General features: G+C 42.7%; 2 protein-coding genes across 2 annotated transcripts; both read right to left on the bottom strand.

Annotated features, from left to right (window-relative positions):
* Window positions 1-34,512: 34,512 nt before the first annotated feature.
* On the bottom strand, window positions 34,513-108,144 carry LOC147609320 (putative MYST-like histone acetyltransferase 1). Its single transcript, XM_086787568.1, has 9 exons — window positions 107,742-108,144; window positions 84,488-84,576; window positions 84,286-84,348; window positions 36,813-37,022; window positions 36,664-36,732; window positions 35,862-36,023; window positions 35,449-35,542; window positions 35,223-35,365; window positions 34,513-35,117 (listed from the first exon to the last, which is right to left on the bottom strand). Exons 1-9 carry the CDS (start codon window positions 108,082-108,084, stop codon window positions 34,911-34,913), a joined length of 1,380 nt encoding a protein of 459 aa, XP_086643694.1. The 5' UTR covers window positions 108,085-108,144; the 3' UTR covers window positions 34,513-34,910.
* Window positions 108,145-123,002: 14,858 nt separating this feature from the next.
* On the bottom strand, window positions 123,003-125,800 carry LOC147609319 (jasmonate-induced oxygenase 4-like). Its single transcript, XM_086787616.1, has 3 exons — window positions 124,977-125,800; window positions 123,928-124,255; window positions 123,003-123,633 (listed from the first exon to the last, which is right to left on the bottom strand). The coding sequence occupies exons 1-3, from the start codon at window positions 125,513-125,515 to the stop codon at window positions 123,385-123,387; spliced, it is 1,116 nt and encodes a 371-aa protein (XP_086643742.1). The 5' UTR covers window positions 125,516-125,800; the 3' UTR covers window positions 123,003-123,384.
* Window positions 125,801-144,179: the final 18,379 nt, after the last annotated feature.

Here is a 144,179-nt window from a genome sequence, read left to right as displayed (position 1 = left end):
TCTTCTAAAAAATCATCATGGAGAGGAAAACAGTGTTGCACAAAATGTGCACCATGTGAACGATCATCTCACTGATATAGAAATGATACTCTCAAATAATGACACACGTCTCGGGGGTACTCGCTATCCCATCTACATGAGCCTCTGCATGTCGATAGCTAATGTGGACCATAATAGCAACCTGGTGAGGTAAGTAATACAGACGTTTAGGACACAAAAAATCAAATAAGTAATGTAGCTCAAACACGAAACAAATATTATGAAATATAACCATTACCTGCTCTGAGAAGTAATACTCAGATTGTATCTCCTGAAAAGGTGTGAAGGTGTAGTTCTCTGCAAAATCAATCACAGAGACGACCACACCAATAGGAAACTCTGCCAAGCATGCTCGGAACTGACGATCCTGCCACTTGGCACAATGACTGTGCCGTATATAGGGGTAGATCTGCTCTCTAAATGTGGCTGTGAAGTGACAACGTGGTGTATGTTTGTCCACGAGCTGCAACTTCCTGGACTGTCCACCACTCTGGAGCTGGTGTGTCACATACTCATAACGTTGCCATGTCACTATCTCTTGGTCACTTGCATCAAGATCTACCATCTGTGTGCAAGTGAACCACATGATGTGCAATTGCTCTCCACACAAGGCATCCTATGGAACTGGGCATCCTCTGTGCGTGCACACAAAAGAGAGTGGATGAAATCACGAGACAACTCTCTATGCCCACTAAGAGAACGGAACACATCATAAAAAAGTTTGAACTCAACATGGTAGCGACAACATGTGTCACGCTGGCGTGAGTACCTCACAAACCAAGGCTTACACCCCTCAAATGACCTTTGCCCAATTTTAAGCTCTAGATACAAAGCCACAAACTGAGAATACAACTCAGTTTGGGTCATTTCAAGAAAGCAAGCACCGTGCTCAATGAACACTCCTCTTGTCACTCTCTTACGCAAAGCTTTCTTGAAAATTGGCGAGGCACGACAATTCTCCTCCCAAAAACTTTTTATCAAGGTTCTAGTGGTTTCATCTACTAGTAGGCGATCATGCCTAGCTACACGACCACTACTCGCCCACAAAGCACCAACATCATTGGCATCTAAACTTTGTCGTCTAATAGACCCAACTCTAAGTGCGTGTGGTGCTATGGAAAGGATGCGAGATGTGGCACTAACCTTACACTTCATTTGGGAGCTACTTATGGCTACCACAATAGCCCGTCGAGCAGCCAAAGCGTCCGCAGAGTTCCTCTTCTTGTTAACTATATAGGAATGACGAACACTTTGTAGCACCACCATGCCAGCTCTCCTCTCTCTTCGACCTCCAATGTCGGTGTGAGATTCCTGTTCCCACCACGCAATGGATTCGGGGTGCTAGCAGTGGAAGTAGCACTTCTGCGCGGGCCAGGGGTCCCACACTCGGGGCCTCGCCCACGGATATCCGAACAAGAGACAAATCCGTTGGTTTTTCCAAAACCGAACCCGGAAAGACTTCCTTTACCCGGAAAGCACGGGTGATTCCACCAGGATAACTCTTTACTCTAACGTAGTCAAGACCATTACTGATCAAGCTAATCCGACTGCACCTATAAAGATACTCGGTCAGATCAAGGAAGAAACTTGCACTTGGATCATTGGGATCAACGCTTTTTTTTCCATCAAGAGGCACAGCCGTTGATTCCTATTCATAGAACAATTACTATCCGGGATTTACTTGATCTATCGTAATAACAAAATTTGAGTCTCGATTTACGGATCCATCAGTCCAGCCGAACCCCATCCAGTCCCATGGGTTAGCCAACCTCCCAACCAATGTAGTGATGGGATCCAATTAGGAATTTGGTTAGGTTTTGTCCCGGGTACCAGGGAAAAGAGTTCCGAGGCCCCCTAGCCAGAAGTTCATGCAAACTTAAAACTAGTCACACCACTTACGCACCCAATATGAAATTGCCTTTTTCTCAACATCAGCTAACTTTAAACAATCCTTTAATGAAACCATTATTTCATTGATCACTATCCTCAAAATCTCTGGTTGAATCCATATTTCTAATCATTCATTCATCAGTGTACTTATGGCATCATTGGCAACTAGAATGCTCACCACCTGTTCACTCAGGGGCCTTTTCAATAGTTCCTAGCTCATAGTACCCGACAATATTTTCACATATAAAAATCAAGATGGAATTCTCGTTGAAGATCAGCAAGATCAATCAACAGATCCATATAAGAGAGCCGTGGACTCATTCGTTGAGGACCAGCAAGGTCAATCAACCAGATCCATACCCAGTTTCAGAAAACAACTCTTACTCCTTGTTCCAATATCTTCCACGACGCACGTGTGGGTATCTTCGGCGACCCACAGCCCGAGCACCGTATGGTCAGCACCCTCTAGGATCCTTCGCAGGTGACCTAGCGCTTCACTCATAGCCTCACCATTTAAATCGAACCGAGGATGGTCAAGACCTCGGTCGACCTTGCTACACGAGACGTCTTCCATTGACTCTCCGTCACCAGACAGTTGCAACTTTATCAGTTAGGTCTCCATGACCTTAATCCACAAGACGGTCAAAATGCTTCCCCAGCATTCTTGACATAAAACAGTCATTTACAAACAGTCACAAAATACAGTTTCTATATCGAACTCTCGTCTTTCCACATTATCCCTCCTCAGTCCGCATTACTTATTCCACATTCCATTCAATGTGTACTCATTCTCATCCATTCACTCATATCGATGACATTATTTCACATACACATTCTCATTCATTATTCTACATACATATCCATGTTCGTACATCCACATCATACATCCAATTCCATATCCGCATTCATACATACACATCCATATCTACATCCATACACCCACATCTACATGCATACATCCATTTTCACATTCTCATTCATACATCCACATCCACATTCATATCCATACATCCACATCTACATGCATACATCTATACATACACATCTACATTCACATTCACATCCATATCTTCATCCATACATCCACATGACATCCATTCTCGCCCTATCACAACCCATATACATCTTATCCCATCAGATACACTTTTTACCTCATCCCATACACATCTTATCACATCCTAACTCATCTTAGCACATCCTATCACATCTCTTACACCTCTTATCATATCTTATCACTTCCCATACGCATCTTATCACATCTTATCACATCTCATACACCTCTTATCACATCCTATCACTTCCCATACACATCTTATCACATCTCAATATCTATTTATAAAATACAAGAGAATTCTTATATTTGATATAAGATTTTTTTACGCATCTATTTATGTATAAATTTCATTTAAGGAGACTAACACTTTAAAAATAAAAATCAATCTTTTATGCATCTTCCTATGCATAAATTCAATTAAGATGAGAATAACACTTTTGAATTAAAATCAATCTTTTATGCATACCTCTATGCATGAAATCCAAATATGATAAAAGTAACACTTTTATAAAAAAAAAAATCTTTTATGCATACCTCTATGCATGAAATCCAAATATGATAAAAGTAACACTTTTACAATAAAATAATCATCTTTTATGCATACCTCTACTTTTACAATAAAATAATTATCTTTTATGCATACCTCTATGCATGAAATTCAATATGATAAAAATAACACTTTTACAATAAAATAATCATCTTTTATGCATACCTCTATGCATGAATTTCAAATATGATAAAAATAACACTTTTATAATAAAATAATCATCTTTTATGCATACCTCTATGCATGAAATTCAATTATGATAAAAATAACACTTTTACAATAAAATAATCATCTTTTATGCATACCTCTATGCATGAAATTCAATTATGATAAAAATAACACTTTTACAATAAAATAATCATCTTTTATGCATACCTCTATGCATGAAATTCAATTATGATAAAAATAACATTTTTACAATAAAATAATCATCTTTTTTATGCATACCTCTATGCATGAATTTCAAATATGATAAAAATAACACTTTTACAACATAAAATAATCATCTTTTATGCATACCTCTATGCATGAATTTCAAATATGATAAAAATAACACTTTTACAATACAATAATCATCTTTTAGGCATACCTCTATGCATGAAATTCAATATAATAAAAATAACACTTTTACAATAAAATAATCATCTTTTATGCATACCTCTATGCATGAATTTCAAATATGATAAAAATAACACTTTTATAATAAAATAATCATCTTTTATGCATACCTCTATGCATGAAATTTAAATACGATAAAAGTAACACTTTTACAGTAAAGTAATCATCTTTTATGCATACCTCTATGCATGAAATTCAAATATGATAAAAATAACACTTTTACAATAAAATAATCATCTTTTATGCATACCTCTATGCATGAATTTCAAATATGATAAAAATAACACTTTTACAATAAAATAATCATCTTTTATGCATACCTCTGCATGAATTTCAAATATGAAAAAAATAACACTTTTACAAATAAAATAATCATCTTTTATGCATACCTCTATGCATTTAATTCAATATGATAAGAGTAACACTTTTATAATAAAATAATCATCTTTTATGCATATCTCTATGCATGAATTTTAAATATGATAAAAATAACACTTTTATATTCATCTTATGTGAGCATTGAAGGGACTCCCCTTCCTTACATATGTGTCAAAATGGAATCATTATACCCAAAATATCTCATATTTTTGATATTACTCATAGTTTCTTACTAATAAACCTTGTACATAGTCAACTCTTCATCTTATGTGAGCATTTACTCATTTTTTGGTATCTTCTTTTACAAAATTGAATTTATCTCCTCCCCACACATGGATTGATCTTATTGGCCCATAGGAACCTTAATTAGACCATAATCCAAAAATTTCTGAAAATCTAGACCCTTAGGCTAAGCCTTTCCTTTATACCCATTTCCAATTAATTCCAATTGCACATAAAGTTCTTTTTGAATTTCTGTTTCAGGGGAATTCATTTTAATAAGATGAGATATTTTTCTATCCAAAAATATTAAAAATCTGAATATTCTCTCTCTAGAATATTTTCTCTCTCTATGTTAAAACAGTTAGAAATAAGATCTTTTATATTTCTAAAGAGGGGATTGATTACAGGGGAAGATGCTGGATATCTTGAGAGGCTGGGGAGGAATCTTAAATTCTCTCCCACTTGAAAAACGCGAGATGCCCTCATCTTGCAATTTCTAGATAATTCCGCAAGATGCACGAATATAAGACTAAGAGAAAATTTAATTAAGAGTAACCACCAAGAAAAGTCTCAAAGAGAGCAAGACTCAAGACAAGAACAAAGATTTCAACTTTATTCACTCTTGGAACATATACAGCAAGATAGAAGAACTTTTTACAATTCTATAAGCCCATCCATCATATGGTCACAAAAGTAGCACTGACAAGCTGCACACGTATAAGGTAACTCATCTATGGGAATAATTCGGCTGGTTATTGCAGCACCTATCTCATTGGTATGAGGTGACCTAATAAAAGAATCTCTAAGAGGCAAGCCAAAAATGGGATAAAGGCATATCTTCTGGTGAGGAAGAAAACACGCAAGTAAGAAGACCCACTCAGAAAATCCACCATGCCTTGATCTCATCACGCAATAGTATCGGGGACCCAAACCCAAAGCTTCAATAACCATAGCCAAGCAGACATTGTTTACGAAAGTGATGTCGACCCCATGGTGTTACCCTAGTTATGTCTCGATAGGTCCGCCATTTGGGCTGAGCTACAGAAGTTTCCAAGTGAGGGAAAAGTGAGCGCTCATACAGTTCTATAAAATCCTTCTTCACAGAGTCGCTTGCATCTTGAAGGTGAGAAATCATCATGGATAAAACCAAGTCTTACTGGCAAGCCATAAAAGAGATTAAGAAAAAAAGGAGATCGATGGAAGTAAGATTACTGCGAGCGACAAGTAAGAGTTACGACTTATATAAAAGAAGGAACTAGCGTAACCTACTAGAAGCCAACGGGATATCTTGCCACTGAAGTTTTACCGTCTTTCCATGATTTGGATTTGGCACATATTTCTATAGAAGGCTTACATGAGATACATTATGAACTTTGAGATGAGGAGGTAAAAGAAGCTCGTAGGCTAAGTCACCTACTTTCTTTGAATTTAGATATGGCCCACAATATCTGGGGGATAACTACTTATACTCCCCAAGAGATAAAGAACTTCTTTTGGGCCGTACTCGAATGAAGACCATATCTGCTTCTTTGAATTCTCTGAATGTCCTCTTCTTATCTGCATACTGTTTCTCTCGATCCTGGGCAGTTTTTATATCTTTATGAATTGCCTGCATCTGTTGCTCCATGTCGTCAAGCATTTGATTGGACATCTCGACCCTAATCAATGGGTCGGACCTAGTTAATGGAGTTAAGCAATCTTGTCCGAGACGGACCCTGATTAGATTGGTATGAAGGAATTGGTCTCTGAATTTGGGTTCTTGACTTCCTTGTGCCCTTGTCATGGCAGGAGTTGGGCAGTCTTTTAACTAATGACCAAAACCTTGGCATCCAAAACACCGGTTCTCACTTTTGAACTCATCGTTCTGAATCCTTAAAACAGTTGGGGCTCCGGAGAAAGTATTCTGGAAAAAGGGTCTTCCTTTTTAAATAGAATCTTTCTTTTATTTTAGAGAGGGAATAATTATAAGATCAGAAAGGGAGGTTCTTACTCCTGTATACCTCGAAGGCTGGGGGAGGAATCTTATATTCTATCTCACTTAAAAAAAATGCGAGATGTCCTCATCTCGCAAAGTAGAGGACAACTCTTTTTCGTAAGATCCAATTTATTTCTGGGACTCCTTATATTCTGGTCAACCTGACAGAATACTGGGATGAATATCCCTTATATAGAACTCATCATTAAATAACAATTCATTCAGATCATATCATTCATATCTTTAACACGATAATGGTCCATTAGACCGAAAAAATTTCTTTCTGAACATTCCTCCATGGGAATTTCAGTCAAGCAAGTTCTCAATTTGACATCCATTAACTTGATCTACCGTGTCAAGTGTTAACAGTAGTAATTTGACATCACAATCCACTAATCTCATAGTGATTTGCTGAAATTATTATCATCATTCTAGTTATGAATATCATCACACAGGGACTCGTCCCATTCATCCTCATTGTGGTTTCGCTCAGCTTATTACATTTCAACCAATTTTCAGGGATCATCATTTTTCAATTCAGAATCCAAATCAACTCATCAGTTCTCAAACAGAATTAAAAATCATATCAACCACATTCGAAATCATCATCTGGATAGCATTAATGCTTATAATTTCAAGTCTTAGATTTACTCGTATGTACTGCCGGTAAAGAGCTGCAGTTATACCCTCGGTATATACGGGTAGTCATGATACTTGGAACTATAAGGTAAATACCATCATGTCTAGGCCTCAAGCAAGTCAAGGTTTCATACAATTGCGGTACTTCCATTTGAAGACCCAATTACTAATTTACGAATTTTCAGTTTGAATATCAAATTGTATGAATTATATCACACAATTAGAACCTTTTTGTGCTTCTTGATAAATTTTTGACACATTTGGCTTCTCAGTTGATCTTTATTAGCCAATTTGCTCTGATACCAACTGTGAGATCCATGTTCCCACCACACAATGGATTCGCAGTGGTAGCAGCGAAAGTAGCACTTCTGTGCGGGCCAGGGGTCCCACACTCGGGGCCTTGCCCACGGATATCCGGACAAGAGACTAATCCGTCAATTTTTCCAAAACCGAACTCAGAAAAACTTCCTTTACCCGGAAAGCACGGGCGATTCTACCAGGATAACTCTTTACTCTAACGTAGTCAAGACCATTACTGATCAAGCTGATCCGACTGCACCTATAAAGACACTCGGTCAGATCAAGGAAGAAACTTGCACTTGGATCATTGGGATCAACGCTTTTTTCCCCATCAAGAGGCACAGCCGTTGATTCCTATCCATAGAATAATTACTATCCGAGATTTACTTTATCTATCGTAATAACAGAATTTGAGTCTCGATTTACGGATCGATCAGTCCAGCCTAACCCCATCCAGTCCCATGGGTTAGCCAACCTCCCAACCACTGTAGTGATGGGATCCAATTAGGAATTTGGTTAGGTTTTGTCCCGGGTACCAGGGAAAAGAGTTCCGAGGCCCCCTAGCCGGAAGTTCATGCAAACTTAAAACTAGTCACACCACTTACGCACCCAATATGAAATTGCCTTTTTCTCAACATCAGCTAGCTTTAAATAATCCTTTAATGAAACCATTATTTCATTGATCACTATCCTCAAAATCTCTGGTTGAATCCATATTTCTAATCATTCATTCATCGGTGTACTTATGGCATCATTGGCAACCAGAATGCTCACCACCTGTTCACTCAGGGGCCTTTTCAATAGTTCCTAGCTCATAGTACCCAACAATATTTTTACATATAAAAATCAAGATGGAATTCTCGTTGAAGATCAGCAAGATCAATCAACAGATCCATATAAGAGAGCCATGGACTCATTCGTTGAGGACCAGCAAGGTCAATCAACTAGATCCATACCCAGTTTCAGAAAACAACTCTTACTCCTTGTTCCAATATCTTCCACGACGCACGTGTGGGTATCTTCGGTGACCCAGAGCCCAAGCACTGTATGGTCAGCACCCTCTAGGATCCTTCGCAGGTGACCTAGCGCTTCACTCATAGGCCGCTTTCTTGGTCCCTCATCCACCGTACTACCGGAAGCTCACCATTTAAATCAAACCGAGGCTGGTCAAGACCTCGGTCGACCTTGCTACGTGAGACGTCTTCCATTGACTCTCCGTCAGTTGCAACTTTATCCGTTAGGTCTCCATGACCTTAATCCACAAGACAGTCAAAATGATTTCCCAGCATTCTTGACATAAAACAGTCATTTACAAACAGTCACAAAATACAGTTTCTATATCGAACTCTCGTCTTTTCAGATTATCCCTCCTCAGTCCACATTACTTATTCCACATTCCATTCAATGTGTACTCATTCTCATCCATTCACTCATATCGACGACACATTATTTCACATACACATTCTCATTCATTATTCTACATACATATCCATGTTCATACATCCACATCATACATCCAATCCCATATCCGCATTCATACATACACATCCATACATCCACATCCACATCCACATCCACATTCATATCCATACATTCACATCTACATGCATACATCCATTTTCACATTCTCATTCATACATCCACATCCACATTCATATCCATACATCCACATCTACATGCATACATCCATACATACACATCTACATTCACATTCACATCCATATCTTCATTCATACATCCACATCACATCCATTCTCGCCCTATCACAACCCATATACATCTTATCCCATCAGATACACTTTTTACCTCATCCCATACATATCTTATCACATCCTAACTCATCTTAGCACATCCTATCACATCTCTTACACCTCTTATCACATCTTATCACTTCCCATACGCATCTTATCACTTCCCATACACAACTTATCACATCTCATACACCTCTTATCACATCCTATCACTTCCCATACACATCTTATCACATCTCAATATCTATTTATAGAATACAAGAGAATTCTTATATTTGATGTAAGATTTCTTTACGCATCTATTTATGCACAAATTCCATTTAAGGAGACTAACACTTTATAAATAAAAATCAATCTTTTATGCATCTTCCTATGCATAAATTCATTTTAAATGAGAATGACACTTTTGAATTAAAATTCAATCTTTTCTGCATCTTCCTATGCATAAATTCAATTAAGATGAGAATGACACTTTTGAATTAAAATCAATCTTTTATACATACCTCTATGCATGAAATCCAAATATGATAAAAGTAACACTTTTATAAAAAAAATAATCTTTTATGCATACCTCTATGCATGAAATCCAAATATGATAAAAGTAACACTATTACAATAAAATAATCATCTTTTATGCATACCTCTATGCATGATGATTCAATTATAATAAAAGAAACACTTTTACAATAAAATAATCATCTTTTATGCATACCTCTATGCATGAAATTCAATATGATAAAAATAACACTTTTATAATAAAATAATCATCTTTTATGCATACCTCTATGCATGAAATTTAAATACGATAAAAGTAACACTTTTACAGTAAAGTAATCATCTTTTATGCATACCTCTATGCATGAAATTCAAATATGATAAAAATAACACTTTTACAATAAAATAATCATCTTTTATGCATACCTCTATGCATGAAATTCAATTATGATAAAAATAACACTTTTATAATAAAATAATCATCTTTTATGCATACCTCTATGCATGAATTTCAAATATGATAAAAATAACACTTTTACAATAAAATAATCATCTTTTAGGCATACCTCTATGCATGAAATTCAATTATGATAAAAATAACACTTTTACAATAAAATAATCATCTTTTATGCATACCTCTATGCATGAAATTCAATTATGATAAAAATAACACTTTTACAATAAAATAATCATCTTTTATGCATACCTCTATGCATGAATTTCAAATATGATAAAAATAACACTTTTACAAATAAAATTATCATCTTTTATGCATACCTCTATGCATGAATTTCAAATATGATAAAAATAACACTTTTACAATAAAATAGTCATCTTTTATGCATACCTCTATGCATGAAATTCAATATGATAAAAATAACACTTTTACAATAAAATAATCATCTTTTATGCATACCTCTATGCATGAAATTCAAATATGATAAAAATAACACTTTTACAATAAAATAATCACCTTTAATGCATACCTCTATGCATGAATTTCAAATATGATAAAAATAACACTTTTACACTAAATTAATCATCTTTTATGCATACCTCTATGCATGAATTTCAAATATGATAAAAATAACACTTTTACAATAAAATAATCATCTTTTATGCATACCTCTATGCATGAAATTTAAATATGATAAAAATAATACTTTTATAATAAAAAATAATACTTTTACAATAAAATAATCATCTTTTATGCATACCTCTATGCATGAAGTTCAAATATGATAAAAATAATACTTTTATAATAAAAAATTATCTTTTATACACATAATCAAAATGCATCTTCTATGCATGAAAATGATACTTTAGAATATAGAAACCATACGGATTTCTCTTTTAGAATAATAAAAGATAAATTTTATTTCACTAATTTCTAAAAATCTTGCCATAACCTCCTTTGTATGGCTGACTATTTTTTAAATTTCTAAGTCTTTAAAACTAATTAAAAGTGCACCAAAAGTATTGAAATTATCCTAAAGTAAACATTTTTTCACTTAATTAAAACAAACATTATAAAAACTTGACATTAATCAATTAACCATTCACCTAGGATAGAGAATGGTTGGTTTTGTTAGAGAAGAGAGGGGAATGCCTTTTTGTATGAAGCATAACATTTTTAGAGAAGACATAAAGCATAAAAATCAGTTAAAGCCATAAAAAACATAAAATAAGTGCAAAAGAAGAATCACTAACTTACTAATGACTTTGAAAGCTTTCCTTTGGCTTGATGGTTTGAGGGTTCAACTCTTGTTTGAACAAGAGTGGCCAACCAATCTTTGGAAGAGGGAAATGTCAAAAACTAGTGAATTATTAATAAATTCACAGTTCTTGACTTGGATGGAGTAGAGTAACAGTGCATAAAACACTATTATTTTTCAACAAAGGGGGAGGCTTATATTTATAGGAAAAATTGATCTCCTAACCAAACAAACTGATTCTAGAATTTTCCAAATTAGTTTGGTCAATTTTTGACCATTTTTAGGTCAGTTAAGCTAACTTTTTGGAACTAGACTTGAATTAGGAGAGAGGAGAGATGAAATATCTCAATTTTTGAATATTTAAAACTCAATCAAGCATGTGAAGTAGGTGCCTCATTAAAGGGCCTCCCCTTCCTTACATATGTGTCAAAATGGAATCATTATACCCAAAATATCTCATATTTTTAATATTGCTCATAGTTTCTTACTAATAAACCTTGTACATATTCAACTCTTCATCTTATGTGAGTATTGAAGGGACTCCCCTTCCTTACATATGTGTCAAAATGGAATCATTATACCCAAAATATCTCATATTTTTGATATTACTCATAGTTTCTTACTAATAAACCTTGTACATAGTCAACTCTTCATCTTATGTGAGCATTTACTTATTTTTGGGTATCTTCTTTTACAAAACTGGATTTATCTCCTCCCCACACATGGATTGATCTTACTGGCCCATAGGAACCTTAATTGGACCATAATCCAAAAATTTCTGAAAATCTAGACTCTTAGGCTAAGGTCCTTTATACCCATTTCCAATTAATTCCAATTGCACATTGGAAAGTTCTTTTTGAATTTTTGTTTCAGGGGAATTCATTTTAATAAGATGAGATATTTTTCTATCCAAAAATATTAAAAATCTGAATATTCTCTCTCTAGAATATTTTCTCTCTCTAAGTTAAAACAGTTAGAAATAAGATCTTTTATATTTCTGAAGAGGGGATTGATTACAGGGGAAGATGCTGGATATCTTGAGAGGCTGGGGAGGAATCTTACATTTGTTGATTTGGATTCTGAATTGAAAAATGATGATCCCTGAAAATTGGTTGAAATGTAATAAGCTGAGCGAAACCACAATGAGGATGAATGGGACGAGTCCCTGTGATGATATTCGTAACTAGAATGATGATAATAATTTCAGCACATCACTATGAGATTAGTGGATTGTGCTGTCAAATTGCTACTGTTAACACTTGACACAGTAGATCAAGTTAATGGATGTCAAATTGAGAACTTGCTTGACTGAAATTCCCGTGGAGGAATGTTCAGAAAGAATTTTTTTGGGTCTAATGGACCATTATCGTGTTAAAGATATGAATGATATGATTTGAATGAATTGTTATTTAATGATGAATTCTATATAAGGGATATTTATCCCAGTATTCTGTCGGGTTAACCAGAATATAAGGAACCCCAGAAATAAACTGGATCTTAAGAAAAAGAGTTGTCCTCTACTTTGCGAGATGAGGACATCTCGCATTTTTTTTAAGTGGGGTAGAATATAAGATTCCTCCCCCAGCCTTCGAGGTATAAAATTCAGAGAATTCAAAGAAGCAGATATGGTCTTCATTCAAGTACGGCCCAAAAGAAGTTCTTTATCTCTTGGGGAGTATAAGTAGTTATCTCGCAAATATTGTGGGCCATATCTAAATTCAAAGAAAGTAGGTGACTTAGCCTACGAGCTTCTTTTACCTCCTCATCTCAAAGTTCATAATGTATCTCATGTAGGCCTTCTATAGAAATATGTACCAAACCCAAATCATGGAAAGACGGTAAAACTTCAGTGTGGCAAGATACCCTGTTGGCTTCTAGGTTACGCTAGTTCCTTCTTTTATATAAGTCGTAACTCTTACTTGTCGCTCGCAGTAATCTTACTTCCATCGATCTCCTTTCTTTCTTAATCTCTTTTATGGCTTGGCAGCAAGACTTGGTTTTATCCATGATGATTTCTCACCTTCAAGACGCAAGCGAGTCTGTGAAGAAGGATTTTATAGAACTGTATGAGCGCTCACTTTTCCCTCACTTGGGAACTTCTATAGCTCAGACCAAATAGCGGACCTATCGAGACATAACTAGGGTAACACTGTGGGGTCAGCATCACTTTCGTAATAATGTCCGCTTGGCTATGGTTACTGAAGCTTTGGGTTTGGGTCCCCAATACTATTGCGTGATGAGATCAAGGCATGGTGGATTTCTTAGCGGGTCTTCTTACTTGCGTGTTTTCTTCCTCAACAGAAGATATACCTTTATCCCATTTTTGGCTTGCCTCTTAGAGGTCCTTTTATTAGGTCACCTCATACCGATGAGATAGGTGCTGCAATAACCAGCCGAATTATTCCCATAGATGAGTTACCTTATACGTGTGCAGCTTGTGAGTGCTGCTTTTGTGACCATATGATGGACGGGCTTATGGAATTGTAAAAAGTTCTTCTATCTTGCTGTATATGTTCCAAGAGTGAATAAAGTTGAAATCTTTGTTCTTTTCTTGAGTCTTGCTCTCTTTGAGACTTTTCTTGGCGGTTACTCTTAATTAAATTTTCTCTTAGTCTCATATTTGTGCATCTTGCGGAATTACCCCCAAATTGCGAGATGAGGGCATCTCGCGTTTTTCAAGTGGGAGAGAATGTAAGATTCCTCCCCAGCCTCTCAAGATATCCAGCATCTTCCCCTGTAATCAATCCCCTCTTCAGAAATATAAAAGATCTTATTTCTAACTGTTTTAACTTAGAGAGAGAAAATATTCTAGAGAGAGAATATTAGATTTTTAATATTTTTGGATAGAAAAATATCTCATCTTATTAAAATGAATTCCCCTGAAACAGAAATTCAAAAAGAACTTTCCAATGTGCAATTGGAATTAATTGAAAATGGGTATAAAGGACCTTAGCTTAAGGGTCTAGATTTTCAGAAATTTTTGGATTATGGTCCAATTAAGGTTCCTATGGGCCAATAAGATCAATCCATGTGTGGAAAGGAGATAAATCTAATTTTGTAAAAGAAGATATCCAAAAATGAGTAAATGCTCACATAAGATGAAGACTTGACTATGTACAAGGTTTATTAGTAAGAAACTATAAGTAATATCAAAAATATGAGATATTTTGGGTATAATGATTCCATTTTGACACATATGTAAGGAAGAAAAGTATACCTAAAAGATGATTATTTTATTGTAAAAGTGTTATTTTTATCATATTTAAAATTCATGCATAGAGGTATGCATAAAAGATGATTATTTTATTGTAAAGTGTTATTTTTATCATATTTAAAATTCATGCATAGAGGTATACATAAAAGATGATTATTTTATTGTAAAAGTGTTATTTTTATCATAATTGAATTTCATGCATAGAGGTATGCATAAAAGATGATTATTTTATTGTAAAAGTGTTATTTTTATCATAATTGAATTTCATGCATAGAGGTATGCATAAAAGATGATTATTTTATTGTAAAAGTGTTATTTTTATCATATTTGAATTTCATGCATAGAGGTATGCATAAAAGATGATTATTTTATTGTAAAAGTGTTATTTTTATCATATTTGAATTTCATGCATAGAGGTATGCATAAAAGATTATTATTTTATTGTAAAAGTGTTATTTTTATCATATTTGAAATTCATGCAGAGGTATGCATAAGAGATGATTATTTTATTGTAAAAGTGTTAATTTTATTATATTGAATTTCATGCATAGCGGTATGCATAAAAGATGATTATTTTATTGTAAAAGCGTTTCTTTTATAATAATTGAATCATGATGCATAGAGGTATGCATAAAAGATGCTTATTGTGAGATCCCTGTTCCCACCGTGCAACAGATTCGGGGTACTAGCAGCGGAAGTAGCACTTCATGCACGGGGCAGGGACCCACACTCGGGGCCTCGTCCACGGATATCCGGACAAGAGACTAATCCGTCGGTTTTTCCAAAACCGAACCCGAAAAAACTTCCCTTACCCGGAAAGCATGGGCGATTCCACCAGGATAACTCTTTACTCTAACGCAGTCAAGATCATTACAGATCAACTGATCTGACTGCACCTTTAACGGTACTTGGTCAAATCAAGGAAGAAACTTGCACTTGGATCATTGGGATCAACGCTTTTTTCCCCATCAAGAGGCACAGCCGTTGATTCCTATCCATAGAACAATTTCTATCTGGGATTTACTTCATCTATCGTAATAATAGAAATTAAATCTCGATTTACGGATCCATCAGTCCAGCCTAACCCCATCCGATCCCATGGGTTAGCCAACCGCCCAACCACTGTAGTGATGGGATCCAATTTGGAATTTGGTTAGGTTTTGTCCCGGGTACCAAGGAAAAGAGTTCCAAGGCCCCCTAGCCGGAAGTTCATGCAAACATAAAATTAGCCACACCACTTACACACCCAATATGAAAATTGCCTTTTTCTTAGCATCAGCTAACTTTAAAACAATCCTTTAATGAAACCATAGTACCACTGATCACAATCTTCCAATTTATCCAGTTGATTCATAATTTTCCATCATTCCTTCATCAGAGTATCTATGGCATCATTGGCAACTAGAACGCTCACCACCTGTCCACACAGGGGCCTTTTCAATAGTTTCTAGCCCATAATACTCGGCAATATAATCACTTATAAAAATCAAGATGGACTCTCGTTGAAGATCAGCAAGATCAACCAACAGATCCATATAAAGAGCCATGGACTCATCCATTGAAGACCAGCAAGGTCAATCAACCAGATCCATGCCCGGTTTCACAAAACAACTCGTACTCCTTGTTCCAATATCTTCCTCGACGCACGCGTGGGTATCCTAGGCGACCCAGAGCCCGAGCACCGTATGGTCAGCACCCTCTAGGATCCTTCGCAGGTGACCTAGCGCTTCACTCATAGGCCGCTTCCTTGGTCCCTCATCCACCGTACCGGAAGCTCACCATTTTAATCGAACCGAGGCTGGTCAAGACCTCGGCCGACCTTGCTACGCGAGACGTCCTCCATTGACTCTCCGTCTCAGCAGTTGCAACTTTATCAGTTAGGTCTCCACGACCTTAATCACAAGACGGTCAAAATGCTTTCCCAGCATTCTTGACATAAAACAGCCATTTACAAACAGCATTTACAAACAGTTTACAAATACAATTTCTATATTAACTCTAATTTTTCCACATTATCCCTCATATAATCCACATTACTTATTCCTCATTCCATTTATATGTGTACTCATCCAATCACATCATTTTCCATCTCTTCACTTCATATTCCTTCACATCACATATCATATATTCACATCCATACATCCACATCTACATGCTTACCTCCATTTTCACATCCTCATTTATACATCCACATCCCATATCCACATTCATACATACACATCCATATCCACATCCATACATCCACATCCACATGCATACATCCACTATCACGTCCTCATTCATACATCCACATCCACATGCATACATCCACTATCACGTCCTCATTCATACATCCATATCCACATACATACATACATCCACATCCACATCCACATTCCCATTCACATCTATACATCCACATCTACATCCACATTCACATATATCCACATCCACATTCCCATTCACATCTATACATACACATCTATATCCACATACATACATACATCCACATCCACGTTCCACGTTCACATCTATACAACCACATCTACATCCACATTCACATTCACATACATCCACATCTACATTCACATTCACATCTATATCCACATCTATATTCCCATTCACATCTATACATCCACATCTACATCCACATACATACATACATCCATATCCACATTCCACATTCACTTCTATACAACCACGTCTACATCCACATTCACATCTATGCATATACATTTTCATGCATACATCCATTTTCACATGCATACATCCACACTCCCATCTCCACATCCACACATCCACATACATACATCCATTTTCACATTCCCATTCATATAACCCCATATGCCTTCATATCTAATCTTTTATATCACCTCCATTCTCACCCTATCACAACCCATATACATCTTATCTCATCTCATACACTTCTTATCTCATCCCATACACATCTTATCACATCTTAACTCATCTTATATGCATCTTATCATATCTTATCACTTTCCCTATATTTTATGCATACTTCTATGCATGAAATTCAATTATGCTAAAAGTAACACTTTTATAATAAAATAATCATCTCTTATGCATACCTCTATGCATGAAATTCAATTATGCTAAAAGTAACACTTTTGTAATAAAATATTCATCTCTTATGCATACCTCTATGCGTGAATTTTAATTATTGTAAAAGTAACACTTTTATAATAAAATATTCATCTCTTATGCATACCTCTATGCATGAAATTCAATTATGCTAAAAGTAACACTTTTGATATAAAAATTTATCCATTATGCATACTTCTATGCATGTAAATAAAAATGATAAAAGTAACACTTTTGATATAAAAATTTATCCATTATGCATACTTCTATGCATGTAAATAAAAATGATAAAAGTAACACTTTTGATATAAAAATTTATTCATTATGCATACTTCTATGCATGTAAATAAAAATGATAAAAGTAACACTTTTGATATAAAAATTTATCCATTATGCATACTTCTATGCATGTAAATAAAAATGATAAAAGTAACACTTTTGATATAAAAATTAATTCATTATGCATACTTCTATGCATGTAAATAAAAATGATAAAAGTAACACTTTTGATATAAAAATTTATCCATTATGCATACTTCTATGCAAGTAAATAAAAATGATAAAAGTAACACTTTTGATATAAAAATTTATCCATTATGCATACTTCTATGCAAGTAAATAAAAATGATAAAAGTAACACTTTTGATATAAAAACTTATTCTTTATGCATAATATAAAAATTCAATTTCTCTATGATTATAATGAAATTCTTTCAATTAGTCTAGGATGATAATTCCTAGAATATGGTAGGAAGTCCTCTTTTTATGCTTTGAATGAAATTATTTTATGCATAATTTTTATAAAAATTTTGCCTTAGCTCCGCTGCTATGACTGATAAATCTCAATTTTTCTAAGGGATAAAGCTTATCATTAAGGAAATAATTAAAATGATCTCTAATTGGATCATTAATCCATAATGGATTGAATCATCAATATGCATAAACTAAAAGCATAGAAAAAAAAAACCATTAATTTGGCCTCAAGCATAGCTTAATCTTGGATTAAGGAAAAGCTTTATGAAAAGCTTCTTTTGGATTGAGAATGGGTCATGAGTATGACCATTTCTTGAGTGAGAGAGAGAAATTACATAAAAACCATTAGAATTTAAACATAAATGAAAATTAACTTCAATAGCATTTATTAAATTATGTAACTCTTCACTACTATTCACCAATTAACTTCACTAGCATTTAAAAAACCATACCAATTAAGTTTCTCAAGCTTGAGAGGGGTTGAGAAGAGAGAAACATTGAGAAATTATAGAAAAGAGCAATATTCACTAATTACCTTACAAGTTGCTTGATTCTTTGTTCACGGTAGAGGCCCCCAACCAATCAATTGGTTAAGTATGTTGATGGAGCCACTAATGGGGATTGAAGAAAGAGGGAAGCTCCAAAAACTAGTGAATTATTAAATGAATTCACAGTTCTTGGCTTAGGTGGAGTAGAGTAACGATGCATAAACACTATATATTTTTCAACAAGGGGGAGGCTTCTATTTATAGGAAAAATTGAGCTCCTAACCAAACAAACTGATTCTAGAATTTTCCAAATCAGTTTGGTCAATTTTTGACCATTTTTAGGTCAGTTAAGCTAATTTTTTGGAACTAGACTTGAATGAGGAGAGAGGAGAGATGAAATATCTCAATTTTTATGAGTTTAAAACTCATTCAAGCATGTGAAATATGCACCTCCTTTAAAGAACTCCCCTTCCTTACATATGTCATACTTTTAATATTGCTCATAATTTTTTACTAATAAACCTTGTACATTTTCAACTCTTCATCTTATGTGAAATATGCACCTCCTTTAAAGAACTCCCCTTCCTTACATATGTCATACTTTTAATATTGCTCATAATTTTTTACTAATAAACCTTGTACATTTTCAACTCTTCATCTTATGTGAAATATGCACCTCCTTTAAAGAACTCCCCTTCCTTACATATGTCATACTTTTAATATTGCTCATAATTTTTTTACTAATAAACCTTGTACATTTTCAACTCTTCATCTTATGTGAGCATTTACTCATTTTTGGGTATCTTCTTTTACAAATTGGATTTATCTCCTCCCTACACATGGATTGATGCTATTGGCCCATAGGAACCTTAATTGGACCATAATCCAAAAATTTTTGAAAATCTAGACCCTTAGACTAAGGTCCCTTATACACATTTCCAATTAATTCCAATTGCACATTGGAAAGTTCTTTTTGAATTTCTGTTTCAGGGGAACTTATTTTAATAAGATGAGATAATTTTCTATCCAAAAATATTAAAAATCTGAATATTCTCTCTCTAGAATATTTTCTCTCTCTAGGTTAAAACAGTTAGAAACAAGTCTTTTATATTTCTGAAGAGGGATTGATTATAGAAGAAGATACTAGACATCAAAAGGGGGTTTGGGGGAGGAATCTTACATTCTACCCCACTTAAAAAAACGCGAGATGTCCTCATCTCGCAAACTGGGATAATTTTGCAAGATGCACGAATTATGAGACTTAGAGAAAAATTTAAATCAGGATTAACCACCAAGAAAAAGTCTCAAAGAGAGCAAGATTCAAGATAAGAACAAGATTTAAACTTTATTCATTCTCAGAACTTATACAGTAAAGATAGAAGAACTCTTTACACTTCCATAAGCCCGTCCATCATATGATCACAAAAGCAGCACTCACAAGCTGCGCATGTATAAGGTAACTCATCTATGGGAATAATTCTGTTGGTTATTGCTGCACCTATCTCAGTGGTATGAGGTGATCTAACAAAAGGGCCTCTGAGAGGCAAGCCAAAAACGGGGTAAAGGCATATCTTCTCATGAGGAAGAAAACACGCCAGTAAGAAGACTCGCTCAGAAAACCCAAGATGCCTTGATCTCATGACGCAGTAGTATCGGGGACCCAAACCCAAAGCTTCAATAACCATGGCCAAGCGGACATTATTACGAAAATGTTGCTGACCCCAGGGTGTTACCCTAGTTATGTCTTGATAGGTCTGCCATTTGGTCTGCGCTACAGAAGTTCCCAAGTGAGGGAAAAGTGAGCGCTCATACTGTTCTATAAAATCCTTCTTCACAGACTCACTTGCGTCTTGAAGGTGAGAAATCATCATGGATAAAACTAATTCTTGTTGCCAAGCCATGAAGGAGATTAAGAAAGAAAGAAGATCGATGGAAGTAAGATTACTGTGAACGACAAGTAAAAGTTACGACTTATATAAAGGAAGGAGCTAGCGTAACTTAGAAGCCAACGGTAACTTGCCACTGAAGTTTTACCGTCTTTCCATGATTTGGGTTTTGCACATTTTTCTATAGAAGGCATTCAGAACTTTGAGATGAGGAGATAAAAGAAGTTCGTAAGCTAAATCACCTACTTTCTTTGGTCCACAATATCTGGGAGATAACTTCTTATACTTCCCAAGAGATAAAGAACTTCTTTTGGGCCGTACTCGAGACCAAAACCTTGATATCCAAAACATCGATTCTCACTTCTGAACTCGTTGTTCTGAATCCTTAAAACAGCGTGACTCCTGAGAAGTATTCTAGGAAAAGGGTCTTCCTTTTTTTTTTAAACAGAATCTTTCTTTTATTTTAGAGAGGGACTAATTATAAGATCAAAAAGGGAGATTCTTACTCCTGTATACCTCGAAGGCTGGGGAGGAATCTTACATTCTACCCCACTTAAAAAAGTGTGAGATGTCCTCATCTCGCCAAGTAGAGGACAACTCTTTTTCTTAAGATCCAATTTATTCTAGGGTTCCTTATATTCTGGTCAACCCAATAGAATACGGGGATAAATATCCCTTATATAGAACTCATCATTAAATAAATTCATTTCAGATCATATCATTCATATCTTTAACACGATAATGGTCCATCAGATCGAAATTTTTTCTTTCTGAACATTCCTCCACGGGAATTTCAGTCAAGCAAGTTTTCAATTTGTCATCCCTTAACTTGATATACCGAGTCAAGTGTTAACAGTAGTACTTTGACAGCACAATCCACTAATCTCATAGTGATTTGTTGAAATCATTATCATCATTTATCATTACAGGGACTCGTCCCATTCATCCTCATTGCGGTTTTGCTCAAGTTATTATATTTCAACTAAATTTCAAAAATCATCATTTTTCAATCAGAATCCCAATCAATTCATCAGTTCCCAAACAGAATTAAAAATCATATCAACCACATTCAATTTCATCATCTGGATAGCATTAACGCTTATAATTTGAAGTCTTAGATTTACTCGTATATACTGTCAGTAAAGAGCTGCAGTTATACTCTCGGTATATACGGATAGTCACGGCCCTTGGAATTATAAGGTAAATACCATCATGTCTAGGCCTCAAGCAAGTCAAGGATTCTATATAATTGCGGTACTTCCATCTGAAGACCCAATTACCAAATTACGAATTTCAATTTGAATATCAAATTGTATGAATTATATCACACAATTACAACCTTTTTGTGTTTCTTGATAAATTTTTGACCTATTTGTCTTCTCAATTGATCTTTATTAACCAAATGCTCTGATACCAACTGTGAGATCCCTGTTCCCACCGTGCAACAGATTCGGGGTACTAGCAGCGGAAGTAGCACTTCATGCACGGGGCAGGGACCCACACTCGGGGCCTCGTCCACGGATATCCGGACAAGAGACTAATCCGTCGGTTTTTCCAAAACCGAACCCGAAAAAACTTCCCTTACCCGGAAAGCATGGGCGATTCCACCAGGATAACTCTTTACTCTAACGCAGTCAAGATCATTACAGATCAACTGATCTGACTGCACCTTTAACGGTACTTGGTCAAATCAAGGAAGAAACTTGCACTTGGATCATTGGGATCAACGCTTTTTTCCCCATCAAGAGGCACAGCCGTTGATTCCTATCCATAGAACAATTTCTATCTGGGATTTACTTCATCTATCGTAATAATAGAAATTAAATCTCGATTTACGGATCCATCAGTCCAGCCTAACCCCATCCGATCCCATGGGTTAGCCAACCGCCCAACCACTGTAGTGATGGGATCCAATTTGGAATTTGGTTAGGTTTTGTCCCGGGTACCAAGGAAAAGAGTTCCAAGGCCCCCTAGCCGGAAGTTCATGCAAACATAAAATTAGCCACACCACTTACACACCCAATATGAAAATTGCCTTTTTCTTAGCATCAGCTAACTTTAAAACAATCCTTTAATGAAACCATAGTACCACTGATCACAATCTTCCAATTTATCCAGTTGATTCATAATTTTCCATCATTCCTTCATCAGAGTATCTATGGCATCATTGGCAACTAGAACGCTCACCACCTGTCCACACAGGGGCCTTTTCAATAGTTTCTAGCCCATAATACTCGGCAATATAATCACTTATAAAAATCAAGATGGACTCTCGTTGAAGATCAGCAAGATCAACCAACAGATCCATATAAAGAGCCATGGACTCATCCATTGAAGACCAGCAAGGTCAATCAACCAGATCCATGCCCGGTTTCACAAAACAACTCGTACTCCTTGTTCCAATATCTTCCTCGACGCACGCGTGGGTATCCTAGGCGACCCAGAGCCCGAGCACCGTATGGTCAGCACCCTCTAGGATCCTTCGCAGGTGACCTAGCGCTTCACTCATAGGCCGCTTCCTTGGTCCCTCATCCACCGTACCGGAAGCTCACCATTTTAATCAAACCGAGGCTGGTCAAGACCTCGGCCGACCTTGCTACGCGAGACGTCCTCCATTGACTCTCCGTCTCAGCAGTTGCAACTTTATCAGTTAGGTCTCCACGACCTTAATCACAAGACGGTCAAAATGCTTTCCCAGCATTCTTGACATAAAACAGCCATCTACAAACAGCATTTACAAACAGTTTACAAATACAATTTCTATATTAACTCTAATTTTTCCACATTATCCCTCATATAATCCACATTACTTATTCCTCATTCCATTTATATGTGTACTCATCCAATCACATCATTTTCCATCTCTTCACTTCATATTCCTTCACATCGGGAAGCTCCAAAAACTAGTGAATTATTAAATGAATTCACAGTTCTTGGCTTAGGTGGAGTAGAGTAACGATGCATAAACACTATATATTTTTCAACAAGGGGGAGGCTTCTATTTATAGGAAAAATTGAGCTCCTAACCAAACAAACTGATTCTAGAATTTTCCAAATCAGTTTGGTCAATTTTTGACCATTTTTAGGTCAGTTAAGCTAATTTTTTGGAACTAGACTTGAATGAGGAGAGAGGAGAGATGAAATATCTCAATTTTTATGAGTTTAAAACTCATTCAAGCATGTGAAATATGCACCTCCTTTAAAGAACTCCCCTTCCTTACATATGTCATACTTTTAATATTGCTCATAATTTTTTACTAATAAACCTTGTACATTTTCAACTCTTCATCTTATGTGAAATATGCACCTCCTTTAAAGAACTCCCCTTCCTTACATATGTCATACTTTTAATATTGCTCATAATTTTTTACTAATAAACCTTGTACATTTTCAACTCTTCATCTTATGTGAAATATGCACCTCCTTTAAAGAACTCCCCTTCCTTACATATGTCATACTTTTAATATTGCTCATAATTTTTTTACTAATAAACCTTGTACATTTTCAACTCTTCATCTTATGTGAGCATTTACTCATTTTTGGGTATCTTCTTTTACAAATTGGATTTATCTCCTCCCTACACATGGATTGATGCTATTGGCCCATAGGAACCTTAATTGGACCATAATCCAAAAATTTTTGAAAATCTAGACCCTTAGACTAAGGTCCCCTATACACATTTCCAATTAATTCCAATTGCACATTGGAAAGTTCTTTTGAATTTCTGTTTCAGGGGAACTTATTTTAATAAGATGAGATAATTTTCTATCCAAAAATATTAAAAATCTGAATATTCTCTCTCTAGAATATTTTCTCTCTCTAGGTTAAAACAGTTAGAAACAAGTCTTTTATATTTCTGAAGAGGGATTGATTATAGAAGAAGATACTAGACATCAAAAGGGGGTTTGGGGGAGGAATCTTACACTTATTTTATTGTAAAAGTGTTACTTTTATCATATTTGGGTTTCATGCATAGAGGTATGCATAAAAGATTATTTTTTTTATAAAAGTGTTACTTTTATCATATTTGGATTTCATGCATAGAGGTATGCATAAAAGATTGATTTTAATTCAAAAGTGTCATTCTCATCTTAATTGAATTTATGCATAGGAAGATACATAAAAGATTGAATTTTAATTCAAAAGTGTCATTCTCATTTAAAATGATTTTATGCATAGGAAGATGCAAAAAAGATTGATTTTTATTTTGAAAGTGTTAGTCTCCTTAAATGGAATTTATGCATAAATAGATGCGTAAAAAAATCTTATATCAAATATAAGAATTCTCTTGTATTCTATAAATAGATATTGAGATGTGATAAGATGTGTATGGGAAGTGATAGGATGTGATAAGAGGTGTATGAGATGTGATAAGATGTGATAAGATGCGTAGGGGAAGTGATAAGATGTGATAAGAGGTGTAAGAGATGTGATAGGATGTGCTAAGATGAGTTAGGATGTGATAAGAGGTGTAAGAGATGTGATAGGATGTGCTAAGATGAGTTAGGATGTGATAAGATTTGTATGGGATGAGGTAAAAAGTGTATCTGATGGGATAAGATGTATATGGGTTGTGATAGGGCGAGAATGGATGTGATGTGGATGTATGAATGAAGATATGGATGTGAATGTGAATGTGGATGTGTATGTATGGATATATGCATAAAAGAATTTTGTTTATTATAAAAGTGTTACTTTCATCAATATTGATTTTATGCATAAATAGATGCATAAAAGATTAAGATATACTCATTGTATTCAAAAGAAAATCAAAACTGAAAACTTGCATAGAAACCCTGTTTTCTTAAAGGATTGTCTTACGCCAGAATGCTGGAGGGAGCATTTGGTATATGTGTTTTTCTAAGGAAAGTTCAGTTGCAACAGCTGGCGGGGAGTGTTCAAAGGACGGCTCACGCGGCAAAAACCTGCCCAGGTCTTGACCAACTTGGGTATGGTGTAAAATGGTGTGCTTTCGGTACGATGGGCGAGGGCCGACGAAGCGGTCCCTGAGTGAAGTGCCAGGACATATATATGTGGATGTGGATGTATGAATGAGAACGTGAAAATGGATGTATGCATGTAGATGTGGATGTATGGATATGAATGTGGATGTGGATGTGGATGTATGGATGTGGATATGGATGCGTATGTATGAATGCGGATATGGGATTGGATGTATGATGTGGATATACGAACATGGATATGTATGTAGAATAATGAATGAGAATGTGTATGTGAAATAATGTGTCGTCGATATGAGTGAATGGATGAGAATGAGTACACATTGAATGGAATGTGGAATAAGTAATGTGGACTGAGGAGGGATAATGTGGAAAGACGAGAGTTCGATATAGAAATTGTATTTTGTGACTGTTTGTAAATGATTGTTTTATGTCAAGAATGCTGGGGAAGCATTTTGACCGTCTTGTGGATTAAGGTCATGGAGACCTAACTGATAAAGTTGCAACTGCTGACGGAGAGTCAATGGAAGACGTCTCACGTAGCAAGGTCGACCGAGGTCTTGACCAGCCTCGGTTCGATTTAAATGGTGAGCTTCCGGCACGGTGGATGAGGGACCAAGGAAGCGACCTATGAGTAAAGCGCTAGGTCACCTGCGAAGGATCCTAGAGGGTATTGACCATACGATGCTCGGGCTCTGGGTCACCGAAGATACCCACACGTGCGTCGTGGAAGATATTGGAACAAGGAGTAAGAGTTGTTTTCTGAAACCGGGTATGGATCTGGTTGATTGACCTTGCTAGTCCTCAACGAATGAGTCCATGGCTCTCTTATATGGATCTGTTGATTGATCTTGCTGATCTTCAACGAGAATTCCATCTTGATTTTTATATGTGAAAATATTGTCGGGTACTATGAGCTAGGAACTATTGAAAAGGCCCCTGAGTGAACAGGTGGTGAGCATTCTGGTTGCCAATTCTGGTTGCCAATGACTTGGAGCAGCAAGAAGCAGCCTACATTTGCTTTATCCAGTACAGAGGTGCTGCTATGGTAGCATGTGAGGTAGCTTGGTTAAGAAAGCTACTTGCAGATTTGGGTCTATCTATGGATAGACAAGTTATCATTTTTTGTGATAACATTAGCAGTATACAGTTGGCCAGGAACCCAGTTTTTCATGCTCGCATGAAGCTAACATCTTCACCAAAGCATTGGGTACAGAGAAGCTACGCAGATTCAGGGCTTCGCTTGGTATACATGAGATGGAGTTGAGCTCGAGGGGGAGTGTTGAGATATCGAGCTCATCTAGTGAGGCGGTGGACACTAATGACCCGCCTGAGGGATGGGCTCCACACTTACACCACTGGCATGGTTGGTGAGATCATGGGTGATATGTGGCCAGTGGGATGACAGGCTGTGTGACAGCCATTCTAGAGACTGGCATAGTTATAGCGCCACCTCATTTAGTTGGGTTCACACGATAGAGAACTCTAGTATGTATTTGGTTGAGTACCTTTTCATATGTGTGTACTCTTATCTTTGTATATGGTGTATTGAGTGTTGTGTGAAGAAGAAGAAGATTTTCAGCCTCTCACCTTGTGTGTTCTCTTTTAGGGTTTTGTGAGTGTGTGTGTGCTTGCAAGAGCTCAAGCTCTCTTCTCCCGTGCATCCTTTCATTGGTTTCATCAATGGAGGACCATGTGTGACCAACTAATCATCACCCAAGATAACCTCTTCTAGTTCCTCAAGGGTAACCTAAAATTCACATTCAAATGTTATCATCCTTATTTAGAATTGCGTGTGAGAAATAACCCTAGACTTTGAAGTCTTGGCCTCTTCAGCATTCAATACATTTGTTTGTCTACTAAGAGTGAGCATGGGTTGGCTAAAGATGCCCAAATTCTTCCCAAAATAGTATTGTGATCCTTATTTTCATTGAATGTTTTTTCCCATTAGGAACTTTAGCCAAATGTTAATTGGATCCTCAAGAGGTAGCATAGATGTTTCAGTGGAATGATTCTCATTCACTTTTAGATTCATTCATTTGATCTTTAGTTCTCGGCTCATATTCTCCTAGAGAACTTTCATGTCTACATTTATGCATCAAGGGTTTAAGAGTCATTACCAAGGTCCACAACACTAAATGTATGTACAAAGACACAATCAATTGTTTACCCCTCCCCATTGATTATTGTTGTCGAGGACTGACCGTTGTCCCGAGCAACCTGCTGAGTGGATCTGGTTATGCGCACAGCATACACCAATCGCATACGGATCAGGCATAACATGAACAATCTCACAGCCTATCAGCTACATGCGATTGTGCAAATAGAAAAAACTACTAAAACTACTCGACTCGTGCGGATGATTCCGATCGTTGCGTAATAGAATAACGAGAGACTAAATAGATAGAATCACTGATAATGATAAAAGACAAGATGATATAATAGATAGATGGACTGACCCAAGAGATACATAGAGAATGATACAAAAGATAGTGATCTTCCTTTATTTGCAAAGAGACAAGAAATATACAGAGACAGTAATCTTACAAAGCCTTATCAACAATAACCTTTACAATGTTTGTCTTACATCCTTTTATGCTACTCATTCGCAATCATAGTGTAGTACAGAGATATCATCGTGTTCTGAACTCGACAGATTTACATAGTAATGACCTATTAACTAGTGATAATGGGTGCCGCTTTCTAGCATTCGGTGATGCTGTTTTGGCTCAACGGGTGTGGCGGCTAGGCGGCAGTTGAGCTGTGGTTATTCGACAGCTTGGCTAACGGCCACACTTGTTGGTACGCCTGGTGGGTTGGATTCCCAATCCAATGACTCGAACCCTGAATCTTCGAGGCTCCTGATGTTAGATGCTTCTTAGCATGTTGTTTGAAGTCCATTAACTAGACATGGGTACCATGTTAGATGATCCTTAGCATCTGCTCTCCGCCTGGGGGAGTTCTGATCATAGTGGATAGGATGATCTACCTCTGCAATTAGGTTATGTGGCATATGGTCTCTATCAGTCGGTTGGCCGAGCCTCTTGCAAACATCACACTGCCCCACTTGTAGGCATCGTCGATTCCTGGTGGGCACCAGAGCGTCTTGGAGGATCTTTCGTCCTGTGACTTCTCTTGCAAAGTGACCTCCACTAATTCCTTGATGGACCTCGCGGAGGATGGCTTCTTGTTCGTGAGATGGAATGCACCTCCGGAGGATCTTGCCACTACCTTTCTTGTATAGCTAGCCGGCTATGCCTTGAAAAGACCAGCTTCAAATAGCAATCTGTTTCTTTTGATCCCAAGAAAGGCAATTCTCCATTAAACTAGTGGTGACAAATGCCAGCATTTCATCATAGCATGTTTGTGGAATCAGGATGACGGGTTCAGCTGCTGTGAACAGCTGGGCATCAAGTAGGTCATCCGCTACGTCGATCGAGGCTTTGCTAGATTCCAGTCTGGACAAGTAATCTGCCATTGTATGATTCGCACCCAAGGTATGCACTATGCTGAACTCAAATTCTTACAAGATCAGCATCCACCACGCCATCTTCCTTGCCAGACTCTGCTTATTATGACAAGATAGAGCAGGGGGAAATGATCCACATGGAAGGTAAATTTGTTGCCCAGTAGTGGTAAAACTTTTCCACTAAATAAATCATGTCAAGGGCTTCCCTGTGAGTGGTGGAATAATTTCGCTCTCGGCATCCCGAGAGGCACCGCGACTGGCATAGTAAACAGGCTAGAACCATTTCTTCTTAGCCTCGTGCATTAGAACACTACCTATGGCCACATCTAAAGCATCCACAAAAACATGGAATGGTAACTCCCAATTCGGGGCTTGAACTATGGCTTCTTCAGATAGCATCAGCTTGAAATGTGATGTTGCATTCCTCGGACCAGTCAAAGTTGGCTTGTCTCAACTATTGGGTCAATGTCAACTCCCAATTTGGGGCTTGAACTATGGGTGCTGTAGATAGCATCAACTTGAGTCGTCAAAATTCGATGTCACATTCCTCTGACCAGTTGAAGTTGTCTTGTGGGCTCAACTCTTGGGTCAATGCCACTTCAATCTACACCATTTGTTAGTTTAGGGGAATTGCTGCTATGAGGGTAATGTATCGAAGCATTTGGTCGTGCCATCTCACTTGCCCCAAAAATCTTCGTAGCTCCTTCACACTTTTTGGAACTAGAGATGAGAAAAGGATATTGGGAGTTCATTACAAGTGATAAGAAGGACTCAAAACTCCCTGATGAGAATCCCACTCTACAACAGGTACATGCATTTAAAGCATGGATGCAAGGGCCAACAAGGTTGGCTCTCTATTAGTGTGTCGAATTCTATGATTCACCATATATAGGATGCAAGGACCTCTCCCCAATGTCACATGATATTTTGGTGTATTATTTCAACACCCTTCCTCAACAAAATATCCATGGTTATTATGGTGTCAATGCTAGCTGCCATTTATGATGACAATCCAAGTGCCTGTAGGTCTTACTCATGGTGGTTTACAATGCCAATCAATGATGACAAATGCTAGACATCTAGTTATGATTACAATTCACTTAGGATAGAGGGGTGACCACAGGTGGGCTTGCTCTAGCTGGTCTAGAAAGGCCACTCATCTTGAGCAAAGTTGACCTCTACTGAGGTCACCGCTTCTTTCTCCTCTTCTTCTTCGTCACTTGATTTATCATCACCTACTGCAAGAAGTGCCTTCTTTGCTTTGTTTCTGAAGAAACAATCTTTCTCTTCATGCCCTATTTTTCCACAGAAATTATAGGACTTCGTAGGATCCCTTTTTAGATGTGTGCCTTTGAAGGGAGCTTTTGAACCAAACTTCTTAAGTCCACCTTCGTTGAAAAATGCTCCATTTTGGAGATGTGTTTCATGTGGTTAACTTTGTTAAACTCTTCCAGTAAAGATGCTTCAACATCCACAATGTAGGCACAGGTAAGTTGGTAAGAGTAGTAACAATGTTACTATAGTCTTCCTAAGGGAGACTTTTTTAGAGAACTGCTATGATAACATCTTCCTCAATGTGTTCCTTGATACCTGCCCAGCAGCAGAGCAGCTGGGTTAAGATACTCTTCATGTAATTCAAAGGAGTTAAAAGGGATTCTTTGGGATTCATCTTCAACTCAAAGAATTTAATAAACAAATTGTTTGAGTTTTTAGATTGATCTCCAAACAAAGTGTCAACAGTATTCCAAGCCTCTTGAGAAGTTCCTTTTCCATCTATATGATGGATGCAAGTGTCACTTAAGCCAAGGCAATGATCGCCAGTGCCTTTTCATCCTTGCTATCCCAGATGCTCTCTCCTTATCTAGTGGCATGCATTCTCTTTTTTCCATTTGTAACACCCCACAATCCCTTCTTCATCAGCATAAACTTAATTTTGGTTTTCCATGTATGGAAACCATTACCCTCAAACTTTTTAGAATTGGACGAGTTTGACATGATGTGGGCAAGTCTTACTACTTGGAAATCGGTCCAAGGGCACTGTCTAAAACCCTTACAGAGAGATCAAAGATAATTAAAAGCCACCTTCTCCATATAAATGCATGTGTGTAGCAACAAATTTAAAAAAACACCATCTTCTTTGCATCAATGAGGCTTGGCTTTAGATTTCTTGACCATTTTTCTTCGCTTTGATATATCTTGCATTTGAGGATTCACAAGATGAAGGCATGATTGATACCTTACTGATTATGCACAAATTTTTAGTGGCTAATCAATCATTATTCACTGTGATTAGTGAAAGATAGACATTTTTGGGGCATAAAATAGCAGCACATTGGAGATTTCGATTGAATCCCTTTGTTATGCTTTCTTCAAGAGATCTTCAAGGGGGAGGAATAGCACCCTATGTACTTATGTTTTAATCCCATAACCTCTTGATTAACCAAATTAATCAGTAATAATCAAGATTTAATAAAGAGGCTTATTGTTGTGATGCACACAGAGTCGAGGCAGTTGTTGCTACAAGCGATGATTCGAAAAACAGACACCGCAGAGACGGATTCGTAGTAGTTGAAAAACATTGAGTGCAAGAGGAATCAAGTTGAAATGCCTAAGGTAGCTCGCCACATTGTGTTTTTCCCCCCCCCCCCCAAAAAAAAGCATATTTTTTTTAATTGACTGTTGTTGGGGATGGTGTGTGCGCTTCCTTCCAATTAATATGCAGGGCGGTTGTGCTTAGAAGCTGCGCAAAGGCCTTAAGTGATAGAATGGTCAATGATGAAGTGTGGGAGGAGAAATCATCCCTCCATTAAATAACTGGGGGGTGAAGAGGTAACACTGGATTCATTGGGCAAGGAAATCAAACTCCAAACCACTAAAAAAATCATAATGTTGGCTAGACTGACAAACACATGAAAGTGTAGGAAAGCATTTCATGGCATGAGATGTAATTGCATTTCATGGCATGAGATCCTATCCGCCTTAGCACCAAAAATCTTGGGATTGCCTTACTAAAGATAGGGCATCTTATCCTAACACCGCTGACACAAGGAAATTGGAAAATCTTATCTCACGAAAGTACCTGGATGGCTGTCAACGTGAGAGAATGTGACTTATATACAAGGCCACACACACACTTAAATTGTAGTCGATCGGATGCCTAAGGCTCATAAGTGGTCTATTTGGTCCACCAACTTGTTTTTGTCTGTTAAGCGTGTTTTTATGCCTTGATTTTTGGGTCAACTTTTGTGATAATTAGTCGGAGACCAAAATGATGAAAATCAGATTGGTCCACTCAAGGAAAGATTTAAAGAGCTAGGAAAGATCTTCAAGATGAGCACTAGAACACACTCCGACCTCACATTTTGGGAGATACGGACCTGCGAGCTGGGCTACTTTTATACTCTCTTTTTGTTTACCTCGTGGTTTCCCACAACCGTGAAAATTTAATTTTTTCAAGCTCGAATATCTCTGGTTTTTCATGCCAAATGTTTTTTTTTTTAGCTCACTTTCACTTCTAGTAGACTTAAATGACCAGTCTAGATCATGTAGACACCTCAGCAACCTCAAAAAATGAAATTTTTCGGACGTGAAAAACTCGAGTTAATCACGGCCATAAAAACTGTCCTTTTTCACACCAAAATTTTCCTAAATTTTGGGTTCAAAGTCATAAAAAATGGGGTCTAACAATATGTCCAAATCATGTGGTCACCTTACCAACCTAAAAAATGAAATTGTTTGGACGTGAAAAACTCGAGATAATCATGACTGTGAAAAACCCTAATTTTTCATGCCAAAAAATTTACTTTTTTTCAAAATCACTACTAATGGACTTTAACAGTTAGTCTCTATCGTTTCATCACCTTCCTAACCCCAAACTTTGAATTTTTTTGACGTGAATTTCTCAAAAATTGATAGTTGTGAAACAACAGACTGGTTTGGCAAGGATCTTTCACGGTGATAGGTAGACTCTAGACAGAGGATGTCATGCACATACAAGGGCACACAATGCAACGAAGAAAACTCCAAACTTAGTGATCTCAATATGACTGTGAAGACTACCAAATAGTCTATATATAGTATCCACGTATCATAGGTCGGCCACTCTACGGCTAGTCCATATTGTAGAAAACTAGGATGTAAAAAGAGGTTCAAAGTGCTATGTAATGAAACTCATGATTGGAATATTACGGTAATTAGTATTTGATTAAAGATAAGCTTAAGTAAGATAACAAGATCACAAATCACCTCATAATCACTATCCTGTACATTAATCCAAAAAAGCCCATAACAATCAATATATAGGCTTCAAGGAGCCTTTTAGATAACATGAAAGATCCTTGCCAAAGCTCACACAAACACCATCAACTAATAACTTTGGCTTACAAGAGTAATTTTGTATTATTCTCAATCTCCCTCGCATCAAGTTTCTTTATCTTGTGATCAAGTTCCACAGAGTGTATTTTCTCATACAACACACCCAAGTGATCACGTGTATAGGCTGCATGTAATTAACAGGTCATGTACAAGTGTAGGATAGACAAAAGTATACCCATTACTATACATGATTATACTAAGCATCTAGACTTTTTTCTTATAAATCTAAATAGAGTAAATCTAATATTAGGTGAAGAGTGGTTCAATGTAAAAACCAAGATTTTCATGTGGATTGGACAGGTCATGCCATCTCCTATACATGTTATGGTGTCCAATTTTGTCTCAAGGGCATGATTTTGTTGTTTAATCATATGGATTGGCAGGAGTGGGATTACACTCATGGCTCAGGTGCTGACCGTCTTAGTATAATACCACAAAAATCCACTCATCATAGAACTATCACTTACATGCTTCTGCCAATAAAAGCTATACTTATTATTACATATAAGCCTTGACTTTTACAATCCGTGAACTTTTTCTAATCCTTGGGTCCATAACCCTTAGACTAGGTCGCTTTACTCTATTGTTAGCGTCAGGTACATAACGTCCATTCTCCAAACAAGGCATTGTCCCTCAATGTTTCTCCTCGGCCTTAACTTTATGCTTATTCAAGAATCAACTTATTTTTAAGCTTTCTTTCCTTGAAATCAACTATGAACCTTGGCTCATGCAGAACAAAGGACATGTCCTCAGTGTGCTATAATAAGATTACAAGTACTAAGTCTCCCATTGCAAGTGACACACCAGTGAGTACAACAGAAACTTTTTCTAGGGATTGTATTATCCCGACAAGCATGTACAAATATTTACCATGAGAACCACCTTGGCATCAGGAGGGATAGGACACTACTCTAGGCATTTGCCGGAAGAGCCCGGATATATCTTCCCCCACAGGACGTGTCTATATCCAAGTCAAAATGCTAACTGTTATTTGTAATAGAGGTTTTTCTGTGTGTATACCCACTGTAGCTTTACACATCGGTACATAAGTTTTCTGTGACACTAAGCCCCTTGTTCTTTGTATGGTGTCCAAATCAGCTTTGTAGGATCTACCTCAAGGCCCCCCTTTCCAGCAGCCTTCAGATGACGTTCCAAGAGCTTGGGATCTGCACATATGACATGTTGCCCTTTCCGGTACTGAATCAACTCAAGTGACTGCAAAGTGCTGATGACATCCTCTGTCTTGATGGCAGTCATGTCACTAAGCTCCTGCAAAGAAATGGGAACCGTTAGTTCCCAGCTGCATGGACTACCAGTGTTAGGAACAACTTCAAGAGGGTTCAGGAATACCCTAGAGCTAGGTTTGGGGTTTACCTTAATGGAGAGATTCCCCCTGTGCTTTTTTATGATGTCCAAAAGGACCCGAGTCCAATAGCCTCTATAACTGAGTAACCCCAAGTCAGACAATGGCCGTTCTGGTGTTCCCACTTTCAGCTCCTTCTTGGACAACTCGTATGCTAGAAATCAGCCATAACATAAAATGAGTAATAGTGCCAGCATAAAACATCTTCCTAAATTATGGACTTATGTGCATACTTACAAAATGAGATTAAGAACTTCCCGTAGCCCTTCCTTTGATAGGGTGGCAACGTCAGGATGCAAGCCAGATTGTAGCCTTCCTCAGAGTGTTTTTCCTGCAGATCAAAACAATGTAAGTTACAGCTTTGCTTCCTTTTTAAATTTAGCCAAAGCACATATAAACATAATAAACTACTTAGTGCTAAAAAAGACACACTAGAGATTGTGTCAGCGGGCCCTTGCTTGAGTGGCTATACGCAAGGGGGCATTAAGTTACCCTAAAAAATAATATGTAACTCACTTTTTATAAAACTTGAAATTGTCAAAGTTTCCATCATTTACTAAAATAGCAGTAAACCATATAAGATTTCATTATATACTGTAGCTTGTTAGTTTACAAAAATTGTCTTCTGAGAGAGCAACAATCATCCCAACCTTAGAAAAGTAGCCGACCATATGGCAGCCACGATCATCACATTCGCAAAGTATGTAAAAGAGAAAGAAGTCAACATCATAATACAACGTTTTGTGATCCAAGAAAAGCTTGGCAAGGTAGCAAAGATTCTGCCCATATATCTTGTTCTTCTTCCCATCAACCTACAAAACACCAACAAAAGACTAAAGATTGAACAAGCAGTGAAAAAGATGCAGCAAGGAACCCACAAATGACTTGTTAGACTTAACATATAGTAGTAGCACAAGGCTGCAAGATCACAACTACGAGGAACAAATGCCAACAACTGAGCTCTCAATCCACATCATAATACACATGAAAATCATGTCAAGCATCAAATACTAATCAAAATGGCAAACAAGTCATTTGTAGTCATGAGGCAAAGTTTATTCTAAGGCAAGGCTTATATTAAGCAAAATGCAAGTGGAGGAATCAATGGCGAAGTCATGGGTTTCGTCTTTAGCTTTGGCCACATGCCACCTTCTATTCACACTAGTGAGAATATGTTAAGGATATACTACTGCTGCTTTCTTGCAATATATTTTACTCTACAAATATAGTTGTCACAGTAAAAATTTGAGCTCATACACTGAAATTCTCAGGGCTAATATGGTGTGTGGTCATGCACTGTGTGTGAACTTCTCACATCAAATAGTGTGTGCGCGCGTGCACACAATGTATGCATACATGCTTGAGTGATTACAGCTGTTGCTCCATCTTAAAATCACAAGAATGAAAACAATATAAAGGTTGCTGACAACAATATTGAGAGAGACAACTTACCTCAAACATGGATAAAGTTCCACTGCGGTATATTTCATCTCCAGGAGGATGCTTCAAGTCACACTTCCTCTACCATCAAAAACAAGTTCGTGCTATAAAAATCACCACATTGACACATTTTCTCTTATATAGAGACAAGCAAAACTCACCATATGCCTGGTGAGCTGCTCTTTGCGCTTCATGAAATTGAGGCAGAATTCACAAAAGAAGAGCTCGTCGCAGTCATTATACTCTGGTGGAAATGGTGAAAAGTACCAAGTGTCAATCTCATATTTCCCCAGCTCTATTTTACCTATGTTCTTAACCTTGGTAAATTCTTCATGCTCCCGTAAGCTTGCAGCATCAAAATCTTCATGCCCCTGACATACAAAAAAACAAAGTTGACTAAGAAAGTGCAAAGTTTCATTTCATGCATATGCATGTGTTAAGATTCGGAGCCTCATACGTGTGAACCCCTGTTTGTGTGTCTGTATGTGTGCGTGTGGATGTGTGTGAACAGCCCCTAAAAGTGTTATTATGCTATGTAGTGTGTGAACACACTCTTATGAGTGGATAAGATAAGTGTGCCACGTGGCATGCACTTATTAGTGTGTGTTGTTTGTATGGGTCAAAAGATAAGGCTGCAAGCCTACAATTAGTGAGTGAACATCACTTCTACCATATCAATCTAAATCATCCTTGAGTTGTGCAAAACTCTCTACGGTTCGGCATTCTCTCTCTCTCTCTCTCTCTCTCTCTCTCTCTCTCTCTCTCTCTATATATATATATATATATATATATATATATATATATACACACACACACACACCATGGATATCTTCCATCCACCTTAGCTTAGGTTCTCTTATGTGCAAACCCTAATGTTTACAAATGGTTTTAGAGCCAAGGTAGCCATTTTAGGGCTTCTGTTGTGTTAGGGTTTCTCTGATTTTAGGGTTTCACAGCTCATCATCAGCATCCAGGAGCCCATCACCAATGTCATCAACAATTGCGCCATCTCACTAGCCGTCCGCTCTGCTGGCTGCCACCTCTGATCTAAACAACAGCCGCCACCTATGCATCTCTGTTGAATGTCACCTCAACTGCCAGCCCTTCAAGTGCCCACTTACCATACTGTCCGTCCGCTGTGCAGCTCCTGTCCACCCAAATCTGCAGTGCCTGCCATCATTCACCGGCTCGTATGGCGTCCGCCTCCTCTGCAGATGCTACCTCTGTTGTGCCACCCCTGTACTGCCCTCCCTGTCCAACGCCTCCACCCAGCATATACAAAACCACCTTGCAGCGCTCAGCCCGTTGGAACCTTGTTGCCGATCAATAGGCACCTCCTGCCACGGACTTGTCACCGCTGGCCTTGAATTCCTTTTTGCTTTCTAGCATGATGCTCTTCCCCTTTCCAATGAAGCAGCCCTTACGACATTGGGCTCATCATCGGCATGATATGATGCATGTGCTCTCCGAGTAGGTGGCCTTGGCAGTGGTGGCCTTCCTGCACGCATGGGTACATCCCTTCTTGCATCTCCTTGCTCATGAGAATACTCTTAAGGCACCAATTTTATAGGCTACATGTTCATCATCTAGATCACTAGCATAACGAGAAAATTTCAGCCCATGTATGGTCTCTCCACGAGCGAAAAATTCAACAGGCAAAGTCCCATGTCTTGCACGACGGCCATGTTCAGCATGAAAGGCATAACTTGCATGTGCATTATCACCAAACTATCCACCCTCTTTAGCATATGCATATCTTTCATCCTTTGATCCATGAGGTGAAGAGGAATGGCAAGAGGTCACAGAACACTCCTATTAATTGACAAAATACTTTATCTTTAGCATATGCATATCTTTCATCCTTTGATCCATGAGGTGAAGAGGAATGGCAAGAGGTCACAGAACGCTCCTGTTAATTGACAAAATACTTTATCTTGCAAGAAATAGCACCACCTATAACTACACCACCTAGATGTGAACGTCCTTGGGCACTATCTCGTAAAGAATATACACGTCAACACTTGAAATGTAATACCCAAAATGCACAAAACAGCTGAAAGATACATCACTACATACAGTACACCACCACTGGGCAGACCCTCCCCCACCCCCCCCCCCCCCCGGCGCCCCCTCCATCTTCAATACTGAAGTATATTATTGGAGTATTTTAATTTGTACAAAGTTTCAAGGGCTTGCCAGCTAGATAATCCAATGCAATGCAAATACCAAAATGCACAAAACAGCTTAAAAGATACATCACTACATACAGTACACCGCCACTGGGGCAGACCCCCAACCCCCCCACCCCCCCGCCCCCTCCCTCTTCAATACTGAAGTATATTATTGGAGTATTTTAATTTGTACAAAGTTTCAAGGGCTTGCCAGCTAGATAATCCAATGCAATGCAAATATGAAGACAAGTTACCCAAACAAAAGTGTGTCACAATAGATTGTTGATGCCGGACTCGTCCAATGAGTCAAAGTAGCCTGGCCACCAATCTCATACACCTGGAGGGGAGTGAACGCGAAATTGTTGTTCCTAGACCACACACAAACAGGCGCTCTCGTACTAGAGCCTGGCTCACACCCAAAGACCATGGCTCAAGCCACCCTGGGGCAAGTACACAATTAGGCACATGCACACAAACAAGTACAAGTACAAGCACACAAATAGGGACTAGTACGCGGTTTCCAATAGTGGGTACTCAAACAGGTACACATGGACTCGATTCACAATCAGTACATCTGCTGCAGCAGGTACTACTGTAAGTACAGTGGGTACAATAGGGTTTCCAGAAAGTACTTCAGGTACAGGTAATAGTAGGGTTTCCAACAACAGGTGCTATGGGTACAGAGGAGTTTCCAGCCGGTACTGCAGGTACAGTAGGGTTTCCAGCAGGTGTACTTGCAGGTACAATAGGATTTCAACAGGTACTGCAGGTACAGTAGAGTTTCCAGCTGGTACTGCATGGACAGTAGGGTTTCCAGCAAGTGCACTTGCAGGTACAGTAGGGTTTCAGCAGGTACTGTAGGTACAGTAGGGTTTCCAGCTGGTAATGCAGGTACAGCAGCGTTTTCAACAGGTGTACTTGCAGGTACAGTAGGGTTTCCAGACAGTACTGCAAGTACAGTAGAGTTTCCAGCCGGTACTGAAGGCACAGTAGGGTTTCCAGCAGGTGTACTTGCAGGTACAGTATGGTTTCAGCAGGTACTGCAGGTACAGTAGGGTTTCCAGCCAGTACTTCAGGTACAGTAGGGTTTCAGCAGGTTCTGCAGGTACAGCAGAGTTCCAGCCGGTGCTGCAGGTACAGTAGGGTTTCCAGCCGGAGTACTTGCAGGTACAGTAGGCAGCCAGTACAGAGTTTCTTTGGAGTGTCGATTTGCAGAGATGATCCCAAGAATGATGCGATGCCCTTTCCAATGAGAGAGAGGGAGAGAAGCACTCGTGGGAGAGGTTGGTGGAAGGGGTCGAAGGGGTCCAACACCCCTTTGAAAAATTGGCAATGCCCACTTTAATAAAGGTGGGCACCCTTATAAAAATGCCCCCCCTATCAAGTTGGACGAGAGCATCTTCGTGAGCTGGAGCTCCCGCTCCCCCCTGCGCAACTGTCCTAGCCCCCCTGGCACCCTTCACCCTGCCCACCGCCTCCCCTCCTGTGGCCACCTGCATCGCATCTCCCTTCTGCTTCGCGCAGCCCCCCCTCCTCTTTCACCAGCGCCTGCCCCCCGTTCACCCCCCCCTTCCCTCTCTCCTTCACCTCCACCTCCACCTCCACCTCCCTCTCCCACTTAGCTTCAGCCCCCAGCCTCCTTATCCTCTCCATTCTTCCTGGGCAGGTGCTTATAGACCTTGGGGTTTTCCTCCCTCTGCAGCAAGTTTTGGCATCTTCAGGTTTTGAACCCTCGGCAGGACTCCATGGCAGCCACTCCGTCATCCCCAACTAAGGCCGCCATCCCTTGCCTATCCTTTTCTGAAGAAGATCTCCAGCTCCTCGCTATGACAACCGTCCTTAGGAGGCCTTCACCCTGGAATGTAAGATTGTGGGTAGCCGCCCGGCATGCGGATGGTTCAGGGATATGTTAGGCAAGCCTTCTCGGCATGCCTGAAAAAATCACAGACATTCATCCCTTATGGTGGCTCTACTATCAGGTCGAGTTTGATTCGCCTACAGCTTCGGACAAAGTCATGCAGCTGAGCCCCATCACACTGCGTACGGTGCAGGCCTTCTTTGCCAGGTGGCAGCACAGCTTCGACCTGGTGTCCGATCCCTTGGCTGGAGTGTCGGGCTTTCCCATGACAGTCTGATTTTCAGGTCTCAAGAAGGAATACCTTCCTCTCCTCCTGGTGATAGGTGGCGCTATCGGAACAGTGATGGAACCCCCCCCCCCCCACCAAAGCTTCGGGTCTTGCATGGATGGCAGGCATTCCATCCCTTCGTATCTGCATAGCCTCCCCAGAGTCAGTACCTCACTCCATTCTGCTCCCTGGTCTGTGGGGGGATCCGATTTTACGGAGATTTCAGTACTTTGGCTTCACAGGCCCATGCTTCATCTACAAGCAAATGGGACACCTCGCTAGAGCTTGTCCTCGTCGACAGTCCAGGTAGTCAACTCCAGTTGCCCCCCCCTTCCCCGCGGGTCCCAGCTCTAACCTTCCCCCAAGGGGGGGAGGGACACATGTCCCCAGGTACCACAATACCACGACGCGTTCTCGGTTGAGACCAATGCAAGAGAGTTGTAGACCGCCGACAGGAGGCAGAACTGCCGGTCAACTTCCGGAGCAGAGCAGTGCCAACACGCATGCCAAGCTGGCACGATCCAAGAGGATCCGGTTGTGTTAGAGAACCGTTTTGAGCATTTATCTCAGCTGCCACTTGACAATAATGGAACCCCCCCCCCCACACCGCGTACCATTGAGGAGCCCGCCCCCGCCCCCCCATCTAGAGACCGTTACCTCCTCGAGACCCCCCTCCAAGCTTTCACGCTCTCGAGGGGCTAGCTAACCCTCCAGAGCCCGCGGTGGGGCTCGAATTCCCGCCCCCGGGGCCCCCACGCGATGAACCCTTCTCCCCCTTTCCCCCCTTCGCAGCCCTTGCCCATCCCTCACCCTCCCCTCCCTCCCCCACCCTCTGCTCTGAACCCCCCCTCCCCTCCCCACCCCCCCCCTGGCGCCCTCTCTATAGCTCCCTTGGCTCCAGAAACTCCAGAGCACCCCCCCCACCCCCACCCCCCTACTGCACCAAACCCAGACTGGAGATAGCCAGCTAGCTCTGTCCGCCATTTGATCCATCATTTTTTGGAGCCGGTAGGTGCGGGCTCTCCCTCCCAAATCGCCAAGAGGCCCCCCCAAGGTGCTGGGGCAGCCAGTTGATTACAGTTTCTTCCGGTGTCTCCCATCGAAGGTATGGCATGTTCGAGGAGACGATATCTCCCATTCGTGCACGTGTGGTGCTATATTACTCCAGACCGTCCACCCAAGAGAGTGGCGCGATGATCTTTTCCTTCCCACTGAGTGCAGCACAGAGAACGGAATGGAGCATGGAGTCGGCGTCCATTGCTATTCAGGGGCAAGCCATAGAGCTCTCACATCACCTGCACAACCTGCATATCACTGACCTGTTGACCCATCTCTAGCCTTTGGCTTAAATAGAGTTGGGTGGATCGGGCCAGCCTTCGGAACCTGGCAGGGGAGAAGGTGTCCACCAGCCTAGAGGTGCTTCTTTTTGTATTTCTTCATGTTTCAGTCGCAATACCACTTCCCCCCCCTACAGATATACTTGCAATGTGACACGTGGAGTCCAGAGTATGCATACTCTAGGGCTCTCTAGGGCTCAAACAGAGTGGCTACACATGGAGGCCAAGGTTCGTGCCCATCTGGCACGGCTTCGCCCCAAGACCAATAGTAATTACTCTCCATCGAAACCCACGCCCAAGACTCTTCGAGTGGAGGGCAGATCACACAGTTCCACTTCCCACTGATCTTAGCTATGCAGGATTGTTTCATGGAGAGTACAGAGTACTCGGCATCTTCCACAGTTTGGATGCAATCCTGGAAGTCTGTTTTTCCAGATCCGACAAGAGGAGTACAGACCCCAACCTATCCAGATTAGATCGGTTTTATGTAGACGAGAGGGCTTGTGGTCATGGTGGCATGATTCGTATTCTAGCTGGAACTACTTTCTCTGATCATGAACCTGTTAATCTCTCCCTAGATGACCCTTGGAGACAGACATTCGAGCATCCGGATCCTAGATAGCCTCATCCAAGACCCTGAGATTTGCAACAGGATAGAGGGAATTTGGGAGAGGCTAGATTTTCAATCACGAGCAACTGCAGGCGCCTTGGATGCAAGCCTTGGAGAGATCAACAGTCTGTTAACAAGAGGCTGCGCAGAGCAGATTGGATGGCTTCCAAGAGCAGGAGAGGAGCATTTGCAAGGGTCTTGCCTCTCCGCAATGGCTTTAAGAGAGAGCACCAGATAGCCTATGAATTGAGAGCCAGCTGGTTGCCACCCGTGCAGAGCTCAGATCCATCAAGAAGAGGCGAGTGGAGTACAGATATCATGCCAAAGCCTCTTTTTGGACACAGGAAGAAGACAGGGTCACTAAAAAGTTCTTCGAGATTGCAGGCCCACATAGGCGGAGAGACGGTATCCACAGGTTATGAGACCAATGACGCGAACAAAATTTCCATCGAAGTCGGGCCAAAAATAGCAACTCTCCTAAATTTTAGAGTGTGATCCTTTGTATTCCAGTATAATCCCCCATTCCCAAAGCTTGTTCTTTCCGAATATTTGGACATCCTGGAGTCCACCAGACCCCTTTCATACTGGCAAATGTCTAGGCTGGTGACACATAACATTACCTATGTCCACATGCCGGGATTCTTTCACACGAAGTTCACCTGCATTGCCCTTCACCAAGTCTCCCATGTGCATAAGGTAGTTGAGGGCTAGCTCTCAGGGATTCATGCCCAATTCCTTCGCCATAGAATCCATAGTGTGTGCCACCATAGACTCGGCCGCCTTTCTGGCCTCCATAAGCTTGTGAACCTGTGGGTTATCATAGAGCATCTTGAGCTCTTCTTCCCTAGCATACAACTGCCTTTTGACACGCTCAATCTCTACTTTCAATACATTTGGTTCATCCTCTTGCATCCTCTCTTTACCTCAAGAAGGCTGTCCCACATGTATTTGCTCCTCTATATATCCTTCAAGGCTTCATGCATATGCTTATTGCCCAAAGATTCATGCCCAAAGCTTCAAAAGCATGAGTAGCACTTGCTTGGCCATGTGAACCAACCCCTTCACCACTTTGTGCATTGCTATCCGTAGTGTTTGATGGCTGTCCACATGGAGCCCAATGCCCTAGTGATCGTTTCCCCACTGAAAAGAGGGAAATAACCGTGCTTTGATACCACTATAACTACACCAGCTAGGTGTGTGAGTCCTTGGGCACCATCTCGTGAATAATACGTGCATCAACACTTAAAATGTAATAGTCACAATGCACAAAACAACTGAAATATATGGCCGAGGAGATTTACCAATTCAGTTACCTCTAGGACTCTCCTCCTCGGGCTACTTCTATGGCGATTATTTCAATGCCTTTCTGTCACAAAATTCCTTACAGCTTCTATTTTTCTACTGTTCATGTGTGACATGTGGAGCCTTACATGACATACATGTATGGTTGGTGTAGCCTGACATGGTGTGTCTGTGCGGCATATGGAGCCTGACATGACAGTACATGTATGGCTAGTGTAGCCTGACATGATAGTACATGTGTGGCTTGTGGGGCCTGACATGGTGTACATGTATGGCCATGGAGCTTGACATGATGAAAGTCTTTGGGACTAGCTATCGTGGAGATATTGTGTATTTATGTTCTGGGAAGGTTCCGGAAGGATCATGAGCCCTAGACATTTTATCAGATACAACTGAGCAGATGGGTGTTTCTTCCAATACAATTGCACTCGTGTGTGCATGACTTTGATTTTATCTTTGGATGACTTGTCTTGTTTGCCTGGACAATACCTGACATTTCTGCCTGTGTTGTCCATGGGGCCAGGGACGCCTGGGCACCCTATGGACGTGTACGTGCACACCTGTTTAGGACTGACAGGTGGTCTACATGTGTTTTGCAGGTGGTAAAAGTATTCCCAAAAACTCAATTTACAACTTTATGAGTTCACATGTTAATAATTATAAATGCAGGTTCACACTCACTTATAAGTGACCGGACAACTTATAAGTGAGTACACATTGAGCAGGACTTATTTAATACACGTGGCGGGCAAAGACCGGGCGCTGGACATTATTTGGACTCCCTTCATGTAGGCGCCCCTTTCTGGACCAAAAAAGCACACGTGTGGGCTATTTTCAGCAGGGAAGCCTCTATTATTGACAAAACTCCAGATTGGAGGAGGGCGCATGCTTTTCAGGAGTGCATGAGGGCTGGTCGGCTGGTTTTCAGCCTGTTGGCAAGTTTCTACAGCCATCCATCACGACTGAAGTTCACCGGATGCATGGGAGAAGCTGGCCGACTCCTTCTGCATGTTCTCCACTGATGGCCGGTGGATTTACAGCTTGAATAGAGGCTGGACAGAGGTTAAAAACAGGGAGGACAAGCTGGTCGTGGGCTTCTAGACAGTTTTCCTTCCGACCGGAGGTTTGCAGGCTTGTGCACAATGCTGGTCGCTTTCTTCTGTGGCTACCGAGGGCTGGTCGACTGCTGAAAACAGCCTTTGCGGGCTGGTCGACTTGCTTTATGAGGAGGAAGATGATGATGTTGAGTTGTCCCGGGCTGATGTGGGAGTGCTATGGGCTGTCCATAGTTGTCCTGCATGTGCTTGATGCCAAGAATGCTCACTTGTGCTGAAATTGTCAGCAAATTCAGACATTGTGATGTTTTCCTTGTTTTCATATTGTATTGGAAGAAATAGGTGCAGCCAGTGGTGAACCCTGGGCACCCGCAAAGTTGTATTGGAAGCAGACTTCTTTTTGGTAATCTAACCATAAAAGGGGGGGGGGGGGGGGGTGTCAGCCCATCTTCTGGCCCCTAGTGTGGTGTACTCTGCAGCTTTGTCATCTTGTTTTATCTGGTATGCATGTGTGTATTTTCAGATTTCAGGATTGATTAGATTTTCCGTGTTCAATTGCCCCTTCCGTTTTCACTTTCCCGTACCTGTGCCCACAGTGCACACCCCTAACCTTTCGAGTTCAAGTAGCCACACCGACCTCCCAGCTTCACCAATTCGACGTGTGGATATTCGCGGTGACTACTACCGAGGAGTACCTTCCTTTTGCAGCAATAGCCTTACGTGGGCTTCTCCATACCAGTGTGCCAAATCCTCTTCCACGAGATCGGTCTTTACCCAAAGGGGTCACCTAACCAGTTCTTTCCCAATGTTACCAGGAGATGCACACCCAAATGGCGGCATAGCAAACTAAATTCACTCTATACTTTGGACACCCTTACTTCTCAGATGTTGGAGCTGCAATCCCAACATTCTCAACCAGCAAGTTCTCTAGCTTCGATCGATGCACTAGTGCCACACACCGACATCATACCCCCAGAGGTAGAAGCCGATATCGTCTTTTACAAGCATCTAAAACTAAGAAACTGGACATTAACTCCCCTTATCCTTATTCTAGCCAACACAACAAGTGTGTTCTTGACCAATGGTTGTACAAGCTCCACTTGTACTTTGAATCCCTAGATCTCACCATTGCAAAACAAATTACCTTTGCAGCGGCTTTGTTGAAAGAGAATGCATTTTATCATGGCAAAAAAATTGCTGCCTGATGGGAAAACCGTCAGCACGTGGGAGAAATTTGAGCATGTTAACTGTAAGTAGTTTATACCTACCAATGCCGACTTTCAAGCACGATCTTGACTACGTCACTTGACCCAAATTGTATCATTGGCCTCTTTTCATCTTGCAATTTACCAGCTTGGTATTGGAGATTCCTACATTGTTCCTAGAAGACATGTTACATGCACTGAGCTTGATCGTGATGACGCACAACAGGGCCTTTGGTCCCAAATACCCACTGAAGGGGCCCCCCTCCAAGCAAGAGTATTTGCTTATATTATTCTTTGGAGAATGTTGTACAATGCTTGAGAAAAGTCCAACGCAAGAACAAGGAAGACCATACATCGGCTGAGTATCCACCTGATCCGAGGCTCTGATGAAGACTCTTCTGGCCACTGATACAAGTCCACATAGCTGTAGGACTGCAAATACGCTGGCTGAATGTGAAGAGGAGCTTCCTAAATAGCGTGGAGTTGAGTTGGAATACTAAACTGCTCTTGTATGCTGCTGAATACCTGAATGACTGAAGTGGGACTGAGGCACATGCATTTATATGGCCTCCCGGTGCTGGTCGGCTGCCTGAGAAGGCTGTCGGTCTGCTGTATTATTCCCACGACTGCATTAAATGCCAGTCGGCTACTACAAAGGTCCTGTCAGCTGCCAAGACTGCTGGTTGGGCTGTATGTAGGTTTGGTCGGCTGCTGGCCAACTAGTCACCTAAGCCACCAAAAGGGCTCGCCAACTGCATGGCAAGGGGTTGGGTACCCTTTGCAAGGCTAGCCCATGTTGAGCTCCCTTGGGGCTGGCCCCTTCTATGTGCAATGATCCTAAACATGCCTACACATGTAGTTATGGCTATGGCAGACAACTACATGCTCTTGTATGATGAATTCTCCAAGTGGGTTAAGAGGACTGACACTTGACTGACCTCTAACTACATGCTCCTATATGATGAATTCTCCAAGTGGCTCAGAGACTGACCTACGTAGCTCGTGCCTGACTATCCTTAGACTAAGGGCTCACAATGGGGTCACAGTGTATGACAAATATTCCTAAAAAAGGTGCTACTTTTGTACAAATGATGCACTGATGATCATGCCAATGTGTCATTGTGTACCCCAATGCAGGGTGCACGTGACATTCTCTCCTGCTTAACTTGGCGGCACGTTCAGGGCTTCCAAGTAGTCCGCCAACAATTGGGGGTACTCCTGAAAGAACTCTTCATCCAGCCAAACTGCTTCATGGGTTCCACGATCTTTAAACTTCATGTAGAACTATTGTATTCTTCAACCAGAACCATGCTTCCATCTGTGGAGGAGAATTTGCTCTGGCTCTATGACTTCAGCTTCGTCTATCATATTTGGTTGTTGCTCTTCTGATATATCATGCAATGCTTGACCCACATACGGCTTCAACCAAGAAACATGAAAGACGTTATGCATAGTCCAACTTTCCGGCAACTTAACTTTAAAGAGACATCACTCAACTTTTGAATGACTGGAAATGGGCCAAAACTTCGGAATGATAGTTTGGAACAACACTTACCCACTTGCTTTAGCCGTTGTTTCATGATGTGGAGATATACCCAATTCCCCCTCCTTAAAGTTGACATCTCGCCTGGATTTGTTGGCTTGCCGGGTATATGCTTCCTGAGCTTTGGCAAGGCGCTCCTTAACTGACTCCATGATTTCCGAGAATGTCTCGGTGGTTTTATTGGCCTCAAGAGATGGTGACACCTGTCTCGTCAAAAGAGATGAGAACCGACGACCAAATGGTGCCTCATATGGCGTCCGGCCAATACTCGATGAGTGAGTACGTTTAGGATTGCCTGAACCAAACGAAGATATTGTTCCCATTTCAACTGATGGTCATGGCAGTATGATTTGAGAACGTCAAAGGCCAATTAATTGTATATTTTTGTTTGGCCATCTGTTTGAGGATGGAATGCACTAGACAACTGCAACTTAGTCTCAAAATTGTCAAGCAATGCTCTCCAAAAATGGGACGTAAATTTTAGATCTCTATTAGATGTGATAGTCCCTAGCAAACCACCAATGGGGTGCCAAAACCAAACGAACAAGCAAGCTATGTCCTCGGCTGTGGCCGTCTGCTTGCATGGAATGAGCATGCAAAACTTACTGAATCTATCAACAATTGTCATACACTGTGTGTTTCTAGATCCAACTGAGGCAGGAAGAAAGAAAGAAAGAAAGAAAGAAGTGTAGGAAATAGTTGTTAGAGTTAGGGTTTTGGAAGGCACACCAACAGGAATCGTGAGTGAGAGAGAGAGAGAGAGAGAGAGAGAGAGAGAGAGAGAGAGAAAACACGTTTGCTCATATATTGATGATAATAAAAAGAAGTACAATAGCCACATATAAAAGATGTGACCTAAAGTGTGTTCACATGGTCCGGCCATAAACTGTGCCAGGTGGACCAAACCACTTATAAACCATTATAAGTGAAACTAAGCTAAACTGGGAAAAAAACCTCCACCAACTGAAGTAAAAAGTGCCCCAGTAACCTACTGATGATCACTAGCACTCCCCTGGGTGCATAGTTGTCACGGTACGAAAATACGATACCGTACGGGAATATTCGGTACGATATGAAATTTTGGGATACGGTACGATAAAATACGGTTTTTATTTTTTACACTTACAAGCTATGGAGCTTCAAGCTTGAATGTGAGGGAAGGTTGGGAGGGGAGAAGTCTACAGTGCTTGAGAAACCAGTACATGGATATGTGTCTCTCCCGGTTGGATCTTCTGATTGTCTCCAAAAAAGAACCTGGATGGGTAATGCAATACCAAAGGTCTCCCAGTGTAGCGTTTATGACTAAGGGACCGTCCTTGCACAAATATGAGGAGTGCATCTAGGGTGATAAGTTTAGGGACTCCTCTCTAGATCAAAATGGCCATGTCCAAATGTTCTCCCTTGTGCATAACTTGAGAATCTAATTGTCTAGCCTACCTATACCAGGGATCCCCAAGTGATGTAGCAAGATTCTCTCATCCTACCAATCAAGTGTACACTACCAGTCTACCTCGCCAAATTTTTTAGGTCTCTCCACAACCCCATATGGAATACTGAGTGGACACGAAAGTTACGAAGTATTGCGAGCATTTGGGATCTTCGTAAAGCAGGGTTTCTATTTTTTTTAGCATTTGGAATTTTTTTTTCAAGGAAAAAAAAATTGGAGGGAAAAAAAAAAAACCTAACTCGTACCGTACGATATCGTACGAATTCGTACGGTATCGTACCGTACGACTCGTACGTACGAATAGGTTCGTACGCGTACGAGAAACAACTATGCCTGGGTGCATACACAGCATAAAACCCAACAAACCCCCCTGGAGAGATATGTGATCACTGTATATCATCCACCAAAAGGAAACAAATTCAAAGCAGTGCGGAATGCTTCAAATTTCGGACGTGGTAGTGCCTTGGTGAAGATGTCTGCCACATTCTGATCTGTAGGGCAGTAAATCAGACTCATATCACCTGCCTGGAGTCTCTCCCGAACAAAGTGATAGTGAATCTCAATGTGTTTCGTGCGAGCATGAAACACAGGATTCCTGGCCACGGTAATGGCACTCTGACTATCAGTATAGATAGATGTAGGCTCCTCCACTAAAATATCCATATCAGTCATAAGACGACGCAACCATACACACTCAACGGTAGTAGTGTAGGCTGCTTTGTACTCTGCCTCACAAGACGAAGTGGCCACTGTGGTCTGTTTCTTGCTTAGCCAAGAAAAACAATTTCCACTAGTGGAATGTCTGGTATCAAAATCACCAGCCCAATCTGAATCGCTGTAAGCATATAGCTGCACCTCAGGATAAAGCAATCCAAGAGACAAGGTACCCAGCAAATACCGAAATACACGCTTCACAGCTTGCCAATGTGACAATCGTGGGCTGTGCATGAATCTGCTCAACTGAGATACGGCATACTGAATATCTGGCCGTGTAGTACACAAGTAAATAAGGCACCCAACAGCCTGAGCATATATAGTGGCATCAAATAAAATACTGTCATCTTGTAGTGACAGTTTCATCCCAGGCTCCATAGGAGTGCTGATAGGCTTGCAATCCTGAAATTTGAACTTCTCCAGAAGTTTAGCAACATACCGAGATTGCAACAACCCAATGCCTCTGTTATCCTACACAAATTGTATGCCCAAGTAGTAGTGTACGAGCCCCAAATCAGACATGGCAAATGTCTGTTGCAGTATCTCTTTAAAAGCTGTAATTTTGTCATCATTTGATCCCATGAGCAAAAGATCATCTACATAAAGACTGATGACCAGCAGATCTTTCTCTTCTTTCTTTACATACAAAGTGGCTTCTGATGGACTGTTCACAAAGCCTTGAGTGAGCAGGAAAGCATCTATCTTTGCATACCAAGCTCGTAGAGCTTGTTTCAAACCATACAAGGCCTTTTTCAGCCTGCATACTTTCCCTTCATGACCATGTTCTGCAAAACCTATGGGCTGATGTACATAAACTTCCTCCTCGAGGTCCCCATGTAGGAAAGCAGTCTTGATGTCCAACTGATGAACAACCCAACCACGATGTGCAGCCAATGCAATGACACTCCTAAGTGTTGACATGTCTCCTCATAATCAATGCCCTTCTTCTGTGCATAGCCCTTTGCAACTAGACGGGCTTTGTACCTGTCAATGGATCCATCTGCATGTCTTTTCAACTTATAGAGCCACTTAGTACCAATGGCTTTCTTGCCTTTGGGAAAATCAACCAAATCCCATGTTTGATTCTTTTTAATAGAATCAAGTTCATCCTGCATGGCTTTGTTCCAATGCACATTGTCTCGTGCATCCACAAATGAATCAAGCTCATCATCATCCTGTAAACTAGCTGCCATAACCATATTTAAATCCATGATGTGTGCATGCTCATTGGTCCGTGTCTCCCTACGAGTACGGCCAGCAAGAGGAGCATCTAGATGGCTGTCTTGTAATGTCCTCAAATACCATCTAGGTATATGTCTGACCTGTGGAGCCTGTTGCCCCATATTTGGCTCAACTTTTGGCTCAATCTCCTGCTGAATTTCTGCACCACCTTCATGATTAGCTGGCTGCCCTGCACCCTCATGGTGGGTTGGATCACCAACTGTGGAATGAAACGCCATAGGTAGTAGGCCTTCAAACACATCATTTTCAGCCTGATTCGCATCATAACTAGCCATGGATATTTCTGATTTTTCATCAAAAATCACATCCCGACTAGTGAATATCTTCTTGGACAGTGGGTCATATAACCGGTAGCCCTTGCTCCCACGGCTGTACCCAACAAAAATACATTTTGTGGCTTTATCATCCAACTTCCTCCTCAACTCTTTGGGTATGTGTGCATATGCAAGACACCCAAAAGTACGAAAGTGTGATACCGAAGGCTTGCGGCCATGCCAAGCCTCAAAAGGAGTAATGGAAACCAATGCCTTTGTGGGACATCGATTCAAAATATGACAAGCACACATAACAGCTTCCACCCAAAAGACATGTGGTAGCTTCTTTGTTTTTAACATACATCTAGCCATCTCCATGAGTGACCGATTCTTCCTTTCTGCAACCCCATTTTGCTGTGGAGTATAAGCAGTAGTATACTGATGCTTGATACCTCTACTCTCAAGAAAGGAATTCAACATGTGTGACACATATTCCCCCCCTCGGTCAGAATGGAGGGTCTTAACCTTGCATCCTGACTCTGTTTCAGCAAGTGCTGCAGAGGCCAAAAATGCATCATATACTTGTGATTTCCGTGTCAACGGATAGACCCAGCATATACGAGAGAAGTCATCAATAAATGTAGCAAAATAGAAGCAACCTCCTAATGACTTCGTCTGCATGGGACCACAAAGATCACTGTGTATAAGGTGCAACTTTGCAGTTGCTCGTAGAGCCTGATCACGTGGAAAGGAAAACCGATGCATTTTTCCCAAAATACATCCTTCACATATGTGATCTAAAGGCTTCTCCATAAGAGGTAGGTCTGTCAACATGTTATGTCGCTGCATAAGCATAAGACTACCAAAATTTACATGCCCCATGCGAGCATGCCATAACTGCATCAACCATAGCTGGAGTAAGAGTGAATGCATGATAAGCGGACTGATCCACTGGCTGAAATGCATCCAACTGATAGAGTCCATGACATAATGTACCAGTAAGCATCAAGGTCAAAGCCTTAGCTTTGTCTCTGACCATGCATTTGTCATCATCAAAGTTGACTTGCACACCACACTGTGCTAAAGAAGAAATGGACAACAGATTCTTCTTTATCCCTGGTACATATAAGGCATCTGTAAGGCGAAGAATAGAGCCATCAATGGCTGTGAGCTGAATCTCCCCAATGCCACGAACTGGATATGAAGCATTATTGGCACACTGAACGGACTTGCCAACGGGGGCAGGGCATACATTACAAAACAAATCCCTGCGAGATGTAATATGCTTTGAAGCACCACTATCAAAATACCAAGTACATGCATGCTCAGTCACACTGAGTGCCTGTGAAGACCAAGAGGCATCATAACTGCATGTGTAGAAACAGTAATCCCTATCTACAACAAAGGAAGCTAATCCCTATCTACAACAAAGGAAGCAGTCTCCGGAGGAGCTTTAGAGGCATCTTTTATAGACATCCCAGACTCCTCCTTCTCTTTGGCAATCCTCTTCCTACACTCTGTGATGTAGTGACCTGGCTTCTTACAGTAATGGCATTTACCCTTCTTCTTGGGCTGTCCATCACCTTTCTTGGTATCCTGAGATGAACCACCATCACCTGAATTCTGATTTGAACTCTTTGGCTGAAACTTACAGGGCAACGGCATATGTAATGCTCCTCCGTCTCAACCTCTGTGTGGCATAGTCGGCAGATCCTCTCCTCTCTGGGTCTCCGTATGAGCTTCCCGGCTTTGAAGATGCGCTCAGCTCTACCTGTCTCCACTCTGAGGCGGTGGGATGAAACCCGTATCTGGCAAACGCAATCTGCATGGCATGGGACATGTGAACACTCAAGTAGCCCGGCTGCTGGATGAATCCATCCTCAGTGAGTGTGAGAAAGTGATCTCTATAGAAGTGCATCTTCGTGGGGAGCTCCAGAGGTGTGATCCATGTGCAATGTGTGTAGAGGCTGAGAAGATCTAACCGGATAACCCGGTTGGTATCCTCGTGAGATAGCCGGAGAAAAGGGGAGTCCAAACTGTACTGAAGGGGGGATATGCGGTCCATGTAGAGCCCATATATTGAGAACCAAGTGGAAACTAGTGCATACCATACTCCAGAGTGGCCCTCAAGTGCTAGCTGTCTGGAGGACTCCAGGGCAAGCCTTGGGTACCTGTGGGGATCCATGTGACTGGTGCAATGGAGGTATGTGACTGTCTGGAAGAAAGCATCCGCTACCATCGAGGCTGCAGCAAACTCTGCCTGGATAATCTAGTGAGGGACTCATGGTTTGTTGTGGATCATACGTTAGAACATCATGACCTAGGGCCTCTCAACTTGCTGCCAATCCTCATCGGATAAATCTAGCCCCAGAAAGGGGGTCAAAAAGCCAGCCCTTCGTCCTAAGCTCCTGAAAATGTGCCTGGAAGCACTGCCGCTCAAGTAAGCTCAAGGCTGCATATCTCCGCGTCACTCTGGCATGTGCTGCGGGAACCATGGTAAAGTGTGAGTGCCACCAAGGTAGACATAGGATGAGACAATCTCCACAAGATCCCCTCTATATGTGAAGCTCAATCTGGATGTGAAGGGGCATAGTGCTGGAAATCTCCTGTGATGTACCTCACTTGTCCGGTGACGGACTCATAGAGGGCGATGATGCTCCAAACCATGTCAAATGGGACTCCGATCTCTTGTAGACGGTGTAGGAGGTGGGCTCAGGATACAGTATCAAAAGCTTTGCGGAAATCCACAAAGCAGTAGTAAATCCTCTGATGTATTGCTCTACCCTCCTTGATGATGGCACAGAGGGTGAAGATGTGGTCAAGGGTTGAGTAGCTCCTCCGAAAACCAGCTTGTCCTGAGGCTCTGCATCCCTAGCTCTCTGCAAATGAGCTGAGCTCCGCCTCTAGCACTGATCCATAGAGTTTGGCCAATGTGTGGCCAATCATGATCGTTATTAGGATCAAGTGGATCTCCGGCTTTGAGGATGGGGGTGATGGTGTTGGTGGACCAAGAGGGTGGAAATCCTTCACAAAGGGCTCTATTGAACATGTAGGCTAGTAGGGGCGCCAGGGTATCATCGGCATGCGAGATGTACTCGGCAGTGAGTCCCTCATGATCCTGGGCTCGCCCATTGCGTAGTCTACAAATAGCCTTGAGGACCATGCCCTTTGTGAAGAAGGTGGAGGTGGTGGGACGGGGATCTGGTGGTGGGGGTAGGGGTGGCTGATGGGGGATATGATAGAGGGAGCGTGCATAGGAGTGCCATGTGTCCGGATAGGTGATAGGTGTGGAAGGGCAATGTTCTCAGAGTTTCCTACAGGCCTCTTTGCAGTTCGGCCCTACGAAAAGTCGGTATAACTCATCCTCTTTCCAAGCATAGAACTCCTGTTTCTTGCATTGGGTGAGCCGTTGAGAAATCCGTTGCGCTTGGCGCTTCGTGATTTGCCCAATCCGTACCTCATGCTTAAGACGGGAGTGTGTGGCCCGGCATTCGTCATCATACCAACAGTTCTGGGACATGGAACCACACGGTGGCTTGGCGGTCGACCGCCGCGTGCAAATGAAAGAAGTGGTGGCGGATGTGTGGAGTATGGTGGTGGGCTGTGCTGTGAGGGTGGATAGGGGGACAGTAGGTTCCACATCCTAGAGTTGGCGGTAGATGTGGTTGGAGTAAACAAGGTCAAGCTTGTGATCAAAAAGAACCTGAGTGTAATGTGAGATGGGGAGGGGGGGTGGTGGAGGGACAGGTGGTGTGCAGGTAAGAGTGAAAGAGAGGTAGGCATGGTCAGCTTCAAAAGGGGGTGGCGGGATGGAGAAGTTGGGGAGAAGGTGTGCCAAAGCCGGAGAACCCGTAAGGTAGTCCACGGTGCTAGTACCTCCTGAGTGAGGGAAGGAGGTGAGGGTGCCGGAGGAGGGCCATCGGGACATCCCGTTATAGATAACGAGACCATGTGCAACTCCCAGCTGACCTAAACAAATTTGGGCATATACATGAGCTCTCCTAGATTTGGTCAAATGACCAAATGATTGAGAACACTTATAATAAGACCAAAATTTATGAGAGAACTTTCAAATGGCTGTAACCAAATTAGTAGATTATGCTATTATGTAGAACACATAGTTTTGGTCACATGATCATATCTATGTACTCTACAAGATTTGGTCATGTGACCTAAACATATATGGACATATACATAAGCTCTCCTATTGAAGTACACTGAGAAGAAGATTTGGTCATGTGACCTAAACAAATTTGTGCACGTTGTAGAGCCCACATGCGCTGTTGGAAATGTGTGTTGGGAGAAAGCTATGGATGAGGAGATGGATGCACTATATGGAAATGAGACGTGGGATTTAGTCCAATTTCTTGAAGGCAAGAAAGCCATTGGATGCAAGTGGGTGTACAAAGTAAAACATAACAGTGATGAAAGCATAAGCAGGTGAAGCAGATATCTGTGGCTTGCAGATAGCAAACCACACAGTGGAACCAATTTGTATTCAAGGTGAGACCCCCAATGTTCCAAAAGCTGAGTTAATGGAGATGCTTGCAGATGATCTGACCAATGAGGAAAAAGAGTAATATGAAGTGTTGTTTGACAAGTATCCCAAACGTTTTGCTAAGGACTATACTCGAATGAGGGGTGCATCCAGTGTGGTTCATGAGATCAAATTGAAGGAAGGAGCAAAGCTAATAGCCCAAAAATTAAGGAGATCAGGGACAATACAAAGTGATGTCGGCCTCCTCAACCAGTGCTCGCTGAAGCTTTCGCCCCCCCCCTGCTCGAGCTGCCGCCTGCTCGCACCCCCCCTCCCCGCCCTCGTGACTGCCTCTCCCCGCCAGCTCGCGCCCCCCCCTCTACGCCCCTGTGCTTCTCGCGCCTCCCGCCCTCCCTTTCTGCCCTGTCTCCTTCGCGCCCCCTCGCTCCCCCCCCCCCCCTCCTCCGCGTCCCGCCCCCCTGCCTGCCCCCGCCCTCCCTCCCCCCTTTTCGCGCTTTCCCCGTCCCCCCCTTTCGTTCCCCGCTGCCCCCCCCCCCCTTTTCTCTCCGCCTCTGCCTTCCGCCTCTCCCCCTCTGTTTTTTCTCTTTTTCTTTTTTTTCTTTTTTCTTTTTTTTCTTTTTTTTTCTTTTTTTTCATTTTTCTTTTTTTTTTTGCCCTCCTTTGTCTTCCGCTCCTTCCCCTCTATCTTCCACCCCTCCCCCTCTGTCTTCCGCCCTTCCCCCTCTTCCCCTCCCCACTCCGCCTTTTTTGTGCAGCTCATTTCTTGCAGAACCCTCTGTTTTTCGCTTCGCCCTCGACTCAGCTTCAGACTCTAATGGAAGTTCCTCCCGCCCCACCTCAAAGGGACTCTTCCGCAGCCCCCTCGCCCGCCACCATCTGCCGTATAGTTGGCACTCGCCCCAGCAGAGGGGAGATCCGGGATCTTCTCCAGGCCCGCCTTCTTGCAGATGTGGACAAGATCCTGGACGTTCAGTTAGACGTTCAGTTACTGGGCCACGGACACTACCAGATTGAGTTCGAGACAGCCCAGAGCGTGGCCCAAGTCCTAGCCATGAGTCCCCTTGACATCAGGGGCGCTCGGACCTTCTTCAGACCTTGGCAGCATGGTTTCGACCCAACAGCAGCCGAGCAGGGAGAGCGCCTATTCCATGTCACAGTTTGCTTTCCTGGACTACGCCGCGAGTACCTTCCGTTCCTTTCTAGGATAGGATTATTGGTGGGCTCGGTGCTTGAGACTGGCCCCACAGCAACTTCAGTGGTGGCTAGAGCAGCTGGCCTGCCTTCGGTCAGAGTTTTGGTTCCTGACATCTCCTCCCTTCCGAAGGTCATTCAGTTACCTAGGATAGGGGGGGGATGGATCAATCAGAGAGTGGAGTTTTCGGGGCTCCTGAACCAGTGTTTTATATGCAGGCAGGTCGGACACCTAGCCAAGGCCTGCCCTCGCAGGAGACCCCGACCTTCACCGCAGCAGTAGACCGCCGATGGCCCGCCCACAGATGCGGCTCGGCAGGCAGCCTCCGGGACACCTACTCCGCCCACAGAGACCTCGGATTGGCAGCCTGGACAGGGGCGCCGTAGAGGGAGACAGCCACAGCAGCATGCCCAGAGACCGACGTAGCAGCAGTCACAGCCTCAGCATCACTGGGTTCCAGTGAGGAACAGCTTTGCTCCCCTCCAGGAGGAGACCCCAGCGCAGACTGAGGATCAGGAGATGCCAGCACCCCCCCCCTTTGCCCCCACCCCCCCTCCCCTGTCCCCCCCTCCCACCTCGCTTCCACCTTCGCCTCCTCCCGTTCCCGCTCCCGCTTTTTCAGCGGCTCCTTCCCCACCCCCTTCTCCCCCCCCTCCTCCCCCTCCGCTCGCCTCAGCTCCCCGGGAGGCTCGAGCACCGCAGAGGAGACCTACCATGCCGATTCGTGCTTCACGGATATCCTCTATCCACAGTCGGCTGAGTAGTCTCGACACTAGACAACGCTCAGAGGCTTTCGACTACTCCTTCACACGCCTTTTTGGAGCGGAGGGCCCCCATGAGCCAGCACCCATCAGAGTTCATGTGGTGATACCTCCGGCCCGAGGGGAGGAGGCACTTGATTCAGCGGTGGCCTTCTCCTTCCCTCTCTACGGCACTAGCGACCGGGAGTGGACTCTGGATCTCGCTCTTAGTATTTTGAAGACTCAGGCAGTTGAGTTTTCTCACCATGTGAGCGATCTGGAGATGACAGACGTGATAGGCCGACTTTGGGAGTTGGCACATTTCTTTGATACCGGGAATGCGGATGCCTCCGGGATTCGACATTTGGTGGTTCGCATAGTAGCAGGCACGAGACCCTGGCTATGTATGCATACATGAGGTTTCTCTCTCTGAGCGGGAGGCAGTCGCCATGGGACACAGCCATTGGCGCCTGGTCCGAGACTCTTGCAACACACCGGGTGGGCAGGTTCGTAGCCGCTCGGATGGGGACTACTCTCCATCCAAGCCGCTTGCGAAGGCCCGCCGTATGGCTGAGACAGCCTCCACCTCAACAGGTCATCCATGAGGATCATCTCATGGAATGTACAGGGCCTGGGCGGCGCACACTATGTACGTTATCGTGGTGCTTGAGGCAGGAGCTTCAGAGATGCCTGGTTGGGGGCAGTATTGATATTCTGATGATGCAAGAGCACCATTTGAGTGAGAGCAGGATTCAGAGATATGGTTCGGTGATGCCTGGTAGATGGGACACATTTTGGTCTGCAGGTTTCGGCCCCTTGGGTGGGCAAGGAGGAGTATGTATGGTCATTGCGGATGTATGGCAGCAGGCCATTGTGGATCGCGGGGTCATTGTGCCTGGTAGAGCACAGTATGTTATTCTGAGGATGCACGATGAGCACTTTGGTGTGCTCAATGCCTATGCGCCCAACCATGCTAGTGCCAGAGCAGAGTTCTGGACCCTTGTTACAGATGCATTGCCCGAGGCCGCACATTGGTGTGTCGGGGGAGACTTCAACATGCTTGAGGACCCGGCCGATAGGGTGGGAGGCAGTCATGTTACAGTGCACGGCACGGAGCTTGCAGATTGGGAGCGATTTTGTATGACACTGCGGATCATTGATGCATGGCAGCATGAGGCTTTCTCCCGCTCTCAGGACAGTCTTAGTTTTTCTCGGTCGGATCGCCGACAGGGAGGGACTAATCTATCACGGATTGATCGCTTCTATGTGGGCGACACGTTCAGGGAGCGTGGTGGCTCCGTTGGCATTCTCGCTAGCACCTCTTTTCAGACCATGCGCCAGTTATTTTGACACTTGAGGAGAGGACACGGGAGACCAGGTTGCAGTTGAGGATCCCAGAAAGGATACTTACAGATCCCAGTCTTTCTGAGGACATCGAGAGGATATGGCATGATAGCCAGAGCTCTGACCCGGATGCAGCAGGCCAGTGTGCCCATGGACTCATCAAGCTCAGCTCTTTTTTGCACGCTACAGCCTTGACACGGCTGGGGAGACACGAGAGCGGGAGCGTCTATTGAGACGTAGCCTTGCTTCGCTCCAGCGTCTTCAAGAGCAGCTGCCTGAATGTGAGTGGGTGGCGTCCCAGCTGAGCCAGGCATGCCAGGAGGTTAGAGAGGCAGAGAAGCAGAGACATGAGTTCTACTATCATCGCCAGGCCTCTCAGTGGATGCAGCTTGGTGATAGAGTGACTCGGGAGTTTTTTGAGATCACCGGACCCCACCATGCTCGAGCAGGAGTACGCCAGCTCAGGAGGCAGAACGGATCGTTAGCCACAGAGCCCGACGAGATTAGAGCCATTGCCACTGAGTTCTATAGAGACCTGCTTTCAGCGGAGCCAGCCACGGAGGCACGTGATGCTTGCAGACAGACTGTGTGGGCCCATGTGCAGAGGAGGGTCCAGCCCCTTTCAGAGGATGAGCTTGTTGAGGCTTTGAGGAACCTTCTGCGTCATAGTTGCCCCGGGGAGGACGGATTGACGCCTGCCTTTTTTATGCGCTATTGGGACCTTTTGGGGCCAGGCCTCCGCAGGGGCTTTCAGTATGTTTTGGACACTGGGGTGATGCCACAGAGCTTTTCAGAGGGCTTGATCTTTCTTATTCCCAAGGGGGAGGGAGTGTCAGATGATATTCGGCATTGGAGGCCTATTACGATCCTCAATGCTCTCTACAAGGTCCTAGCAAAGGCCTTGAGTTTGAGGATCCAGCCCTTCCTTGGGGAGTTGATTCATGCTACCCAGACAGGATTCGTCAAGGAGCGCAATATCCTTGACAACATTTTCACCTTCTGGGAGGCGACGGCCCGAGCTAGATTTCTCGGTGAGGACTTGGTCGTGATGCTTCTCGATTTTGAGGCGGCATACGATAGAGTCGATTGGGGTTTCCTAGAGGGCACTATGCTTCGCTTGGGTTTTGAGCCAGACTGGATTCGAGGAGTGGCGGCTCTATATTCCACAGCTCGTAGCCAGGTGTTGATGGCAGGAGGACGGGGGCCGAGTTTTGAGTTGACCAGATCAGTCCGTCAGGGATGCCCCCTCGCCCCGTTCCTTTTTCTCTTCTTTGCAGAGGCTATGAGCATGTATCTGACAGCAGAGGAGGTTGGTTTGAGAGGACTCCAGCTCCCAGTCCGGGGTGAGGACCTGCTCGATTCTGAGTTTGCTGATGACACGGGATTGTTTCTGCATGGCCAGGAGGCCAATCTACAGAGGGAAGAGCAGTCGCTACAGGTTTTTGGTGTGGCTTCGGGAGCATTGATCAATTGGCGCAAGACAGTGGCTTTTTGGATCAGTAGCGCTCCCGCTCCGGCATGGAGCCTAGACCCGGGTTTTAGATGGATTCCTCCTGGCACAGCAGTGCGGTATCTCGGATGCCAGATTGGACTTGATTTGTCACCTGAGCAGCAGATCACCCCGCTTCTTCTGAGTATTCGGAAGAAGCTTTTATATTGGAGTACAGCTCGGCTATCCTGGGCTGGGAGGGTGGTGGTGACAAATCAGGTGCTTTTAGCGACTATGTGGTACATCACGTCTTGCTGGATCTTCTCGAGTTCTTGCATTAGCCAGGTACAAAGGCTGATCAGGAACTTACTTTGGTCTGGGCGGGATGGTCAGCCGGCCCGGGCTAAGGTTGCCTGGGCAGTTATTACTCTTCCGCTGGCCCAGGGGGGCTTGGGCATTATAGATCCAACTGATCAGAGTAGAGCCTTGTTGGGGAAGCTTATTGTTTGGAGGCTGCTTCCAGGCGCTGAGCCTTGGAAGGAGCTTCTATTTCAGCGGCTGCAGGCTAGAGATCCCCCAGCAGGGGGCACTTGGGCACCTGAGATACGGTGGATCTTCATAGAGATGAGGAGGACAGGCCTCAGTAGAGGATGGGAGGACAGATTTGCCTTGAGCATCCTGCGAGCTTCGGAGCTGCTGAGACCCGGGCTTTCTCAGAGACCTCCCACTTGTGATGAGGAGCGGGCCAGACAACCGCTCATCTGGAGCCCCGCGGTACGCACAGAGTAGGGTCATATGCTGGGTTCTCGGCCTCGTCTAGCTTGGGGACCATTGGCGGCAGGCCCACCACGCAGTTTTGGAGATTGGCATGTCTTTTGCAGTCTCCCGGAGGAGATCCAGGCGGAGAGGCTAAGTCATTTCAGAGGGGGGCTGATTATGAGGCATGACATCCAGGAGGCACTCACTGAGGAGTGGTCCACGCCTTTCGAGCCAGCGGCCCCACGGTGGATGGGAGCCTTTACACAGTTGGAGATCCTGATTGCTGTCAGAGCTTGCACCGAGGATGGTAGATGCCTCTACTATAAGATACAAGATGAGGGCAGACTTCAGAGAGTGGAGGCAGAGTCGCCTTTGGTTGCAGAGTGCATCTTTCAGAGGATATGGGCAGTGGCCGCCGCTTCTCGGAAGTGGCATATTGATCCAGACCCTGCAGATGTGGACTCTGATTGGCGCATATGGGCATATGCTGCGCGCCCCTTGGCCCGGCTCCAGTGGGACCCTGGCGAGTACGAGTGGCATGATCCTTATGCGTCCCCCGAGGCCATAGAGATCACCTTTTTCCAGTACACTGTTCGGTTGGGGAGGCATATTTTGACTACGAGGAGGATGGTCTCTCTAGCTCCATCGGAGCATTACCGGCTACAGGGACTCTCACAGGAGTTTCTGGAGGATTTCTCGACCAGGCTCTGGGCTAGCCGACAGGCACACAGGATCTCGATTTTCCAATGGCTGGTTGCCCACAGGGGCTCTACAGTTGGCACCTGGCTTGTCTACAGTGGCTTTCCGTCGGCCTGCGTCCGATGCGGCCACCCATTGGAGACACAAAGACATTGCCTATGGGACTGTCCACAGGCGCAGCAGATTTGGCTGAGGATGCTGCGTATTTTGGCCCCCTCTCTCCAGAGGGCATGTATACGTGGGGAGCCGCTGCTTGGTCGACTTCGTCAGGGCCTGCTCTGGGATACGAGACGGAGCAGGACAGCCAAGCCATCAGATTCATTAGGGGCCAGCCTCGCCTTGTTCCTTCACCGGATTTCTCGTCCGCCCGCTGGACACAGGAGAGGGATCTACGATGGGAGCTCCTCAGCAGCCTCACCATATGGTTCACCTGGAGAGCCCGTTGTTTCAGGGCCTTTGAGGGGAGACTGGAGCTACCAGCAAAGACTGTTCGGGGGATCTGGCAGCAGTTGATTCACACCTTGCGAGGACAGTATGACCGCATCCGGGGCAACTCGGATCGAGCGATCTTGCGGCGCCAGGCCTTCCACACCACTTGGCACAGCGGCCCCTTCTATACTCTACACGCGGGTACCCCCCGCTGGCACTACAGGCCACCTGTTTGGATTTTCCCCCCTCCTATTGTATGATATAGCCTCTCAATTATTTGTACTGTTATTTGTACTTTTTTGCACCTAGGGAGAGTCTCCCTAGCTGCCTTGATTGGCTCTCAGCCCTGCCTTCTTATGAGCAGGAGAGGGTTTTTGTAGCCCAGTGGGCGTTTTTTTATAACTAATGAAAGGATCTTTTCTCGGAAAAAAAAAACTCCTAGCTCTAAGAAATATCTCCCATACACTGTGACCTCCTCACGGTCCTGTGATGATGGCTGCAGCCCTGTGTCAGTGATGTCCAGCTCCTGTAGTCTGATAGGGTCATCTAGATCGAGTAGTGGGACCTGCTGACTTCCGTCCTGGCGTTGTGTAACTTGGTTGAACACAATGCTAATCAATACACTTAAATACACTAAGATTTGAAGGACACTTGCTCAAATACAAGAAGTAAAATTGCTGAATTTGACAAGAGACACACAATGAGCCGGAACGGCCGACCCCTCCCTTGAGTAAATTGTATTACTATTGGAGAAATTCAATACATAGCTTCACGGGCATCCATTGCCAAATCCTCCATGCCAATGCATATGAAATTCAGCATTTAGAAAACAATGGTATGTCGATGTAGATCACCAAGGAGCTGCCTTGATGCCCGGCCCGACTTCAATGCCCATATTCTCTACCATTGGCTCTATGTTCTACCAAGCAAGGTAGCAACATCTTCAAGAGCACATAGGACAAGAGAAATACTACACAGGGCGGCTAAACAAGGAGTCCTGCCCTTCTACTGAGTAAGTAATGACAACACATTGTCCAATTAGCTTACCAGTCTTCATAGAAGTTGTTGCAAGCGGAAGCCTTCGCGTTGGAAGCTTTAGAAGTGTTGATATCTTCGATTTGCCGCAATCCTTCGCGACAAAAGTCTTCAAGAGGATGAAGGGAACCTTGGAAAAGCTTCCCCTATGGTTCAACTTGAGAAAGGAAGGCTGAAATTAGGGTTTTCAGCAAAAAGACCAGAAATTACAGCAAAAATGAGAGCTGTTTTGCTGAATTTCAGTCATTGGGAGTGAGTAGGAGAGTGATTAGCACTTGGAAACACTCTTGGAGACTTGGAAAACACCCTAGCAAGTTGGGTATGGCTATGGAGAGCTTGGAAATGGAGAGAAATGGTGGAAAAACAGAGTTTTCAGCCTCCAAAAATCCTCATGAAGAGAAAACACGAATTTCTCTTAATAAGTAAGTGAATTGGGGTCCAATCAGGTGAAGGGACATGGGGAGATGCCCATTTATGAGTAAAAGGGGAGGATCAGGTCCTGGACATTGAGTCTTGTCCACCTCGGGACTTCAGTGAGTGTGAACTTGGAAGAGGTCATAATTTATAAGTGACTTTTGGGCGCCCAAACTTTAATGAAATGGGAACGCACTCACTTATAAATATTGGCTAAGTCCTAAGGGCTATTTGAGCCTAGATCGGAAAATACTTACCACCTGTTCACATGCCACACAACCATGTCAGCAGACAGTTTCACACGCACGGTTCACGGGCGGGCGTCCCCTTACCCGGAACTACACATAGGTCATGCAGGCATGAAAACAGCATGCAATTTCATTTGCAGGCAAGCACATAAAGATGCTATGCAATGCAGCATTGGCATGAGCAATTTCCGTTCATGAAACCATATAAGACCAGGCGTTTCCAGGCAAGTATATGCGATACCAGACCCAGTGGAAAGCCAATCCTCCAAGCGTTTCCGGGCATGTACACAAAGGCACAAGTCCCAACGGAAAGCCAAGTCCTCCAGGCGTTTCCGGGCATGTACACAAAGGCACAAGTCCCAGCGGAAAGCCAAGTCCTCCAGATATTCCGGGCATGATAACATCAAGTCCCAGCGGAATATCATATCCAACTATACAGCATGACACGTGTCAATCACCTGCATAGGCATATTCCATAAGCCATGGACACCAATCCAATATGTACATAGTGTGAAAGCAAGAGTGAACCATTTGGGTGGCCAAATGGTGACATACCCTCTTTGCCAGGCCTCTTTGCAAGTCTTGCTTTCTCAAATTTCAGCAATACCCAATCATTCTCTTTAACATCCAATTGCCTTCTATGCTTGTCGGCAGCCTTTTTATGCTTGTCTTGTGACCTTGTAATGGCTGTCCGCACCTGAGCAAAAGCAATATCCAAGTCTCTTACATACTCATCAGCTGCAAATATCTCATCCTTTGTGCGAAGGATGGGTGGCAAAACCACCTTACCATAAACAATCTCAAACGGGGCCTTTCCCGTAGATGCATGCACCGTGTTGTTGTATGCAAATTCCACAAGCGGTAAGTACTTCTCCCAAGAAGACTTCTGATCCGCCACATAACATTTCAAGAGATCCAACACGGCTGAATTTGCAGCCTCACTTTGTCCATCCGTTTGAGGGTGATAAGCTGATGAGAAGTCCAATTTGGTGCCCATATTATCAAATAAGGCCCGCCAAAAGAGACTTGTAGTCCTGGGATCTCTATCTCCCACAATGGACTTCGGCATTCCATGATGTTTGAACACTTGTGCAAGATATATTTTAACCATATGCTCAGCTTTGATGGTCTTTTTGACCGGCAAGAAATGAGCTTGCTTGCTAAACCTGTCCACAATTGTCCAAATTGCATCATTACCCTGTTGGGTACGTGGCAAGTCCATAATGAAATCCATTGTAATACTTTCCCATGGCTGCGTGGGAATAGGCAATGGCTGAAGCAAACCTGGTGCCTTTTGCCTATCAAATTTCACCTTTTGACAGGTGATACATGCACGTACATGTGCCTCTATGTCCTTCCGGATACCTGGCCAAAAGAAATACCGCTCAATCATGTGCGTAGTAGGCATTATGCCTCTATGACCAGCATATGGAGGAGCATGGCACTCATCCAAAACCTTTTGCCTCATGTCAGACACCACACATAGGCAATTATCTTTCATGAGATAACCCTCTTTGATCACATATGAGGCATGTGCATGACCAGCCATCAAATCAGCCCAAATAGTGGCAAAATCAGCATCCGTATGATACAAATCACGCATGGTAGACAAGTCCCCATGAGAGGCAACCGAGATAGCTGCTACATACGGCTTTCGTGACAATGCATCGGCCACTACATTCTTCTTTCCCGGGGTGTGCAAGATCTGAAAATGAAACATAGAGAGGAAATTGGCCATTCTCATATGCTTCTCTGACAATTTAGTTTGAGTAAGAAAATATCTCAAACTCTGGTGATCTGTCTTCACAGTGAAATCAGCCCCAAGAAGGTAATGTTTCCATATAGTAAGTGCATGAATTACAGCCAAGAGCTCTTTCTCATAAATGCCAAGAGATAGCTCTGCATCATGCAATCTACGACTCTCATAAGCCACGGCATGTCCCTCTTGATTAAGGACAGCCCCTATGCAATTTCCAAATGCATCACATTCCAGACAAAAAGGCTTTTGCAAATCTGGAACGATCAACACTGGACCATGAGTAGTTGCATCTTTCAATTTGAGGAATGCATCTCTCTCTACATTAGTCCATTTGAACACGGCCTTCTTCTTTGTCAAATCATGCAAAGGAGAAGCAATCCATGCAAAGTGCCGAATGAACCTGCGGTAGTAAGAGCATAATCCAAGAAAACTGCGGATCTCATGCACCGAACTCAATTCGGGCCAATTCCGAATTGCATCAATCTTTGCAGGATCCATCCGCACTCCATCTTTGGACACAATATGCCCAAGATAATGTATCTCTGACAAGAAGAACTCACTCTTCTTTGCATTTATGAAGAGTTTATGCTTATGGAGCTCTTCAAAAACAATAGCCAAATGAGCTTTATGCTCTTCTTCGGTCTTCGAGAAGACTAGGATGTCATCAAAGAAGACACCTGTAAATTTCCTGTACCCACGGAATATGCGATCCATCATTCTATTGAATGTAGCCGGGGCATTTGTAAGACCAAAAGGCATAACAAGATACTCATAAAGCCCAAATGCTGTCCTGAAAGCAGTTTTGTGTACATCCTGAGGGACTACACGCACTTGATGATATCCACTCTTGAGATGAATTCGGCTAAAGCATGCCGATCCATCCAACTTGTCAAGGATGTCGTCTATGCGTGGAATCGGAAACCGATTCTTGATGGTAAGCTTATTCAAAGCTCTATAATCCACACACATACGAAAGGATCCATCCTTCTTTTGAACCAAGAGGACGGGTGAACAATATGGGGAAGAGCTTGGCTGAACCAAACCCTTCTCAAGAAGCTCATTCACTTGCTTCATGATCTCCTCTTTTTGGGATGCACTTACACGATAGGCTGGCCTATTAGGTGGTGAGCTACCCGGCACAAGATCAATGCGATGATCTTCCGGTCGTACAGGTGGTAACTCATTTGGTAACTCATCAGCAAAACAATCATTGTGCTCTTGCAAAAATTTCAGCCTATCATTACAAAGAGTGTTTACATGTACATTAGTTTTCTCAATAGGATCTCGTACAAAAATCAAGTACGCAAAAATACTCTTTTTCATTACTTTCTTAATTTGTACATGAGATACAAGGGGAATGGTATCACCCTCTTCACCAGCATCAATTACATGTTCTCGGCCTTTATGTATGAAGGTGATCCTGTTAGTCTTGTAAGCCTTGCACGGATCAATACGTGTATGCCAAGGCTTTCCAAGCAATACATCACAGCCATTCAAAGGCGCCACAAGAAAATCCTCATGATCCACATAGCCTTGAATGTGTATGCGCAACTTGCCAAAAATAGGCATGACCTGCACTTCTCTACCAACAAAGGCAGCCCTTGCTTCAATTTGAGGACCCATGTCCTCCACTTCAATACCCAAAGCAGCTGCCATCTGAGTGGATATGAAATTCTCCGATGCACAATCATCAAACATGAACAAAGCGGGTTGCTCTTTGAGCTGTCCCCAAGCTTTACATACAACCCTATCTTTGCTATCATGTGAAGTGTTGCCTTGCACATCCGGAACCATATGCACATTAGGCTTCGGTACATTAGCATTTTCAGCTTTGTTCTTCTTATTTGGGCATGCTCTTGCCATGTGCTCAGTGCTGCCACAAGTAAAGCATTTGCCTTCACGCATATATTGCTCCTTCTTCTCAGCACTAAGACCAAAGTTTGCCGGCTTATAAGGGCGCTTGTTAGCAAACTTATTTTCAGCTTTTGGACCTAATTTGGCTTGGTTTTGGTCCCTTTTAGGTGGCTGTCCATCATTTTGCAGGTTTTGGACAGCCCTCTCTTTGCCTTGAAATGAGGGTTTAGCCTTATTGGATCGACTCAATTTGAGTTCCAATTGCTTGGTGGCGGTGGCGGCTGCGATTAATTGGTGTAAGGTATGACCAGGATACATTTGTAATCCCGCTTTGTACACGGGCTGCAATCCCGATTGAAACCTTCTCTTCCTTTCCGCCTCGGTGACATGCATAAATGGAGACACCTCCAAAAGCACTTTCCAAAACTTTTGTACATATGCATTTACCGATTCCCCCTCATTTTGCTTTACCCAATCCCACTTCATTGTTATCTCATTCAATGCATTGGGAGGCAAGAATTGAGCATAAAACCTCTCCTTGAACTCTTCCCATGATCTAACGGGATTCGGTGAGAGCTTCTCCGTGAGCCACCAATGGGCAGCAGTGCCTTTCATGAACATGCTTACATGCCGGATCATGGATTTCTGAGTGAAATCCTCATCACTGAAAGCAATATCAAACTGGGCAATAAAAGCAAGTGCCTTTGATGCATCGTATTCCCCATGATATGTGTCAAACTTCACAGATTTGTCTCCGGCTTTGAAGTCACGAGACTTTGATGCATGTGTGTGCATCTCAACATGTTTTCCCCCATGTTTGTCCATTGGGACAGCTCCTGTGACTGGCATCATTTTTGGACCAAAAGGTGAGGCATAAGGCATAGATACATGTGCCCTGTAAGCATGAGGCATGGCTGGCCCCTCAACATGCATTGATACATTTTCAGCCATAACTTCTCCCTCACGAGCACACTCGAAGGCATGAGTGGCATGAGAGATACGCGGAATACCTGCACCAACAGAAAATTGCAGCCCATGTTGCATGTGTTGTGCATGTACATTTTCAGCCGGCAATGGCATTTGACATACATTTTGACCACTGCCATAAACATTGTATCCTTCACGAGCTACATGAGGTATTCCTGCATGGCGTGAAGTCACTGATTGTTCCTCTCCCATCGCATGGAGGTTCATCCTCTTAGACATAAGTTCTTGTTCGGGCACCAGTGGGGATTCCAAGACATGTGGGATGGTTGCCTTTTCTGCACAGGCATCCTCGGTACGAGCCAAGTATGCACGTGCTGCATCCCTCGGTTGCATGTGCAACTCTTGAGCAATCATTGCCATTGCATGATCCATATAAGATTCAGCTTTCTTGGCCTTCAAACGATCATGTACCAATGGATCCTCGCGGCGATAGAGATTCAATTCTTCTTGTTGTGCATGGAGAAGAGCCTGCATACGAGTACGTTCAGCCCTCAAAACTATGGACTCTTCTTCTTGCATCTTCTCTTTGCCACGGGACGGCTGTCCCACATATTCATGTTCCCTATTGTGCACCACATGAGTTTGCTCATCCTGTAAAGCATTGGAGGCATGCATTTCATTGTCCCTGCCTCTTGTATTAGCATCTCCAACATTCATTGTATGGCTGTCCATAATGTTCTAAGTGTAGAGATAGCTAGTGTTCACGATGATCGTCTCTCACGATAGAAGTGAAAGAGAACCGTATGCTCTGATACCAATGTAACTTGGTTGAACACAATGCTAATCAATACACTTAAATACACTAAGATTTGAAGGACACTTGCTCAAATACAAGAAGTAAAATTGCTGAATTTGACAAGAGACACACAATGAGCTGGAACGGCCGACCCCTCCCTTGAGTAAATTGTATTACTATTGGAGAAATTCAATACATAGCTTCACGGGCATCCATTGCCAAATCCTCCATGCCAATGCATATGAAATTCAGCATTTAGAAAACAATGGTATGTCGATGTAGATCACCAAGGAGCTGCCTTGATGCCCGGCCCGACTTCAGTGCCCATATTCTCTACCATTGGCTCTATGTTCTACCAAGCAAGGTAGCAACATCTTCAAGAGCACATAGGACAAGAGAAATACTACACAGGGCGGCTAAACAAGGAGTCCTGCCCTTCTACTGAGTAAGTAATGACAACACATTGTCCAATTAGCTTACCAGTCTTCATAGAAGTTGTTGCAAGCGGAAGCCTTCGCGTTGGAAGCTTTAGAAGTGTTGATATCTTCGATTTGCCGCAATCCTTCACGACAAAAGTCTTCAAGAGGATGAAGGGAACCTTGGAAAAGCTTCCCCTATGGTTCAACTTGAGAAAGGAAGGCTGAAATTAGGGTTTTCAGCAAAAAGACCAGAAATTACAGCAAAAATGAGAGCTGTTTTGCTGAATTTCAGTCATTGGGAGTGAGTAGGAGAGTGATTAGCACTTGGAAACACTCTTGGAGACTTGGAAAACACCCTAGCAAGTTGGGTATGGCTATGGAGAGCTTGGAAATGGAGAGAAATGGTGGAAAAACAGAGTTTTCAGCCTCCAAAAATCCTCATGAAGAGAAAACACGAATTTCTCTTAATAAGTAAGTGAATTGGGGTCCAATCAGGTGAAGGGACATGGAGAGATGCCCATTTATGAGTAAAAGGGGAGGATCAGGTCCTGGACATTGAGTCTTGTCCACCTCGGGACTTCAGTGAGTGTGAACTTGGAAGAGGTCATAATTTATAAGTGACTTTTGGGCGCCCAAACTTTAATGAAATGGGAACGCACTCACTTATAAATATTGGCTAAGTCCTAAGGGCTATTTGAGCCTAGATCGGAAAATACTTACCACCTGTTCACATGCCACACAACCATGTCAGCAGACAGTTTCACACGCACGGTTCACGGGCGGGCGTCCCCTTACCCGGAACTACACATAGGTCATGCAGGCATGAAAACAGCATGCAATTTCATTTGCAGGCAAGCACATAAAGATGCTATGCAATGCAGCATTGGCATGAGCAATTTCCGTTCATGAAACCATATAAGACCAGGCGTTTCCAGGCAAGTATATGCGATACCAGACCCAGTGGAAAGCCAATCCTCCAAGCGTTTCCGGGCATGTACACAAAGGCACAAGTCCCAGCGGAAAGCCAAGTCCTCCAGGCGTTTCCGGGCATGTACACAAAGGCACAAGTCCCAGCGGAAAGCCAAGTCCTCCAAATATTCCGGGCATGATAACATCAAGTTCCAGCGGAATATCATATCCAACTATACAGCATGACACGTGTCAATCACCTGCATAGGCATATTCCATAAGCCATGGACACCAATCCAATATGTACATAGTGTGAAAGCAAGAGTGAACCATTTGGGTGGCCAAATGGTGACACGTTGAGATCCCCGAGCAAGAGGACTTCCCCAACTGTGAGAACTCCATGATATCCCCATATAATGGTAAGTATGGTGACTTGCCATGCTGGGCGGTGTAAGGGGAGTGGCATGGTGCAAAATAACACACAGCAATGTGGATGACTCTGTCACTGCTAAGCTCTAGCCGCACCCAAAGATACCGTGCATCCTCGTCCTTCCGGACGATGCTGAGAATCTGTCGGAGATGGGATCTAAAAAGGACAGCTGCCCCCCCCAGAGCCACGTACTCCTCCTGATGTGCACGTCTCACCTCGGAAAGCTGACTCCCACTCATACCCAACTATGTATGGTAAGTCCCTCTCAAGGCTCTAATGAGTCTCTGTACAAAAAATGACATCCCTGCCTGTGAGAAACTCGCTCAAGCCTCCTGGATTCAACCACAACATGCCATTGCAGTTCCATACTGCCAGCCTCAGGTGTTTGGTCTCACAGACCCCGCGTCCCTATTTGGGACGGCGCTCAGTGATAATGACCCTACCATCTCTGTAGATAGCCCACTTGCCTGCTTTGCAAGCCTCATGAACAATCACCACCGCCTCACGCAGGTGTGCCACCTGTGCTGGAGTGAGATCATCTCCCATGTACACCTATGTGCCCTTGAGGGCAGCCCACCTATCTAAGAAGGCCTGTCTACTGGTGGCATCAGGGAATCTAATGATGAGGGGCCACTCTCATGTCATATCCTTGCCTGCCCTCCATGTATCTGCAGAGGGGGGGGGCTCCCATCCACTCCTAACATCTGGCAAAGCGTCATGGCATCCTCCTTGGGGGAAGCCCCCACCTGTAGCCCCCGTACTCGCACATGGAGGGCCCTATCCTTCCTGCGTTTCTCCTCCTCGAGAGTCTCATGTATGATGCTCTGTGGGGGTTTGTGCTTCTTCACCACCTCCACCCAATCTTTTTTAGTGGTTTGCACTTCTTCCCGCCGCAGCTTATCACTCGCAGCTTTCAACTGCTCCAAGTCAATCCTTAGACCCTCCTGAATATTCAGTTCCCCTTCCTCCACTGTATGGTCCTTGACCGTAGCCTTTAGGGCTTCCATTTCAACCCAGAGTTCCCCTATCATTTAGGCGGCCTCTGGCATTCATGTTTGTTGCAGCTGGGTCTCTTTCAACATCTGAATCACCTCTTCTTGGTGGTTCACCTGGGTTGCCAGTTCTTCAATCTTGTTGTTCTTTCCCTATATCTCCTTGCGGAGGCCTTCCAACTGTTTTTCATGTTGGTTCAGAACCCTATCCAACACCTTCTTTTGTTCACCCAATAACTTCTTGGTGTTGTCCTCCACTGTCTTGATGTATGCCTCCAGCTCCTGTAGGTTCATTGGGGCTATTTTCCCCTAGTTGTTGCCTTGGGGGCCTAAGCAAGGGCGGGTGGGAAAAGGGAGGTGCACACAGTCGCAACGCGGCAGCACAGCGGGTGCCTACAGCAGCATCGAAGGGGCGCAGCACATCAAGGGCCACCAGCGCACAGTGCAAACAGATGAGGGCACGAGGGTGCTCACCCCATTGCAGAGAAAGAGGACCTATGAAGTCCATACTAATGTCGTGAAAGGGTCCCTCAAGAATAGACAAAGGCTAAAGTAACCCTGACTGTTTGGTATGAGGAAGTTTCACTTTTTGACATATTTGGCATGATTGGACATGTTGGTAGACATCCCGTCGCATCTTAGGCCAATAGAATGGCCTCTCTAACTTCTCCAAGGTACTGTTGATACCCCTATGACCCCCAACAAGAGAATCATGGTTCTAAATTGAGGACCAACTGATATTGAGTCCCGAACTCTTCCGAAACCGGATAGTGTGTCTTCATACTGTCCAAGTCTTTGCCTTGAATTTCTAGCACAGTGGACTCCTACAATGTCTAAATAGTACCCTTTCCACTAAGAGCATCGGCAACAAGGTTATTTTTGCCCAAGACGTATTCAATCATTCCCCCAAACTGTTGGAACAATTGACTCTACCTAGACTGCATGTCACTCCATCGGGCACTGGGCATGGTTTGCAACCATTTAAGTGCCTGGTAATCTGTCTTAGCTATAAGTCCCTCCCGTAAAGGAAGTGCTTCCAATGCTTAAGAGCGGTCATCACCCCCAAGAGCTCTTTGTCATACACTGAATAATTCTTTTTAGCGTTATTCAATTTGCGGGCTATAATAAGCCACTAGCCTACCATCTTGCTGTAAAACAACTCCAATGGCAAGGTTATTGGCATCGGTAATCACCTCGAAATGATCATCCCATGATACCAACTTCAAAATTAGTGACTCAGAGGCAACTTTCTTCATTGCTTGGAATGCCTCTAGAGATGCCCGTAATGGACACTTTTTGACGACACTTTTTGAGCAAGTCAATAAGAGGTGCTGCAAGGTCAGAAAACTTGTCCATGTGGGTGTTGTAGGCCTAACAAAGACCCACAAATGAGCGGATTTCCTAGGCTGTAGTAGCGGGAACACCACAACCAAGAACGGCATGTACCTTTTTACGGTCGAGGCTAATACCTGATGAACTGACGATGTATCCCATGTAATGGATTTCCTGTACTCCAAACTCACTCTTCTTGGCATTGATAAACAACTCATTGTCCTGCAAGAGTTGCAAAACATGTCACATCCCGCTCATGCTGCTCTGCAGCCCTGAGAAGATAAGAATGTCATCTAAGAAGATGAACACACATTTGCAATGAGATCTCGAAAAACTCGAGACATCATTTTGTTGAACATCGCTGGTGCATTGGTGAGGCCAAAGGACATCACCACAAATTCGTAGTGGCCACGCTCGGTCCTAAAGGTCGTTTTGGAATGTCGGCCTCAAAGATCCGAACCTGACACTCTTAAGATCAATCTTAGAGAAAATTTGCACCATTGAGTCTTTCGAGGATGTACTCTATTTTGGGCATTGGGAATCTATTCTTCACTGTTAGCTTATTAAGCACCCTGTAATCCACACATAGGCGTGCGGACTTATCCTGCTTTTGGACAAAAAGAATGGGAGATGCAAAAGGTGAGGAAGATGGTCAGATAAATCCGGACTGAACTAGCTCGGCTAACTGTTGCTCCAGCTCGCTCTCCAATGCCTTGGAAAGGTAGTAGGGGAACTTGCTTGGAGGTTATGAACCAAGAACCAACTCTATGCGATGATCCTCATGTCTACTGGGTGGGAAACTGGGTGGGAGGTCCTCTCTCAGCATGATGTTGCTGTATTGAGACAAAAGACCAACCATCCGCTCCTTCCCTGCGGGTGCTATTTGAACTGCATTAGACTGAGAGCGGACATATAGCAACGCACACTCTGCTAGGGGGAAGAGAGCTTGAGCTCTTGCAAGCACACACACACACTCACAAAACCCTAATAGAGAACACACAAGGTGAGAGGCTGAAAATCTTCTTCTTATCAACTCAACACTCAACACACCATATACAAGAATAAGAGTACACTCAATATGAAAGGTGCTCAACCAATACATACACGGGTTCTCTATAGTGTGAACCCGACTAAATGAGCTGGCGCTATAACTATGCCAGTCTCTAGAGTGGCTGTCACACAGCCTGTCATCCCACTGGCCGCATATCTCCCATGATCTCACCAACCATGCCAGTGGTGTAAGTGTGGGGCCTATCCCCCAGGCGGGTCTCAGTGGCCACCGCCTCACTAGACGAGCTCGATATCTCAACACTCCCCCTCAAGCTCAACTCCATCTCATGTACACCAAGCGAAGCCCTGAATCAGCGGAGCTTCTCTGTACCCAATGCTTTGGTGAAGATGTCAGCTACCTGATCCTCTGTGCTGACATAAACAAGGTCAAGGTCTCCTGCCAAGACCTTCTGTCTGACGAAGTGGTAGTGGACCTCTATGTGCTTCGTACGAGCATGAAAGACTGGGTTCCTGGCCAACTGTATACTGCTAATGTTGTCACAGAAAATGACAACTTGTCTATCCACTGATAGACCCAAATCTGCAAGTAGCTTTCTCAACCAAGCTACCTCACATGCTGCCATAGCAGCTCCTCTGTACTCGGCCTCTGTACTCGATAGAGCAACCGTAGGCTGCTTCTTGCTGCTCCAAGTCACAGCAGCACTCCCCAAAGAAAACATGAATCCACTGGTAGATCTTCTATTTGAGATACTACCAGCCCAATCAGCATCTGTGTACCCATGTACACATATCTCTGTCCCAGTCTCATAGAATAGTCCACAATGTAAAGTAGACTTCACATACCTCAGTATGCGTCTCACTGCATCCAAATGCGGTTTCCGTGGAACCTGCATAAACTGACTCACCAACCCAACAGCATAGCTCAAATCTGGTCTGGTGATCGTCATGTAGATCAAACTTCCTACTATGCTCCTGTACATAGTAGGATCCTCCAAGATCTCTCCTGAAACTGCACTCAACTTGCCATTCTGATCCAATGGCACAGAAATAGGCTTACAGCCTGTCATACCATACTTGGACAACATGTCCAAGCCATACTGTCTCTGCAGTAATCCAATACCATGTGGTGACCTAATCACCTCAATGCCCAAGAAATATCTGAGCTCTCCCAGATCCTTCATCTCAAACTTCTGTCTTAGCAAGATCTTTACATCAAAGATCTCTGCATCATGGTCCCCCGTAATGATCAAGTCATCTACATAGATGACAACAAGCACAACTCCTCTATCACCATGTCTCACATACAATGAGAAATCTGCATTGGCTACATGAAAGCCAATAGTGACAAGATATTCAGAAATCTTGTCAGACCATGCTCTTGGTGCTTGCTTTAAGCCATACAAGGCTTTCTTCAACCTGCAAACATGCTCGGGGTGACCCACATCCTCATAACCAGGTGGCTGCAACATATACACCTCTTCTTGCAAATCCCCATGCAAGAATGCATTCTTTACATCCATCTGATGTAAAGACCATTGCTTTGACGCAGCCACTGCTATCACAACTCTCACCGTTGCCATCTTGGCAACTGGGCTGAAAGTTTCCTCATAATCAATCCCATATGTCTGCGCATATCCTTTGGCTACCAGTCTAGCCTTGTACCTATTTATGCTTCCATCACTGTTATGTTTAACTTTGTACACCCACTTGCATCCAATGGCTTTCTTGCCTTCTGGCAATTGCACTAAATCCCAAGTTTCATTTCCATATAGTGCATCCATCTCCTCATCCATAGCTTTCTCCCAACACACATTTCCAATAGCCTCATCAATGCATGTGGGCTCAACAACCTGCACAACCTTTGCCATATATGCATAGTGATGTGCCACATCATCATAGGTAAATCTCTGCACAGGATTTCTCACTCTCCCAGATCTTCGCAGCTTCTCATTCATGGCTTCCATAGCCTTCTTTACACCAGGTGTTCTCATAGCTGGGATCCCAAGCTCCTCATCAAGGCTCATATCTGAGCCACTAGACTCTCCATCAACATAAGAATGCCCTGCAGAAATGTCAGGCATACCAAGGGGCTCAACCACTTTCTCTTTTCCTTTACGTGATGTAGTAATCACATTTGCAGGGCTGGTATTATGACGCAGCCTGCCACTCCATGGTCTATCAACAGACCCACTAGATGAGGACTCTCCTGGTCCACTCAAAGACTGTGATTGCTGACCTGCATTCTGTGCAACCACACTTCCACTCAAATCAGCCCCAACAGCTTCTTTTTCAGCAGCATACCAGCTGCTCATCTCATCAAATACAACATCCCTGCTTACCCTCAACTCACGTGTAGCAGGGTTATAACACCTGTATCCCTTTTGCTCAAGGGAGTATCCAATAAACACACATTTTTCAGATTTCGGATCCAGCTTAGTTCTCAGCTCATCTGGCACATGCACATATGCAATGCATCCAAAGACTTTCAAATGAGATAAATCTGGTTTTCTGCCAGTAAACATCTCCTCTGGAGTTACATCATGTATGGCTGCAGTTGGAGTCCTGTTCATGATGTATACTGCTGTAAAAACAGCCTCAGCCCAATAGCAATGCGGCATATTCTTCTCTTCCATCAATGCTCGCGCAATCTCAGCAATGTGCCTGTTTTTCCACTCAGCAACTCCATTTTGCTGCGGAGTATATCTGCATGTGAACTGTCTCCGAATACCTTTCTTCTTCAAGAATTCAGAGAACTCATTGGAGAAGTACTCTCCCCCTCCATCTGACCTTAGGCACTTTACATATTTCCCTGTTTGCTTTTCAACCAAAACTCTGAAATTCTGAAAGTGAGTGAACACCTCACTCTTCTCCTTCATGAAATATACCCACACTTTTCTTGTGTGGTCATCAATGAAAGTGACATAGTACCTGCAGCCTCCCATAGACACGGTCTTCGTAGGACCCCATACATCTGAATGCACAACATCTAGTGCATTTCTGCTCACATATCTGTTACGTGGAAACACATGCTTTGTTTGCTTCCCAAATTGGCATGCTTCACATATTTTTTGCATACCTTCCACTTTAAATTTTGGCAGCCCTATCACAATTCCTTTTGTCTGCATAGACTTCAATCTCTGCACATTTACATGTCCAATTCTTTTATGCCATATGTCTGTGTCTGCAACAACTCCTGAACCATTTACAAACATCGCAGCACTCATTTCAGGCATGTCTACATTCAACGTAAACATTCTGCCCACTCTGTTGCCTTTTGCAACCAACCTGCACTTGTCTTTGAAATCTTCAACATAACACCCATCAGGGTTAAACCGAACCTGCAAACCCTGCTCAATCATCTGGCCAACTGAAACCAGATTCTTTGTTATGTTCGGCACATGAAGTACATCTGCAAGGTACTTCACTTTGCCATCCTGCATAGACAATGGGACATCTCCAATGTGGGCAATTGGATGAGCAGTGTCATCCCCTGTTTCCACAAAACCTGGTCTTTCCGGGTTTTTCATCTCCTTGAACCGCTCCCCATGACTTGTCATGTGGTTCGAAGCGCCTGAATCCACATACCATACATTATCTTTTTGTGCTGCATCAATATTTTCAGACATGGCATTCACAACATGCTGCATAACAAACAACCTTTCATTATCCTCATTATTTCTGCTTGAGGATGCATAGTTGTTTTGCTGCACTTTCCCATTTTGCATGTCAGCCTGCTTCTTATAACATTCTGACTACACATGTCCAGGCTTACCACAATAATAGCATTCACGTGTATCATTATATTGCCTTTGCCAATTTCCACGGCCTCTTTGACTCCCCCTGCCTCTGAATTTGCCTCTTCCACCTGCGTGTTGTTGTTGTTGTTGATTCTGGGACTGTTGCTGCTGCTGCTGCTGCTGGCCATAATTCTGATTTCCTGTTCGGCCACCTCCTTGACCGCGTCCACGGCCTCCTCTACCTCGTCCTCTTCCTGAACTCGTGTAGAAGGCCTGTTGCTCTGAACTGTTTTTGCTTTGTGAAGACTGTTGGTCTTCACCCAAGTTCTTCTCTTCGATAATCAGCATAGACACCAAATCTGTAAAGTTGGGAATGTTTTCCCGAGTCTGAATAGACGTCTTAAACGCCTTGTATTGTGGCCCGAGACCACGTAGACAGACTTCCACCTTGTCATCATCATCTACTGACACACCAATAGATGCAAGGGATTCCACAATACCCTTTATCTTCAACGCATAGTCATTCACAGACATGCTCTTTTTCTCCACAGTATGAAGTTCATTCTTCAACTGTATCTTACGTGCCTTGGTATTTGTTTCATAAAGCTTTACCAAGGTGTCCCACGCCTCCTTGGGGGACTTGGCATCCTGAATGTGCCCAATCATGGTGTCCTGTATACTAATGGATAGCCAATACATAACCTTCCTGGCTCCTTGGTTCCAGTCTTTAAACTCTTTCACATCTGCAGCAGTAGGATTTATGTCCGGTATTTCCGGTGCCTCTTCATGTTCACCTTCTATGTAGTCCCAATAGCCTTTTCCCATCAGGAAGTTAGTCAACCTGAACCTCCAAGCATGGAAGTTATTCTTATCCAGCTTCTCAGCCACAATCTGTGTTATGCCATCATTAGACATCTTGCCAAACACACAATTTTACCAGAAACTGCACTCTGGTTTTTCTGCACAAATTGCTGTATTTTCTGCACAGCGGTACTGTCGTACTCTCAAATGTCACAACCAGTGACGTCAATGTGCATACATACACCCAATGGCAACTGTAGACCTCTTTGCAGCATCCACAGTGTCTGCACAGTCAATCTGTCTTCCTGCAGTTCTTAAAACAGAGTTCTGCAGAGAATCGATGACTTACCAGCAGTGCTCGAAATCGCCTGCTTTCTGAAAACATAGGTCCAGACGTGCCCGAAACGCGTTTTCGGCCCGAAAATTTCAGTCCGTAGGACTATATAGTTGCCCTATAGCTTCACTCCCGCGAAGAAAGCTCCTCAATCGGAGATCGTTTGCCGGTGCCTCCCGTAGAGCTCCCGACAAGGGTGTAGTCACCAACACAATAGGGAAGAGTAGTTGAAGCTCTTACCCTCGTTCCGCTTCCTGTGGTTCTCTTGCTTGCAGCTCAGCCCTTAGCACGAACCAGGCTCTGATACCATGAAAAGATGCAGGGGGGAAGAGAGCTTGAGCTCTTGCAAGCACACACACACACTCACAAAACCCTAATAGAGAACACACAAGGTGAGAGGCTGAAAATCTTCTTCTTATCAACTCAACACTCAACACACCATATACAAGAATAAGAGTACACTCAATATGAAAGGTGCTCAACCAATACATACACGGGTTCTCTATAGTGTGAACCCGACTAAATGAGCTGGCGCTATAACTATGCCAGTCTCTAGAGTGGCTGTCACACAGCCTGTCATCCCACTGGCCGCATATCTCCCATGATCTCACCAACCATGCCAGTGGTGTAAGTGTGGGGCCTATCCCCCAGGCGGGTCTCAGTGGCCACCGCCTCACTAGACGAGCTCGATATCTCAACACTTTTCAGATGGCTCGTTGGGCCTGAATGTGGAAAATGAGTGGAATTCCAGGAATGCTTCGATCCCCGTGAATCATGAAGGCTTACGAAAACCTTCAAAGATTGTGAAAGTGTCTTGCCCCCAATCAAAAATGGGTGCATATTGTCTAAACCACTGGATCCCGAGAATCGTGTCACATCCTAAAAGAAGAGAGACAGTGAAATCCCGCTGGAAAGTGGCCCGTTGAACCTAAAACTCAAATTGTTGAGCTTTATGAGTGGTGTGTATACGTAGACAAGGGGTAAACCCAACAATCTACAAGAGACCACATAGGACAAGGTATGTGAGCATGGAGTCCATCTTCTCTCTCTTGCTACTTGCTTCCATAATTAAGCATTAAAGCTTACCAATTGCAAGTAGGGTCAATGACAACGGAAGTCTTCGCAATGGAAACGTATGGAGTGTTGAAACGGAAGTCTTCGCAATGGAAACGTATGGAGTGTTGAAATCTTCAATCTGTCGCGATTCTTCATGACAAAAGTCTTCAAGAGGATGAAGAGAACCCTGGGAAAGGTTTCCCTATGATTCAACTTGAGAAGGAATGCTGAAATTAGGATTTTCAACCAAAAGACCAAAAATTATAGCAAAAGAAAGGACTGTTTTACTGAATTTCAATCATTGGCAGTATGTAGGAGAGTGAATACCACCTGGAAACACTCTTGGAAGCTTGAAAAACACACTAGCAAGCTTGGATATGGAGTTGGGAAGGAGAAAGTGCAGAAAATACAGCCAAAGAGGCTATGAAGGAGGGCGCTCACTTCTAGAGAGAGAAGGAAGAGAGATGATGAGATGTCCACCCTGGGTGTCCAGCAAAGAGCAAAAGTGACTTGTAGTGCAAGCTGGGATGGACACATGGCTGGTTGCTCTCTTTGAACAAAAAAGATAAGGTCTCGACAGTGGACGTTGAGTTTTGTCCACCTCGAGACATCAGTGTGTGCGAACACAGGGCTGGTCATAATTTATAAGTGAGCTTTGGTCGCACAAAACTTAATAAAGTGTGTTTTCACTCACTTATGAATTAGTGCTAGGGCTAGATTTTGACCAATACTTACCACCTATCACATGCCACATAACCATGTCAGAAGACAATTTCACACGCACGGTTCACAAGCGGGCATCCGCTTCCCCAAAACTACACATTGGTCAGGCAAGCATGAAAACAACATGCAAATTCAATTGCAAGCAAGCACATAAAGATGCTATGCAATGCAACATTGGTATGGACAATCCCCGTTCATGAGACTATACCAAAATAGACGTGTTCCAAGTAAGTACACGAGGTACCAGTCCAAATGGAACACCAATCCTCCAAGCATTTCCGGGCATGTACACACAGACACAAGTCCCAACGGAAAGCCAAGTCCACAATATCACATGAGTGGCATCAATCCCCAGCATATGCAATTACCATGGACGTCAGTCCAATGTACATACATAATGAGAAAGCATGGGTGACCAATTGGGTGGCCAAATGGTGACCACGTGCTGGGTGCCATTGTGTCTCCTTTGAGCACGTGGTGCAATCTAGAGTCCAAATCACCATGGCTATCAAAGGTCTTCTCAAGTATCTCTACCTTCACTCTCCGAAGGGAGGTTTGTTGGAATTCGGAACCTTGTGTGTCCACCTCGTGTGTTTGAACCCCTATTTGTGTGTTTGTATGTGTGTGTGTGTGTGTGTATGTGTGTGTGTGTGTGTGTGTGTGTGAATAGCCTCTCAAAGGGTTATTATGCTAAGCAATGTGTGAATAGACTCTTATGAGTGGATAAGTGTGCCATGTGGCATGCACTTATTAGTGTGCGTTATTTATATGGGTCAAAAGATAAGGCTACAAGCCTACGAAAGCATTGTACTTGATGAGTGAAGACCCTTCTATTATATCAATCTAAATCATCATTGAGTCGTGCAATACTCTCTCTACATTTCTGCATTCTCTCTCTCTCTCTCTCTCTCTCTCTCTCTCTCTCTCTCAGGGTGCTGACCACAGAGGATATTGAGGAGATCCGCCAGTGTCCGATGCGGCACATATTATGAGATGGAGGTACCTCCATAGTGTACCTTCCAGTTCCAGTTTCATTTTCTAGGTGCCAGTAGTATCGCCTTTATTTTTCATTTTCTGGGTTTTTTTATCCAGACATTGTATCAAATCCACCATGATGTAACTTTTGGTCTCATAGGTCATTATGGCCTTTTGAAGACGTTAATATAACATTTCATTTCATTTCTCTCTCTCTCTCTCTCTCTCTCTCTCTCTCTCTCTCTCTCTCTCTCTCTCTCTCGCTCTCTCTCTCTCTCTCTCTCTCTCTCTCTCTACAGGGAGGAGTGGCAATACTTTACAAGGAGGAGCTTCGTGACAAAATACATGTGGTACATAGAGATGCAGATGCGAGGTACATGTGGGTCCGAATATGCAGAGAGGGGCTCCGCGAGCTATATGTGGCGATATGCTACTTTCCCCCAACCCACTCCAGGTTTGCACCATCATCGCCCTATATACCACTATATGATGATATCATGAGGTTTGCCAGCATGGGAGACATATTACTATTGGGAGACTTTAATGCACGTACAGGCACAGAGCAGACAGAGTTGTATGATACTCAAGAGGCTATGTACCGGGAGATCACGGCAGAGGATGTAGGGTTGCAGAGATCAGCACAGGATGAGGGGGAGATTACAGATTATGGCAGGCATTTTCTCACACTCGGGAGTGTACATGGGTTGGTCATATACAATGGCTTATCGAGATGGCAAGGATCAGATGCTCTCACACACTGGAACTCTAAAGGGGGAGCGAGCACAGTGGACTACTTGATGGGATCTCCTTCATTGATACCTGATGTGCGGGGTTTCACGATTTCCAGTAGGCCCATTGGCATAGCAGCCGATCATGCACTATCAAATGTTTTCATCTTACTTTTTCTTTCGGTTCTTCATGACTCAGTATATCCATGGTACCATTGTATTACTTTTGGCCTCATAGGCCCTTGGGGTCTTCCGTAGGCGTTAATATAACTTTCTTTCTTTCTTTCTACCAGCTAATAGGGGTTGATGCTCCTCTCATGTTTTATGTTCCAGGTATTCCATGATGAGATTTCCATGGGCAATTTTGTATCACTCCAGTGAGATAGTTTTGTTCTATTTTCCATTCCATGATGAGATATGCCATGGACATCATTGTATCACGTTGGTCTCATAGGCCCATTGGTTTAATCTCTCTCTCTCTCTCTCTCTCTCTCTCTCTCTCTCTCTCTCTTCCATCCACCTTACCTTATGTTCTCTTATGTGCAAACCCACCCTAATTCTACAATAAGGATACCCCATCTGCAAATACACACGCGCGCACGCACATATACCATACACATAAAAACACATGCATGTGTATGCATACGCATATGCAAAGCTACCTTGGAATGAAGAATCCCAATTATTTGCAAGCAGAAGATCTGCTTCAACTAATTAGTTTGAGGCATCAAATGACTGCATGCTTGTCAGCACTACATCAAAACTACCGGTCAAGGCTTTATCGAGTGGTGATTCAACCAATGAGAGCATGCCATATCAGTAGTTCTTGTGATTGTTGATATCACTTTCTCTCAGCATTGCAGAATGAATCCATGATTAGGCAGCTAATTATAGTCAACAATACGCCAAAAATCTACATTCAAAACAAAAATGCATCAAATAATCTTGTTTGGGTTCAAGTCCTTCCAACCTTGTGATGTAAAATGAATGCAACACAGGCCATGCATCAGCACAGGACACCACTCCACCTAAAACTATCACATTTTTCTGTTGCATACCTCCTCAACGTGGGTTTCATCGATCTTTCGTTTTTGATGCCGTGTCATCTTTAGACTCCCAGCCTGCAATTTCAACCGATAGAACCACATTAGAAGCACTGAAAATCAGAAGGCTGCAATGCTTGATGCATCTTTTAGTACATTTCCTAATAGTTCAGATAACAGTATTGAAGAACCACTACATTTGAAGGGTCCATAATACCTTATCATCAACCTTCTCGTCTGCATCTTGTTCAATAGAATCCAGTTCCAATTGGTCAAGCTTCACCCACTCGTCAAGCCTCCTGTTAACTGCAATCAATAGAAAGGTAAAAGAATGTAAATGCCAAAGACTTTCTTTACAAAACACGGCGTGAGATAACATTTCAGACCTGTAGCCATATATATGGTAGTGATGTGTGTGAACGCACTTAGGACCATCCACCCAGATCACACCACTGCCCACACCCTTTGCCACGTCAGATCCATGACTCCCAGTGCACCCCATTGACTCTGTCTGCCCCGCTCTCAACCTGGCAACCACCACCACCCAGCCCAGCCAGCGGCACCACCACAAGCGCTCAGTTCAGCCTTCTGGGGAGGCAAGAACTTGAGCGGCAGTGGGCTGAGCTCAGCCACTTGAGGCCTTACCCAAGAGAGATTCTCGACTCCACGACCATCTGCACAATAGAGTTTTTGGAGCTTCTAAGCGTGCACCTTGACATCGACCCTCTGCACGTTGTCAGCGGCCGCATCTGCATCGGCATCTCGACATCAACAGGTAAATTTTATGTCTACACTACTCTGCATTTTCAGTACATTTGCAGGTTCTACTTTGGCAGTGAGTCACTTGAAGTCATCAAATAGCAGTTAGAGAGATTATCTACGGGTGTCGGCTATGTGGCAGCCATACAGGTTGCATTCAGTGGGCGTCGTCTTTTTGCAGTGTCCTTGGACAATTGTAGTGTGTGGGTCAAAGAACCTGTTTGTTCGGAAACAATGGCTGGCAATGATGTATTTGGAATGCTATCAGCTATAGATAAGCTTGATGGGACCAATTGTTGGGTTAGGGTTGCACAGAGAACAGAGACACACAGAGAGAAGTACACAGCAGCAAGCACTCTGAAGAGAGTGAGAGAGATGGTGATTGATGCTCAAAGAAGATAGGATACAAAAGTGTGGAGCAAGAGAGTTGAATCCACAATATCAAGTGTGGTGTCCTTTCACACCTAATATCCAAGGGGAAAAACCCAAAGGGAGAAAAGTGCCCTTGGTTAGCCCATGTTTTCATGTGGCACTACTCATATCATATGTGGCATAACTCATAGCATATATGCCAATAAATCCCCCCTCTAGTGGCAATGTGAACCTGTACAAGGTCTGAGCAGATCACTCTCTATAGGGGAGTAAGCCTAAAGCTTTGCGGAAAGGTGCAAACTTCTCTCCAAGCAACGCCTTCACGAATAGATCTGCAACATTTTCCTGATTGAGAATGCAAAGGCAAAAGCATAAACAAGGCAACTGAGAGAGTAGACAGAGCTTGTGGACAAGATCACCTTTTATATTAGCTTGAAGCTTTACAATGGCAATAGGCCAGCAAGAGAATGTTGAACTTGTGCAAGGGAATGGATGGAATAATGAATAATGGGGGAACTCCTTATATAGTCCAAGTGAGAGCTGGCCGACTACCTCTAGGGCTGGCCGACTGGCACAGGACAAATAAATAGGAGAAAAATATATAAAATACCCTAAAATAGGTACAACCCCAAAACACTGAGATCATAGTCACATGGGTCGGGGAACGGGAACGGGGACGGGGAAGGGTTTGGGGATGGGGAACGCCTGGAGGCAAGGAACGGGAATGGGGGGGTGGGACGGGGACAGGACGTGTCTGTGGGCATTCACCTCTTCCTACCAAGACCAACCTGAACCCTTGCCCCCAAACGGACTGTTGGTGCTCGCAAGGAAGAGGCTATTGAAGGCTGATGACAGCTTAGATGGAGCTTTGGCACGCTCAAGCCTCAAGAACTTGTGCAGTGTGCAGTGTGTACACTCCAGAGGAGAGATGGAAGAGAGCAAGTGTGCACAACAAAGATGGAGGAGAGCAAAGATCACTCAGCAAACTTCGCACATAAGCCTTTAGATAGGCTTTTTTTTTTACATTAAAACTTAAAACTTAAAACCTAAGAGGCAAAGCCGCCAAACACCCCCCCGTCCCACAAATTTAAGACGTCCCCTGATCGTTCTAACACCCCCTCTGCAGCTCATACTGTGTAAGAGTCGGAAGAAGATAAGCCGATGAAGATGCAAACATGGACCCTCCAGCACCGCGAATACTGGAATCACCTCGAAGAGAGCATCCACTAACCTGTTTCCTCAAAACAAAATGCCACCACAAACAACAAGGAACTTTGCTTGGCCACGAATCTCCGCACAAGTGTACAATGAACTCCAAGAATAGATGATGAGCTACTGGACACACCGCACCCATAATCCCCAACAATGGATGAAACATATCACATCCCAAAAGCCTCAAACAATGAACTCGGAACAGATCCAATTCATAATCTCTGCTATACAAAAGATAACCATGTCTTGCTAGATGTCTGATGCTTGGAACTCCAAATCATGGTCCCCATGCACCAGTAAGTGGAGCTGTAATCAGCTCCCTCTCCCACCCATAAGCCTCCTCTAGCTGGAAGCACATGGGAGAAAACTGCATGTGTACTAGACAAGTACACCATCTGGGTTCCCCTGAGCTGGAAGCGCCCTAGGAGCCTAAAAGTGGTACTAGAATCTGTATCACTATCTTGTGTTGTGTCTTCGCCTTTTCTCTGGGATAAAGCCTTGCCCTTGGTCTTGTCCTTCTTCTTGGACAAACAATCCTTGGACACATGTCCTCTCTTCCCACAAGAGAAGCAGCGACTCCGACCTTTCTTTTGAACCGAGAAAAGTGCCTAGTCAGAACTGTTGACTGACACCTTCAACTTACCCTGTGAGACAAGAACGAACGACTCCTCCAAAAGTAGGGAGCTAAGATCATCAAAATCCAACTGAGTGGATTCGACCTAGCACCGCAAAGATCGAGAAATCACATCATAGTCCGGAGGAAGCTTGGTGAGGATAAGAGCAGCCAGCTGAGAAGAGAAGAAAGCAGCACTCATAGCCAGTAAAATTGGTCCTGGATAACCTTGGCCTTAATGAGGAACGACTGCATGGAATTGCCTTCAGGAAATAACCAACCGTAGGGCTGCCCTTGCAAGGTAACTACCCTCATCGACGAATCTCGAGCAAAGAGATCCTCCAATTTAGACCATACCTGATGAGCACTGGTGAGAGTTTGCACTGCCGGTGAGACCTCCTCTATGATGGTCCGCACAAGCACAGAATGCGCCTTTGAGTCCCGTTTCTCTCAATCTTGTAATGTCGCAGCAAATTCATCCTCCTAGTCCTATGTCCACCTCCTAGAGTTTTGAGGACGCTCAGGCTTCCTTTCAGTGCCCTGAATAATATCCCACAAAACCTTGTGGATGAACCAGATCTGCATCTGAAGCTTCCAATGAGCATAGTTGGGTCCTTTCAACTTGTCATCCTTGTTCATACAGGTGGGAGCCATATCCACAGCAACAAAGAACAAATCTCAGCTCTCAAACACTTCTCTCAAGTGCTTTCCAACGAAGCAAGGCTCCAGAACCAATCAGCCCCCTCTCAAACCTGAAAGAGAAGGAGGCTGGGCAGCAGCAAAACAGTCCAAGAAACCACCGGGAACCTCCTACCGGAAGAGCGAGGACTTGTGGAGGAAGAAGGAAATGTACAGCCACTTGTCTGGCAACTCCACATGCAAGAGAACTCACCAAATTTGATGCCGGAGCAGAATTTGCAGCCAAAACTCCAACGCTTGCCTCTATAGAAGAAAAAGCAGCCAAGAAACCAGGCCGGCTTGCCTCTGTAGGACAAAATGCAGCCAAGAACTGGCCAAGAGCAAGGGAAAGACTGGTTGGACCAAAAAACGCAGCAGGGTATGGAAACGCGGCCACTGTTTAGGACTGAACTGCAGCCAGGAGTGTTAGAATTGTGCATCTCAGTGTTCTCGGGCTTTACCATTTATTTGGGTATTTTATTGTATTTCTCCTATTTATTTTGTCCTGTGAGCAGTCGGCCAACCCTCGAGGCAGTCGGCCAGCTCACTGATGCACTATATAAGAAGTTCCCCATTATTCACTCCTTCATCCATTTTCCCTTGCACATAGTTCAACACTCAATTGCTGGCCATTGCCATTGTAAAGCTTTACTGCTGTTATAAAAGGTGATCTTGTCCAACTCTCTCAATCTCCTTTGCACTCTCTCATATATTTATTGTTTATGCTTCCGCCTGTGCTATCTTGTCACGTGCATCCCGCACTTGGATGCCACGTAGACATTTCTGTACAGAAGGAGGAGGACCTGGGATGGTGGCCTGGTCCCATGTGAGCCCAGTCCGGGATGAGTCAGCCAGGGATCCATCTCAGATGTCTGAGGTCAGGTGTGCATTGTCCTGCACAGGAGCCTAAGGTCAGGTGTGCACTGTCCTGCACATGAAACAATGCCAGTCCGCGCTCTGAGTCTCCCTCTAGAATGATGTCAGTGGTTTTGTGTATCTGGTATGGTACCGGATGCCAGATCACTCAGTAAATTAGGACAAGGGGCCAGCCCATAGGGCTACCCCGGAGCTTAGTATGGGCATGGGAATGGTGTGAAAACCATCCCCATGAGGGCCAGGAAGGCCCAGGCTGGACCCACCAGGCTGGACCCACCAGCCATGGAAGGGCTGTGGGACAGTCCTAGGGCAAAGATAAGGCTATTTTCAGGAGCATACAGCCTTTAGATGGCTGTAGGGCATGTATGGGGGAGCCCATACAGGCTGCCCAGCCTTGGGATTGTGGACAAAAGTGGTGTCCAGCCAATTAGAAGCAGGCGCATCACTTTCAGCCTGTTAGGAAAAAAAGGCAGTATTTTTTGAGATTTAATTCAGCATTTGTTGCTGAATTTCCACCAATCGTGGGACATAGCCTGTTTTTCAGCTGGCCGACTGCTCCTGAGGAGGAGTATAAATAGCGGAGGCCGTAATCCCATCATTCATCTCAGTTTTCACCAAGTGCTCAAGCCAATCAAGGGCCAGTCAAGCCAAGGAGATTGCCAAGCAAAGGGGTGGACTTCTGAAGATCAAGGGCAGGATTTTCCAGCCAAGAAAAGGTCAAGTTTTCTGTATTTGTTTTCAGATTTACATCATTCTAATAAAGCAAATACACCATCCATGGTGGGGGCCCTACAGAGGGTAATTGGGACCCAATACTATGTCCTCTCCATCTCCCCCTTCTCTCTCTTTTTTCTGCACATCTCCTTGCAGTTTGTGCGTTAATTTCCGTCGCGAAAAGAGTGCTGATTTTTGAGTTTTGAAGTACCGATCGTTCTCCGAAGCTTCCGCATACTACAGTGGTATCAGAGCCTACTTCAAGGACAAAGATTCAGCAAAGAAAACCAGAAAATTTTTTCCCTCGTGTGGTTGGTTTTTAGACGCCGGTGGACTACCCCTTTCAGAGTGACTCATGTCCCTCGAAGGACGGTTGGTTTTGAGCCTCCGGAAGGCTCCGGAAGTCTCCCACACAGATAGTGGATGGTCAGATTGCGTTCCGGAAAGGAATTGCATTTTCCCGCTATGGCGAGCTTCGGTGACGAGAGAGAACCAGAACCATGGGACCAGAGTGCACCAGGCAACCCAGCTAGGGCACCAAGCTTGAGTGTCACAGACATGTTCCAGCAGATGATGCGAGCAATCGCAGACCAAACAGCCAAGTTGGATGAGCAGAAGGCGCAGATCTTGGATCTAGAGGAACGTTCTCGCTCTCCATCGTCGCGTTTTCCATCTCCTCCTCCCTCTCCTTCCGTATCCCAGATACCAGATCCTCGTCACAGGGACCCTCTCACGGGGTCACAGCCGCAACCGAGCTCCTTGCTTGAGTTGCCGATGCGTGCATTGGAGATTCGACAACGAGAAGACGACGCCATGCGACGCGTGGAGCACGAGCGTTACCTCAGAGCTTTGGACGCCAGATTCACACCGGCGGCGCCCTCGAATCATTTTCCCGAGAAAATGAATTTCAGTAAGTATAATGGTAAACTCGATCCCACAACTCTTTATTCATGGTTACATCAATTTGAAGCTTACTTTGCCGCAGTTAGGAAAACAGATACTGACAAAGTGATCTTAGCTAGTTGGTACTTGGAAGGTGAGGCCATTCCTTGGTGGACTCAGTGGGCTCATGCCCACACCAGAGCAGGTATGGCAGCTTATGGGTGGGACGAATTCGTCCGCGACCTTAAGCAGCGGTTTCTACCGCCCCACTACCTTGAGCAACTCAAAGACGAGTTCAAGGGAGCGCGTCAGAACGCGCAACCAGTCCTTCAGTTTGCCAATAAAATTTCACACTTGTGTCTGCAATTAGGCTTATCTGATACGGACAAGAAAGGGCAGTTTTTGTATAGCCTGGACACGCAAATCCAATGGGAGGTGCGTATGTTTAGGCCAGCCACCTTTGAGGACGCACTCTCGCTTGCGCAGAGTGCAGAAATGAAACACAATGGTGGCAAGCCCAAGACTTCCCAGCCGGCTTCTCCCAGGGCTAACACCTCGGGGGGCAAAAGCCAGAACCAGACGGTGTCATGTGCACAGTGTGTATCTACCGTGTGCTATATGCATGCAAGACTAGTTTCGAGGCTTGGGGAAGCTTGGAACTAGGCAGGCTGATTAACGAGCTGAGTTAGGGAAATACTAACGGGCGGACACCCAAGTATGGACGGGCAGGCGGCCAAGTGTGGACGCCCGATGACCGACCAAGAGCCTATAAAAGGGTGGCCAAGGTTAGTTATTGATTATAGAGAGTCTCGCGAGTTTGTGAGAGCTCTATGGTCTTGGAGCCTGGATCTAGTGCAGACGTGCATCTACTTTGCGCAGCCGAGGCCGGCAGCCAGCACTCTCGAGGCCCGCGAGGGCAGCTTCGTGGCGGTATGGGACGTCGCGAGGAGGAGATTGGTCGGTACGTCAACCTAGTTAGCTCAGCTCGTGGCTCGGTGGGACAGCCAAGACTGTGGGCTCGCCCACGGCTGTCATGGTTGAGAGGTGAATCAGGCCTGCACCCCCTTTGTTGTTTGTTGTTCGTTTGTTTGCAGGATTCGAGTTTCGAACCAAGATCGATCACGAGGGGATCCGTGGGGATTTGACAGTGGTATCAGAGCATACCTCGTGAACGAGCAAGTCGGTAGGTAGAGAAGAAGAGGTCAAAGAACGGTATGTGTTAAAAAAGCTTGCTGTTTTTTCGGTGCATACTGCAGTTTTCAGATTTAGTATGTGTTTTTTCTTCATCAAAGAGACCCATGTTGATGGGGAGATGGTAGTTTTGGTAGGGTTGATTGCTTTTGCAAAGAAGAGGCATGTTTGTTGTGCATACGCATAAACTGCAGGGAGAGAAACAGAAGAAAAAAAAAGAGAGCGAAAAAGCACATTTGCTTTTGATGAACGTGTGAGAGAGAGAGAGCGAAGTATGCGAGGCGTTGTATTAGCTGTTGGTTGATGTTGCAGGCGGGCAGGTGCGTAGCCAGGCGGGCAGGTGCGTAGCAAGCGGGCAGGCACGTAGCCAGGCGGCCAAGCCTGCCAAGCCTGGCAGCTTGTGCAGCCAGCCCAGGCAGCGCTGGAGCGCCTACGCCAGGCAGCCAGGCTAGCGCAGCCAGCCCAGGAGGCGCCCAGACCAGGCCGGCAGGCACGCAGGCCACGCACAGCAGGCGGGTGCCCAGGCACTCGTGGTTGGCAGGCGCAGGATGGCAAGTAAGCGCAGGCAGTCAGCAAGCGTGCAAGCGCCGGCAGGACATGATGCGTCGGCAGCACATCAGCTGACGGTAGCTCGCCGTCGGGCTAATCCAAGAGGGTAGCGAAAAAAAATACGCAAGGAAAGCATTTCGTTTTTTTTAGTGCTTTCGTTTTTTTTTTGGGGGGGGGGGGGGGGGGGTTAAGTTTAAAAGTCCTCCCCTCTCCAAGGTTTCAAGGTGTTTATTTTTTTTAAGAAAATAGAATATATATATCCATATATATATATATATATATATAGATCCAGGACGGGAGCTCATTGATTGACCAAGACTCGGTGACTGAGCAGTCTACTATTCAGGCTGCAGGAGGTCAGTGGATGATTCGGAATGGTTTGCTATTTCGTAATGACAAAATTTGTGTACCACAGATCCCGGACATTAGGTCCAAGATTTTTAAGGAGTGTCACGACGCCCCTTCTGCTGGACACCCTGGGGTACACAGGACACTATCGTTAGTGAAACACACTTTTTATTGGCCGAAGATGAAAGGGTATGTAGAAGATTATGTTCTCAAGTGTCAAATTTGTCAGGCAAATAAAGCTGAACGCTTTAGACAGACTGGGTTGTTGCATCCTTTGCAAATCCCAGGTAATAAATGGGAAAGTATTTCCATGATTTTATTACCGGATTGCCAAGAACACATCAAGGCCACGATTCTATTTGGGTTGTGGTAGATCGCTTGACAAAAATGGCTAGATTTTTACCGACCCGGAAGACTATTACAGCTACGCAATTAGCTCGGCAGTTTATCGAGCAATTGTTTAGACTGTACGGGGTTACCGCAGGACATAGTCAGTGATAGGGACTCTAAGTTTACGAGTGATTTTTGGAAACTTGTTTTTGAGAAGTTGGAAACAACTTTGAATTTGAGTTCCTCTGACCATCCTCAATCTGATGGCCAGACTGAAAGAGTGAATCAGATTTTGGAGGATATGCTTCGAGCATATGTATCCAAAAGACAGAGTTCATGGGAGGATTATCTTCCTATGTTACAATTTGCATATAACAGTACTAAGCATACGAGTCCAGGGTTTAGTCCTTTCATGCTTATGTATGGTTTTCAACCAAGATCACCTGTTATAGTAGGATTCTCACGACTTCAGCATAATGCAGCACGTAATTTTTTGCAAGATATGCAGAAAATGTTACAAGTTGCGAAGGAATCTATTAGAAGTGCTCAAGACCGAGACAGGTTTTATTCTAGTAGACATCGTTCACCTAGAGAGTTCTCTGAAGGAACGATGGTGTATTTGCAAGTGTCAGAATTTTATCTGTTCCAGGTACATTACTTGGGATATATAATTAGTGCTGAAGGCATTCGACTGGATCCGGCTAAAGTGGCCGAGATTGTTAACAGGGAAGTACCACAGACAGCTTATGACATTAGATCATTTGTGGGTATATGCCAGGCATATTCCACCCACATTGAAAAGTTTTCCGACCTCTCGGCAGACCTCACCGATCTGCTAAAGGGAGTGAAAACAAGAAGGCAAAAGATTCGAATGACTCCACGACAAGGTGGTACCAAACGTTATGTACTGTATGGATCCGTACGTACTGTACGTTGTTTGGTACGGAAAAAAATTTTAAGGTACGTAAAAATACGTACCATTGGTAAAAATACATAAAATCTTAGAAATTTCAGCCACCTACATAGAATTTCAGTCCATGTCCACATTGACATATAAAACTTTCGAAATAGAGACACAACAAGGTCACAAACCTACTAATTCAAAAGTGGAAATTAGAATCACAAGTCGTCAATCATACTTAATACTTAATACTTATTACTTAAGACAAGTCACATTGTCACAAGTGAGACGTCCACAGATGGTGGGCTAAGGCTCTGAGAGAGAGAGAGATAGAGAGTTATGTTGCTGCCTTGGGGGCCTGAGCAAGGGTGGGTGAGTTATATTGCTAGCCGTACTGGGCGCCAGTGGCGAACAGAGAGGGCGGCTACGCACAGAGGCGCGAAGCGAACAGGGGCGATGAGGGCAGAGGCGAACTGAGGCGGCGGTGAGCAGGGGGCGGCCCAGGGAGAAGGCGGCGGCGACAGTAGCGAAGAGAGAGAGAGTGCGACTGTAGAGAGGAGAGAGCATGGCGGCTAGCTCTTACCGGAAGGTTGAGGTCGTACGGCCTCCAGAGTCCAGACGCAAGATGCAGACACAAGATGCATGCACGCCGCAAAAAACAAAAAAAAAATTAAAAAACCAAAAAAAAACCCCCCAAAAAAAAAACCGTACGGATCCCTGTACGGTACGGATTGGATCCGTACGTACGTTTTGATCCTACCTTGCTCCACGAGGCACTTGGATGCCACGTAGACATTTCTGTACAGAAGGTGCAGGACCTGGGATGGTGAACTAGTCCCATGTGAGCCGAGTCCGGGACGAGTCAGCCAGGGATCCATCTCAGATGTCCGAGGTCAGGTGTGCATTGTCCTGCACAGGAGTCTAAGGTCAGGTGTGCACTGTCCTGCACATGAAATAGTGCCAATCCGCGCTGTGAGTCTCCCTCTAGAATGATGTCAGTGGTTTTGTGTATCTGGTATGGTACCGGATGCCAGATCACTGAGTAGATTATGTTTAAGACAAGGGGCCAGCCCATAGGGCTACCCCGGAGCTTAGTATGGGCATGGGAATGGCGTGAAAACCATCCCCATGAGGGCCAGGAAGGCCCAAGCTGGACCCACCAGCCATGGAAGGGCTGTGGGACAGCCCTAGTGTGACATGTAGAGGTCTTCGACCGTAGTAAACACAACCTTAGTCTAACTAAACTGCACTTAATGATGTTTAAGAGATAGACAAATATGTGTCAATGCAATGCAGCTATATTAGATGATGACTGCGGTTACAATGAGATCTGAATAGATCTATGATGCTGAATATGCTGCCTATATGCTGAATATACTGATATGCTGAATGAACTGCTGTCCCACTGTCTTTCCCTTGTTTCCTGGGAAGGAAACACTGAAGGGATGGCTTTGGGACTGAAGCAATGCTGAGGTGATGCTGAAAACGCAGATGCTCTCTTGTTACCTGGGAAGAAAAACGCTGAGACAGATGCGTTGGCTGATCTGGATGCGTTGATGGACTGAATGCTGATGATGATGGATGCGCTGCTGTTCTCAGCCCTTCTGGAGTAGAAACGCTGAGGGACACTTGGCTGAATGCTGGAATGATGAGGCGCTTGCTTATATAGGTAGGAATGCTGCTGGTCGGCCAGCATAACTGCTGTCGGCCAGATGCAAATGTCCACGACTGCTGGTCGGCTGCCCCATAAATGAGCCTAAAAATTGCATAAATGCCTGTAAAATGCCTGATAACTCCTGATGATGTTTATGATGCTACAATGATGCCATGTCACTGTACACCTGAATGGTGTGCACGTGACACCTAGGGCAAAGATAAGGCTATTTTCAGGAGCATACAGCCTTTAGATGGCTGTAGGGCATGTATGGGGCAGCCCATACAGGCTGCCCAGCCTTGGGATTGTGGACAAAAGTGGTGTCCAGCCAATCAGAAGCAGGCGCATCACTTTCAGCCTGTTAGGAAAAAAAGGCAGTATTTTTTGAGATTTAATTCAGCATTTATTGCTGAATTTCCACCAGTCGTGGGATATAGCCTATTTTTCAGCTGGCCGACTGCTCCTGAGGAGGAGTATAAATAGTGGAGGCCATAATCCCATCATTCATCTCAGTTTTCACCAAGTGCTCAAGCCAATCAAGGGCCAGTCAAGCCAAGGAGATCGCCAAGCAAAGGGGTGGACTTCTGAAGATCAAGGGCAGGATTTTCCAGCCAAGAAAAGGTCAAGTTTTCTGTATTTGTTTTCAGATTTACATCATTCTAATAAAGCAAATACACCATCCGTGGTGGGGGCCCTACAGAGGGTAATTGGGACCCAATACTGTGTCCTCTCCATCTCCCCCTTCTCTCTCTTTTTTCTGCACATCTCCTTTCAGTTTGTGCGTTAATTTCCGTCGCGAAAAGAGTGCTGATTTCTGAGTTTTGAAGTACCGATCCTTCTCCGAAGCTTCCGCATACTACATATCTCCTTCATGGTATCATAAGCTTAGGTCCAGGCTGCTCCAAACTCTGCAAATCTGCCCACCTTTCCCTCCTTTTGCTGTGCGTTTTTCTCCACATCTCTCCTAGCTGCAGACCGGTGACAACAGTGGCTGCGTTTCCCCAACAGTGCTGCGTTTTCAGGTCCAGCCAGCCGGCTGTTTGCTACAGGCCAGTTTTGGTGTCTGCATTTTCTCCTACAGAGGCAATCCAGCCAGTTCACTTGGCTGCGTTTTTTCTTCTACAAAGGTAAAAGGTGGAGTTGTGGATGTGTTTTCTGCACCAGCATCTGTTTTTGGTGAGTTCTTTTCATTTGGTGCTACATTATGTTCTTCCTCCATGAGTCCCTGCCCTTCCGGTAGGAGGTTCTCAGTGGATCTTGGACTGTTTTGCAGCTGTCCCGCCTCTTTCTCTCTACGGTTTGAGAGGGGGCTGATTGTTCCTAGTGCCTCGCTTCGTTGGAAAGCGCTTGAGAGAAGTGTTTGAGAGCTGAAATTTGTTCTTTGCTGCTGTGGATATGGCTCCCCCTTGTACGACCAAAGATGACAAGTTGAAAGGACCCAACTACACTCATTGGAAGCTTCAGATGCAAGTCTGGTTCATCCACAAGGGTTTGTGGGACATCGTTCAAGGCACTGAAAGGAAGCCCGAGCATCCTTAAAACTCTAGGAGGTGGACTCAAGATCAGGAGGATGAATTTGCTGTGGAATGACAAGCCTGGGAGAAACGGGACTCAAAGACGCATTCTGTGCTTGTGCGGACCATCACCGACAGTGCAAACTCTCTCCAGTGCTCATCAAGTATGGTCAAAATTGGAGGATCTCTTTGCACGAGATTCATCAATGAGGGTACTCACCTTACAGGGACAGCTCTACAGTTTGTTATTTCCTGAAGGCAATTCCATGCAGTCTTTTCTCATGAAGGCCAAGGTTATCCATGACTAGTTACTGGCTGTGGGTGCTGTTTTGTCCTCTTCTCAGCTGGCTGCTCTTATCCTCGTCAAGCTTCCTCCGGACTATGATGTTATTTCTCAATCTTTGCGGTGCCAAGTCACTTCCACTTAGATGGATTTTGATGATCTTAGCTCCCTACTTTTGGAGGAGTCGTCTGTTCTCATCTCACAGGGTAAGTTGAAGGTGTCAGTCAACAGTTCTGACCAAGCACTTTCCTCAGTTCAGAAGGAGGTCGGAATCACTGTTTCTCTTGCGGGAAAAGAGGACATCTGTCCAAGGATTGTTTGTCCAAGAAGAAGGACAAGACCAAGGGCAAGGCTTCATCTCAAAGAAAAGGCAAAGACACGACACAAGATAGTGATACAGATTCTAGTACCACTTCTAGGGCTCCCAGGGCACTTCCGAAGAGACCCCAGATGGTGTGCTTCTCTAGTACACATGCAGTTTCCCCTCCATGTGCTTCCAACCAGAAGAGGCTTGTGGGCGGGAGAGGGGGCTGATTACAGCTCCACTTAGTGGTGCATGGGGACCGTGATTCGGAGTTCCAAGCATTAGACGTCTAGCAAGACATGGTTATCTTTGGTGCAGCAAAGATTAAGAACTGGATCTGTTCCAAGTTCATTGTTCGAGGCATTTGGGACGTGATGTGTTCTGTCCACTGTTGGGGACTATGGGTGCGGTGTGTCCAGCAGCTCATCATCTATTCTTGGAGATCACTACACACTTGTGTGGGAATTCGTGGCCAAGCAAAGTTCCTTGCTATTCATGGTGGCATCTTGTTTCGAGGAAACACGTTATGTTCCCAAAGGTTTGTGTTTTGGTTTCTTCCCCCATGTCCTTTTTTCTATTTATTTGTATAGCTCGTTTGCGCTCATGACATCAAACAGATATGACATTGTTATTTGATTTTGATTTATCATTTGTTTCTACTATCTACTTGAATTGTCGAATTCCAATCATGGTGTATTTGGGTATGTCTAGACATTGTTTATGTTGTGAAATTCTTAGATAGGCTGAAATGCTAGAATGTGACATGTGTTGACACATCACTCCTTGTCTATCAAAGGATATTAGATATAGACTTCGAGCTTTCTTGACCAATCTCTCACACATAGACACACATATATATGATTTTAACATTGTAAAGTACGTGACGTTTTTGACGTACTTTATCGGTCGGCAACGTTCTATACCACGTACTAAACTCGTGCCACTTCGTACGTTTAATACGTATGAAACTACCTTGATTCCCCCCCTCGATCTATACGGAATGTCTGCACTTTGCAACTTGTTTGATTTTCAGCTTGTGCCATAAAATGCTGAAAACATGCAAATACATCAAATTTTGCCTTTAAGGGATACACCCAAGTAAATCTGGAGTAGTCATCGATAAAGGTTACAAAGTATAGATGCTTTCCAAAAGATGGTATCCCCATAGGACCACACACATCACTGTGCACAAGCAGTCATTTCCAGACAGCCCTTGTTCTAGACAGCCCAGACGGTGTCCAGTGCTTCCGAGAAGTACTCGGTTCTCCACGAAAAGTTCCAGAAGATTTTTCTTCGGGACAGCCTCCCTCCCCAGCTCCCCCCGTCCAGACCGGAGGATCACAGGATTGACCTCCTCCCAGGCTCGAAACCCCCGAGCAAGTTTCCGTATCGCCTTTCCAAGGCAATGGAATCGGAGTTGGACCGCCAACTCCAAGAATTGTTGCAAGCTGGCTTCATCCGCCCCAGCGTGTCACCATTTGCAGCACCGATCTTATTTGTCAAGAAGAAAGATGGGTCTTCCCGTTTGTGTGTCGATTATCGTGCACTCAACAAGCTGACTATCAAGAGCAGATTCCTGATGCCTCGAATTGACTATACTCTCGAGAGGCTAAATGGAGCAAAGGTGTTCTCAAAACTGGATTTAAAGAGTGGGTACCACCAGGTGCGGATTGTGGAGGGGGACATCCCCAAGACAGCCTTCCGTACAGAACAGGCCCACTATGAATTTGTGGTCATGCCATTTGGCTTGACAAACGCCCCAACTACATTTAACCGCATGATGATGCGTGTTTTCCGGGATTTTATTGGAAAGTGTGTGTGTATATTTCTGGACGACATTCTCATATTTTCAGCTACGGTTGAGCAGCATGACATTGATGTGGAGAAAGTCCTTAAGTTGCTAGAAAGCAACGAGTTCTACGTCAATGAAAAGAAGTCAGAATTTTATCTGTTCCAGGTGCATTACTTGGGATATGTAATTAGTGCTGAAGGCATTCGACTTGATCCGGCTAAAGTGGCCGAGATTGTCAACTGGGAAGTACCTCAGACAGCCTACGACATTAGATCCTTTGTGGGTATATGCCAGGCATACTCCACCCATATCGACAAGTTTTCTGACCTCTCGGCAGATCTCACCGATCTGCTAAAGGGAGTGAAGACAAGAAGGCAAAAGATTCGAACGACCAACCTCAAGGTGGCTTTGTCAGAAGCTCCTTATTTATCACTTGCCTCGTGGGACGACCCATTTCAGGTGATCACCGATGCGAGTAACATCGCAATTGGAGGTGTATTACAACAAAATGGTCATCCAGTAGCTTACATGTCTCGTAAGTTACTGCCCGCCGAGAAGAACTATTCAGTCTATGATCGTGAACTCCTAGCAGTGATACAGGCCTTGAAACATTGGAAACATTTCCTGTATGGCCGTGACTTCGAGGTTCGCACTCACCATCAGGCATTGCGCTGGATTCAAACGATGCCAAGTGCACAGTGGAGTGATCGACAACACCGCTAGAGACAGATATTCCAGCAGTTCGGTGGTATGATTGAGTACCTTCCAAGAAAGGCCAATCCAATGGCCGCCGCTTTGAGCAGGAAGGGACAAGTGTCTACGATTCAGACCACTAGACTTGACCTTGTTGGTACAGGACTAGAGGACATGAAGCACGCGTACTCGGATTCCGAGGAATTCGGTACTCAGTGGGAACAGGCATTGGATGCCACAGGACCATGCCATTTTTTGATACGCGATGGTTGGCTTTTCTACAAAGGCCGATGTGTCATGAAGTCGTTCAGGGCAGCTCTTCTCCATGATGCCCATGACGCCATTACAGGTGGTCATAAGGACATGAATTCGACTCTGGAGGAATTGGAACGGCAATACTATTGGCCAAAGATGAGGCGTGCTGTGTTTACATATGTACAACGCTGTGATATTTATCAAAAGGTGAAAGCTCCTCGTGGAAAGAAGATAGGGTTGTTACAGCCCTTGCCAATTCCTGAGGGTCCTTTCCAAGACATTTCCATGGACTTTGTTACGAATCTGTCTCCCAGTCCGAGTAAGCGTAATACGCAATGCTTAACTACTATTGTTGATAGGTTTAGCAAATTTGTTATGCTTATTCCTTGCAAGGTCAATGTGACCGCCGAGGATGTTGCCCAGTTGTTCATTCGGCATTGGTACCCGATTGGCGGGATTCCTAGAACCATAGTGTCAGACCGAGATGCCAAGTTTACCAGTCATTTTTGGAGGGCATTGTTTGATAATTTTGGTACTAAGTTGAATTTTTCCAGTGCATTCCACCCACAGACGGACGACCAGACAGAGATATACAACCAGTTGGCCTTTGATGTGCTGAAGTGTTATGTCCACGATCAGCAAGGTAAGTGGGAATCGTATTTGCCTTTAGTTCAAGCTGTTTTGAATGACTCTTTTTCTTCAACTATTGGCACAGGACTCCATATGAGGCAGCGTTTGGAAGACCTTTCCAGTCGTTGTTAACCAGGACTTCGTCTTCAATACCGGAGACGAACAGAGTGACGAAGTCTTACCAGGAGATCTTAGAGTTAGTAAAAGACAGATTGGCTAAAGCGCAAGAGGCCTACACTCAACAGGCCAATAAAGACTGAAGGGATATGAAGTTTTCGGAAGGAGATTGGGTTTGTCTTCGGATTATGAAGCAAAGACTGAAACAGGTGGGCAAGCGATGCCCAATGTTGTCTTTCAGGAGCTTCGGACCTTTTCCCATCCGGAAAAAGATTAATGAGGTGTCTATGCAGTTAAAGCTACCTCCGAGTTGGACTATGCACGATGTATTTCACGTCAGTTGGTTAAAGCCATACGCAGGTCCAACCCCTTCAGAGGTCAAAGACGAAGCGGAACCAGACATTGTGGATGAAGCAGAAGTTATGGTTCCACAACAGATCCTTCTGCACCGTTTCAAGCATGGCTCAAGCCGAAGACTACGACAGTTCCTCACGAAGTTTCAAGACCGAGAAACTCATGAAGCGGTATGGCTCGACAAGAGTTTTTCAAAGACTATCCGGCGTTATTGACGGATTATTTGGAGGCAATGCAGCTTTCGTCAAGTTAAGCAGAAGGGGATGTCACGTGCATCCCGCACTTGGATGCCACGTAGACATTTCTGTAAAGAAGGTGCAGGACCTGGGATGGTGAACTGATCCCATGTGAGCCCAGTCCCGGACGAGTCAGCCAGGGATCCATCTCAGTTGTCCGAGGTCATGTGTGCATTGTCCTGCACAGGAGTCTAAGGTCAGGTGTGCACTGTCCTGCACATGAAACAGTGCCAGTCCGCGCTGTGACTCTCCCTTTGGAATGATGTCAGTGACTCTGTGTATCTGGTATGATACTGGATGCCAGATCACTCAGTAGTTAGTGTTTAGGACAAGGGGCCAGCCCATAGGGCTACCCCATGAGGGCCAAGAGGCCCTGGCTGTACCCACCAGCCATGGGTAGGCCATGGGGGGGCTGTAGGACAGCCCCAGGGGCAGGCCACGGGTAGCCGACTGCTTATCCCGCTCTTGGAGAGGTTTAAGGCAAGTATGGGGCAGCCCATACAGGCTGCCCAGCCTCCAAAACAGGGGGCATTCAGTGACCAGCCTCCTAGGCAGCAGGCGCCTAAGTGCCCAGCCCTATTTCCCATGCGTTTAAGTGCCCAGCCAAGCAACAAAGGGATGCGCAGCATTTAATGGTATTTATTGCTGTATTTTCTCAGTCGTGGGACATTTATGGGCTGGCCGACTGCTGTAGTACTGGCCGACTGCTCATGATTGGGTAGTATAAAAGGAGATGCCCACAATCCCATTCATTCATCTCATTCTCCACCAAGAGCTCAAGCATAAGAGGCTAGACAAAGCCAAGAGGGTGCTAAGCAAAGAGGTGAAGGATTCAGGTCAAGGGCAGGGTATTCCCAGCCAAGAAAAGGTCCAAGATTGCTGTATTTTCTTTCAGATTTCTCATCATTCTAATAAAGCAAATACACCATCCGTGGTGGGGGCCCTACAGAGGATAATTGGGACCCAATACTGTGTCCTCTCCATCTCTCCCTCTCTCTCTCTCTATTTTCTGCACATCTCCTTTCAGTTTGTGCGTTAATTTCTGTCGCGAAAAGAGTGCTGAAAAACCTTCTCTTCCTTTCCGCCTCGGTGACATGCATAAATGGAGACACCTCCAAAAGCACTTTCCAAAACTTTTGCAAAAATGCATTCACCGTTTCCTCCTCATTCTGCTTCACCCAATCCCACTTCATTGTTATCTCATTCAATGCATTCGGAAGTAAGAATTGGGCATAGAACCTCTCCTTGAACTCTTCCCATGATCTAACAAGATTCGGTGAGAGCTTCTCTGTGAGCCACCAATGGGCAGCACTTCCTTTCATGAACATGCTTACATACCGGATCATGGATTTCTGAGTGAAATCCTCATCACTAAAAGCAATATCAACTGGGCAATAAAAGCAAGTCCCTTTGATGCATCATATTCCCCATGATATGCTTCAAGCTTCACAAATTTATCTCCGGCTTTGAAGTCATGAGACTTTGATGCATTAGCCTCCATCTCAACATGTTTTCCCACATGTTTGTCCATTGGGACAGCCCCTGTGACTGGCATCATTTTAGGAAAAAAGTTGATGCATTAGACATAGATACATGTGTCCTATAAGCATGAGGCATGGCTGGCCCCTCACACATTAGTGCATTTTCACCCATAGTTTCTCCCTCACGAGCACACTTGAGAGCATGAGTGGCATGAGAGACACACGGAATACCTGCACCAACAGAAAATTGCAGCCCATGCTACATGTGTTGTGCATGCACATTTTCAACCGGCAATGGCATTTGACATACATTTTGACCACTGCCATAAACAGATCTCTTCTTCTATATCTTCTTTGTAGCTTGCTAACGATGTCTCTCTTGACATTGTGGAGGCTTGGGTGGTTTTTATGGACTGCAGTTTTACCATCCACGGAATGCTCACTTTAGGGTAGCCAAGTTAGGTTACAACCTGCAACTCTGATACCAATGTAGCATGAAATAGGTTGATTGTCGTAACGCGCAACAAAGCCTTCTTTATACCCATGAGTTTATGCGGTTCCACTTTGAGAGAGAAGCTTTATACACATGAGTTTATGTGGTTTCACTTCGAGAGAGACGAGAAGAGAGAGAGAGAGAGAGAGAGAGAAATGAAATGAAATGATATATTAACGTCTTCAGAAGGCCAAAATGACCTATGAGACCAAAAAGGTTACAACAATTGGTGGATCTGATACAATGTCTGTGTAAGAAAAGCTAAAAACAACTAACTGAAACTGAAATAACTATGAGGAAAAGTACGGTACTAGGAGCTTCTAATGGATAACATCTGGGAGAAAAACTCCAGCAACAAAGGTAAGCATCATACACATCACTATCCAAAGATGTCTCTCATCGGTCGATGGCGGATATCCTCAATGTCCTCCATGGTGAGTACTCTGACTGGACGTCTCCCATGCCGTGCTAGTATGGTCCTGATCCTCTGTTGTAGTCTCCGCCGGTGTCGAGATGGGCCTATCATCTTGGGGCGCCTGGACCGCCCCAACTCTATAGCCCGATCAATCAGTGTACCTCTAGTGCGGCTATACTCTGGGGCTAGCTGCAATGCCTGCTGGCCTGACTGCTCAATCTCTGGTCGAAAGAAGTCTATAATCTGCCTCTATAGGTGTCTCTCCCTCTCTGATCCCCTCCCTCTCAAGAGACCCTCTCTATGTCGACACAATATTGGGTCCCAATTACTCACTGAAGGGTCCCCCTCTCTGCAATGAGGAGTATTTGCTTATATTTCTTTGGAGAACTTTTACAATGAATATAAATGATGACTGAGGACTGCAAAATTTAAGGACGAAGTAGACGGAACGCAAACTGATTCAGATGCTATCCAAGCTCCTTTGAATAGCTCTTCAATGACCACTACGCAAGCCCAAAACTGAGGGATGCACATATGCTGGCTGAATGTTGAAGAATCTCTTCGCGGAGGCCTTGGGAACTGAATACTAAAAGTATGCACAAGAAAGCCAAAGGCTTTAGGCACACAAGACTGCTTGGAAACTATTGTAGGTTGATTCACTAAATTATGATGGATGATCTTTGCTGAATATTATGCTCCTGCTTACATATGTTTGTATACTACTGGTCGACCAGTGCAGATGTTGTGGACTTGATTAATATGAACAAAAATGCTGAAATAAGCATAAAATGCTAGCGCAACTTTTAATGTCGCTGCCCATCCTCTGTTAGCTGACTGTTTACACCTTTCCGTTGCTGTTGTGTCCTATGATGGCCGACTGAAACATGTGCTCTTGCCTTGCTGTAGCCTGTCGGCCTATTGTATATGTCGTCTATCATGCAAATGCTGGTGCTAGCCAATGCATGTAGGCATAGTTGTTTTCGTACAACGTACAACACCATATCGTACAGAATACTGTACGGTACGATACCATACGGATTTTTCCATTGAAAATTTTTAGGTTTTCTTTTCCAGAAAAAATCAAATTTTTTGGGAGATAATGGTCTTTTTTTTTGCTTGTCTTGATGCTTTCCTCCTTTTTAAAATACTCCATATCTCGAATTGGAAATACCTAAGTTTATAAGTTTTTTTTAAAAACACTGTATTTTATCGTACAATAAGAAAAAAATTTATATCGTACTATGTTTTCTTGTAAAGTATCGTATCGTATGAACCGTACGGTATCGTAGCTGACAACTGTGCCTGTAGGCATTTAATGCTGGCCGACTGTAGGCCACATTTTGCCGACTCTCTCTCATGGCCATGGGCTGGCCTTTGGCTGGCCCATAGGCATGCTTATCATGCAACTAAACCTTAACATGTTTGCTACGTGCTTCTGATGCAAGACCTATGGCTATGGTTGACTTCTACATGCATATATCTCATGAATTCTCCAAGTGGGTAAGAGGACTGACACATGCAGACTCACTATGGCAGTGGAGACTGGCCTATGTAGCTCGTGCCTAACATGTCCCAAACTAGGACTCACAATGGGTCACGGCATACGACAAATATTTCCTAAAAGGTAAGTCCTACTATATGAATCTTGCATTGATGTAGAGCCAGTGTGTCACATAGCACTCCAGTGCAAGGTACATGTGACATTGTTCTATGTTCCACATGAACCTAAGAGGATGATAGATTTCAAGGAAAGGCAACTTAGGAACAACTTGATCCCTAAATATAAGCTTAAGTGGAAAGATAGGATGGAGGAGAACTCGACACGGAATCGGCAGCTAGTTTGAGTAAGTGTTTCCCTAATTTCATTTAAGAGTGAATGTTTGAAGAGGGAGGCGTAGTTATCACTATATAAGTGAGAGCTTGGGTTATTATGAGACATAGTTATGCGGATGCACAACTAAAGGTCTAGCTTGGACCAAGAGAGCAGACATGCTCATGCCATGCACATGGCGAGTACGTAGGTTGGTGTGTCAAAGGCCTAGGGGCAAGCTTCGGTTGTACGAGACACCAAATTTAGACACGGGCCTATGGGATTCTACAAGAAACCCTAGTCTTAGCTCAAGGAAGATGTGGATGCCAGTCACGGTTGGGAGGTGAGCTAGCTTGCTACCTCATGATTTGGTTTAGGACTAACCTTGGTTTTCAAATCTGTTTAGGGCATATTTTGGAAGGACTTCACACTAACCCTAGAGATTTACTAATCCTAGGGTTAGGTTGGCTAATCTCAAGCCAAAAGATTAGTAAGCATCCCGGTTTAAGACTCATAAAAGCTTATAAATTAATAACCCATAAGTATAGCTTTTATATAAGTGTGGGTTATGACTCATGAGTGTGTTATTGTGCACATGAGGTCTGTGGTAGACCATGAGTGCTAACCCACTCCAGTTAGTCCATCGCGACACAAATGTTCCAACTTCCACCGATGGCCCTGTTGGGGTAGGTCCTAACTATATGGGAGGCCAAGGCTGTTTGAGAGTGGTCTGTATGGATGGAGCTTTAACCCCTATGTTCGGGGATGATCCAACGTTCTTAGATCTATGGTTGGGTGGTGAGCTAGTCTGCTGCTTATTTGGGAACTAACCATGTGCTTGCCTTGTGTTTATGAAATCTTGGGAGGATTTCGTCACGAGAATTTTAGATTCTTTCATGTGAATTCCTAACAATGCATATGCAAGGTGTGCAAGCACGAGCTTGGGAACTTAGAAAGCAATTCTCTATACCACCCATGGCTTAAGCCTAGTGACAGTATGTGAATCGCTCATTCCACAAAGTCTTGAGTTCACTTCCCATATCTAATTGTGTGTCATGATCCTTCATGGAGTGTTGAGTTTGTGTCTATCATGTTACAAGCCTCTTCTTCCTAGGGTGGTGTTCATGTGTGTATATCTATGCACCCACAGGCTTGGAAACTTGAAAAAGCAATTCACTATTACCACCCATGGCTTTAGCCTCATGGTAGTAGGTGAATCGCTTGTTCCACAAGGTCTTGAGTTCAACTTCCATATCTCGCCATGTCATTCCCCTTCATGGAGTGCTCGAGACTTATGCATCAAGTTAAAAGCCCCTTCTTCTTAGGGGTGTGTTTGGGTGTGTGCGTGCACACGGGCTTGGGAGCTTGGAAATGCAATTTCCTATTGCCTCCCACAGCTTTAGCCTAGTGGTAGCATGTTCAACAAGGTCATTCCAAAATCCCATCATGGCATGCTCCTTCATGGAGTAGTGCCTATCACGTTAAAAACCTCTTCTTCTTGAGGGTGTGTATGTGTGCAAGCTTGGGCACAAAGCAATTCCCTATTACCAGCCATGGCTTTAGCCTAGTGATAATAGGTGAATCGCTTGTTCCACAAGTTCTTAAGTTCGATTCCCATCTCACCTTGTCATTCTCCTTCATGGAGTGCTGGACTTGTGCCAGTCACGTGGAGAACATCTTGCGAGTGCGTTTAAGGGGCCAGGGTCGGGAGTTTGTGTGTGTGCGCGCGCGCTTGGGAAGTTGGAAAACCAATTTCCTATTATCACCCATGGATTTAGCCTAGTGGTAGTGGGTGAAGTAGTGCTAATCGCTGGTTCCACTAGGTTTGATTCCCATATCTCGCTGTGTCATGCTTCATCACCGAGTATTGGACTTGTGTCTGTCAGGTTATAAGCTACCTCTTCTTCTTCTTCTTCTTCTTCTTCTCCTCTCTCTCTCTCTCTCTCTCTCTCTCTCTCTCTGTGTGTATATGTATTATACATACAACAAAACAGTTTTTTTTTTAAGGGACGTACATTCGGTGTAATGCACATAGTACTGGTAATCATTGGGGCCAGTAGAAAGCTTCCGCCTTTCGATGATCCTGACAGGATGGTACTTGTCATCTCGCCATCTGCAAAGAACCCTAGTTCCCACTTCGAGGGGGAGGGCCGTGAACTTCCGCCGCCTCAGATTGTTCTCCTGTGCGAAATCCGCCATGGCGAGGGCCGCCGCTTCCGTCCGCCCATTTAACTTGGACGCCGGACCTTTTGCCAGGTCTCTTATTGCATCGCCGTTGGAAACCAAATAGCCACCAGCACCATAGCTTCCCTCCTCCAAGCTTCCGTTGCTGCCCAGGACACCCTCTAAGGAAACCATATCCTTCCCTTTGCGGAACGCCCGCGATCGCGGGTTTATATATATGCAAGTGAAGGATTGTACTTAAGAGAAAACTTAAACAAGTGCATTTAAATAAATTTTGGACTCAATCAGATCACATTTGATAGTCAGTATTCATCAATTAGTGAATGACTAAGGTTTTGGACATTAGGTTTTTTGATAAGGAAAACATATTTTTGCAACAAAGAGAAATTTTCTATTGTTAACATATTTACACCGCATGAACGTGGCAAGTGGCAGGATTTACAGAGGTTTACAAAAATATGTAGCCATGTAAATATTTACAAATTTACAAAACGGTGTCACGAGTGAGATCTAGACGGGGTGCAATAGGAATATATTCATCTTGTTCGGTTACAGTACGAAGAAACTGTTAAATCTTCTCTTCCCTGTCTTCTATGTCGGACAGATCGACAGCAGAAGATTGTGTTTCTTCAAGTTGCACGTCGATGTGATGTGATCCATGCAGGAAGTAATGTGCATGCTCTCCTTCGATGTAATTATCCTAGAAGAAAACCTTGCGAACATCGGACAGATCAGCACTAGCAGGATTCTTCGTGCACTTCCACACGACTCTGGCCTTGGCTGAGCTCATGCCATTTCCTATGCTAAGAACAACCCAAGAGGCAAAGGGGAAGACCTTGCCACACTGCGTATCATCTTGATGAGAGTCACTCCAAGGGCTGCCGACATTCTGTTTGGAATGAAGTTCTCCATGAAAGCAAATGCCCTCTCAAAGATGTTCAAAGATGTCAAGCAAACTCGATTCTTGAGATCGCCCTGACCGTACTGTGTAGAGACAATTCTGCCTCAGTTTACTTCATCGACAGAAACATTGTGCACAACAACCCTATAATGTAATTTGTGCATATCCTTCATGCAATAGCCCAGCATGCCCTCGAAGTTATGCATCTTGACTTGACGCAGAGCACGACACATAACAAGGCCACCATCTGGCTTGCATGTGTCCCATGCATGTAGGACTTCAATGCATTGTCGATAGCCAATCACAGAAGATGCCCGGGTATTCATGACCATTTGACAATGCAGGTGGTTCATAGTCCCACCCTTCTCTAACGCATCCAGGCCCTTGGTACACTCGTTCTTTATAAAATTACATATGGGTGCCTAGAAAGAAACATCAAGATCACTACTTCCCACACCAACTGTAACCGAAACTTCAAAATCCGTAACCTTCACAGGTTTTGAAACTCTGGACATTTGTCTCCTCTTGGAAGGTGCATCCATGGACTTAGACTCGAATACACCTACAAACAAGCATGGAAGGAACATAAAAAGAAAGAAATCAAAAATGTGCACAAATATGTGGAAAAAAAAGCATGTAGGGAAACCTATATTTCTAGCTTTCCTTTTCAATGCCCTCAGAGAAAAAGGAGCACTGCTCTATGGATCTACATTTGCCTACAGACGATCCATTTTGAACAGGCATAGGCACACAATCATTAACAGCACGTAAGGGAGGACGGAAGAGCAGGATTGTAGTGCTAGTAGAGGCCCTTGTTCAGGGTCTCGCCAATAATGGAGCCCCTATTTGATGATTGTCTTTCCCCAGCCATGGACATGCAAACAGAGAACGTCACATATATATACGAGCAACCGACCTACACGACAGCCTTTACTTGGGCGTGCTATCGAGAAGGCTAACACTAGCCAATTGAGCATCACTAGGCGAACAAATAGAAGAATGAAATACAACCAACCAAAGCGCCAAATCAAATGAAGACATCTGTCTTTGCCTGCCCCTATTATCGACAAGGCTAAGACAAGCAAGCAAAGAGAAAGATTCATAGGGAAGGAAATGTGAACGTCTGAGATAAAACCACACACAAACCACCCAAAGCGCAAAACAAGCGGCAAAAAAAAACTGCCAAACTTGACACATGTCCACCAGTGCTCGTCCACCATTGCATCCAAAAAATTCTCCAACAACCATCGAATTATAAGGTCCAAAAAAATCTCCGACGAGACCATCAAATTAATTAACTCGAATCAAAATTTGGGGCCCATATTTATTTAACAAAATTTTAATTTAAAAAATAAGCTTTACAAAAAGTAGTTTTATAAAAATCTTTTTTGGGAGTAGAAGAAATTTTAAACCTATATATATTAAATATATTATATTCACTCATACTCCCATAATCATTAATTAATTAATGCCCACAAGGTTTAGACTAATTAATGAATGGAGTAAGGTTTAAACTAAGGTTCAAGTCTAAGGTTACAACTTAGTCCAAACGTTTAAAAAAATGCACCGTGGACATAAGTGAGTATTAATTAATGAATGGAGTTAGCTAAGGTTACAACCTTAGTCTAAACGTTTAAAAAAAACACAATGTGAACGTTCAGTCACTCTCTCTCTCTTTCTCTCACTTTGAAAATTTTTAAAACAAGGTGACTGTGGGAAAACCAGAATGTGAACGCCCAAAAAATAATAATAATAAAGGCCATTTTCTCTGTCTCTGATTTGTTGTATTATGCGGGATCAGTTTTTAAAAAAACATCAGTGATCTCTCTCTCTCTCTCTCTCTCTCTCTCTCTCTCTCTCTCTCTCTCTCTCTCCCTCTCTCTCAAAACATCAGTGATCTCTCTCTCTCTCTCTCTCTCTCTCTCTCTCTCTCTCTCTCTCTCTCTCTCTCTCTCTCTCTCTCTCTCTCAAAACATTTACTCTCTCACACTCTCACACGTTGGAGGCCACGGCCTCAAATTGCTTTAGCTACACTCTAGACATCCTGAGGTTACGAAGAAGCATCGGAGACATCGGGAGATAGACTTGCAAATTCATTTTTTTTAAACATCATCACACGTAAGGTCCTAAGGTCAAGTCATTTTTCTTCAACCTACTTGTAAGGTTTTACTCCATTCACCAAACTATTTAATGTAAAAAAATGTTTGGGACCCATATTTACTGAACATGGAAAATTATGCAGATCAATACGTTTCCATGAAATTCAAGAATCTAATCCATTTGTGTTAATCTAATCCATTTGTGAAGTAGGCAATTAAAGAGCAACATCAATAAACAACACACACACATAAAATTCACATGTTTCCATGAAATTCAAGAATCTAATCCATTTGCATTTAGTAGACAATTAAAGAGCAACATCAATAAACAAAGCACACATAAAATTCATAAAAAGATGGAGATGACAACACACAAATTCGAAGGCAAGGCTTCTCTATATTAATTGTTGCAGTGACCTATGTATAAGCTAATCTACTCTTCTGCCCAAAGTGATACTTATATACAAGTTCTACAAAAGCAAATAAAACACAAAACAAAAAGAAAAGCAAAAGCATGCTTTTCATGAAGCTTGCTTTTCAACACTCCCCATCAAACTTAAGTTGATCCATGTATACCAAGACGAGATCGTAAATTCCACAAATTTATCCTTTGATAACGCCTTCATAAATTTGTTTCTCCTTTGATAACACCTTTGTGAAGATATCTATAACTTGATTTGTTGTATGCGCGAACTTTAAGTCAATGATGACATCCAAGACCTCTCTAATAAAGTTGATAATGTACCTCCACATGCTTTGTCCTAGCATGAAAGACTAGATTATGAGTCAACATGGTAAAGCTCATACTATTACTATAAAGTATAACTGCTTTGTGACAAGTGAGACAGAACATATGTGACATTGCCCATAGGCAGCCATACCAGCTTATTGACCTGGCACTTCTTGCATTTCAACACAAAGTTTTCAATAAGAATTTGGTGTTGAAAATCACCAATAGATGGTACACAAACTCTACCTTTGTAAAGCAAGTACCCATCATCAATAGAGAGGTTCCTAAACCTTTCCCCCCGATGAACTTTATCAACCCCATTTGAAAGAATGTCGATTGGTTGTGAAGGGTACACTCCCGAGCTCTTCGTCTTGGTACAGAATCCAAGAGCCCCACCCTCTTATTCTTGTAGAAACCATTGCTAATCGTTCCAAATTAGCACTCCTTTCTGACAAGGAAGGTAATGGTTACTGGCAAGTGTGCCCGCGTACAACAAGCCAAACCTTTGAATAAGATGGATCATGCTTGCACAAACCATGTAGTGAATCCAAGAACTTGTTCTTGAATATGATAAAGCTTAACTCGTTCACCATTGGAATGTGACTCATCACATCTACTACTATGTTAAATTTACCTCTTTGATAACAAAGTTGAAGGTCAACCTCTTATAGGATCTCCGCCCACCTTGCTTTTCTACCTTTCAACTCATTTCAACTAGAAAGCCATTTCAAACTTTCATGGTCCATATGTACCTCAAAACTAGCACCACACATAGAATGTTACCACTTTTTAAGAGCATGAACTACTGCAAGTAACTCTCGCTCATAGGTCTAGTAGTTACCCTGAGCACGATCAAGCTTTTTTCTTTCAAATAATGCGATTGGGCGTCCCCCTTACATTAAAGCTACCCCAATGGCTTCCCCACTAGCGGTTGTTTCTATGACAAATATTTAGCTCATTAGGTTCCACTACAATCAAGATAGGTGCAAGTGCGATTGCAACCTTAAATATCTCAAAACTACTTCGTTGCCTTTAGTTTTGCCTTTAGTTCTCAGTTGATCTGTCACAACGGGACTGCAATCTTTGTATAGTCCTTTACATACTGTTAGTAAACCTCGAAAAACCTAGAAAAATTTGTAGTTCTTCTAAGTTTTTTGGTTTAGGCCATTTGAGAATAGCATCGACTTTCTCAGGATCCATATGTGTTTCCTCAGCAGATATAATATGGCCTAGATAATGAATTTCCTTAGCAAAGAATTCACATTGGCTTTCCTACACAAATAAATTATTATTTCTAAGTAATTCGAACACTAAGCATACATGCTCTATGCGTTCCTTTCTTGACTTATTGTAAACAAGTCTGTCATGTAAGAAAACCACTATGAATTTTCCTAACTATGCACGTAAAACATTGTCCATTAGCGTCATAAATGTCACTAGTGCATTAGTCAAACCAAACGGCATAACTAAAAACTCATAATGCCAAAACCTAGTTCTAAAGCCAGTCTTGGAAGCATCTTGTTCCTTGATCCTAACTTGATGGTAGCTTGACCTTGAGGTCAATTTTAGAAAAATAACATGCACCATTGAGTTGGTCAAACAACTTGTCGTTGCGGGGCATTGGATACTTGTTCTTAATCGTAATCTGATTAAGAGAACGGTAATCTATGCACATACTCATAGAATTATCTTTCTTTTTTACCAAAAGAATAGGCAAAGCCCACGGCGAAGAACTAGGATTTATGAAACCTTTTCTCTCATAATCGGCCAATTGCCCCTCTAGCTCTTGTGCTTCAGAGTAGCTACATCTATAAGCAGGCTTGCTGATAGGGTTCAAACCTAGCAGTACATCAATGGAATGGTCTACCTCCTTGCCTAGATACTATAGCTAAATGCATGACCTAGAAGTCAAGCATAGCCTCGTAGCCCTATATAGCAAGAGGCACTCCCAAAACCACTATGTCCCAAACGGTTTTGTCAAACCATTAGCAAGTGAAACTGTGTACTTATGGTCACTCTTGGTCTCGGGCAACTTCAACTTTTTGAGTAATGATTGAGTAATGATTGAGTAGTCAAGAGAGTTGTGCATGGCTCCATCATTGATCATAATGGTGACTCTACGGTCACTAATCCTACCGTATAAACAAACCAAGTTGTGTGGCCTGAAAGATGGTTGTCACATAGCCTGTGAAACACAATAGGCATGTCTATATGGCAGACTATCATCTCTCTAAACTTTGCTGATCAGAGACGTAACACTTGCATCGTATGAACTTGCCAAGAGGATTTACCGTCCTTCTTGGCATCACTAGAACTACCTCCAGCTTTAGCACCCAGCTTGGGAGGACAAACTACCTTGCTATGCTCCGCCTCTTAAAGCAATGAAAGCACATGTTTTCTTTATTTTATTTCTCGTACTACTACTATTTTTGGAGTTTCGTAGAATCCATAAAACTCATCAAAAGATACCCAAGTTTACAAATAACTTTTGCCATATTTGGGCCTTCTGAGTGTATTTATGATAAAAGTCTAAAACTATACACTTGAAAAATAATTTCTAATATAATGATGACTTATGTGTATATGTGTGTTAGAAAGAGGTATGGGAAGCCCTCAAAAGCAACTGCTAGTGCTGTCTTCTAAGTGCTGTTGATACTCATGTTTATAATTTTTTTAGCATATTTAGGCCTTCTTAGCCTATTTTATAAGTTTGATTTATGAAATTCTACAATAGATATTTTTTTGTAATGTAATGGTGACTTTTTTATATATGTGTGTTGTATGAGATACATAAACCTCCTCATGCAAGTCATTATAAGAAGGTAGTCTTGATATCTAACTAATGTATATTCCAACCATGATGCACTACCAATGTAATAATACACCTGATCGTCGTCCTATAAGACATGGGTGCAAAGCTCTCATCATAATCTGTGCCCTTCTCTTGAGCATAATCTGTGCCCTTCTCTTGAGCATAATCCTTTGCAACATAATGGTAGAGCGATCACATGATACCATGAGGTTACGCTTTAGTATATAAACCCACTTCATACCAATGGCCTTTTTATCCCATAAGGCAAATCTGGTCTCATCATAATCTATGTCCTTCTCTTAAGAATAACCCTTTGCAAAACAAGCCTTGTCTTGTAGTGATCAATGCTACCATCAACTTTATGCTTTAGCATATAAACCCACTTTGTACCAATGGTCTTTTTACCATAAGGCAAATCTACTAAATACCAAGTGTCATTTTTAAGGATCGAGTCTTTACTCATCTTGGTGGCCTATATCCAATGATAATTTTCTTGTGCTTCCTCAAAGAAAACATGTTTCTCTTCATTGCATAGATTGGCAATGAGAGCATGATCTACAAAAGAATAAGATACATGATGAGAACCTGTACGTGTGCTGCTAGGTAAAGGAGTAGCTAATTTGTTGTCCCACAATGTCTACACAACCTATTTTGGCATACTCTTGGATGCTTGTATGGTTGCCCTTTCCTCATCCCACTGCATCATCCATAATTTTCTCATCAATATGCTGATCTATGGGCTGAAATTCGAGCTGATTTTCCTCAACTTTTTTAGCATTCATTTTCTCCGTATATGGCTGCTCGACATTGTACAAAGGTAGGACTATATCAAAGATGAGTATACATTTTGTTGTTTTTTACATAAAAGCATGGGCTAAACTGAGTTCTCAACAAAGACAACACCTCTTACAAAAATCCGCTTTGTGGCTAAATGGTAGAGTCTATACCCTTTGTTTTCTGAGTTGTATCCACATAAATACATTTTATCACCTTATCATCCAGCTTATTGCATTGTTGCTTAGGCACAAGAGCATATGCAAGACAAATAAAAATATGCAAATTCCAAGCTTCAGAAGGGGTAATTCTCTACAAGGCCTTGGTGAGGCAACTGTGTAGGACATAAGTGGCACACATAACTACCTCCAAGACTAAAAAACATGAGGAAAATCTAGGCCTTTAACCATGCAACATGCCATCTCCATGAGAGATATGTTCTTCCTCTTTACCACGCAATTTTATTGAGGTGTATAAGGCAGTGTGCATTGATGTTTTATTCCTCTTTTAGCCATATATATATGAAACTCCTTTGACATATACTCCCCTCCTCGAGCTGTAGGCCTCTTTCAGCAATATATACATGAAACTCCTTTGACATGTACTCCCCTCCTTGAACTGTATAAAGGGTACTAAATTTTCATTCAAACACATTTTAAGCCATAGAAACAAAGTGTCTAAAGCATGTAAAAACATATGACTTCAACGGGGATACACCTAGGTGTGCCTGGAGTAGTCATCAATAAAAGTTACAAAGTAGAGACATCCCTTGATCGATGGTGTCCTCATGGGACCACGTATATCACTATGTATAAGTTGTAATTTCTAGATAGCCCTCATGTTGCCCAAAATGCACTCCTCATCACAAACATGTTTGACGGGGGGCCTCAAGTTTTGCCAACTCTGACACCATCTCTTGCCTTTTAAGGTGCAACAAACTACCAAAATTCAAGTGACCAAAGTGGGCATGCCATAGCTCAGCATCAATCATAGCACGTGTGGCAATAACTAAGCAATCATTATGTGACAATCTCTCATACTTGTCTAAACTTGTAAAGCCCATGGCTTAGAGCACTAGATACCATAGTGATTTCTCCATCACGTCGATCATGTACTATACACCAGTCAACAAATATGACCACTAGGCCTGTTGTAGCAATGGCAGCGATTGACAAGTTTTTTTGATGCAGGGCATAAACAAGACTTTTGAGAGAGTGTTTATCCCACCATTTACAACAACAGTGAGAACAATATTACTAACTCTTTTTACCGGATACAAGGAGTTATTTGGAGCAGACTCAAGTGAGAAAAATAAATCACGCTGAGAAGTAATGTGCTTACTAGCACCACTATTAAAGTACCAGATATGTTGATCTATCTCACTGATATGCATACATCATAAACAGAGGGATCATAACTGTAGTGCACAATGAATGCCCAATCATCCTATGTATAGTTTGTTGACTTCTTCTTTTTAGCACTTGGTGCTCATACATCAACCATAGCCATGCCTGACTCTTTCTTAGTTTCCTTCTCTAGCCTTTTTTTATATTCATTGATGTGATGGCATGGCTTCCAATATTAGTTGTATTTGCCTTTCTTCTTAGGCTCATCACCCCCCTTCGTAGAATTCTTTCTAGAAGATTGGGCTGATTCTACCTTTGGCTTATAGTTGGCCTAAGAAAATGCTTTGCCTTTACCTTTTTGATTGACAACAAATTCTTGATCTCCAATATGCAAGCTTTGGCTTACCTTTTACCTTTAGATTGGTAAGCAAATGCTTGATCTCCCACATGCATACTATTTTGGTTTTGTCGAGATTGCTCTTCTTGCAAGAGTAGTACAATTAGCTCATCAAAAGTAAGGGAATTGGGGCTACCCTTCATCTCATGAGTTGAAGTGTAGATGCAAAACCCTCGTATGAATCTGGTAGAGCTATGAGAATAGTAGATATTGAAGAGTTTTCCAAACTCTAACTACTTGTGCAAGTAGGCCATTTGTGCCTCATCACACACCTGTGCTTTTAGCAAGCATATGCTTGGACTCTAACTGCTTGTGCAAGTAGGCCACTAGTTTGTATGCTTGGACTTAACTACTTGTGCAAGTAGGCCACTCGTGCCTCGTTATGCACCTGTGCTTTTAGCAAGCATATCCCAAGTATGCTTTACAGTCATACACTCATAAGAGTGCATACATATGCTCGGGGGGGGGGGGGGGGGGGGGGGGGGAACTTATAAAGAGGGGGAAAGTGCCCTAGCCCATTATTAGCCTACATCCACACATCACTACCATATAAATGCTACGCCATACATATACATAACCTTAAGGTTTCTCCATATATGTTTCTTCATGAAAGTCACCATTTAAAAAAACATTCTTCATGTCCATTTTCCATAGCTTCTAATTTCACAATGCCACAAGAGAAACAATACTTCTCACTACTATGACCATTTTAGCAACATGACTAAACATCTAATTAGAACCCAATCAAAACCTAGACCATATGTTTTTGAATAACCCTTAGCAACCAACCTTGATTTATACCTTTAAATTGAGCAATCTACCTTGTGTTTAATTCTATAAATGCATTTGCAATCAACAATGTTCTTGTCCTTTGCCAAACATACAAGTGCTATTCTTATCCAATGCGTCTATCTCATCATATGTAGCATTCTCCCGATGAACATAAGATTAATTTACTTGCGTCATATAAGATTCCATGTGCCATTTTTATCCAACACATCTATCTCATCATCCATAGCATTCTGGAATGAACATTACCAAAAACTTCTTTAAAACAATTAGGTTCATGATATTAACTTACTTGCATCATATAAATTATGTGTTGAGCCACATAGCCTTCACAAGTAAGGTTGCGTGTTGAGCCATATAACCTTCACAAGTAAATTTTCTTACGAAATTTCAGACTCTAATAGACCTCCTTTCTTGTGTTGAGCCATATAACCTTCACAAGTAAATCTTCTTATTGGATATCAATCTCTAGTACTTTCTTATTTTTGGATATCAGACTCTAGTAGACTGCCTTTCTTGTTGTTGAATATCAAACTCTAGTAGACCAAGAATAACGACAAGTAGAAGATGGAAGGGTTGAAGAATAAGAAGCAAAAGATGGAGGAGTCGAAGAAGCACGAATATAAAAAATCCATTGTTCACATTTAAAGTATCTTCCAAAGAAAGAATTACCTTCTTCTCTTTAATGATGTTCCTGTGTTGTTTGATTCCATCTTCCCTTCCATGGAGATATCACCACATCTTGCTTTGCACTTTCACGATCATCTCCAATTGTGATAGAACCTAGAGTCCCATGTCCATACTAGCTTTGCAACTCATCAAATATCATATCATGAGAAACATATAAACTCCTTGTAGAAGGATCACGTTGTTGCCCTTACAAAACAGTGCTCATATGAGCATAATGCCTATGATTACTATAAAATGGAAGAAAGAAATCGAACAATACTTAAAGAGGGATTTTATACAATGGACATCAATAAGTATATAAAAATGTTCAGGATAAGATGATATTAGCTAGCAATCCTCATGAACAAGACTATAGAATTGGGTTCAAGAACAACAGAGAAGAAATAACCTAGAAGCATCTCGGAGCATTCCTCCAATATAGGTTGGCTGATTGCTTATATTAGCTTGGCTATTATAAGATTATGCCAATGACACCAACGTGACCCCATAATAATGTCTATTTAATTACAATAGTGTTCATCGAGCTTTTCCACGATTGCTCGGAGCCTTGCACTTAATGGTCTGCCCAAGGCATGGCTTGCTCAAGGCATGCTCCACCCATGCCAAGCTAGGGCTTGTAGGCCTAGGCTTGCGGGCTGGGGGCCACCTGGGCTACATGTAGGCCTGCATAGGCCAAACATTTTGGGTTTTTTTTATTTTTAATGTTTAAGATTATTTTTACTTTGTTCAAATTTACTATTTAAACTTAAAAATGGGTTTTTAAAAAAGTAAAAATTAAAAGGGGAGGGGGAGATTTCAATAGGGATTTTTTTAATAAAGGAGGGTTGAGGGGAAAACATTTTCAAAGAGGGGGATATATATGTGAGAGAGAGAGAGAGAGAGAGAGAGAGAGAGAGAGAGAGAGAGAGAGAGAGAGAGAGAGAGAGAGAGAGAGAGAGAGGGGGGGGGGGGGGTTATTTCAAAAGTGTGTGAATGTGTGGGTATATGTGTTTAGAGAGTGTGCACATGTTGGTGAGAGAGAGAGAGAGAGAGAGAGAGAGAGAGAGAGAGAGAGAGAGAGAGAGAGGGTTATTTCAAAAGTGTGTGTGTATGGATAAAGGGTGTGTATGTGTGGGTATATGTGTTTAGAGAGTGTGCACGTGTTGGTGTCTTAGGTGTGCATGGTGGATAGAGGGGGATATGCATGCACACTAGTGTGCGTGTTCTGTGTGTAAGTGTTAAGTGTAGAGAGGGATTATACATGTGCAAGTGTGTGTGTGTGTTGAGAGTGTTTTTGTATTTTATGAGTGTCATGCCAGTGTAGAGAGGGATTATGCATACATAGGTGTGTGTGTTGAGAGTGTTTTTATATTTTGTGTGTGCAAGTATGTGTGTGAGCATTGTGTTTTGGTTTGTGTACACGTGTAAGTATTTGTGCTTTATGTGCGAGTGGATAAAGGGGGGCATAAATGTACAAGAAACTATGGAGAGGGGGTGTGCCTATATGGGTCTTTCGAGGGTGTGCATGTGCTGTGGTATTTTGGTTATTATTATCATTTATTTTGTTTTGGTTTTTAAATTAATTTTTTTGATAACTCCCCGGTATATGTGTGTATACTTGATAGGAGGTGCTATGTACATATGTACAACTATGGTTTAAGGTTTCTAGCTAACCTTGTGAGCTTATTGAGTGAAGGCAAAAAACTGCTTTCTCATCCCTCATGAGAAAATCTTTGATGTTTCCACACCGCCATCGGCTTTGTTAGTGCACTTGATTAAGCATTATCCTTCTTCCAGTTCCAACTGGTGCGTTGGTGTTATAAAGTGGTGAACGAGAGTGGTGTGGGATTATGGTGATCCCATTGAGCCTTTGGGTCACTTGGTTGTGCCATGAAAGTGTGTGTACATATCTCTTAGGGTTTTGGCACTATGAGAAGCCCTTCTTTGATGGAAACGGAGTTAGATAATGCCACTGCACAAACATGAACACAATATTGCCTCTTGGCTACTTGGTACTCTTCCAACTCCTTCAGAGGTGGTGTTGGCACATGAGTTGAGATAGGCAAGATTGCCTCAAATGAAAAACTATCAATCCTGTGAATAGAGCATCAAGACAAGGAGAAGATAACAAGTTCGATGGTGAAAACAAAGTCATCAATTTTTTTGTCAATGATTCATAGTATTCTTGTAAAGAGCATCATTTCAATAAATTAATTTTATATAAGTATAATACTCTATAGTATTATTGTAAAGAGGCATCATGCGAGGATGTCATCATTAAAAAAAAATCTTGTTTTTTGTCATCAACTTTTTTGTCAATGATTCATAGTATTCTTGTAAAGAGTATCATTTCAATAAATCAAATTTTTATCAGTATAATATTATATAGTATTATTATAAAGAGACATCATGCGAGGATGTCATCATTAAAAATATTTCAATAGTGCTCAATGATATTAGATGGTGCTTAGTCAACTTCTAACTCATTGTTTCACATAGTGGCTCTAATCATTTCAAAAAATATTCAATCATCACTATTGTGGGGCTTCCACTTGCTTTCCTTTATGACTTCTATCATGTATCACTATATATGTCATATAACTTTTTGCTTATTGCTTTGAGAATATACTCAATGATATATCATATATGGCTTCCACTTGCATCTTCTACAATGCTTTCTAGAGAACACTTACACGTAGAACAAAAAACAAAGATGTTGCATGCTCTATTGCCCTCACATTTCTACTTTCCTTTATGATGATGTTGATATCTCATCACTCCACTCACGCCCTTTTCTCCAATTTCCTACCAAATGGAGCATTATATTTTGGGCCTAATAATGTACTTCCATACACTACATTTGAGCTTTAATGGCTCACTCAGAATATGCTAAATGTCACACACAACCTGCTTTTAAAGATTTGCAAAAGTGAAGGCGACAAAAAAACAAGTCGTATGGAGACTCTATGAGCAATGAATGATGTGTGAAGAATGAATGGAACCCACATCTAAACTCTAGTGTTCTTTGTGATAGTGTAGGTTGTGTTGTTTTCATGGTCAATGGTTAGACTTATTTTCAAAGTTAAGGTGTATTAACTATTATTATAATGTGTCCACAACCAATAATGGGATGGGCACTTGAACTTATATAAAAAAAAGTTGCTCTTTGCTTGATTTTATAGCTTATGGACTTTCGCTATGGGTATATTTGATGCTTTTTACTACACGGCGATAATTCCCGAGGTAGATGTATGATGATATTTTGAATAGATTATTATTAATAGATTAGTTTAATATTATGTTGTGTAACTTATGAGTAGTAGAATCCAATGTCATGCTCACTCATGCAAAAAAACAATGCGCGATAGACAATAAGAATATTATTTCTAGTTATAAAAAATTGTTCGATAAGCAACCATGTCTTTGTTAGATGAGAATCTAGAGGCCAAGACAAGAGTCATGAGTGAGGCAAGCTTGAATTTTGACAAATGTTTTGCACGCTTTTGCCTCTTTTTTGAGTTTCTTTTTAACTAGCACATTTTCCTATTAAGTGTTTTAAAAAATTCATTAAAGTAGCTAATTTATATGTATTTTAAAGAAAAAAAATCTGAATTTGGCGTGCAAGGCCTTGAGTGCAGGAATCCATAATGATGGTGGGGAATTGTATGATAAGAATAAATAACGGAGTGTAATGCAAATGGGTTTTTTTTGTTTAATTGAACACCATAACAAACACACACTACCCTACTATTACGTTCCTCATGGTATCATCTAAGGAGGGATTCAATCCCATGGCCTCAAGGAGGCACTCGCACTCTTCCATCATCTACACTACCACTCCCAAGGTGATTGAGGTCTTTGAGGTCTCTTGTCTTTGGTCTTTGAGGTCCTTGTATGTGGTTACATAATATAAGGGATTAGAATAATAGCTGAGTGGATAAGGCGGTGACCTTTCTCCTCTCTTGAACATAGGTTTGATTCTGGCCCACCCCTCCCCCTCACTCAACAAAGGGGTGAAAGGAAGAGTGTGTGTTCTTGCTTGCAAAAAAAAAGGGTGGTTGTACAATATAGATTATTGAGATAATTTAAACTGTTGGTCTCTCCTTTTACGAGCCTTTTACAAGTATACACAATGTGATTTTTTGTAACTTTGACAAAGTGGCATACACAAAATGGAGAGGAGAGAACAAGGATACATTTGAGAGACATCAAGCTTGCTTTTTGATGGCACCATGCTTGTTTTTTGCTATTTTGATGGTCATATGCTTACAAAATTATTTCAACCCTCTAAAAAATGCACGCAAACGATCAAAATGCCTTGTTTTTACTCCTTCCCCATCATTTTTGAAGGGCAAGGTTGCATGTCAAAGTGCCATACACAAATTGGAAATGAGAGTTTATATCCATGTATATGCTTCTCAAGAGGCTACACACACACAGACACACCGTGTTCCTTACATGTACTAAGTGAAACCTCCCTAGTGCAATGCTTGCAAATATAAACTGTTGTCATCAATGTTGGTCGAAGGGGAGAGGACAAAACACATGCTCTTAAGCTCATTAATACGAGAAAAATCAAAGAAAAGCCGAGATCATGACTAGATGTTTAAATGTTGTCCCTTGAAATTAAAGGCCATTGATGCTAAAATTCCAACTCGGTTTTTGAAATTTCAGCTAGGAAAGGTACACTACAAATCAGGTTTTTCGAGGGCGTGCTCACTCATGATACGCTACAAACCGGGTTTTTCGAGCATTGCTCACACGAGCCAGGTTACTTAAGAGGTTTTGGGTTTGAACCCAACACCTCATGGGTAAAGAGACTTAGATATATAGCACAAGAATATAGCCTACTTAAATAGTAAGATGATATATATAGTTGTACATAGCTTGATAGATAGATAGATAGATAGATGGATGGATCTTTTGATTAATTGATTTAATATTAATCAAAGAAGATCTATCTAGGGGAGCTTACAGATTGGACAATATCTTTGCCTCGGGTGCCTGTCCGCCGGATGAAGGACCTGTACTCTCTGAAGGTCATGGACTGATAGAGAGGTGGGTTGGCCGCGGACACAAGCTCCTTGATGGGGCCCACCACCCTCTCGTTGCATGGATTGAAGAATGCAGCAATGGATACCCTCTGCTTCTCCTTGTTCACCACCGCCCTGTGCTCCACGCTCTTGTAAATCCCATTGGACATTATCTGTCATAGCAATCCTCCGAAGATTAGTACCTTAACCCCTTCCATTAATCTCCATCATGCAATCTATACTTGACATAGTGCTATAGCCTTATCTAATCCTTTCAGCTCACCTCATCCATCATCTTGCTAATGACACCTTTTAGAGATGACCATGGATAACCCTCATAATTGTCCTCTCTCCGTTAAGCCCTTTTACTCTTTTGACTTAATCCTAATTAGCACTAATCTCCACATCCGAGTCATCCAATGACATGTGATTGATTTGATAATGGTATTGGTTAGTGAGACAGTTACCTGAATTTGGTCACCCAAGTTCACAGTAAGGCCACAAGGGAGGGGCTTGACAGTGACCCATTTCCCGCTGCGGCGGACCTGGAGCCCGGCCACATGGTCATCTTGGAGGAGGATGGTGATGCCGCCGGGGTCAGAGTGCGGCGAGAGGCCGAGGGTGAGGTCAGGCTGGGGGCATGGTGGGTAGAAGTTCACCCTGAAGGCCAGCCCAGCGTCCTCCCCAAACTCCTCCTTTAATGCACTAGGGGCCACATTTAAGGTACTGGATATGGCCTCCAACATCTTGTAGCCCAGTTTGGCAAGGTGCTGGCTGCACTCATCCATTGTCTCCCTGCACATATGATCACATAAGTAAGTCATTGTAAACATGTCAATCCTCCACATCATATGTACACTAGTAAGTAATGATGTTATTTCTCCCCATCATTTGTGCACTAGTAGCTACTCATGCTAAGATTTTATGTGCAGCGGGGTTCGGAGGTCCATGAGCAGGCATCCTCTGCTGTAGACACTAACTGAACGCTAACTCGTCGACATGCTAATCATCCGCATTATATGTACTCTGGTAGCTCATCGTGCTAATCCTCCACATCATATGTAAACTAATTGCTAGTTATGCTAAACCTCCACATCATTATATGTACTCTGATAGCTCATCATGTTAATGCTGCACATCATATGTAAACTAATTGCTAGTTATGCTAAACCTCCACATCATATGTACACTGGTATCTACATAAGCTCATCCTCCACATCCCTTTGTACTTGATGTAGCTGATAATGTTAATCCTTCACGTCATAGGCAAACCTGTAGCTAATTATGTTATCCTCCAATCATATGTACACTTGAAGCCCATCAGTTAATCCTCAAACTAGTCCCCAAATATATTGTTTTTCTCCACATCATAGTATATATTGACCTCTGAAAATGGCTCTAGTCTCTCTACTAAAAGCTATGTGGAACTTTTAATGGCTGTTAGTATTATATGTCAAACTGCCTTGTTATTAAAAATGATTAAATAAATTGATTAGATAAATTGTGGTAAAATCACCTCCAGAGCGCGGGTTTAGTGGGCCACTTGGAAGTGTTTCTGATAGAGGCAGGCAAGAGGTGGAAGAAGAAGTAATCTCCCCAGTCAAGGATGGCCCCCTTTTCTATGCCAAGCCTGCTGCCATAGCCCTCATAGGTGAGTGGGTTGTTGGCATAGGCCTGCTTCTCCTCTAAAGGCAGTTCAAAAAACTGTCTGGCCACCAGAAGAGTCCTCTGCAAGAGAGGGAGAGGTATCCCATGGTTCACCACTTGGAAAAAACCACACTCCTCACATGCATGCCCTATCTCAGCCAACACTAGCTTTCTCCTCTTCTCATCTTCTAACCCAGACAGGTCTATCAAAGGTATCTCTAGCTCCTCCTGGGTTTCACACTCCATTGGCCTTTCACACTCTGGCCTCACATATTGGGAGGGCAGCACACTCAGCCCACTCTCAGCAAGCAATTGTACCCTTTGTATGGGCTCCGGCCACTCTAGAGGCACGTTGGCTTGTGCAACCATTGCAGGAGAAGCCATGGGCGCAGCACATACTGCAGCCATTCTTTCTTGAAGCACAAAATCGAAGAGAAAGGATAGGTTAAATGTACCCACACAAGCATGAGAAAAGCTGCTGGGTGGATGTATTATATAGCACTATAAAGCCATGTATCTGTGGATGATGATCGCTCTGCTAAAGGAAGCGAGCTGCAGTGAAAGGGCGGGATAGAGGTGAAATGTATGGCTAATTGGGTGTCGGACAGGCTAGGAAGGGTAGCTACTTTAGGAAACAATGGTGCATGGTGGGCAGGGGGGTGATTTAAGAAGAGAAAAGCAGACAGGTTGCCTGGGGAGAGTGGTGTAGTGGGGGGTTATAAACAAGCAGGTCTGCGGTCAGTAGCAACAGTTGGGTTGTCAATTGCATCGACAGTAACTCCTTTGATTGTTCATTCACTGTGTAACAAGCTAGTAACAAAGAAGACGACGACGACGGTGTACGCCCATCGTATAGACTTACAGTATACGTACATAGACTTCAACGTTACGTATGCTCAGTATTCCCCACGTGACCGTATCTACTTTCCCATCCTCATCTTCACAGGAGCTTTTGACCTTGTCTGCTCCGTCCGATCTCATCGACGGCCTCCATCTCGCCATCTTCAAACGTGCGTCTCTCAGTCTCTCACGTCCATGCATGGTTTCCGCGTGTTCTGCCGGCCACCACAGTCTCTTCAAACATGTGCCCTTTTTTTTGGGGCACTCCTTTGAACACACCCGAGCCTTTAGGGCAAGTGGCAAGGGCACTCGCTTGCAAAACACGTTTTTACACAAAAGGACACGGTGGGTTTCCTTAATCACAGTTTTATAATTGGACTAACTTCTTAATCAATTTCTTCACGCCAAAGGCAAAATCCAATCGGTGCTTTTCAAAATTTCAACCGGGTGCAAAATACACTGAATGTCCGGCTTTTTCGAGCACTTCACATGATCTCCTCACATATCTTCGCGGGTGGTCCTTGGGGGGTCCTCAAAAAGATTGGTTCAACTTAGCCTAGAACTTGTTCAACTGCTCTAGAAGCCTTCTCAAATTGATGGAAAAGGCAAACCTCACAATTTTCAAGTGTCAGTTATACTTAGATTAAGGTGTGAAGAAAATGCTTGTTCAAAATTACAATTTCCTCTTTGACCCATGGTGAAAAGGATCATGTAAGGCTCAGTAAAATTATTTCCCTGCCACCACCCACATTCAATTGCTTGGTATTACATCACTTTTGATCCCAATCTTGAGACTTTTTTTGATTCCTTTGTGTCATACCCTCTACCCCACCCCTCTAGTTGATCATAGTGCCTAGCAAGTCTACAATGATTTGTAGTGCCCCACCTCCATGGTGCTTCCAAGTGGTTTGCTTTTGGCTCAACTCATACAACTTTCCTCTCCTTATGTGTGGATAAGATATCTCAAAACATGCTTTATGCAAGAGGACAGGCACTCCCATGCTTGAAAAAGGTTTTTTTTCTAACAAATAAAAAAAAAGTTAGTGCTAATGATTTAGCACTAAAATCAAAGAAATGTTGCCGATTATAACTAAAAAGTAAGTTTTGTTCCTTGAAAATAAAGGTGATGCCAAATTTCAACTAAGGTTTTAGTTGGAAAAAATACACAACAAATTAGGGATTTTTGAGCATTAAAGCACAAGGCAAAGTTTTCAACAAGAATTGGTTGATTAATGACAAATTTTGTTCCTTGAAAATAAAGGTAATGCCCAATTTCAACCGAGTTTTTAGTTGGAAAAGATACACTACAAATTAGGGTTTTTAAAAGGCATTAAAGCACGAGACAAAGTTTTCAACCAAGAAATGACTGCTTAATGACAAGGTATGCTCTATTAAAAGATAACTTGCATGCCAATGGAGATTATCCCACTCAAAAAGAAACTACTCCCACCGAGTGGCATAGGTATGGCGATTGTACTTTGTACTTCCTTAACCTTATGACACTTAAAAGGCACCTTATGACACTTAAAAGGCATACACAGAGAGCTATTTGCTCTTCTTTACTAAAAGTTAAAGGCGACCAATGGTATGAAAAGGTAACTGTGGTTTTTATCGATGTTACTGACCTTATTATTAGTGTGCCATAAAGTCTATACCTATATCAATACACATGGAGCTATGTGGGCCTTCTTTTTTAAAAGTTGAAGGTGAGCAATTCTCTATGAATGAAACCATGCATACTTTAGCCTACAGATGGCTATTGTATTGTAAATCTTGTACCCACGTAAAGTCTAATTAAGTCTCATTCATGTATCTTCATTATTTCTTTAAATTTGTGGATCTTAGGTATTTGTCCTCAAAATAACATAGTAAAACAAGGATATAATTTCTTTAGAATACCATAACACTTGACTTTACAAAGATCAGACGTCTACACTTTTCTTAGCCTTTTGTCTCATTCCATCTTTTTTTATGTCGACTCCATCACATCAAAGTTAGCTCTTGAATCTTAAATTCTCCCATGATGCCTTCCATAAGCCTAGTAACATGCACCCATGTGAAATAAAGGAGCATCCTTTCAAATAATTAATGTTTTATAGGCATCACACATGTATTGATTTAGTGCAAGTTTGACTATAGGAGCACTTGGGATAAGGGCTAGAATTTGAAGGTTGGAGTAACCTTCCAAAGGGGTCAAAATCTTCACAAGAAGGGTGAAAATACAATTACCCTTCAAAAGAAAGGAAAGGTTTTGGGAAATTTAGTTATATGTCCTTCCAAGCTCTTTATAAAAAAAGCAAGTTAAAAGAAAACCCCTTCAAAAGAAAAAATAAAGGTGCCCTTCAAATTCTAGGCTTGCTTGGGATGTGAGTGATGTGTCATGTGACATTCCTCTTGTGTAAAACACACTTCATGGCTTTAAGATGTACTCATATTAATATTTGCAACCTAAAATATTGGAACACACAAAATGATTTTCACATCATGGTTGACCTTTGAGTGCTTACCTTGGTAAACCTCACTCTACCATTCATAATATAGCTAATGAGTTAAGTAACATAGGATAGGTTTACCAATGGGAGCTATGTGATATGGAATGAGACTTGGCGATGCATTTGATAAATAAATTCTACACCATATGAACCCATTCATTGAAAAAAAGTGTAATCAATGTCTCTATGGGCTTTGATAAATAAATTCTACACCATACGATCCCGTTCTCTAAGAAAGATTGATCGTTATCTCTACGAGCTTTGATAAATAAATTTTGCACTATGAGAACCCATTCTCTAAAAAAGAGTCATCAATGCTTCTATGAGTTCTATTTCTCAAGTTAATGTGATTAATGAAGCTGCACGTCATGGATAGGTGGATAAAAGGGTTTTGATGCCAAGTTTTCACTTCTAGAAACAAACTTGACTCTACTTTTGTTGCTCATATCTTATTGACAGAACTTTTTGTAATGTGAATCATTTCATAACTGCAAATAAATTTGCACTTATGTTGAAATATTTGCTACTAATATCAAAGTTTTGTGAGAGATTGCTTACTAGCCTCTCTCTCTCTCTCTCTCTCTCTCTCTCTCTCTCTCTCTCTCTCTCTCTCTCTCTAATCACAACCCTTATAAATGACTCTATGAACTCACTATTATAGACTCTTGGAAAAAGCCTTTAACTTGTGCTAATACAATATACGAGGATAGTCATTATACAAAAGTTCAAAGTATGTTAACATGCCACCCTTCCTTGTGTAGGTTCCATTCGTGGAACCTAGACTCGCCTAAACTTATTTACTCCCACTAGCCTTTGAAGACATCCTTGGATTCTGGATATTCCTAGTGTAGTAGTAGAAGTAGTACTAAGGGGTCCAAAGCATGTATTTGAATATGTCCGTAAATGTGACAAGATAGTGAGCTGACATGAGATGAAGACATCCTTGGATTCTGGATATTCCTAGTGTAGTAGTAGAAGTAGTACTAAGGGGTCCAAAGCATGTATTTAAATATGTCCGTAAATGTGACAAGATAGTGAGCTGACATGAGAAGTAGTGGCAGAAGTAGTACTACGGGGCCAAAAAGTGTGTATTTAAAGATGTCTATAAATGTGACAAGGTAGTGAGCTGATGTGAGCTAACTAAGAAGAATGTGAGGGAAAGGGTGAGCTTGAGATCCTTGTAAGCAATCTTCTTCACACACATAGAAGTGTAGACAAGCACACAAGAGAGAGATGCATGGCTGAGTTTTCTTCTTTTTTTCTTCACTTCTCTACAACCACAATATAAAGACAAGAGCACATACTATACGGAAAAGTAATCTACCACTAAAACATGCAAGATCTATATTGTGAACTCGACTATATGAGCTGGTGCTATAACTTTGTCGTAACTCTAGTAAAGCAAAGTGGCTTTCATACAACCTGTAAATCACGGGTAGCATATCAACCATAATTTCACCAAATATGCCAGTGGCATATATGCAAAGGTGTCATCATGGCGTATACTTTATATTGGCACATTAGTGAGCTTGATATCTACTCTCTCTTGAGCTTAACACCATACCTTGTACTCCAAGTAAGCTTCTAAATATGCAAAGCTTCTTTGTAACCAATTCTTTCATGAAGATGTCAGCTACCTAAACCAAATCCACATCACTTTTACTAGAACCTTCTCCCTTATTGATATAATGCACCTCAATGTGCTTCATCCTAGTATGATACCCTGGGTTACTAGCCAAATGTATGCTTCTCATGTTGTCATAATAAGTGACAACTTCCCTATCTATGGGCTCACCCATATCTACAAGTAGCTCATGAAACCAAGATACCTCACATGTTGCCATATAGCAACACCCATGTACTTAGCCTTTGTACTCATCCTAGTATGATACCCTAGGTTACTAGCCAAATGTATGCTTCTTATGTTGCCATAATAAGTAAAAACTTCCCTATCTACACACTCACCCATATCTGCAACAACAAGTAGCTTATGAAACCAAGATACCTCACTTGTTGCCATAGCAACACCCCTATACTTAGCCTTTTTACTCGACAAAGCAAGTGTAGTTAATGATAACACTCCCAAAAGAGAACAGTAAGCCGTCAAAATATATTTTGTCTGAGACACTACCATCCCAATTTGCATCTATATACTCATGTACCTGGTGCTCCAGCTAACAACAACACTCCTAAAAGAACTCTCCTAAAAGAGAACATTAAGCCGTTAGAGAAGATCTCTTGTTTAAGACACTTAGTATAATCTATATCTATAAACTCATGTACCTGTACCTGTACATGTACTCTAGCCTCATAGAAAAGTCTTTAATGTACTTTGAAATTTATATACATGTGTATCCTCCGAGTTGCATCCATGTGTGGTTTGCCCTAGGCTTACTTATGACCTGAGTCACCTTTCCAATCGAATAGCTCTCGCCTAGTGAGTCATGTAAATCAAACTACCTTCTATGTGCTTATACATAGTAGGTCCTCCAAGATCACATGTTGCTGCTGTAGACAACCTTGTGTTCTTTGCTCCAATGAAACTGAGTTATACTTTGTCATCCCATACTTGGACACCATGTCTACCTCTACAAAAGCCAAATCCCATCACATCACCACATGTAACCTAAATCTTTAATTTCAAACTTCTTCTTAAGAAGCATCTTCACCTCATGAATGTCATCATCAATGTGACCTATGAAAATCAAGTCATCAACATAGATGACCACTAGCACAATTAACATTGGATATTCGAATTACAATAGTCACAAGATACTCCAACTATCTTGTCTAACCATGCTATAGGTATCTATTTCAACCCATACAAGGCTTTGCACACAACATCTAAACAAAATTTAGGTATACATAATCCTCATGGCTTCGTGGCTGCACCATGTAAACTTCCTCTTGTAAGTCACCATGTTAAATTACATTCTTTACAACCATCTGATGTAAAGGACATCCCTTAGCTATAGCAAATAGGTTAAATTACATTCTTTACAACCATCTGATGTAAAGGACATCCCTTAGCTATAGCAAATAGGTTAAATTACATTCTTTACAACCATCTGATGTAAAGGACATCCCTTAGCTATAGAAAATAGGTTAAATGTCTCCTCATAGTCAATTCTATATGTCTATTCATATCCCCCCTTGGCAACCAATCTTACCTTGTACTTGCTAAAATAGAGCTAGTCCCTTAGCTATAGCTATCCTAGAAAATAGATTGAATATCTCCTCATAGTCAATTCTATGTTTGTCCATATCCCCCTTGACAAACTAATCTTACCTTGTACCTACTAATAGAACCATCTAAATTATGCTTCACTTTGTAGACCCACTTACATCCATTGCCTTCTTTTACTTAGGTGAAGGCACCAAATCCCATGTTTCATTAGTATCTAACTTACCCATCTCTTTATCCATGGCATCTTCCCAATGCTTATGCTCAAGTGCCTCGTCAAAACATATGGGCTCTACCTCTTGTGTATAGCTCTGACCATATATGCATGATGATGGGTTGTATACCCATTATATCTAAACCGTGCTTGGTGCTCTTAACATTAATGTGGCCTTCTTTGGCTCTTTGTACACTAAGTGTAGCAAATATGTGTGCTCTACCTCTTTTATAGCTTTGACCATATATGCATATAATGATGGGTTGTATACCCATTATATCTAAACTTGTCGCGGGACTGGATATAATGGATGGGTTGTATACCCATTATATCTAAACTTGTGGATGGGTTGTATACCCATCATATCTAAACTTGTCATCAGGACTAGATATGACGGGTTGTATACCCATAATATCTAAAGTTGTTGATCGGATATCTGAGTCTAGTAGACCTATGTACACGAGGAACACTGTCGTGAGTTCTCAACATGGCTTTAACCTGATTTGGCTCTTTATATACCAAGTGTAACAAATATCTAGGATCCTAAACTCCTTATCAAGGCACTATTTTGAGCCACCATCTCCATCAACAAGGAGTGACTTGCTGACACATTTGAATGGCACATTAGAATGTCTAACATTCTACCTCAACCTTCTTGACCAATGTCTCACAATAGACTTGATGTTAGTAGATGAATCTCATGGTCCACTAAGTACCTATGATTACTGCTTAACATTTAAAGCACTTTTTTTATTCCTTTCTTTATTACAACCTTCACTTTTAGCATACTTACATCCAATATAAACATTTTACCAACTATTTTTTTCTTAACAACCAAGTAGCATTGGTTGTTGAAATCTTCCACATAACATCCATGAGGGTTAAACCTCACTTGAAGACCTTGCTTAATCATTTTTCCAATATAAATTGGGTTCTTTGTTTTGTTTGGCACATGAAGCACATTAGTAAGATACTTTACCAACATGAAGCACATTAGTAAGATACTTTATTTTTCCATCTTACATAGACAAAGGAACTTTACCAACATGCACAATAGGTTGTGTTATCACCAATTTCTACATAACTTGGTTTTTTTCAAATCGCAATTCTTTGAACTAATTAACACGGCTAGTCATGTGGTTAGATGCATCAAATTCAACATACCATACATCACCTAAATTTGATGATGCACATCTACAATCGTGGAACTAAGCATATGCTGTATCAAATAGTTGCTCACCTCTACCTTCAGCCTGTTTACTTGAAAATGTATAGTTCCCTTGCTGTAAGCCCATTTTGGGGTTAATAGGAGTTGCCACTATAATTATATACCAAATAACAAAGACCCAGATACCAAAAGTATGCTTGATCAATCTATGAAGCAACGCTGTGTCCAACTCTATAACTTGGACGAGTAGTGCTCGAAAATGGTTCGATGAAATATTTATGGTGATTTTCCACTCCAAGAGCATGAGGCAATAAGCTAAGATGGATTCCCTATAAATGTACTTCACATATGTAATATGAGATTAAGCATTGTATAAGAAATAGGCCACTTATGAGACATACTCTCCCATTGTGTAATAAAGTATTTCTCTTGTGATAATCCTCTCTCTAATTTGCATGCCAGTGAAGTGAGCTTGTATGAGTGTTGTGAGGTGAGAGGAGGGGTGAGGACCAGCGCGATGGTGTGATAATGCTCGAGGGAGATGGTGACAAAAACTGCTCTCTAAGGGGGTGTGGAGCTTGGAGACCTTGATGGCTATGAGCTCACCAACTAGAAAGATTCCCCCATGATGATTATAGCGCTTGCTAAAGTCATCTCTTGTGATTGTGTTTCTGGAGAGGTCAAAGAGCGAGCAATAACATTTTTGGCACCACTGGTTGGGGAGAAATCCTTTCTCTTTTTTTCTTGCTTGTTTTCTAAATCTATGCATTCCCATACTCTCTAGTAACAAAAAAAGAGTTAGTTGAATGAAGATTTGTAGTGGTTTTGTTGTTTTTTACTCTCTTTTTGGTTTTGGAAAATGAGTTTTAGCTTAATTTGTTATTTTTAATGTGTTTAGATTGATTTAAATGGTTCATTTAGCATTTACATAGGTTAATGTAGGCTTAGAATGTATCATTTGCATTACATTAAGTATTAGGAAGCATTTCAATGAAAGTTTTATCCTCTTTTGTATTTTTACATAGACTTTAGATGTAATTTTTTGCACGTTCTATTTGATAAATTTTTTGTAATAAGAACTTTAATCCAAGTATTACGTACTTCTCACAAATAGCAAAAACATATGAATTAAACTTCAACGAATCTCACCACAAACCATAGAATAAGATAAATTATTCAAGAGCACAAAGACAAACTCATTGGGTGCAATCTCCCTCTCCGACATGTGTGGCCCCTTCTTCCACACGCAGTATTTAAATCATATTATCAAAAATAGCACTTGGAACTAATAATAGAGTAGCTTTTTGAAATTGGGATTTTATTTTACAAAAAGTATTCTTTGTCCAAAGTCTAAGGTATCAACGCAATAAAAAACTTTGCCCACCAACAATTATGTACAAAGGGCCTAGTTATAATATACACACATCACTACTAATTATGTACAAAGGGTCTAGTTATAATATACACACATCACTACTAATAGTGCACAAAGGGTCTAGTTATAATACACACATCACTACTAATAGTGCACAAATTAAATATTTAAATGCAAGCACACGGCCATAAAATATTATATTAAATATTGAAATTATAGTCTTTACACCACCGCTTAATCTACCATCCATACATGACACCTCAATCGGTATACCCTCACATTGTGCGACCCCTCTATCAGTACCATTGCAAAAATCATATCCTAAAACTCACAAACGTAAAAACTATGTCAGTTAAACAATTAATTGAAGTCACATCAATCAATCCTAATGAGTTTATGAGAAATAGGCACAACACAAATAGAATACAAACCAAGTACCAAAATGTCTGCATAACCCATGCATGGAAATCCATCCACACCACTGATCATTCACATTGTAACAAAAATAATATATGTACCAATTGGCACGGTTCACACGGGCATTCTCGTCAATACTAAAAGAACATGTCTCCCAATAAACACATGTCCGGATAACTCATATCATTGCCTCTAATGTTACAAGCTGTCTAGCCATGTGTTTATTGGGGACATGTTCTTTTAGTATTTGATGGGAACTCCCGTGTGAACCATGCCAATTGACATATCCTCCTCTTGATACTTGAGTGTTCAAGGTGTCCTCCTCTTGATATTCAAATGAGTTTTTTCTAAAATATTTATAAATTCATCTTCCTCGATAAAAAGTGTGCTTTTTTTTAAATATTTATGAATTCATCTTAAAATGTTATCTTTACCAAGCTTATTAATAGGGTGTTGTGATTTGGTACCTCAATGTACCTTATATAATTGTCCTTGATAGGTTGTTGTGATTTGGTACCTCAATGTACCATAGTGTGCCTTATCTAATTGTCCTTGATAAGGTGTTGTGATCTGGGACCTCAATATACCTTAGTATATCTCATATAATTATCCTTAACAGGGTGTTGTGATCTGGTACCTCAATATACCTTAGTGTACCTTATATAATTGTCCTTGATAGGGTGTTGTGGTCCGGTACCTCAATGTACCTTAGTGTACCTTATATAAGGTGATGTGATCTAGTACCTTATGTACCTACCAAGGCTATATATAATTGTCCTTGATAGGGTGTTGCGATCTGGTACCTCAATGTACCTTATATAAGGTGATGTGATCTGGTACCTTAATGTAGCTCCCAAGGTTTTATAATAAAGCAAGAGAGGGCATCTATATCTAAGAGACATTAAACAACACCACAAGAGAGGCCATATACATTTAAGGTTTTCTAATAAAGCAAGAGAGAGCATCTACTATCACCCACCATAAAAACACAATACATTAAGTTATACAATTCAACGTTTAATGATATGTGCGCTTTTGCCGCACAGGTCGTAGCTGGGGACTTGCCAGACACCGTATGCAAGCCACGAATGGCTGCAAGCATACAACAAGGAAAGCAAGCTCAAACAGAATGCCAAAGGGTGTGTCACTCACCGCTCAACCGCCGCCTTGAAGGATTCCCGCGTCGCAGCCGTGAAGGAGGAGCCGCCGTCGCCGCTCTACCGCCTCTCCGCCGCCGTGCCGCTACACAGTGCTCGATCGCTCTCTCACTCTCTCTCTCTCTCTCTCTCTCTCTCTCTCACACACACACACACACACACGCAGGAGAAGGAAACCAAAGAGATAAGGCAAGAGCACTCTTGTATTCACAACACATGAGAATGAGGATTTTAGGGTTACATTTGACTCTTATAGGTGACTTGGCCGTTCACACTTGGGCGCCCATACATGGCCGGCCGATCCTAACCCTTATCCTACTAATATTCAAGGTGCGCCTCTTATCGACGATCACCCAATCCCTTCATCCTTAACATATGGTGCCGACAAGCCCGCCGGCCCATGACTCAGAATATTTAAATAAATGACGTAAAACATAGTACGTCTCAATGTCCGTCATGGGTTAACATGCCCCCCTTCCTGATGTAGATTCCGTCCTCGGAAGCTATGGTATGGTAAGCTCAAGAGGGCTGTTGTTGACCGTCTGCAAAACAGGGAAGTAGAGTGAAAGTATGCTGGAATTCAAAAGATATAAAGTGTATAAATTCAAGCATGTTAGACTACAATGGATGTTGCTATGAGAACTTAGTTTAAGGGTCACATGAATGAGCTAGTGTAGCAAATTAACAGGAGTTTAAAATTATTGAAAGTAAATCAAGAGTAAGCAAGGTGTCAAAGGTTAATCAAGGTTTATAACTGGCCTAAGTCAAGAAAAATAACCAAGCTTAATAAATAAACAGATGACCACACTGTGTCTACTCTAAGAACAAGTTAATACCACAAGCCTTGGGACACAAGAAACATCAGAGTTACAGGAGCTTTTTGCCTTCTTTTTTTTTTAATTTAATGCACGTGATAATTTTTACACACAATGGCGACCTTCCTAAGGCAAAACTAACATCGATCTTGGTACCATGTTTAAAACAAGGCATTATCCAGGAATCTATTAGCTTACTTTAGGCAAGGCTACCCCCTACCAACCAAGGCATCGGTTTGGAGTAGAATACTCCTCGCCTACCAAGTATCAATAAGGCGATAGGCCAACATTAAAGCACATCATAGACTTGTATTGCCATTTATTGTAGGCTTTTTTTTTTATAATCTATTTCTTTTGATCTTCGCTCCTGAACTATAATTTGTCTTGCATCCTTTCGACAAAGGGGCAATAGCTATGTCCTAGAGGTCAACACATACATGGCCAGGTGTCAAACATTAAGATGGTTTTACCCTAGACCTAAGACAATCGTATTCCAAGGTTAACTAAAGACGTCATGCTACCTAGGAATATTTCCAATAAAGTTAAGCTCATTAATGATTTACACTAGCATGCAAGCAACTTCAAAAACTAAGTAGTACACTGACAATTTCCATGTGGTCATGCATTATAGTTTATGCAATTGATTGAACAGTAAAAACGAAAGAGAGTGGGTATGGAAGAATTACACCTGTAATTGGAGATCTCCTTGATTTGACGAGACAGCTTGCAATTTGATGTAGATATATTTTGATGATCGTTGCGGCAGTCTCTGGACTTGGAAGCAAACCCACCTCAAACTTTTTAACCTGTACAATCAACTAACAAGCACTATACCTCGAGAGGCACATCAGTGTGAAAATTTCAAGACTTGTTTAAGGAATCTGAACTAGAAAAAACTTGAAAACGCTAACCTACCTACCAGTCACCACACTACTACTGAGGATACGGTAAGAGGATGTTGTAGAGTCCTGGCTCTAGCCCTAAGGCTAAGCCTCTATCCGCATCATCCAAACAAATAAAGTCAACCTCAGTAGTGCCATGAGTTTCATCCGTCCATTCATCATTGTCAGATATTTCATTTTCATTTTCCCATCCACATAAACTCATCAAAAATGTAACCATGCGAGGATAGTCATCTTGTGGAAAAGGAAAGCATTGGGCTATCGGGGATATGTCCTCTATGGAGTAGGGATCAGTCATGGTCAATAGGCGAATTAGCCATTCTAATTCCTCAATATTTTCCTCTCTGCCTAGTACATCTATATGATCCCATTCAGTTTCAATTACAGGATAGCACATGTGGAATATCTGAGAAAGGTACAGATGATACCTCTCACCAAAGGTAGGAGTGGATGAAGTGTATGATGATCGGGCATCTGCCATATCTGCAAACACAGATATAACATCAGTAGGTTTATGACAGGTCAATCTAGTTCTTGATTGTATACGGATATTTCTCTTGTTTTTGTGCTCTTGCTCTTTTTACTACTTTTTATTTTTCTTTTTTTAAATGTATGAAACTATATATATACATCCCCTTGAATTTTGCAATTACATGGTCAGGGGAGAAGGTTATAAGGAGGAAGCATTAGAATGTCGAGCGTGAGTACATGCTCCCCCTTTCCTTGGGTAGATCATATTATTTGCAATGATGTTGCAGCCTCTTGGAACCAATTTGTCCAGCGGGTCATAGGTTGTGATGTGGGCAGATAGCTTTTTATGACCCTTGTGGCCACATCCAATTGCAGAGATGGTAGTGTACGCTCCCATTGACGAATGGAGGAAATGGTTTCCGACGATACTATTATAAGGGGAGACGTAGACTCATCGGTTTTTTGTTGGGTGTTGGCAAGAGTAGGTGTAGAGCATGTAGAAACTTCTATATCAGCGTGTGCCTGGCATGAGGAGCTAGAAGCTTCATGTGGCTCCCCCCTTCCTGAGCTAGGTGGTAATGATCGATATCGTTTGGGAATCCAAACTAACTCTGGAAGAAGTGGTGCAGAGCACTCTATTACCTTTCCCTTACCACGGTCTTGAATTGTCATTGGGGTGGCAACAATTGGTTTGCAAGGTTTTACAGGTGATGTAGAGGGTTTCAACTTATGTTTAGGGACCCAAATCTGGTCATTTCCCTCGTAGTACCCTTGGGCTACTAATAATTTTTTAGGGATCCATCGCGATGTTACATTGCCCTTTCTCAGGTTGGTAACTGCTTTCCTTTTGCGAGGCTTCTTGGTGGCTGAACGAGATTGAGCAGGGGAAGTAGCTGTTAACGAAGCTTTGGGAACCCATTTGTATGTACTCTTTGGCATAGTAAGCGAAGCTTTAGAGACCACCTTGCCTGTTTCCAGTCTTGGCGTTGAAGCATTAGAGGGGTGGCAAACAATCAAAGATGGTTTTTCCACTGGACTTGGTGATTTTTCGTTATCCATCATTTTGTCCAGAGTCGATGGCTTAGGAGCGAGATTTTGAGCGGTCAGACCTAGTGTTGGTTCTTGCGTCGTGACTCGTCTGGTTGCCCAATCGATATTGCATTTGGTGGCCATCATCCATTTGCGCCCTAAGTTTACAGTCCCTTCCATGGTACCAGCAGGCATAACCAAAAAGCTTTGAATTATGGTTCCCTTGTCATAAGCAACCGGAGTGTGTAGAATTCCTGAGACAGGGGTTTTCTTCTTGTTGATTCCTTGAACTTGGATAGAGCTCTTGGATAAAGGTGGTTTTCCCAGTTGACACCACACACCATATGATAGCAAATTGTGTTGAGCTCCTGTATCCAATAATGCATTATACAGCACCTCCCCGTAAGGACTCTGTAACTCAATTGGGTATCTTAGAGGTGGGTCAGATTCCAGTGCATCCTCCTCTGCTTCCTCGAAAAATACTTGCGTAATTCCCAAGTTGGCTTCTGGTTGTCTCCTAGCACGCTGTTGACGTTCTTTGGCTTCGACTCTTGCTTGTATCCTTTTAAGCTCAGCCTGTTCTTTAGCTGCCTTCTTTTGATGGATTGCGTGTAACTCCTCCTGGCTCAGGGGGTCATAGTATCTTTTGAATTTACTCCCATCTCCCATTAAGGAATCCAATGGTTTCAACTCCGTCGAGAGTCTCCACTCTGATGGTACCTTGCGGTGTAATTTCACATACTCTATACGGTCCCTTACCAGCATATTTGAGCTTCTTCTTTTCGTTTCGCACTCCATACATCAGGACTTTATCCCCAACCTTGATGTCCTTGTCCTTTAGATGGCGATCAAACCATTTTTTCCTTCTATCCTTCTCCACAAGGGCATTGTATACAGCCAATTGTCTTTCTTCGTTTAGCCGCTCAAGGATATATAGACGTTCTACTAAGGGATTACCATCCCAACCCTCTTGAGTAGCAACACGAAGACTAAGAATGACAAATTCCCACGGCATGACTGCTTCTTGGCCATATACCATTTTGAATGGTGTGCAATTAATAGCCACTTTGTACACAGTACGATAGGCCCATAAAGCTGTCGTGAGCTTTAGATCCCAATCCGTGCGATGAGCTTCAACTGTCTTTGTCAAAACAGAGATTAATGTCTTGTTTGTACTCTCGGCTTGGCCATTCGCTTGCGGATAGTAAGGAGTAGATTTATGATGGGATATCATGAAATTTGTTGTGAGCTCCTTAATCACTTCATTTATAAAATGCGTACCATTGTCGCTCACAAGTTCAAAAGGACAACCGAATCGTGTGATTATATTTTCAAAGAGGAACTTGGCTGTTGTCCTCGCATCTGCCTTACGTGTCGCTTTCGCTTCAGCCCATTTGGTCATATAGTCAGTGGCCACAATAATATAGCGAGATTGTGTGTTTCGGGCCGCTGGGCTAATTGGACCTACAAAGTCTAAACCCCACTTTTCAAATGGTTGGTTTACTTTGATTGGATGTAGGGGCATCTGATCTTTCCTCTGGGGTTTCTTATATCGTTGGCATTCATCGCAACCCTTCACAAAGAGTGATGCATCTTGGAACATAGTGGGCCACCAATACCCTGATTGTAAGATCTTTCGCGCAGTTAAGTCTCCTGAGAAGTGACCACCGGCTACGCCCATATGTGCCTCTTGCAAAATGTATAGATACTCATCCTCTCGGGCACAATGCCTAAGAACATCATCCTTTCCTCTTTTATAAAGAGTCCCGGCTATCAGGCAATAGGGTTCGCATTCTTTGATTAGCTTTCGAGCTAGATCTTTACGAAGCTCCTTGGGTGGAAAGCCATTAACCAAAAAGTTAACAATCTTCTCACTCCATTCAGGCATTGTCTCCACCATGAACAGGGAAGTGTCCGGTAAGTCATCATCAACCCCCGTAGGAGCCTCACCATTAGGTATGCGAGACAAATGATCAGCCATGACATGTTTTTTGCCAGGTCTCACAACAACAGTGAAATCAAACTCTAGAAGAATCAATAGCCATCGTGTGATTCTTCCTGTGGAGCATGGTTTGTTTACCAGATACAACAATGCTTGATGATCCACATAGAAAACAAACTTGGTGGCAAGGAGGTAATAACGAAATTTCCTTACTGCATATATCATTGCCAACCCTTCTCGCTCCGTAGTGGTGTAGTTTATCTCAGCATCGTTCAACTGGCGACTGGCAAAGCTAATGGAGTAGTCTAGCTTGTGTTCTCCAGGTTGAGTCAACACACACCCAATAGCAAAGTTTGATGCATCAATATGCACATGGAAGAGTAAATCCCAGTTAGGCATTCTCAAGATTGGGGCACTCGCCAAGGCCTTCTTTAATAGCTCATAGGCACGGTCACATTCTTCGGTCCAAATAAACTCAATGAGAAGCTTATATAATGGTCGAGCTATCTCGGCGAAGAAGAGAATAAACCTTCCATAATAACCAACGTGGCCCATAAAGCGTTGGACTCCCTTGTAGTTGGTGGGTGGGGGCAATTCCAGAATGACCTTGATTTTACTCTCGTCAGTGGAAATCCCATTTTTGGACACTATATGCCCTAAGATAACTCCATGTTTAACCCAGAATTGGCATTTGAAAGGATTCAAGGAGATGCGATATAATCTACACCTTTCAAATATTTTTCGTAAACACATCAAGTGCTCGTCCCAAGAGGAATGAACACAAAGATCATCTAAGAAAGCTTCACAGAAGTCCCTTAGATATTCCTTAAAGGCCGTGTTTATCAATCGTTGGAATGTTGCAGGTGCATTGGTCAAGCCAAAAGCCATGACGCGAAAGGCAAACACTCCAAACTCCGTGATAAATGCTGTTTTAGCTTGGTCCTCGACTACAATTGTGATTTGATTGTAACCCGAGTACCCATCTAAAAAGCTATGTGCCTCCTTGCCTGCCACTCTTTCAAGCACATGTTCAGAATATGGCAAGGGGTAATGATCCCTTCTGGTGGCTGCATTAACCTTTTTGAGATCAATGCACACTCTGAGTTTCCCATTCTTCTTTGGCACGATGACTATCGGAGAAACCCATTCTGAGTGCTCAATTGGGTATATGAATCCACATTTTACCAGCTTTTCAATTTCCTCTTGTACAATCTTTGTGTACTTAGGATTCATTGGGTAGGGATGTTGCTGGACTAGTTTAGCAGTGCTAATCATTGGAATCGTGTGTTGCACCACCGAGGGTGGAACACCCTTCATATCATGATATGTCCAAGCAAATATGTCCTTGAATTCTTTGAGAAGCTTCGTAAGTGCAGCTTCTTCCGCCTTGGTGAGGTCTTGAGCAATAAAAACTGGTTTAGACTCCTCACCCGGATCTCCTAAGTCTATCTCCTTAACTACCGTAGGGCCATCATAGACACCACTACTCCCATTGTTGGTAGGCGTTCGTTGGGCTTTTGTGTAGACCACTTTACGTTCCCCTGTGGTGAATGATTTGAAATGCTCGGGTGCGGGGTGTAAGTCTACTGGTTCTTGTTGTGCCCGGTTTTTTTCTTTTAATTCCGCCTCCTTTTGTTGTTGAGCCAATTCTTGGTTTTGCCGCCTTCTTGCAGTACGACTTAGTTTTGGCTTCTCTTCGATTTCTAATTGGGCGACGTCATGAGGTTGCGGAATACACCACATGACACTTTGGAGGTATTGTCCCCAATTATCCGCTATCTTCCGAATGGCTCCTACATAACTAAGCCATTCTGCAGTGGATCGCTCCTTGTTTATTGCAGTTCGTACATTAGCTTGATAGCGTTGGCGCTTATGTCTCGTTTTCTTCTTACCAAGTTTTTGATTTTTGTTTCTATCAGGTTCGAACTCACTTGGTCGATCTTCACTTTCGGATGAACTGCAGGAGGTCACTGTCCTAGGCCTTGAGCACCTTGCTTCCACATTTGGGTGAATATTTGATTCATTTTCCCCATCAGGCTCAGGGTCAGTTTCTTCTTGAGATTCATACTCAGAGTTGCATTGGTCAGAGTCTTCGCTACTTTCAGTGTCGGTGGAGTTTGCTACGTTCTCGCCATCAGGAGTCAAGTGCATAACACCTATCATGTTTATTGGCACTAACGGTGGCATATCTTGCCCCTCAGGTGTTACCCAACTTGTGCCTCTATTTCCCCATGTGTCTATGGTTGCCGCTAGGTGTACCCAATCCACGTTATCCGACTCAGTCATACCCGGTAGGACATCCATGTAAGGAGAATCCTTCCCATCATCAGTCTCTTTTTTGCATGTATAGCAATACCTTAATGGGGCGGAGTGAATAGTGGTATCCGATCGATTATCAATGATAACCTTGCTTCCTAAAGGATGTGCACGACCATTCTCAAGATCAACTTGAATGACAGAGTCTTGGAATTGTAGATAGACATGGTTTTTCGACCTGTCATGTACCATTTGTGCTTCCCTCATGAAAGGACGTCCTAAGATCATTTGATATGACATAGGATGCTTGGAGAAATCCATTACAATGAAGGTATGTTTTACCTTGTATCCCAGGACCTTGATCTTAAGGTCCCTTAACATTCCAATAGGTTTAGCAATAGTTCCATTTGCCATCTTAACCACTATGTTTGTGACTTCGAGGTGAGGTCTCCCCATAGATTCCCAACAGTTTTTAGTCACAATGCTCACTCCAGCACCACCATCAAGGATTCCCTTTAGAGTTAATCCCTTGGTAGTAATGGGGAGGGTGGCATTAGATTCATCACCTTCAAAGTACTGTCCCAACTTGTTCACAGGTATTTCCACAACCGAATCTTCATCAAAGTTGGGTTGTAGATCCCAATGCTCCCCTTCATCTTGAAGCATGTCGGGTCTATCCATATTTGCAAATTGTGGTAACCCCGCCTTTAGTTCTCCATTGAGAAATACCCGAAGAGCTAAGAATAGCTCAGGATCTCCGTATAATTTAGATATGATCGTGGTTCTGATCTCAGAAAACATGAAATCCAT

The sequence above is a fragment of the Cibotium barometz genome, chromosome 51 (assembly GCF_041138505.1).
Source record: "Cibotium barometz isolate CiBa-2024 chromosome 51, ASM4113850v1, whole genome shotgun sequence".
In the NCBI taxonomy this organism is placed as follows: Eukaryota; Viridiplantae; Streptophyta; class Polypodiopsida; order Cyatheales; family Cibotiaceae; genus Cibotium; species Cibotium barometz.
The sequence above is the reverse complement of the archived record's forward strand: the minus strand, read 5'-3'. Positions and strand labels throughout refer to the sequence as shown.

What these genes read in the sequence shown, in the direction of transcription:
- LOC147609319 (XM_086787616.1), bottom strand. Translation starts at nt 125,515, where the DNA reads ATGGCTGCAGTATGTGCTGCGCCCATGGCTTCTCCTGCAATGGTTGCA. An exon ending in ACTAAACCCGCGCTCTGGAG is followed by an intron (nt 124,256 to 124,976) that starts GTGATTTTACCA and finishes TCATATGTGCAG; the next exon opens with GGAGACAATGGATGAGTGCA. An exon ending in ACTTGGGTGACCAAATTCAG is followed by an intron (nt 123,634 to 123,927) that starts GTAACTGTCTCA and finishes TTGCTATGACAG; the next exon opens with ATAATGTCCAATGGGATTTA.
- LOC147609320 (XM_086787568.1), bottom strand. Translation starts at nt 108,084, where the DNA reads ATGGTTTCCTTAGAGGGTGTCCTGGGCAGCAACGGAAGCTTGGAGGAG. An exon ending in CTATGTGCATTACACCGAAT is followed by an intron (nt 84,577 to 107,741) that starts GTACGTCCCTTA and finishes TATTGATTGCAG; the next exon opens with TTAACAGGAGGCTTGACGAG. An exon ending in GAACTTTATCCATGTTTGAG is followed by an intron (nt 36,024 to 36,663) that starts GTAAGTTGTCTC and finishes GGTGTTTTGTAG; the next exon opens with GTTGATGGGAAGAAGAACAA.